The 129,928-nt window shown below is 33.7% G+C and overlaps 3 protein-coding genes across 9 annotated transcripts; all 3 read left to right on the top strand.

The window, feature by feature from the left end:
- The first annotated feature begins 18,583 nt into the window (after positions 1 to 18,583).
- LOC128217869 (plexin-A4-like) lies at positions 18,584 to 52,297 on the top strand. Of its 6 annotated transcripts, XM_052925303.1 has the most exons (19): positions 18,632 to 18,654; positions 27,764 to 27,818; positions 28,612 to 28,759; positions 28,977 to 29,990; positions 30,607 to 30,819; positions 32,812 to 32,952; positions 33,329 to 33,441; positions 35,396 to 35,498; positions 37,036 to 37,159; positions 40,003 to 40,108; positions 40,839 to 40,965; positions 41,327 to 41,428; positions 42,528 to 42,620; positions 43,287 to 43,386; positions 44,798 to 44,991; positions 46,919 to 47,103; positions 47,735 to 47,834; positions 48,267 to 48,424; positions 52,157 to 52,297. In XM_052925303.1, the coding sequence occupies exons 4-18, from the start codon at positions 29,016 to 29,018 to the stop codon at positions 48,396 to 48,398; spliced, it is 2,808 nt and encodes a 935-aa protein (XP_052781263.1). In that variant the 5' UTR covers positions 18,632 to 18,654; positions 27,764 to 27,818; positions 28,612 to 28,759; positions 28,977 to 29,015; the 3' UTR covers positions 48,399 to 48,424; positions 52,157 to 52,297. The 6 variants fall into 6 exon arrangements, with proteins under 6 accessions (XP_052781262.1, XP_052781265.1, XP_052781267.1 ...); XM_052925302.1 differs by lacking the exon at positions 28,612 to 28,759 and having other exon boundaries at positions 18,584 to 18,654; positions 27,764 to 27,814; XM_052925304.1 differs by lacking the exon at positions 28,612 to 28,759 and having other exon boundaries at positions 18,618 to 18,654.
- Positions 52,163 to 73,496, top strand: LOC128217872 (plexin-B2-like). The gene is made up of 21 exons (XM_052925309.1): positions 52,163 to 52,312; positions 52,892 to 52,982; positions 53,343 to 53,609; positions 53,764 to 53,925; positions 54,208 to 54,325; positions 56,273 to 56,380; positions 56,578 to 56,726; positions 60,073 to 60,203; positions 61,383 to 61,442; positions 61,624 to 61,698; positions 61,970 to 62,036; positions 62,699 to 62,884; positions 63,186 to 63,342; positions 64,460 to 64,633; positions 65,251 to 65,375; positions 66,027 to 66,104; positions 66,991 to 67,145; positions 67,584 to 67,731; positions 68,230 to 68,367; positions 69,280 to 69,357; positions 70,938 to 73,496. The coding sequence occupies exons 2-21, from the start codon at positions 52,902 to 52,904 to the stop codon at positions 71,025 to 71,027; spliced, it is 2,547 nt and encodes an 848-aa protein (XP_052781269.1). The 5' UTR covers positions 52,163 to 52,312; positions 52,892 to 52,901; the 3' UTR covers positions 71,028 to 73,496.
- Positions 73,497 to 85,008: 11,512 nt separating this feature from the next.
- On the top strand, positions 85,009 to 120,673 carry LOC128217867 (plexin-B-like). 2 transcript variants are annotated; one of them, XM_052925298.1, is made up of 36 exons: positions 85,009 to 85,403; positions 85,802 to 86,014; positions 86,454 to 86,594; positions 88,892 to 89,004; positions 90,654 to 90,753; positions 91,333 to 91,456; positions 92,955 to 93,060; positions 95,264 to 95,378; positions 95,658 to 95,756; positions 96,047 to 96,142; positions 96,883 to 96,973; positions 100,758 to 100,924; positions 101,854 to 102,038; positions 103,723 to 103,831; positions 103,975 to 104,150; positions 104,335 to 104,526; positions 104,860 to 104,941; positions 105,404 to 105,685; positions 107,407 to 107,568; positions 107,909 to 108,026; positions 108,326 to 108,433; positions 108,659 to 108,807; positions 109,046 to 109,176; positions 109,983 to 110,042; positions 110,149 to 110,223; positions 111,412 to 111,478; positions 112,150 to 112,335; positions 112,609 to 112,765; positions 113,606 to 113,779; positions 114,063 to 114,187; positions 114,640 to 114,717; positions 115,671 to 115,825; positions 116,442 to 116,589; positions 117,062 to 117,199; positions 118,211 to 118,288; positions 118,604 to 120,673. In XM_052925298.1, the coding sequence occupies exons 1-36, from the start codon at positions 85,068 to 85,070 to the stop codon at positions 118,691 to 118,693; spliced, it is 4,926 nt and encodes a 1,641-aa protein (XP_052781258.1). In that variant the 5' UTR covers positions 85,009 to 85,067; the 3' UTR covers positions 118,694 to 120,673. The 2 variants fall into 2 exon arrangements, with proteins under 2 accessions (XP_052781258.1, XP_052781257.1); XM_052925297.1 differs by having other exon boundaries at positions 104,860 to 104,947.
- Positions 120,674 to 129,928: the final 9,255 nt, after the last annotated feature.

Genomic DNA, 129,928 nt, shown 5'->3' with positions numbered 1-129,928 from the left:
AAAAGGTTTTTGAATCCTAGGATCTAGAAAATATATTTGCCAAAATGTTTTTATGCAATTAACATGAGACTGGACGAGTAAATTAGTCCGATGGCCCATGTTCTCTAACACCCTGGCTTCATATTCATTACTTTTGAGTGACTAATTATCTTAAAAACATTGTAAAACTGCATTGACAAGAGCATTCCTTGTGAAAATCATTGACGTTTTTATAAAGAAAACATTTTAGGGTGCTATAAACTGTTCGTCAACTAGCTGTAACATTCCGATTTTGCTTCCCAGACTCAGGTTCAAGACGTTATTCAGTATTGGCACATTAATATAAACTAACATTTTATACTGTACATATAATTCTGTTTTCGAAACATCCCACTGTTATCATATACTATTAAATAACATCTTACCTCTTTTTCTTATTGTGCCAAATAATTTTGATATCTCAAATATATATTTTCAGTTTATTGTGAAAAACAGTTTCAGGCAAATGTGGTATAATGCATAAAATGTAACTTTGTATACCAGTTCCTAGACATTCCAGCCACTTTTCTTGTTTCAAAATTCATTGCTCTACAAACCAGAATGAAATATTCGAAACAACGAATACACTTGTTGATAAGATGACTTCTCAATTTACTAGCATGTTCATATTTGTATGATATATAATACGATGTATTATAAAGAGATTATGTCACACAGGTAGTTTGTGTTGGCTCTTGCAAAACTATTTACCTGTGCAGTATTGGCATGTGGCAGAACACGGGGAACTTGCCTATTGAGTGTTTATGTACGTTAAAGGGCTAAACTCACTAATCATCTTTGTTTAAAATTCAATTATTGTGATAGTTTCTTTTTTAAAGTGACACTTTTATTCAAAATCAATACATGCACATGTATAACAAACATAAATTTTGACTGATAAACCTGTAACTACCTATTAAATAATGCATTCATGGAAAATATTAACTACTGATAACAATATTGGAACAGTGAATTTAATAGAAAGCGCCAAAATATTAAATGATTTTGGTGAATGCTAAAAAATTTATTGTAGTCTACTATAGTCTCATAAGGTAGAAATAGCATGTTTCATGCTCATTTTTTCAAATTAAACTCGGTATCCTTCATAAGAACCATTGTTTTTGACATTTATACATCGTTTTTGTAATATTAGAACAATATTATTAATTTTAGTAAATCTTATTTCGGAGTAAGAGTGCATCTTTAAGTTGAATTTAAAGAAAATTATGTTTATGCACCAAACATATGATTTTAAGCAACTAAAAAGTCTAAATAATAAATGTAAATGACTATTTAAATGCAATATATTGGTACTTAAATAACTCGTCTAAATTGAGGAAAGTTTCACTTAATTATAAAAACTCGTTAAGATGCTTTATGGGTACGGCCCCACACACGTCTACAAGAAGCGTTTTACAGCTTATACAGCTCTTATGACTTGAAAAACATATTTGCAAAAGCATTTGAAAATATAAATATTTTGATCCACATTTTTATATACTGTACCTCATTCATTCTGCCAAAGTTATTAATTGCTTTACACCGATTTTATCAGAATGGGATATACTTGTATTTTTGTGATGCGGCGTCGTGATGCGGCGTAGTTTTCTGCGTCGTTGTGGCGTAAGTTTTTCCGATCAAGAGCGTTCAGATTATTGTTGTAGAATCATTATATTTTTTTGGGTAAATCAAGCGGTCGAAGGTCAAAGTCATGGTCATCTAATTGAAATATGATAGATACCTCCGAATGGCGACACATCCCATTACCGATATTCTTGTTGTACAATACTGTTAAACAATAAAGGTAGCTGTGTTTGTAAATGCAAATAATGACTAATTTAAAATGCTTGCCCAAATGATGATTAGATTTTCGTTTTTTGAATGAAATCAACATTGATTGCTAAAGGTAATCAGTTGCAATGGATTCGATAAGATGTTCTTATTAACGTGAAATAACTAGAATTTATTGTTTAGAATTGTAATTGTCTTATAGATGAAAGTGAACCTTATGGAATTGTTTGGATGTAATATTGTTTTATATTTTTAAGTTAATCCCTAGACTTCGTCAAACTGAAGTGTTTTTTTTTAACCTGAAAATCAATTTCGCCATTTTCTAACATCTGAACAGTATGCATCATCGTTGTTACATTATCTCAGTAAATACATCATGAATTGCATTTAAACATTAGATATGTACTCCCAACTATCCCACCCACTTCATTAATGAAGAAAGATAATACTAATCTAAATATAATGTAAATCTCCGTATAGCCTTTATGTATTGCATCGAGACTATATACAATGGTGATCAACACTCTAACTTACTCAAATAGTCAGGTTATATATCTCTAGTTTGAATTAAATGAATAAGGATGTGCATGTAACAACTGCAACCGGTAAATCAATATCACAGTATAAACATCATGTATTGATTAAATTCAATCATACACGAGCTATCAACCATCTTTATTCATCAAGTTAGATAAATCTATCTTGCATTTAATATACATTTTACCACTTGAGTATACGATTATAAGAAATTCTGGTAAAGGTTTTGCAATTAATCTAATTTCTCTGTGATTCATGTATGTTTCAATAAAACTGTTCAATCCTTTGACTTAAAAGCGGTGAAGAAGTTTCTGTGACAGCACTTGTTTAATAAACAGCAGCCAGTTGTACATACCTGGATAAAAATTCCGCTGCTATTGGCTAGTTTTCAAATAAAAATTGTTAGGTCGAGGGTTATAATAGGATAAATATTGCCCAATTAATAGCTAGTTTGACTACCATTTAATCAAACGAAGGAATACACCAGAAGTATACAATTCGCTACAGATGTAATCCCTAAAATATATTGACCATTATTTGGCTACATATTGCATGTTTTTATCTATTTCTTACGTGTACTTATTTTGTTGTGTATACCAAACCATTCTGCAGTTAATATTTTTTTAAACAAACCAATTTCTGTAGACCTAACATAAGACGACTATGTTGTTTAAAATTCAGTTTTAAGAAATATCTTAAGCGTAGTTGGACTATCTTATAAACGAACGCACCATAGATATCAAACGTACACAACATATCGCAACATCAAGAAATTCACATGGATAACTAGTACAAGTTCTTAGTTTTGAAATAGGTAAAAGAACAACTCAGAAATAACCATTTAAAAGCGACCACACTCGACTTGCGTTGATTAGATGGCACATTATGCTTAATGCTTGTTGTATTTAAGTCATGGTTGTTTTTCTAGTTAATCAGTGTGTCCTCTTTGTTCAGTTTTTCCTTCTTCTTAATTTCTGAGAGAAGGCCCTCTACATCTAATATCATCCTATTTGAAAATATTGAGCAATGTTGTTTGTGCCTCTCTAACGGATTTCTTATTAATTCTTAGAATTGAAAGATTAGCTTTAAAATACTGTTAAGCTTATACAAATGTTTGTTTCATTGTTGTTTGTAAAAATATAATCACATACCTCTGTACTTACAAATTACTCTTTGCAATAAAATTCTATCTCAAAAGCTTTGTTTGTTGAAATGAAAATACCGCATTAAAGATACTGATTTTATGATGGCGTGTACTACTCTAGCCCACAGAAAGTTTACCCTTAACGACATTTTGATAAATCGTCACACAGTATAACATCACTGATTATTGTTAAGACCAATAAGATAAGGATTATTTATTTTGGCTAGGGTTTATCAAGTTTATAACATGTAAAATGTAATATAATAAGTCCGAAAGTGTGACATTATGTATTTGATATCACCATTTTGTAGGTCAATCTTCATCTGAACAATGAAAGAAACATGGGACGACTTGTCCGAATCTAGGACGCCTTCGTTTTGGTAACTACGTTGGTTGACACGACTTCTATTGCACCCGACTTTACTACAGATAAATACACGAACGGAGTGGGGGCGAGATGGTCTAGTTTTATGTCTATTCGAAAACATTAATAAAATGCAACATATAACACCGTTTAAGCTTTGAAATATTCATATTTTTGAAGGAGAGGGACTTTAAATCCCTTCTAGCACATGTTATCAATAAATGTTATGTTTCGAGGCATGGGGACGCTCGTCAAAAGTTACATCCCTTAGTTGCGTTTTTTCTTAAGCCGAATCCTGGACCCAACCTTGAGTATGTAACTATTGTATAATTGTATAATAGCGTTTGTTCCAAAGTTCAATTTTTCCACTATGCGAAATCCAAATGCCTGTCTTTTTGTCTATAGTATTGAATAAATAAAAATAAGTGTTTTGAATGTTTTTGAATTGTTAATTCGTTTTGACAGATATTAATAAGTATTAAGTTTGTTTAGTATACACCTGTCCATATTGTTTCACGTGCATTGTAATATACTTATGTTGATCATGTCATGATGACCTTATTCAAGCGAAATATTGACCCACCCCCTAAAAATAATAATAAAAAATATTTATTTTTAATGTTTTGGGCTATGATTTGATTAGAGATGTTATCTTTCAATTTAAGTTGTGAACTGTTTAAATGTTTATCAGTATTATTATGGTGATATAATAGAGTGAAACATTGAACATGCATAACATGTATACCAATTGCAAAAAAGGACTAAACAAAGAATAAACCTGTTTCTGACCCCAAGGTAAGAAAGCATCATAGTAAAACGAGGAATTACAATTAAATGTTATATAATTATTATAAAATCATGTCTATCCATTCTTACACATGAAACACAAATGTTCGTTTGCTGTACATCGTTAATAGTTGATTTAGAACTCACCGATTGCTCGCTCTCTTTCAAATGATGGAATATCCTAATGATTGAATGATTGTTTCATATCAATTATCAAATGTCGAAAAAAGCAAATTAAAACATTTGCAAATCAATTTTTGGTTGAACCATTTATTGAGAAAGGATGTAGATCACGATGATTTTACATTACTTTCGTTTTATTACCGTCATCCGTGCACATGTGTGAAAACAGGGATCAAATTTGTTAGATAAACAAAATGCCATTTTCTTTTTTTTAAACTATATTTATTTTGTTTTACACACAGTGTTTCTCTGATGTGTAAACATCATACTTAATAAACTAACAATTTGCAAAATCCAGCATGCTAACAACCATCCTAATATCTATGATGACATGAACAATAGCAATATTACCTTTTGCCGTAAGGCCGATAAGTGTAACCGAAATCCGAAATTAATTAATCATTTTATCATTGGATCTGAATACATGAAGTTAGTGTTTACATTGTGTGATTTAACTTGGTACGGAGGAAGGAGACGGAGACATTTCATGGGATTGCGATGGGGGCCATTAAGGTCGGCGTTACTGTGAATAAAAGAATACAAAAAACTGTTGGAAGGAAATAAATTTAGCTAGGATTGAACTTAAGTAATCAATCTTGAGAGGGCTCCATGAAGACCATTCATGGGAGTGTGCTTTGGGTCGCTAGGGTCAAGGTCAAGGTTTGCTGTTACCAAACGTAGGAAAACGGTTGGTACGGAATATCTTGAGGTATTGTTGACATATTAACACTCAAATTTGTATGTAGGAAAAACGTTTTTGTAGACCTTTTCAGGATTGTGTTTTTGTATACCTTTTCAGGATTGTGTTTTTGTAGACCTTTTCAGGATGGAGTTTTTGTAGACCTTTTCAGGATGGAGTTTTTGTAGACCTTTTCAGATTTGCGTCAAAGGCCTTCACGGCCAGTCACTGTTACTAAAAATAGAAAACGCTTAAAACTTAATATATTCAAAATGGGTTAACATAATTTTACCAAACTTGTTATATAGGAAAGGTTTACAGATACCGTTTATGAAATAGGGTCCCTAGGGTCAAAGCCAATGCATCTTAAAATAGAAAAACGGATTGTAGGGAGAGTGTTAGGATATCTTTCATGGAATTTGGTAAGCAAACACACATCACGCAATCGATCAGCTTACAAATAATTCTCACTCCACTGTTCTATAAACAAAGTTCTTCTATTAATAATTGAAAACCTGGTTTCGTCACATTCGGGCAGTTTTTGTGTAAATTATTCTAACATCAGATATTTATATTGATGAAATGAAGGTTAGTTAGTTTTATGTAAGAAACTCATTTTACATGAGCGAGGGAACTCAACAAGTTGTTTGGGAATTCATCATTGCAGGGCCTTTTAAATCTAAGTTATATATCAAAAGAACAGTAGAATTTTAAATTATTAATTGGAGAAGAAGCTGTGTTCGGATGCTAAGTCCTGTAATCTGCGAAATGTATCTAAGGCCTTCAAAAAGCAGCAAGTTAACTGTTTCTAAAACTAAGTACCAATGAGGTTTCCCGTACAGATGCTTACATATGTTATCATGTTTGCGTCATAAATAAAGTAAAATGGCACATTATGCGGTCACAAATAGTTAGTAACGTAAGCCAGGTATAATACTAAATAGTTTTCAAAGTTTAAAATAATATTAGATATATACCACCTGTAATGACTTAACATATACAGTGCTAATATTTATTAACTTTTCATCATTTTAAATCTACAAGGAAGACAAAAGGTTAGGACAAAAAATTAAATGTGATTAAACATTGGCTGCGTATATACACATCAAATCTAGATCAGCAAATCATTGATTTCAAAAAGGTATTGAATTAGCCGTTCGAATGATTGAAAGAAAGAGATGTTATCTCCATGTCATGGTATACAAATCCTCATATACTGAACGTGTACACGGATAGTGAACACGGCGCTGACGCTTCCGATAAAGATTGTTAATCAGGGGCCAGTGAATGTCTGAAATACAATTTAGCTACGAAAATGACCCTGATAACAAGAAGCCGAACATAACATACACAAACACATTTATAAAGCATTGAAACACCTCTTTGAATGTGTCGTTTCTGATCAAAGAGCAGGTGAAAACGTAATAAATTAAGTCCACAATACCAACACTATGTGCACTTTTGTTGGCATGCTGAAAAATATTCAGCGATATGCATTTTCCTGGATTTATTAACATGTTTTTATCCAATACGTATGATGTGCTAGTTTATATACACTGAAAGGTTTCTAGTTTGAACTTACTAGGCACTTCATGATGAAACTATTGTGTAAAATACAGCATAGTATTGCTTACGTAATCAAAACTTATCGTATAATAATACAAACCAAAGCAACTGACACATATAAATTTGATCGGATAACGTAGGGAAATAGTTTTATGAAAAACAACGGTAATGAATCCTGTTTACTTTTTGGCTATATGATCTGACTTGTTTCATCAAGAATAAATGTTATAAAATTGCGTGTCAAATCGATCAGATAAATTAATAATGTATATTTCATAATGACTTATAATAAGATGTGGTGGAAGCTCTTGACTACCCGTTAAAGAACGGAAAGAGAACAACCCATACGAATAAATAGGCGGATTCCAGGCGGAATTGGCACGGAATCTGTGAATTCCGCCTGGATTATGGACGGAATTATTATTCCTCCCGATATCTATAAATGTTTCTTGTAGATTCTGGGCGTAATATTAATGGAAGTTCCAGCCGTAAACAAGTAACGGGCTTATTTATATATTGTATCATTTGTGTGATACGGAATTTTGTACTTCGGATTTTCTATGCAACCTTTAGGGCGAAATATCCTACTTAAACATTTAAGTGGATCGTCTGATTTCGAACTTAGCCTTATATTGTTAGCCAAAAAATCCAAAATAATTCGAAAGTCTTGAGAAATAATTGAATTGTTTTTTATCGTTTACATTTCTCATAGCGAGGTAAAAGGTAAACATATTCCATGTTATTATCTGTACACTGCATACTCCTTGTAAAATAAAAGATGCAACAAAAATATAAAAGTACAAAAAAGGTAAAAAACATAAAGCAAAACAACATGACCACATGATATAATTTTACACTCAGTTTGTATGAACTTAAAAGTCCACTATACTGTTACTTGACACATACTGGGATGTTATAACATCAATCAATTATAGCAATTGTACTGAATAAGGCCCAGTCTGCAATCAATAATTAACCTTCACTCGATTCGAGGCCATCATGTACAATATTGTGCTACAATATTTGACTCAGCGCTAAGCCTCATGGGCTATCTTGCGCCAACCTGTTCAGATTTCCCTCTGCGAACCTTTAACTTTATTTATTCCGGCCATGTCTTTCTCATGATGCCTTGAATATTTAGCAAGAAAACATTTGAACTTGCGTGACTAACGTTATAGGTAAAATGGTACGGTCGTGGGTATTTCCAAACGATGGAACATTAGCCGTGATTGTTTAACATGACGCGGACTTGAGGATTCTTACAAATTTGAATCGCGAAATAAAATGCATATGCTGTGTGAGACTAGTGAATAATCAAAAGAAACAATTCAAAGGGGTGCGTGGTCGTGAAAGATGGAAGTATCTTTTTTATTCCTCGTTTTACCAGTACTGGGTCTACAATTTGTTTTCTTTTTTACAACTGTTGTTTGATTCACATCGAGTAATAATTGTGAGCGATTAAGAATAATAAATGCTTCACAAATATTTTTTGGGGAATCAATACCATGTTGACTACGACTTTTCTACCTTATTTTCAGCCTTGTTACGAAATTTTCGCCCGGAAAATTAAAAATGTTTATCTTTTTCTTTTCTTGCATCTCGCAATCATTAACCTTCACAAAGCAATCTATATCTGCAACGAAAAAAAGCTATCAGCATTAGCCCTCGGTTTCCAGCGAAAGTTTCCGAGTAATTACGATTGCTGTTGGTGTTATCATAATGAATCTTGCCGGAATCTGCCGAAGTTACTTATTACATTCATTTTAATATGTTCACATAAACAACAAAATGTTAATTAAGTTTTGCCTTGTGCTTCAAAAACGGTTTTGTTCTAAAAAAAAAAATATCTCTAAATTATGAAATTTATAACTGCATATACATGTTTTCTTCTGTTTGTTTAATCATAAAGTTATAATAATAAAATGGCAAAATGTCAAATAAACCTCAAGCTCCGAAGTTTGTGAAGTTTGTGACTGAAAAATCATTTTCATTTTATTAACTAAATTGAATTCAATAACCATTTATTTGAGTTACAAATCAGCCAGCCTTGTAATATTTCATGCTACTTAAATGGCACGTTACGTATGGCTCTGTTGGTAATTGTTGACGACATGTGTTATTCAAAGATTATGTTTCAATTCAAGAGTGTAAATTATACATATCAAATAAACCTGAAATATACAACTTCAATGAAAGGATACCGAGAGAACAGTATTTACATTATACAATATAAGCAAACACTCCAAGGTTTCAACTTATTTACAGGTTAGGATATTACTTCACAGTAAGGTTTATAGAACTAAACATGCAACAATTCTATCCGAAAAGGGGCAAAAAGTGACTACTTGATGTATGACCTCCTTGATTTGGTGTTCACTATTACTGAACTGGTGAACTCCGTAGGGGACAGGTATTGGGCAACTGGAGAAGAAACAAAGCATATGCTAAACCACTTTCAAAACTTAAAGGTAACCGTATGACAAGAATGTTTATAATTTCCGTTTAATAAAGCATAATGTATAGTTTTCAGAGTATGTTATATGACAGAAAATGCTTCCCTGAAGTAGATTTAAATCGGGCCACCACTGAAAGGAACATGTATGTGCGACAACAGTTGTAAAATAATGGTTTGATGATCAAAAGGGAAGTACTCATGCTACTGTGAAGTGTATTAGTGACTTGAATTATATTTTATAGCCAATATAATAATTTTAAGTAATTTGTTTTTTACTTGAAATTAATATTTGAAATGCAGATAAATTGAGTAAGTTTTAATATAGTTATTCACATTGTCCATTTATTTGAATAATATTCCGCCTGTTATTTATTACGCACACAAATTTACTTAACTTAATGTGACATCTCTATGAAATTCTGCTCGTATACTAAATGTTTGCCTTCAACTGAAAATCCGTCTTATTCTGAATTCCGCACGTTATCTGTAATTCCACATATAACTGAAAGTCAGTCTAAATCTAAAATTCCGCCCATAGCTTGAAATTCCGCCCGTAATTTGAATTCCGTCCGACATCATTTACATATTTTCCGCCCCAAACATTCAAATTTATATTATTCAAAGTACGCCTGAAACAAAATATCCGCCCGGACATTATAGTTGAATTACGTGTCAAAAACATTCGTACAAGAAGCCACTCATATTTTACAGGTATGAAATCAATTTCGCTATCCATATCAAAAGTAATGAATGTACCAATAAAAACATCCTTTAAAATCAGTTCGGCTATGTATTACCACTGTTTTTACACAACCATGTTCTTGTTTTCTAAAAAAGATATGTGACAACGTGATTTCCTATTAACTGTACGACCCTTTCTCTTATGCAATCAATTTTATGACAATGAAGCGCCATTAGCATGTGCATTCGATAAGCTCATATGCGAGAATATTTTTGACCCCTTAACGTGAATTATGGGTCTTCAGATGAAAATAAATGTCCATATATGCATAATTGTTTGTGAGTTTCTTTTTTAGAGGATTGATATCAAGGAAAAATGAAAAGAAACCTCTTGATGGATGCGTCGCTATGCGAGCTCTTAGACTAAATGAAACAAAGTGCACACAACTTGCGAAAATATCTCGCTACTTTTCAATACACGAGGATGTAAACTTAAATATTTTTTTCTAAGTGTCATCTTATATCACAGTGTATAAAGGAGACTGTATGCATTCGGATATGCGAGGTGATTTCAATGCCCGATACACGATATTTACACGGGAGTTTTAGTTTAAGCATATTTTAATGGTTTAACTCGGGACAACAGTAAGTAAACTTTACATAAATAATATAATAAAGAATCAATTTATCTTGGGTATGCACTGTTCTAGTTATAAACCAAGTGTAATGTATGAAAACGTTGAAACTCACTAGGGGACACTAATATTCAACTCCAAGTCTATGTCTAAATATTCATGCTGCAAATAAGGCATATTCAAACAGTATAAGCAAATTTGTATCGAATATTTGTCACCTATTTAGATTTTGCTTATAATTTACTGACTGGTGTAACGTAATGACTTTATCATATATTGTATTTGTACTGTATCCTTTACAGCGAGTACACCGTTAGTATCAACTCGTATTTATTTATTTATTTATTGCAAGTTTTTAATAGTGATTTGTAAGATATTGTATCATACATTGTGATAAAATATGTTTAATTTAACCTTGCACTGAGGCTTTTTTTAGGTAAACATGGAATAATTTGTATGCATTTACTGCGATTTTTCATTCACAGAGTTCGGCCAAATCATAACTCACTATATATCACAACACAAAGACAGAAATCTGAAGATTAAAATATGCAAATATTCGAATAATAAATAATGAGACAAAAACTATAATTTTTTCGAAACTTGAACACCTTTGAAAAAGATCGCCAAAGCAACAAACCCTTTTAAGGATGTACATGGGGCAATCGAACAAATCAGTTAAATCGAAATCGATGATGATTTGAGGGTAAACTTCGAATACATGTCCCTGTTGGAAACATCAACTGCAGTTCAAACAGAACCATGTTTCGTGATTAAGGCCGATACCTTTGAGAAAACGGACATGGAAACAATTAAACGATATAATCCAGAACATTCCATCTGTGTTAGATTATCTTAAATCAGAAAATCAAATTGAAATGTATGTCAAATTCACAACCCTTTTAGCGGAGAGAAAGTTGCCATTTTCTAATAAGATATGCGTTTTTACTGTTTGTTGATGTTTTAGACTTTTTAAGGGAATATTTCTCAGGTTCATGTCTCGATTGAAAAATCAGAGTCTAGACAGAAAGAGTGCGTTAAAACCTGAAGATTCTAACGTTAACTTTGCAGTGCCTTTCAGACAGTGTCTTTAAGAATCATATATTGCTAAAAAATAAAAGAGAATCGTCCCGGTGTGTTTGAACATATAATAAAGTTTATCTATGAATATGATACTTGCCAATTCAAGACATTTAAATTGTGTGTAGATGGTAAGAAGATTAACATAGGAAGACATAGCAAACAGTATGGCGATGTTGATTAATGGGGTAACGAAGGCCCACCAACAATCTCTAAATATCAACACTGACATTGACCCAATACGATCGGCGCAAGACTGATCTATTTTTAGAAAACACTGAAACGGGCATTATTATTCAGTTTGCTGTTATAAAACCAATTGAGAACGCAACCTGATTGTTTTAATATTCGAAATCACGCAGACGAATTCGCAATAAAGGGTACATGAAGTTCGCAATAATCATACAAATGATTTCTTGTGTTCTTGCATTATATGATACAGTACGAGATTCATATGTGTGTAGTTTAGACTAAATTTTCATGTTGCAAAACTAATTCATGACTATAAAACATTGACTGTGGGAAATTGCAAATTCATAACCTAATGTTAAACGCATAAAAAGTAATTATAAATGATTTCAACTACATTTCTTTGCAAATTTTAAAATGATGTCGCGAAAAATGTGCCCTTTCGTCGGTAGGAAATGGCTTATTTATTACTTTGTTTAACGTTTACAATGCAAAATAACTAACATAACACGCTTCATTTACTGTTTAATATTATCTACTGGATGAGTACCATCTTATTGTTATGAAAAGATTAACAGTAATACCTTTTTCGAAAGTCGTGTTAAGCGTAAATGTATCGGCCATTGAAATCACCTTGCAATATCCGAATTCATACAGTCTCCTTTATACACTGTGAGTTACTGAAAATTCGTCATAATGTTTATTTAACAGAGTGTAAATACTATGAGCGTATGCAATACGTTATTGGCGGATATGTTTCTTTGGTGTTGTAGGCAATATATAATTAACATCCTTTGTAAATATGAGATAAGCCATGATGGTCAGATTTAAGTAAGCAAAGTGTTACCATACGTCTAGTATTCCTTATCGTTATATAAAATAATCAGTGAGATGTTTGGTAAAATTAATGTTGTTATCTTTTTCTTAAATATCAAAAACAAGGTCAATCGTTAAGAGGTACTCAACCGACTGCATGTTTTACTCATTGAACGAGACATCATACAGTATTTCAGAATACAATACAATACTCATTATATCCTATATAAGCAAATACAGATTATAAAAAAAAGTTGTGGGAAGTTGAAATACCATAAGCATACGCAGTTACGATTAATATTTTATTATAAAGGGTTATTTTTTACCATTTAAATACGACATATATTCGTAGCTTCTTGAGTTAAAATCAGGGTGAAAAACTAAAGAGAAAATCTTACGGATATTTACCATATTGTATATCTCGCTCACGCTGATGCAGAGTTGCTAATAATCTGTGTCAGAAACAGTGAAACATGTATGAGAGATCGCCAAAGTGTGCTGCAGCAGTGGAACATGTATGAAAGATCGCTACAGTATATGCAACAAGGGAACATGCATGAGAGGTCGCCAGCGTGTATGCAGCAGGTGCACATAAATGAGAGATCGCCACAGTGTATAACAGGGGAACATGTATGAGAGATCGCCAGAGTGTATGCAGCAGGTGAACATGTATGAGAGATCGCCACAGTGTATGCAGCAGGTTAACATGTATGAGAGATCGCCACAGTGTATGCAGCAGGGGAACATGTATACGAGATCGCCACAGTGTATGCAGCAGGTGAACATGTATGAGAGATCGCCACAGTGTATGCAGCAGTGGAACATGTATGAGAGATCGATACAGAGTGTAAAACAAGAAAACATGTATGAGAGATCGCCACAGAGTAATAATCAGGGGAACATGTATGAGAGATTGCCACAGAGTATGCAGCAGGTGAACATGTATGACAGATCGCCACAGATAATGCAGCAAACATGAACAAGAGATCGCCACAGAGTGTTAAACAGGAAACATATATGACAGATCTTCGCCGTATATGAAACAGGGGAATATGTTTAAGAGATCGCCACATTGTAGGAAAATTGGGAACATGTATAAGAGATCGCCACAGTATATGCAGCAGTGGAACATGTATGAGAGATCGCCACAGAGTATGCAGCAGTGGAACATGTATAAGAGATCGCCACAGTGTATAAAACAGGGGAACATGTATGAGAGATCGCCACAGTGTATGCAGCAGTGGAACATGTATGAGAGATCGCCACAGAGTATGCAGCAGTGGAACATGTATGAGAGATCGCCACAGTGTATGCAGCAATGGAACATGTATGAGAGATCGCCACAGTGTATGCAACATTGGAACATGTATGAAAGATCGCAACAGAGTATGAAAAGGGAAATATGTATAATAGATCGCCATAGTGTATGCAGCAGGTGAATATGTATGACAGATCGCCACAGAGTATGCCGCTGGTGAACATGTATGAGAACTCGCAGTATAGAGAATGCAGCAGGTGACCATGTATTACAGATCGCCACAGAGAATGCAGCAGTTAAACATATATGAGAGATCGCTACAGAGTATTAAACAGGGGAACATGTATGAGGGATCGCCACAAAGTATTAAACAGGTGCACATGTATGACAGATCGCCACAGAGTATGCAGGAGGTGAACATGTATGAGAGATAACCACAGAGTATTAAACAGGGAACATATATGAGAGATCGCCACAGTGTATGCAGCAGTGGAACATGTATGACATATCGCCACAGAGTATGTAGCAGGTGAATATGTATGAGAGATCGCCACAGAGTATGCAGCAGGTGACCATGTATGACAGATCGCCAGAGAGTATGCAGCAAGTGAACATGTATGACAGATCACCACAGAGTATGCAGCAGGTGAACATGAATGAGAGTTCCCAACAGATTATTAAACAGGGAACATATACGAGAGATCGCCGCCGTGTATGAAACAGGGGAATATATATGAGAGATCGCCACAGTGTATGAAAATGTGGAACATGTATAAGAGATCGCCACAGTGTATAAAACAGGGGAACATGTATAAGAGATCGCCACAGTGTATGCAGCAGTGGAACATGTATGAGAGATCGCCACAGTGTATGCAGCAGTGGAACATGTATGAGAGATCGCCACAGAGTATGCAGCAGTGGAACATGTATGAGAGATCGCCACAGAGTATTAAACAGGGAACATGTATGAGAGATCGCCACAGTGTATGCAGCAGGTGAACATGTATGACATATCGCCACAGAGTATGCAGCAGGTGAATATGTATGAGAGATCGCCAGAGAGTATGCAGGAGGTGAAAATGTATGACAGATCCCCACAGAGTATGCAGCAGGTGAACATGTATGACAGATCGCCATAGAGATGGAAACAGGGGAATATGTATGACAGATCGCCACAGAGTATGCAGCAGGTGAACATGTATGACAGATCGCCACATAGTATGCAGCAGGTGAACATGTATGAGAGATCGCCACAGAGTTTGAAACACGGGAACATGTAAGACAGATCTCCTCAGAGTATGCAGCAGGTGAACATGTATGACAGATCGCCACTATGTATGAAACAGGGTAACATGTATGACAGATAGCCATATAATATGTAGCAGGTGAACATGTATGAGAGATCGCCACAGAGTATGAAACAGGGAATACGTATGAGAGATCGCCACAGAGTATGTAGCAGGTGAACATGCATAAGAGATCGGGACAGTTTATGCAGCAGTTAAACATGTATGATAGATCGCCACAGTGTATGCAACAATGAAACATGTATGAGAGATCGCCACAGTGTATGCAACAGGGGAACATGTATGAGAGATCGCCACTTTGTCTGCAACAGAGGAACATGTATAAGAGATCGCCACTTTGTCTGCAACAGGGGTACATGTATAATATATTACCACAGTGTATGAACTGGTTAAACATGTATAAGAAATCGCCACAGTGTATGAATAGGTTTCATGTTTTAACATGACATGATTCATATTTGTGCGTTTTGTGGATCTTACTAATAAACTGTCTGACATCACATATTTTCACCTATGTTTTTTTTTTAAATGAAATCCCTGGCGTATCCCTATTGTGTAAATAAAAGAAACACCTCTTATTAAGGCTCCCAATTTTCTACGTGTAAACCGCCTCGTTTGCTATTTCGGCCGTAAACGTTGACCAATTCTCAGACCGTTTTATCGATACTGTCACTATAGTAATAGTAGAAAATAGTATGTTGGCTTTAATTGGTTGTGAACCCACACAGGCAAGGTCAAGATAACTCTAGCTAATCAACGATTGTACCAGGAGTTTCAAAAAGGCATTTTGACTTGTAAACCATACATTGCTAAAATCAATGTCAACCAACCACGTAGATAGCGATACGGTTACGCATGCAATGTCACGTGACCTCTTAGTAAGAGCCCTCCGACATTTACGCAGAAGCAGATGATAAAAAACAAAAAATTATACTTGACAATCAGATAAAAAATGCATGGAGCATGGTAAAACATGAAAAGCAATAAAAGCAAGCATTAAATTAGTTCATTATTACTAATTGTATGTAATGTATGATTCAGGTAAAAATAATGTCTAAACTTCATAATAATCTTTTCCTAATTAACATCGGCATTTTATTACAGTAGAAAGACAGTCTGTATTTTAAAATTTAAATTTAGGGAAACAAAACAAGTATTTATTTCCTTTACGAAAGTCAACAAAACGACAATTGTTAAGATCCATTGTCATAACTCAATGGATTTCGCTATTTTCTTCCTGTCTTCATTACGAATCACCTGTTTTATACATGTATAATGAATTCCTATTATTGATATAACTACCTTAATGCTTCTCTCAATGAATAAATACCCGTAATAAATGTATTGCGAACTGTTTTAACAAGCAACATAGAAATTAGAAATGATCATAGTCATTATAGATGCACAGGTTTATACTTTGATGCGTCAATTACAAAATGATTTTGTTTTATCTATACTTATATACTTTATAACCTTTATTTAGATGATATCAGATATTTTATCAAAGGTAATAAAATGTATCTCAAATCAACTGAGTTGTCTTTTTCACCAATATGCCCAAGCACATTTAAAAGCATAAGTATATGCTTCGGATTTAAAACTTTATGCACAAGAAGGAAACAAATTTCAAAATATTATATACTATAATATTATATACTACTTATAAGGATAGTTCTTGTTTTAAGACTAACGGAAATTATACGTATATTATCTACGGTTACAGCAAGATATTTGGAGGATTCAAATTGTCTTCTTAAAGGTCCCCTTTTATTAAAACCTTTTGAGCATAATTAAGGGAAAATGTCAGTACTTCGGATATCCTTAATTGTCTTTACTAAGTTATGAGAAGCATAATTTGTTATATTTATATAGAAACATCGTAATTAAACAGCTGTTGATAAGTGCATATTACCGTAGGTCATGGCGGATAGCAACGACAACTGATAAGCTCCGCATTATCTAGCCGCTGATTGTGTATCTTACAAAAGAACATGACCGAGTATAAATCTGCGATTTTTTACTAAAAAGCATCGCGGACCTATATGATTTTAGTTCGTGTATGAATAAATGTGTGAACGGAAAATAATAAAATGGTTAAATGAAAGTTCAATTTGGATAATAATACATGCAGTCTAGAATACTAGTTAGCACAATGAATCAATGAAACATGTAGATATATATTGTACTGTATACGCAAGTACAGACAGTATTTATTTACTATGACATTTAATTAACGTCATCGTTTCGGGTTTTTTATGTCCCGTGTACACGTTTACAAAAATATGCAATAATTGGAGCCTTGCCATCTTTTACATTGACCAGTACATTTCATAGAAAAACAAATCTTCGCTCACGTAAATCTGTATGCGTGACATTAAAGGGTCATTCTTTATGTGCTTAAGGGTTTGATATTGAACATCTTAATTTCATTTGCAATATTTACGAAGTTTTATGAATATATTTTAGTGGTTATCATTAGAAGTTTATTAACAAAATATTTTGGTAAAGAAGATGAAAATGTGACAGAAAATGGTTCATCAGAATTGTTAGTAGACAATGAAAATACCAAAGTAGGTCAGAATAAATATATAAATTAAATAATTGAGTTTCTGAATACAAAGCATAAAAATTATTTGGCAATATTTTCGGTACCAGCAAATCTGTGGGCGAGTCCATTAAATAGCGAACTTAAGTGTTCAGAATCATTTGTTAAATACATTCTACTTTGTTTAGTCCTTGTGTGTTTACACATTTTCTTACATATATAAAGAAAACATACAAAATAGAAATGATTTTCGCCAAACATCTATCATAGTGATAGTTGTGTTATGTTTGTTGTCTCGAAGCGTTATACGTGAATCTCTTGTTTGACGTTTGTTTTGGCCTTTATTAGCGTGCCTTTAAACATAACAATTTTGTAAATTGTTCTTAAATTAAATTAATCCATTTAATGCTCATGGCTGATATTATTAATTATTTTTGTTTTGATTTTAAATCACGGAAGATAACTCGTTGACCTACATGTCTTTATACCAGTCGAAAGTCGTAATCGTATTGAATCGATATATTATTTTAACTTCCTAGTTTGTTCCTATGTTTACACCGGGCATATAGCTATCTGGTTTGGATTAGGATAGACTGGCTGTTTATTTGACTTAAATTTCAGTAAGTTATTTTTTAGTTAAACAATGTTTGTATTTTTGTCTGTTTGAAAAGAAATATTGTTTATTGTTTTGAGGGGTTTTAATTGTAGTATTTGCAGTTTATTAATTGGCTCTATTGAACGTGCCATACATTTACATTTATAAGTTAAATGATGATAATAAATAAAAACCACATTAGGCCATCATTAAAAAAATGTTGGTTTGCGGTGCTCCGACCGACTCACCGAAATTAGCCCCGACCCATTTTTTTTATCGCCACCGCTGCCGTTTTTATTTTTATTTTTTTTATTTCTTATTATTTGTTTTTGGTCCCATTTTGTTTCTTTGGGCCAATTTCGTGTTTGGTCCTTTGATGCTCTACAGACCAACCGTGTTGTACTGCCAATCTGCAAACCCTGCAAAGACTCTGGGAGACCGATTATTAAAAGACTTCCTAGAAAGAACTAAAGTGTATCCATGTATCTGAAAAATAATAAAATGGTTCTGTCGTTGAATTCTCAGTGCTCTTATCTAAAATATGCATGCCCCTTACATCAGACTGAGGGTCATATAGATTTGCCTTTGTCGCCGGAAAAAAAAATCCCTACCTACCTATCCACCCCAAAAATTGTGGGTAGGAGCACCGCAAACCAACATTTTTTTAATGATGACCTTATCAATAAAAAAATATTAAAACGGAATGCATTCAAGTGATTGTGTTTGTAATAATAATGATACTAATACTAATTATAATAGAAGTAATTTAATGAAAACAATAATGATAACACTTGAGATATTAAGCTATGTTTTAATTGTTCCAGTTTACTGAAGTTTACATTTTTGAAATTAACAGTTGTACGGCGATTATTGTTGCCTTTCCTTCGTATTGTAACTGTTACTCTTAAGGTCGTCGTTGTTTCCCCTGCGATCGCCATAAGTACCATTTCCGTCGTAAAAGTAAGCCTTCCCATACCGGTTCTTGCCTCTCCCGTGCCCATTGATCCCGCTTCCATCGGAAATGTGGCCTCATTTAGTTGCCGTTGTTACCCCTCAATCACTTTTGCTATCACTACGGTCGGAACTCCGTCGTTGATGTTGCCATTGCCATCATCTTTGTTACTGTTCCTGTCGTCATTTTGGCGTCACGCGGCCTTTTTAAAATATTTCTTTTCGAAGGAGTTACGCAGAACATACCTAGTTTTTAATATATAGTATGTATGTACTGTCTTGTTTGTGGCGTTTTGTGCTGTTCTCCCATGTTTCTTGTTTGTGATTTTGTTATGCTCTATGGCTTTGGCGTTTACCCAGTGCCATTAAACCGGGTTTATGTTTTTCGCATAAATATTAAAGCTAAAGCCACTCCTCACGAAAAATTCCGAGATATACCACTCTGAGCCGGATTCATATCTCACTCTACCACTTAGAATTTAACAAATTTTGCTTTATTTCTGAATAATTGGATAACGCCTAAAGGAGCTAGTTGTCTAATCGCTCCATGCAGCTTAATGTAAGATAATGATGCCTTGTGACCCTAATCAATTTTGGTATTATATAAAAGATATTGCTTGCTGATTAACAGTATGTAAAATAAACAACTTGTTTATTGTATTATTTCTAGCAAATGTTTCACATTTTCTTTATCGACGCAAAAATACTTTGAAATGATACCAAATTATATGGGTTCCCCATGTATTTTGCACATACATCTTGATTGGTCAACAGTAATTTTTTTGGATAATTTGACCAATCAGCAAATATTTTGGCTAACTTTAACCAAATTTAAGAAATAATATGTTGCTGGAGAAGAGTAAATTAATTCAAAATTATATTGTTGTTGACTTCTATTCTGCTTACTCTGCTGACCCTCGAGTGCCAGCTATTGACATTAATGAATAATCTCCTACACATATCCTTTGACGAGCAGATAAGGTCTCTGCCAACACGTTCAGCTAGATAAGAACGTTGTTTGCAAAACATGTTTTATGTATGTATACTCTCTAAAAGCTCATTTATTTGAATAATGGAAGATTGACATTCAATGAGAAACAATTACAGCGAAAAAATCAGCACGAAAAAACACGATATCATTTTTAAGCTAATATTTGGAAAACAAATGTCTTACTATTGCGAAACTATATTGCTTTTCTTAAATTGGGAAGGAGCCAAGTTCAGGCGCCTGCCAAAAGTTTTATATTAAGTTAGTCAAGCCCTGTTTATGCGTGCTAAAAATAGTCTAACATCACAGTAATCACATTTAGACATTTCGATGTATGAGACCTATTTTTTATACTAATCCTTACAACTGCTATGTACAATCAAGAATATTAACAGCGCTGGGAAGCATATACTTATGTGATGCTAGGGCTACGAATGGCTAATGTTACATCATTGATAATTTGAACTCCCATGTTTTTTAATAGTCTAAGAGTCATACTCCATACCGTATCTGCGTTGAAATATCTATACCACTGCGAATATAAACGAGAAATTCTCAGATATGACTAAGAAATTCTTTAAATGCTTTGAAACAGAGAAACTTTACCGTGAGTTATCAACTTTGCCACCACTTTACTTATGTTTCCAAGCCAATTGCCACAGTTGGGTTGATGTCTGAAGACCCGGACATGTCTATACTCGTTAAACTCATACTTGATTGTGTCAAACTTAAGTTTTATATGTCATAAACAGGTGAAATCCTTGGCGTCCCTGTAAAAATAGCGTTGTTTACGTCTAGCATAGGCTACTATATCCGGTGTACGGTGATCAACCGTGACAATAGGCAGCTCATAGCGTTTCGTTACCTTTTTAGGGGTTGAAAAACATCTGTATTGAAAAATAACAGGTGTATAGTCAAACATTGCAATACTCTGTAAAACTCTGCATGGCTATGGTATACCTTTAAAAGAACAACCATGTTGAACACTCAGCCACTCTGACACTAAAAAGGTCATCCCGCTGGAGTACCATGGATAATTGATTTTGAAGATGTTCCTTGTTTTATCTATTTTGAAAGTACACATTCATGATTTTAGATTGTCTGAAGACTAAATATCATTATACTCAAAACATGTTCACTAAGATATACAGGCGTTTCGTTCTCAGATCTGGCAATGTTTAAAGGGAAAACTCATTGTTTTCCTATCTTGTAACAATTGGGATACTTACCTTGAAAGAGGATCTTCATAACATTATAGTATTGTAATTTAATTGTGACGAAGGTTACCAGTTAATACTGCTTGAAATGTAAATAATAATATTGACAGCAGTTGCGTTGTTTTTATCATTCATTTTCAATCTTGTTCCCATATATTTATCATTTAGAATGTCTTAGCCCAAAAGGGAGAACATATCGCTGATAAAATAGCCTTTGTTCATGCAATGTCAGATATGCGATTTTTGGCATCTTCTTCTTTAAAAAGAAATCTTAATCGTTAATTGAAGCATGTTGTTATCTTTGACGAGGGTATTTCTATCCTTTTGAAACTGTCAGCCTTCTAATATACACTTAAACAAGAAGTAATAAAAGAGGTTGTTTGACACAGCTTGTAAATATTCATAAGGCCTAACAAAGAAATTAGTTGTGTCGGTCCTAATTTTTTCAACCTAACCCTATTGTTTTATTATCACTGGACAAAACAATATTACCTTTGATTATTTTTTATTTTCCCTTTAATTTTTATCTGAAATCGCGAAAACGTAGATTGTACTGATTTTATATAATGTAAAGTTTACAATGACCCTGATAAAAAGGGACGGTTCAAGTGTGGAAATAAAATGAATGTTGCTTCACTTCTTCGATCGAATCTATTTTTTTTTTATTTCCGACCTACCTACCCTATGTTTTATGTGAAATCAAACAAATAAATATCATGGACTTAAAATTTACAAAAATATATAATTCAGCTCATGTGGAACAACTCATACGACTCTTTGTTAATATGTGGGGAGTCATGTCCTTATATGTAATAACTGACTGAGAATAAAAGTCATGCATTGGTATCTACTTGTGGTGCTTCTGCTTCTATTTAAATGCACATATAACTACTTCGAAAAATTAAAGGTCTGGATTTGCTCCCAGTATAATAAACCAGTATATATAAAACACATCAAATTTCTGGGGCAAAGTACGAAGATTGTCTTATCTATAAGAAGATCGCCGTATGAGTGGGAAAATACGGTTCTTACCAGTTTTTTCTCACCTTTTTGTGAACAGGGTCAGGTCTGTGAAACTTGTGACAATTGTGTAACTAACGAAACCCGTGTATAAGTCAGTTTTTTTAAAAATGATTATTAAAATGCCCCAAAATGGGACTTACAATATACATCATTGCTTACTGTAGATTATATTTTAAATTATTCTTCATGAAGAAAGTTAAAAGGGAAAGAAATTTACAACAGTCTATGTACATAATAATGGAGGAAATGGATGTATGGTATAATATATGATACGCCCAAATTACGCCCCTTATGTGACTGAGAAAACCACTGCTGTATGTATTAAATAATTCAATATGTATTAATAATAACAAACTTATTTCAGCCAGAATGTATGATTATCGCATTCTGATGAAGTGTTTTTCCTAACTTTTTCACCAATAAAAGAAAAAAAATCCAATTTTATGTTTTGATAAAATCTATAAAAAATGGACCCCGAAACATATTGGTATATTCGTAACGAAACAAACCTTATCTGAAATCAAATTATTTAAAAACTCCTCTTTTTACTAGACAAATTTATAATACCCATTTTAAGACAAAAAGACAAAGTGTTCCCAAGCGACACTCCTAAAATGTTGCACCCCCCCCCCCCCCCCCACACACACACACACTTATATTCGACTGTATTTCATGGGACTTTTACCATGTTGGAAAATGTTTTTTATTGTCGTTTTCATTGTGTTCCTGTACACCAACTGTGCAAGAACTAACATGATATTCTCTTAAGTGTTATATGCACACTAATGATTTTACGTTTTACTCGTTAATATTGTAAAAAATTGTTTTTTTAAACGGCAACTCTTGTGATTGGAATTTAAACAATACATCTTATGCTATACTATTACATTCTAATAACTTGGGTATCAGGTGCATAAACTATTGATTATACAGTTTGAATAAAATTAAAATTGTTACTATATTACTCCTAAGTGCTTATTTAAAATCACGTTAATGACTCATTGTACTTAACTGGTACAAACATCATTATAATATTTAAAGATGTTTATTTGTTGTTTCCGTACCGAGCTTCATTTTGTGCACCATGTTCCAAAATTGTATTACCTGTAAACAAAAATGCTTTGATGACCATTAATATTTTTTCCTTAGAGTATATATTTTATAACAATGTATACCAATGGAAAGAGACATATACGTATTGTTTTATTAAGCACAGTAGTAAGCACATTAGCCCAGACAAAATGGCGATACTGTGGAATGCAGCTTAACCTAGAAAAAAGGAGAAAGGTACCGACCAACTGGCCCTGTTTTTTTTGCAGTAAAATAGGAAACAAACTTTTAATTTTCTTGGCGATAACAGTTGGTACTCATTGTTATCTGGGCAAACCCCCTGGTGAGTGACATTATACGACGTATTATTAACTTTGATTACTGTATTTAAATGTTATACTTATTTAAGAGTTACTTAAGTTACTGGTAATCAAATATTGAACGGAAAGCTTATTTTGCTATGCTATAAGACCATCATGATGTTCAGGGCAATTCCGCTCAGTAATTGTATAATGACACGAAGAAAAATCTTAGCGATTAAGAATGTGGACCTTTTTAACAACCGCAAACGTTGAAAATCTTAATGATTTAGCCTAGATGACTGCCGTTCTGCAATTTTATTGGTTAAAATTTGGATGTGTCATGCATTTATAATGTACCCACAGCTTTAAACATGCAGGTGAATTTATGTTAAATACGGAAGTTTAATTCTATTCAAATCTTTCATATCAGTTTTTTGTACAATAATTATAGGCTAAATATTCGTCAGTGAATCAAGAACGCAGATAAATGGTAGAGAACCTGTTAGACTGTGAACAAAGATATCATGTTTCATAACAGTTTTATTAGCTTCACTCTTCGAAAAATACTACTACTCGCTCCGGCGTCCGCGTTGTTTTCCGTTTAAAATGCTATGGCAAGATTTTATTTTCACTGATAACTCCAATAGGTCCCTTTATTCAATTCACTTAATACATGTACTTAAAACAGTTGTGCAGGACTATGACACAATGAGGTAACTTAAATCAATATTATTATCAATACAAGTTTTGGCCTCTGATTGACTTAGAGACTTAGATTTAGTTTAAGGGCACATTGTATCCGATTAAAGTTGGGATTTCCCTAAAAGCTTCTTTACCCTTCATTCAATTGACTTAGTACTTCACACTGTTGGTTACAGCCATCACACAATTAGGTTTCATAGCTCTATATTTACCCTAAAAACAAAGTATGACCCTTGTTTGACCCTTTTCTTTTCTTTTCTATTTGACAGGCACATTTTTAACATTATTAAGCAAAGTGAAAGCTTGATGTTAGAATTACGTTCGCCATTGCTGCGAAGGGCTGGCATGCCAGGAGGGTGTCAAACTCTCAAATGGCATCGAATAAATTTAGTTGGTTCAAGGTCAAGGTCACTGTTAGTACAAATAGAAAAAAAATCAGAGGTCAAAGTCAGGGTCACAGCTGTTACTTAAACTAGGAAATTGGTTAGTTCTCTTACTAAGTAGTTAGGGTTGACAACTTGACATATTGCGACCAAACTGCGTATATAGGAATAGTTTATGGAGACCTTTCACGGGATTGCGTTTTGGGACCCTATGGTCAAGGTAAATGTCATTGTTACTAAAAGAAGATAACTGTCTGGTTCTCAATGACTTAAGTTAGGGTTGACATATTGTGACCAATTTTGTTATGTAGGAAGAGTTAATGAAGGACGTCCATGTGAATGCTGGATCCGAGATCAAGGTCACTGTTTAAAAACTAGAAACTCCCCAGTTAAAACTGAATCTCCTTCTGCCAATTAATGAAAACCAGGTTTCGTTGCATTGCGGCATTCCTAGTTTACTTTTTTGTTTGTCTTTTGTATTGCTTTTGACAGGCACGTATTACATCATTACATCATTATTGTACTCATTTTTATTACAAAGTCGCATATTTTCGAGTGTGCTGTCCTACGTCAGCTCTTGTTTTTGTCAAACTGATGATTGTGATTTTAAAAAAAAAATTAACAACACATATACAATAAGCCACAAACACAGTTTCTGTCATCACTTTATCAGTGTTGGTGATTACAAACAGTCACCAGTGCGGAAAGTCCATACTCAGACTTTGGGAAGCACTTTTTTATATAAAAAACTTTTCCATTGGTTTAACAAAGTACGCAATAGAGCAATTTAAAAATTTAAAATAGAAAAAAAAACATCGTCAGTACTCAACTGGAAAGAAGTAACAAGGAACTATTTGCTGACTTGGACTATATACTGTTTATAATCATGGTTCGGGGTCATCATTGGCAGCTGCTCATGTTGAGTCCGTTTAGCCGTTCAGCTACAGTTAGTAATATATGGAAATTTTTGATAAAATACACTTTACGTAAGGGGGCTAGAAATGAACTTTTAGTATAGTATTCATTAAAATTTAAATAAAGATGGAAAATAGAGAAAAAAGCAATATCTAAATAAATCTTCTGCATTTTTAACTAAACCGTAAGACGACAGAGCTGAAGTGTGATTGAGTTAAACTAGTACAAGAAAAAAATTCTTATTGTCCGGGAGGTTTTAACATTGCAACTTAAGTGGTCTAAAGTTTCTAAACATAGAAAATGGATGAAACTGAGTATCTTTAGTTAGGGATGGCATATCGAGACCAAACTTGTTATAAATGTCGACGGTAGCTCAAAGCCGGCAAAAATTATAGGGTTCTGTTGAGTCGCCAAGTAATAACTGCAATAATATCCGAGATATTTATTAATAGCAAAAGGTATGACTGTACGTCATAAAACGATAATGGCAAATGCAATGATTATCGCATGTGACATATTAAAAACAGTCATGCGTGAAAGGTTAGTTGAACAGAATTATAATGATCACAGGACAGTAGGGGCGGAGCTTTAGTTGAGAAATAATAAGAATCATAGAATAGAGAAATGGTAATTTATCCTGTCACTTGCATACAAATCGGTCCAATAACAAGGTGCCGTGTAAACTTTAGTTTATTAGGATAGTAGACCACATGATGTTTATCTACAGTCAGGTGGTCATGTGACCGCGAACTTCTTTTTCTATATTCTGCAATGTCAGAGGAAAAGCACAAATACTGTTTCAGTATCTTATCAATAGACCGCCACCAATCGAACACAACAATCACTCGCCCATAAACTCCCACCAATCTGCATAATAATGACACTGGCAAAACAATCGACCTAAAAAACTACATGTGATGTGAAAATCTTACCCCACCCGCAAATGATGGAAACAGTGAAACAGCATTTAACGATACTCGTCGATTGTTTATTCCATTGTTGTGCTGTATGACAAAATCTCACTTACAGCAGAAATGAATGATCTCTTTGCCGGTGCAGTTCTGAACATCCAACACTATAAACATGAATTAAATCCATTTAACATGTGGCGTTGTTTGTAAACAATCGTGATCTTGAATATGACATGTGTACTGTACTCTTTGTCTTACGGAATAGTTGTTACATCATCAGATAATGTTTTCAGACTGATCCATGTTAATGCACTTTCAAAGCTTTTTTTATGGTTTTCGGCTCACCCGATAAATTTCTCCGCCTTGCCAGATAAACTTCCTCCATCCACGGCACTAACCTAGTATTCTCTATTTATATTTCTCCAGCAACTTGTTATACTGAATCACGACTCCTGACAAACAATCACATTTAAAGATTATCATTTTTTTCAATTTATCAAATACAAGTTCTGTGACATAAAGGATGAGTTTATGGCGACCTCTCATGAGATTGCATTCACTTTTACTGTTACTATAAGTGGAAAAACAGTTAAAACTGAATCTGAGTTAGTTACAGTTCATTCATTATAACTCAGCCCTGTAGCCGTTAGTAAAGTTTGATATATTCTTAATATAGATATTCCAATTTTTAGAAAGACGACAGATGAAATAATGTAGAAAAGGCTGCAAGCAATTTTCCTGAGGCAGGTATTTTTAGCATGATATCATTAAATACCATGTATTTTTGACTTTGTACAGTTCCTATTGTAAGGGCTTGGTTCACGAAAGGTAAAAAATGGCCCCATCTGTAATGTGCTTGATTCCCATGAATTTTGGTAGAACAACCAATGGCAGTTAAAGAATGAAATGTAATATGATGATTCTATCAACATTTCGGTTGCCATGGCAACATATCAATCAAGGGGTATTTTCCAGTTAAAATATATAAATGACAATACCCTTAACATGAATGATGATATATTTTATGTTACCATGGATACAATTGCAGTAAAATCATTCTTTATATATGTTAAATTAATCAAATATGTAATTTTATATTGATATTTTGCATTGATATATTATAAATTGTTACTTCAGATAAAGTGATAATATTTCATGTTATTTCAAACATAGCTGTATGATGGTTGCTATGGTAACAATGGAACAATATGAATTTACAGTTCATATATGGTAAAAGTATGGTTTCTTTAGGCTGAAATTATTAACGCAAAAACACAATATTTAAAAAAAATATATATATAGCAAGAACACATGATAATTATTCTTTGTAAAAACAGTGAAAATGATGCTGGGATGGGAAATTTACAATATGGTAAAAACCGGTGCCATTCATGTACTTTCGTGAACCAAGCCCTTTGTTCAGAGAAAAAGTTTGGGCTATTTTGATAGCCTTTATGCATCAACATTGTGTAAAACACATTTGCCAGTACTAGCAAACCGTTCATGATATTCAAATGAAACTTAATATGCATGTTTTCAGAGACAGTATGCACACTTTAAGAAAGGAACATAGCTCTGGATTAAAAAATATTATAATTACTTTGTTATTCCCCCTATATATCTGGATAGGGAAATAAATTCAAGACCGCCTTTCAAACAGACGTACAAAGCATTTAGGCCATTCTAAAGTAAGTTGTTATCTGCTGTTCTATTGTTATATCTAGATGGTAAGTGGTTTCAAGGAAAGCTTGCTTTATATTTGTAGGAATTTGTGCCTTCATTTCAAATTGTTGAGCATCAACTTCATACATGTTGATTGTACCAAAAGATTGGTTAATGAACAAAATAAATAAATGTTGAGGACATTTTAAATTATTTACATTATTAACCTTTCTATTTCAAAAGTCACTTCTGGATTCAATCAGACACACATTCAACTGCACCATGTCAAGAAGTTTGACAGCTGTATATTTCGGTTTGATCTTGTTGTCACTGCAAAATGTAGCCGAACAACTAAGCTTTCATCCAGACAATGATGTGCTTTCAAAACTTGCTGTCTTTGAGGAGTACTTTTTTATTGGAGGAGGGAAGAATTTGTATAAATTGAACGCTACCTTAGAACATGAAGAAACTATACAAACGTGTACGTCAAACTGTACAAACAGTGTAAACCAGTTACTTCTGATAAACGAGAACAAAAGAAAAGTTGTTATCTGTGGCACTGGGAATGATGGACTTTGTAGCCAGCTAGATCTGTATAAATTAGGAGGAGAACATAAAACTGGCAGTTTGAAAGTACCTGTAGATCCTCGTTTTCCAGCAGTTGGTCTTGTCACTGAAGATCACAAAGAATTGATGGTGGCTCGCTCAGTTTGTGCCAATGACACCTTTTTAAAGGAAACGAATATCAAAGTTATTGCCAGTTGGAATTTTGAAGAAATGAAAATACCAGATGGTTTAGGAGAGCCAGGTTCAAAGAAGTTTTTAAAACTCAAGACATCTCCATCAAGTGATCCCCTATTTTGCATAAAGTATCTTCAAGTTTTAGAACATAGCAATTTTTCCTACTTTTTTACCAATCAAAATAAGTATTTTCACACCCAAGATAAAGTTTCGAAGGTAGCAAGAATTTGTCAGAAGGATGCATCCTACCAGACATATATAGATGCAGAAATCACTTGTCAAGTTGGACACGATAGTTATAATATTTTGACTGATGCTGTGCTTGTAAATGATAAAGTGTTTGCATCATTTTCAAAGTCAAATGGACGCAAAAGTATTATTTGCTTTAAAGACATACGACAATTAAAATCTTCTTTAGATGGTGAAAAGCTGGATTTTATTAATGGGAGATGTGTTTTAGATATTAATCTAAGTTATCTAGATTATGACAACAAATATCAAGAATGCTCTAATCCAGTAAGTACATGTATATGTATGTGTTCTCTCTTTTTACTGTATTTGTCGTAACACCGTGCATGTTCTACCCCATGTAAAAACAGAGTTTAAATACTTGTTTCATTTATTTCTAGATAAAATTCTTAGAAAAAAATGTGATAACCTTTCTGTATAAAATCTGAAGCTCAGACCCTTAAAAGAGTTTGGGTCTGCTGAGTTGTTATATAGACTTCTGTTTTTTTTGCTTGGATTCCATTATTTCACCGCCCTTTATGTTGAGGGGCAGGTTGTGTCGGGAACGGTTCCCTGATTTTACCATTTTGCATTCACTATCAGTATTTAAATACTTGTTGTTTTGAAGTGGCGCAATACTTTAAAACAAGTAATTGCACATTATTTTTGTAGTTGCTGATAATAATTATAAATTAGGGTTTTTAAGTTTAAATCATAATGCTCATAACCCTCGATATTTTGTATGGCATTAAGTCGTATAGACACAATGTCTTATTCCCCTCAGAGTTTTCTCCGATGCGCAATTTTCTGAATATTTTGATAAATGTCTCTGAAAATCAGATAAAAGTTACAACTGTTTTTCATCAAAAGCAACGAATGTGTAATTGTTTGCTTTCCATTGCAGCAAAATTTGACAAAAATTGCTTTCCAAGAATTCACATGTGATGCTGATATTGGTGATATCACTGATTTTTACCAACGTGTGATTGGAAAAAGAACAATACCATTTAAAAACAGTTCTCACATCATTGATGGATATATTACCAAATTGTTTACAACAACTGTCAATCAAAAAACAATTATTCTAGCTGGTACGGATTCAGGACACGTGATTCAGGTTTGTGGCTTTACTTTCATTTTGATAAACCCTTTTAGTATACAAAGTATTAGTTTTAATTAATCATGACATTTATAAACCGGCGCTCTTGGTGATTGGTGTATTGTGCTCTAATATGCATATAATTGTCCATTCACGTATTATATATATATTTCCAGAGCGTTCTGATATCCTTCCATAAAATGTGTATTTATTTCTATATCTGAAGATTAGTGCTTAATCCATAATATCAAAAAAAAAATTACTGAAAATATTAAGACTGATATGTTGCGTATTTTTGTTGCTTGTGGTACCAAAACTCGTTTTTCAAACAGCAACCATTCTTCAAAATGATGAAATTGTCACCAGTGTGTATACTAAAGAAAAATAATTGTTTATTCAATACTTGCATTCAGCTTCATCATTTAGAGGCCAAATTGTGCATCAATAACATACACATGTGGAAGTAGAATGCTCATAAGATATAATTTATTAACATGGGGGTGGATACGCAGTTGACCACAATACTTATTTGAATTCAACAAGCACAATTATGCAAATGCTTTTTGATAAACACATTCTCATTAAATATCTTATTATCAATGACTCTATTTGTTGTAGGATACTTACACTCATGTCTTTGGCATATAATTTTTATGTCCCCGATAAACCAAATTTGAAAGGGGTATACTGGAGTTACTATGTAGTCGTTCGGTTAGTCTGCTACAATTTTCCTTGTCTGGAAGATGACTTGAACAGTACTTCATTGAATTAAATAAACTTCATACGATGACAGAACATAGTGAGAAGTGCAGTGTACAGGAACACTAACTCTATTTCAACTAATTGCAGAGTAATATCCCTTTGTTACTTTTTCTTGTCAGTAGCATTTCAACTGAATTACTCAATGGATTTAATAAAACTGCACCTTAGTTATGCACGATAAGTGCAAATGAAGGGCACAAAAACCACAGAGTTATGGCCTCTTATCAAATAAATAGTTTGTCATTCCTGTATCCAGGTGGCATTCGTAAGTATACGTCAATCATGCGAAAGCTCTAGTTTTTACCTCAACTCAATATTGTGTTCAATTTGCAATGACTTATGATATATGACATAGTGAGAGTCATCGTCAATATCAACGATATAAATTATTTCAAAATATGCACTCCAAATAAAACTTGATTATACGATGTGGACAGTCCCGAAAAAGGCCTATAAATCTTACTCACTGATTTTATATTTATGTTATACAATGCCTCATTTTTTGATAATAAATATTGAGAGATAATAATAAAATTTGAGGACTCTGAGTAGAGGGGCAAATTCTGACCTTCATAGAGGAATGCATCCTATACTGGTAAATTGAGGTCATTGAATTCGAATATTTGCCACAGCTGGGCAAAACGTATGTCACAAGGTCAAACATCAGGAAAACAACAATAATGGTTATGCCCCTGAAGTACTGTGAGTCTATCTGTTAGTCCCCATGATTTCTAATCCAATACTTTGGCATAGGCCCAAGTCAAATAGGTGGTAGCCAGGCTGCTTATGACCAACAATTGAAAACTATTATTTTGAGGTCTGTGTGTCAATGATCAAGGATGTGGTGACCTAAGGTTGGCAGGTTTGTCATGTTGTGATAAACCATTTTGAGGTCAATGAATCAACGATTAGGGTCAATTACTGATTAACACTTGGGCGTAGGAACCTCAAGAAAGTTTGAACTATACCAGTGGATGACCCTTATATGTAATAGATTCCAGAATTTAGATACGGTAAACGGTTAAAAGCCAAAAGTGCTAAAGCCTTTCATCTATATCATTCTTTTAAAAGTAAGCCAGTGCTAGTAATTTAGTTTCCTCACGCTCTTGAACATTAAAACGTTTATATTTTTATACTGATTTCCCTTTTCTAATAAGATTCTCTTAATCCTGGCGAAAATCTCTGCTCACATTCTTCTTGCTTTCATGTTATCTGAAAAATAACATAACATTTTTCTTCTATTTTTAGTTTTCTATCTTAGAAGATGACTCGCTGCACAAATACGATACAAGTAGTGTACCTGTACGGACCAGCAGAGAAGATAATCAAATATATGACCTCTACCACTTCCCCGATGGAAATGCATTATATGCATTAACAAAATCCAAGGTCAAGTATCAACAAACCATCCCCAGTTTAGTTGTAGATTTTCTCATTTTTAATCGTTTTCAATATAAAACGGTTTTCAATTATGTCCTTTTTGTACTCTAAGGGTCCATTGCAGCTTTATCTGTTTATTTTCTATGAAAGATGATTCGAAATAGGATCACCATTTTTGTCATGTTAAAACACGAACTTTAAATGAAAGACGAACGATGGCAATCAGTTGAAAATTGTTGAAGATAATATCATACAAAAATTAACAATGACAATTCACACACTTATTTTAAGCAAATAACTTTACTTGGCAATCTGGATGATCTGTGTCGGAGGACATTTAGTCTGTAACTACAGCCGAGCTGTATTATTTGATATTGTTTTTCAGATTTCCAAAATAAATGCAAGGTCTTGCTCTGAGACTGGCGTATCGGTATGCATACACTCTGAAACAATGAAGTTGAAAGACCCTCACTGTGGTTGGTGTGTTTTCAAACACAAGTATGTACAACCTCAAGTTTTTATATAGCAGGACATATAATAATTTGACCTGCTGTGTATGGGCGAGCAGGCGATTGGTCTTTCGGCTTAGTTGTCCGCTAAATAACTTAAGAAGTCTTTGTCCAATCATCCCCGAAATTGAACAAAATGTGTATAGGAATAATTTATAAGACAAGCCCGATAACCAGTCATATCGCTTGAGTCAAAGGAGAGTTATGGCCCTTAAATTATAGGAATTGCCTAAAATAGGTCTGGTCCGATCAATAACTTAAGAAGCCGTTGTCCAGTCATCACCATATTAAGACAGAATGTACATTGTTATATATGATGGGCATAACATGTTGGACAAGTTCAAGTATGGAAATTACCTAAAATTGCTATTGTCCGATCAATAACTTGACAAGCATTTGTTCAGTCATCACCAAATTTAGTCGGAATGTATATGGGCATAAAACCTCAGAATATTAATATATAACTAAACAAATCGCTCAAGTTACCTAAGACTTATTGTCCTTTTATCATAAAGATGTCTAGAGCACCATGAACATTAAACTGAGATCAGCGATATGGAGTCATAAGTTTCTCTGATATATTTTGGACTTGAATACATTTAAATAAACGATGATGTCGACCTATTTTATGCCTTCATCGATCTGTTGAAATTGTATTTCGAGATCTGACTGACATGGTATGTCGTTGTTACTCCTTCAAATGGCATCGTAACCGTTTCATTACCTTCCTTTTAAACAAAAGTTCTGCTCCTTTCATTGTTTATTTCAACTGCTGTTGATATAAACATCGTCGTTTTTCACCTGGCTGTTATTGTTAAGTATCCTGTCTCCGTTGGTCAGTATTGCTCATGTCAACACTAAAATACTTTTTGACTCTTTGCTGTTAGTTTTCTCCCATCATTTTTTGAGAGCCTAGGACAACAACTCTCATTTTCTTTAGTGGTGTTCCCGTTGTCGTTTTATCTTCCTTGTCATCACAGCTTCTTCATTGTATTTTTCAGTCACCAATCAATGTTTTAGAAATTTATTGTACTTGATGATCATTTGTATGTACAATTGTACGTGATGTATGCTACATTTGTCTCGTTGACTTTGTAAGAAGTTCAAACAGATTTACGTCAACAGAACGCAAGACAATTCTTTCAAATACAAACTTAATAACCCGCTGTGGTTAAGTATAAAATGAGCCTGAATATTATTTACTTTGTCATTTGGCGAGATTACAAAATATTGTTAACGAGTGCGAATAAAAAAAATGCCACTTGGCCAATTTTTAATATTATAAAAACTAAAATATTGATTTTCTTCTATGTAAAAGACATTTTAAACGAACATAAAATGTTGGAAATTGATAAAAATGGCCTAGTTATACCAACTTCCTGATGGTCTTAGAACCATGCAATGTTTTTTAAAAACAAAATGGTCATTACTATTATTGATATGTCACACCCGACATCAACACTTTTAATATCTGTTTTGACATTACTAGAAAATATAATATATGTTTTATTTGAAAAGCGTCTTTACCATATCATGATCGCGAAAACGCGTCTATGTTACTTTTGGAATAACGACATTGACGACTGTCACTCTGGATGCCTTATACAACATTGTATTACAAATGATAAAAAATCTGTATAAAAATCGTACCGAAAATAGGACTGTTAAAAGCAATTTCTTGACGGCGTTTACCCAACTGGTATAGCAATGTGTCGGGCTTGTGTATCCATACGCATCGGCACAGGCAAATATCGATACTGTGAGTGAGATCGATCTTTTGTTTAAAAGAACAACCCAAAATGCATGTGTAAGTTGCTGAGGTATAACATGTTCTATCAAACATGTTGGAATCAACAGTTTAGACAAATTAAATAGTTGGTTATATCCATAAATTATCATTTAATAATAATACCTAATTCAGAAATCATATGCTTTCATTTCAGGCTCTCAGAAATGTCTATATGCAATGACACATGGATTTCATCTGTTGATGGGTGCATAACACTATCTATAAGCCCACAGGGAGTAAAAGTTGGGGAAAGCACTGTAAGACAAAATTCTATTCTTTGTTTTTAGTTTGTCTTTTTTCGACATTGAAAACAGAAACGTTGGTGTCACCAATTTGTGTCTTAAAATTGTTAACCTATGCAATTATTCAGAAATTAAAGCATTTGTAGTACTCATTTTGTCAGAGACAATAAACACACATATATAGCGAGGGCTAAAATTATTATAATTGTTACAATTGTTATATTATACATTATTGACATTATAGTGGTTATAACTTTGTGATTTGCACAGCCCCCCCCCCCCCGTTTTTTACTCAATCATCAGACAAGTGTTTCTGTCGTTTTTAGCGATGCAATTGTAATAGGTTTTTATCTATGTATTTATGCTATTCCCATTACATACCAAGATCGTTTATGATGATATAAGTTACGATATATTTAGCTTTTATTAAATCGATATTTATATCATTATACTTAATCTTTAGTAATTATTGTAGGGCATATTTGATTTTCAAAGAATGCGGAAGTGGTTGACAGCCGACTTACTAATGCTCTGTAAACGTGTATGCCTTGGGTTGTTAAGCTGTCATATTCATACTTTTTGATTTCGATCATTTTCAATGTGAAGGGAGAGAGTGCCAGGAGAGAGGCCTTGGGTCCTTTATGGACTAGAGAAGGTTTAGGGATGAGCTTAAATGTTATGCTGTATTTAGAACTATATCATTATACTTAGAAAGAACGTTGTACAATAAAGAATTAACATTCGAACAGTTGTTAGTTATTAACTTGAAGAGTTATAACAAAAGTTTAAGTGAACAGTAGTATTACGCTACATATTTCAATGTTTTGGCATGTGTACTTTTTTCTTTCAGAAATATCTCTTATGCCCCCAATATGTCATAAAGTAATCAAACTGTCTGGCCCGTCCCCATGGTTTTCAATCAATAACTGAAGAATTCTAGGGCCAGAGACGTAACACTTACTTTTCTGGTTGATAATGACCAGCGGAACAACACGTTCGATTTTGAAGTCAGTGGTTCAAAGTCAAAGTTGTGGTGACCTAGAGCTTAAAATCTGTTTTTGACCAATATCTTAAGAATGATAAGGCCCGAGATAAGTTGATATCCACTCTAGTTTTCAGTGTGTTTTTTTTTCATTTCTATGTACAAACTTTGCTCTTACGGTAGAGTAGGTCATCATATTAATATGTTACATGACTATCTGTCCAATGAGGCCTTATGGGGGCATTTGTCACGTTCCTGTGGCTGCTCTTGATTTTTTTAGATATATCATTGCAATATTGCTTGGAAGTCACACAGTTAAAAGCAGTTCTCTATCTAAAATGAATAATAATTAATTTATCAAGTATATCTGATCATGTATTAGAAAAATATATGGCTTAAAATGATATGCTTTTAATGATAGCTTTAATATCATTAAAGTTTTATATAGTTCATTAAGTGTGTGTCTTATTATGTGAAATTGTGTACTCTTTATAACAAAAGTATTCCAAATCATTTAAAAAAGTGTTTTGAAAATCGATCAAAGTATTAATTCTAATCCTTGTTTTACAGGCTAGCATTTCAATTAACCCTGACAAGCTCCCAATTGCAAATTATACCTGTGCAATTTATGACAAAAATGCGACAGCTAGAAGCAACGGCTCTTCCCTGACCTGTTCCGTTGATGTGTCAGAAAGTGTGTATTACATTTATCTACCCTTTCAAATGTACATAATGGAAGAATATGCTTAATAAACTACAAATAATGCCTTATATTAATATAAGGTGACTTTAAATCAAAGTATAGATTTTTATCCCTGCCTTGCTCTTAGGTGCTCTTTCTTAGGCTACCCCTTAAATTTTGTTGACCTGAATAAATATTGAACTAGGCTCTGTATTTGTGTATCGGTCCGGGTTTGTCAGGGAAATGCGTTTATTCTTACCGGCCCGTCTCGATGTGTACATTCACCAGTAAAGAAGGAGAATGATCATTATGGTGTTCGTAGCTCATCTCGATTTTTTATATGGTCTGTTATTGTTATGCAATGAGAATGAGCCTCTTTATATACCATGCTTGACTAAAGGTTTATTAAACTGTGTATTATATACCAATTAAAACGTTATGAGAAAGACATACTTATTTCATCTGTGCTTAAGATGAACTGAAAACCACAAACTGACAAAGCAACGCCATTTCCAGTTCAACATGCATTGCCGAGATATAGTACATGAAACAATTCAAGACAAAATATATATCTTATATCTGTTTTTAACCAGAAAGAATACTGAGAACACAAGAATCATAATAATATATGGGAGTGCTCATCCAAGTCATATCTTGGTCGTCCAAGTCATATCTTGGAATGACCTTGAGGAATTCAAATGTAAGTTGTTAAAGAAATAAATTGCAATGACAGAAAGTTCATTAACTAAGAATAATAATATTACCCCGCATATGTATGGAGGTATCTCTCATAAACGGCATAACCTGATGTTTGTCCATACAATTGCTTGTTCGGACCATACCTTGGACTGAAGGGATTCGATTGAAGCTTGGTATATAGATAGGGCAATGAAATTATAAAATGTTTGAAGATCCATATTTATGTTATCATGTAACGCTCCACTTCTACTGATATTCGTGAATTTCAATTGCTGCTTTTATATTTTCAGTGCTTGCGAGTCCATATATTTACATGTAATGAATGTTTCAAACTTTTGTATTATAATGTAACAAACGTTCACCTTCTTCCAGCAATACTTATGTTTGAAATTGTGACTTCACACCCAGATAGTTGACACTAAAATTATATGTAATTGTAATATGTTGCATGACGCATCTTTCTGTCTCAAGATTGAAAGTAAGGTATGGTTTTCACGAAATAAAGAGGCTTCTTTTAATTTGATTCGAACTTTACTAATTTATTCAAATAAATATGTTTCCAAAAACAAATTGAGAACTGAATGTATGACTTGCTGTAATATAACCAATTGTGCAACTAATGTGACCAATTATGTTGTTCACAAGAATGTGGATTGAAATTGTTATATTGCACTCACAGTTGGATTTTAAATTGTGTAAAAGTGCATTGCATGGGGATGTGTCAGTCACAAGACCCGTGGCCTTTCCCTTAAGGTCAAGGCTACAGCAACCTTCTGAACTTTGTATGTTTTGCTATATAAGCCTTACTGATGATAGTTTGTGTCTGGTCGAAATCTTTTTCATACAAGGTTGGATTTTAAAATTATTTGGCAAAAGAGTCCATCATAGTATGAGGTTGTGAGGCAATGTGCAATGTATGATATATACATTAAAGAACCAATGTGTTTTATTCTTCCTCAGTTACCTCTCCATAATTGACATTTTCATGGCACGTTTAGTATAAGTTGAACTCCTTTCCACTCGTCTACTTTAATTGTTCTATCTAGGCAGTATCTCCGACACTAGGCGTGCGGGTGAGATAGCTTTAGTTTCTGTAGGTAACATGACTGTGGCTGTTGTGGAAGTATTCAATAACTAATTTAAAATGAGATATGGTTGCTTTAAGAGTTAAACTAGTGTCAAGGTGCCTTGACAAAAATGTAAGGTTGCATATTCTTTTTCCTCTATACAATGTTCTTTAAATGTTTAAAACGACCATCCCATGATTTAGCTAAATGATAAATGCCTCAATTGGTTTTTGGGTAATTTACTGTCGAACGTTCTCCTTTTGAGAGAGAATGTAACTATATTCTGCTCTATGAAACCGGAACTAAATTTTATAGCATTATATATTGTGTATCGGATATTCATGACAAACAGCTTTGAATATGTCACAACATTCACATTAATCAGTTCATTCCTGTACAATAGCGACCACTAAACGGTTGAGTAAGATTTTAAATATTAACTTTTTTTTAAACAAAAACAGTATTCCTCAGTTTAATCATTAAGACAAATAACCTATTTGTTAGTTAATATTATAAACATCGTAATTTTCTGTATTCCTTTTATTAACCACACATTAACACCAATGGAAAACATTCATATTGCTTCGATCATTCAAATAAAACAATCCCTATTCAAAATATTTTGAATTGAAACTCTTAAAGCATTTCGACAGAGGTTAAGTAACCCAATATTGAATAATTCTTTCTTTATTTGAGAATTCCCAATTTCTTGAACAATTTGAACTCCTTTATAGCATGATGCTGTGCTTATTAGTTTTGTTTTGGTTAAAAGTATGTAATCGTCTGCTTTTATATTTTTGTTTTCAAATATAATAATAATGAACTGTATTTTTGTTAATAAATTCAAGTTTAAGAAAGTAATTTCGCTAAATGAAATGAGATACCGGAACCTGAAATCCTTTAGGTATTTTAATAAATGGGAATCCTGAGCACACTGGTCTTGTACTTCTTCCCAAAATGCACCTCGACTATTAACCTCCTTAAATACTGTTAATTCTAGGTAAATTTTAAGTGGAAATTTTATAAGCGAAAAATGCTATATTTTGAAATCGTATAGCTGAAGATAAATCATAATATTCTCAAATCTAGTTTCAGCAAATCATCGTTACACGACATTTGGACTGTACGAAAAAACTAAAAATGTTCTTGTTGCTGAAACACCTTTTCTATTCTTCAATTGTTCAGTGTACAGCAAGTGAGTATAAAACTTACAAATCGAATTTGGAAACTGTTTTGGAGTGAATATTATAGCACTGTATATCATAAATATTCTATTAGAAGCGCATGCCCTTATAGACGCGCAGTGACACATTCCATGGGTACATTTTCTGATTATGTGTTTTGAACTGTGCCTACATAAATGCTTATGAGCGATTTGCATCAATGAAAAGCATAACGTTGTTAAAATGTTTTTATAGACCCATGCTCAGGCTTCTGAAGCCAGGCACTTAAGCTCATACCTGATTATATAATTAAAGTTACACACCACTTTTGATATATCAGGACCGACTTCTATAAATGACTGATCATCAAATTAAGTCAAATTTAAAAATAGTTTTCTGAATTGGGAAGTTATTCAGCACACAGGGCTTATTTAGCACACATGGTTTTCAAAAAGACACATGTCTGGCATGTCTAATAGGATATTAAGATATCTATTTAAGATTATATTGTCACCCTGGTATTTTTAGATTTCAGTTTGTTGAAACTTGATTTTATTTGAATCAAAATTTGAAAAATTGGGCAAAACAACACGCATCTTTAACAAACAAAGAAATATGCTATGTTTCCAAATGTTTGACCTAATAAGAAATGAAGGTTTTTTTTGTCAAATAAATACTTTTGGAACCGGTTTTTTTGCAGGAGCAGGCTAAATAAAAATATTCTTAGAGCCGATTAAAGAAATTGGTGTCTTTTTCTTCAAGGTGTGGTCAATGTGTTAAAAAAGCTGGAGCTCAATGTTCGTGGTGTCCAGTACAAGGTGTTTGTGTTGACGAGGAGGGAAATTGCACAAACAGTGGAGACCCAAGGATGAATTGGCAGGTTAATCAGGTAAATTTTGATTACTTAAGACGCAAGTTATTAGCCATTACTTTGTGTTTAGAAAGGATCATGCACTTTTGCTCATCTACTTTTTGATCCAGTCCTTGTGAAAAATCGACGAATATGATTGTTTGATGCAGTCTCAATCAGGTTCTGATATGGGTCATTATGGGTAAAAACACGAGAACATTAATTTAACTTGTAAACACAATTAAGGCTGCTTTTTCCATCTTACAACCATGATTTCCAGTCAAAATGAGTATCGGAAAAAACATGATTGGAATATATGTTATATTTTTTATGCATTGCACTGACATGACCTGTTTGCATTCATTTATAACGCTAGAACGGGTTTGTACTTTATTTCCAGACCGATGGTTGTCCACGATTGAAGAACAACAATGAGCATTTATACATTCATAATGGGCAAAAAGAAACTGTACATATTAAGGTGGAAAACCTTGATAATACGGTCAGTTGATTTTCCTTATAATGTTAAATCAACTAAATTTTTATGTCAACATCAAGATTATTATGATTTATGTTACAAGATAGTTAAAATGCTTTACATCCCTCCTTAACCTAACTACCTCATGTTTTACAAAATGATTTATTAGGTTAAGACATGGACATAGTTTTAATCGGTAAAACATTTTATCCAAGATTCATAAATATCCTTGAATGGGTATCGGAATTATTGAAGGGACTCGGACCATAGACCCAATACTATGTTAAAGTTTCAACATGATTTCTGTACGAGGTGTTTTCAAAAAGGCGCTTACGTGTATTGCAGATTTTAAAAATATATTACGTATTGTTATTTATCACAATTAATTGCTCAAAAAACTGTTGGGTTTCATGCAAAAATAGCAAAATGGTGTAACATAGACTGCATACAACTAGGCACTCTTCACAATATTGCTGTGACGTTGACGTCATTATTTCTCAACAACTCAATCTTATAGTAAAGCAGTTTGGGAATAAAGATTTTGCAACAAAGCAATCGAACATTTTATAATTATGATTTTATTTCATTTTATGTAAAAAACCATAGGATTTAATGATAACATTAATATACTGCAATAGTTAAGGAAGATTTGAGATGATCAAGGCTAAAAGCATGAATTTACTAGTGTGATATTGACTCTGCAATGTTCAAAATATTGCCCGAATGAATAAATAAATGGTGGTCAATATATCAAAATTGTCCATATATAGCACTAGGTTAAACATTAAAACCCTTTAAATGATCATGAGTCTCTGTGTGCAAAAAGGAAACGTTTATCTGGAGATACAGGTTTTTGCACTGGACACATTTCATATTTGTTTATTGTTTAAATCTGTCCACAGTTTTGCTATGTAATTGCTCTTTTTGTAAATGTATTATCGTTTTTTTTTGAATGATCAGTTTATCATTTTGGAATAAAAGTGAAGAGATTCATTCTGCTTTTTATATCACTTAGGACCTCTTTTATGTTATCTTTTTGCTTATTGTTGAGTAGTATACATGTAGCCATGATACAGATTAATTGATTTAGCGTATTAACAATATCCAAGCGTTTTAATTGTAGAACCATCTACAGGGGATACTTGTTGAGTTTTCTAACAACAATGAGACCTGTAATTATACTGATGATCAGATTTCCTGCAGTTTGAACTATGAGGTAGGTACACATAAATCAATGTGCCTAAATGTATGTAAACTCAAGAGGTATGTTTTGTTTCTTGTGTATGTTATTTTGTCCATTTACTGATGGTTCCTGATGCATCTGCCCGAAGGGAAGGTTCGAAGGATCTGTGTTGTAAGGTTATAGGGCACAGTACATGAACAGGATCGGTCACTTGTAAGAGGTATCCCATGTAATTGTACTTGCATTATTGCAGTGTATTAAAATAAGAAACACGACCCATGTTTAACGGTTCATATAGAAGACAGGTATAATGTAATTTCAGCTATCATTTCAAACTGGTGAAGTCAGCGTCCAAAGATAATCTAAATTAATTGTGTTTTGTCCCTTTTGGACTAAACATACGAGCCATGACCTTCACTGCATGGAGCCTGTTGTCACATAATGTGAAAACATCCTGCAAATATAATATTACTTTGAAGAGTAATATTTTGTTATGCCAGGCTTATTTGATTGTAAAACACAATTATAGCAAGTGCTTTGTCTCAAAGCAGTTTAGACAGTTATTTTTGAAATGCATAATATCCTTTTATAGTCCATTCGCGTGGTATTTCTTTATTGTCTTGTAATAGCTTTAACAAGTATTAAGTATTGCAAATTCATCCAGTAAAATTATTATTTTTTCATTATTTATATTTTAAGGGAACAGAAGTGGTTCAGAAGAAAAATCAAGTTACAATAAGGTTGTTTTATCTGTATGAAAATTCAACTAGTGAATTTGAAGATGACTTTAATAATACAGGTAAAAAAGGAACTTTGTTTTGATGGGAAAAATACATGCACATTTTGTTAGATTGAATAAATGAAAAAAATGTGTTAAAATTACCCTGCCTTTATTTACAATTTTTGTCAACCTAATAAGTGGAATTAAAACCAACCGGTTTTGGTTAGTAACTATCGCTCTAAAAGAAACTTATTATAATAAATTAATCTAAAATCATCGCTTTGTCATGACCATGACAACATGCGCTACCTACTGGTGTTAATTTGCTTTGTAAAAGTCATTAAAGGTTAACATTCCAAAATACTTATAATGTATTTGTTTTATTTTTCTGTTTAACAAAGCACAAAACTAATTGCTTTGCATACTTTCACATTAACACTTATATGAAATAAGAATCGAAGTAAATTCGAGGGAAAAGATTGCTAGAAACTACTGTAATGCTATACATAACCACAAACATGACAAAAAAAGACTTTTTTTTACAGTTATCTAAAAATAAAGTGAAACATATTATAGTTTAATATGCATTGTACAGGCGGGCGGGTGGGCGACGTCCAGTATGTTGTCCGCACAATAAATTTAGAAGCTTTTCTCATATCATCATAAATCGTCAGAATGTGTATTGGTAATATAGGACAGTTCGATATCCAGCAATTGATATGCAGTCAATCAAGAGTTATCACCCTTGAATTAGATATATAACTGAAATTTAGTCTTGAATAATTAATAATATTTGAAGCATTTGTCCAATCATCATTTAATTTAGTCAGAATGTGTATGGGTAAAATATATTGGAAAAATGATAGCAAGCCATTTAACTCAATTCACTTTAAAGTTATTGCCCTTAAAATATAGGAATTGCCCAAAATAACTCTTGTCCTCTCAAAAACTTTGGACGCCTTTGTCGAATGTCCAGCCAATTTGGTCAATATGTGAATTGGCATTGATTCTCGGATAAGTTGATAACAAGCCCCATCACTGTATTCAGTTTGAAATTATCGCTCTTCAATTATAGAAAGTACCTCAAATAGGTATTGTCCGATAAATAAACAACCTTTGTCCAATCATCACGAAAGTTGGTCAGGCATTATATCTAAGACAGGTTTTGTGACCAGCCATATCGCTGTTGTAACTCGAGAGTTATTGCCAATTACATAAAATTTGTATTGTTTGATCAATTGTCCCAGAAACCCTCTTCCAAGTATCCACAAAATGTGCATGGGCAGAATATCAAGCTCGATAAGGAGCCCTGTCTCGTCAATCATTCCATAATTATGACCCTTGAATTGAAAACTGTATTAATAAGGTCAGCTCTCTAAATTTGGCTTAACATACAACCACTTAAACATATCTTGGAATAATTAAATTAATATTATTAATGGCGACGGACATATTTTGTTTAAATATTGTTATGTTTTTTCGATTACAGTTACTGTCTATGATTGTGGTGAGCTTGGCAAAAGAGGCTGCAACTTTTGTAAAGCGCTATCTTGTCGTCACTTTAAATGTCATTGGAACAATTCTACAAAATCTTGTGCATTCACAAGTTCATGTGGTTGTGCAAGGAATAACACTAGTCGAAACAAATGTAATTCAGACTGTCCAGATCCAAACATAACAGAGGTATTTAAAATTTTAGGCTTTAAAATGTCATAGCCTTGATCTTTCATTGATGTGAATATAGAGCCAATATCAGACTCTTGTTAAAGTTTACGGCTTTGTTAACTTTCAAATCTTTACTGCATTGGAAATTTTATTGTATATTCATTCATTTCTGTTTAGCAGTATCAGTAAAGGAATTTGAGGCAACTTTTTTAAGTGAACTTGTTTTATTTCAATATAGGACAACCATGAGCACATCTTAAAATATTTTCTTTTAAAAAATTAACATTAAAGCTAGATACTATGTTGCTTACTTTCAATTAAAGTTGTGAACAATCAGCTCACTACAGAAACTGTCATTGTTGAACCATAACGAAAGATTTTGCCACTTTAACAGTTGTCATTCATGGTGGGATTTCGAAATAATTGTTTATCAAGACTGCTTTAAAATGGCAATGTGTCTGCCGTAATCCAAATATCTAAAATCAAGGTTATTGTGCGCCTCAGAACTATCTCATTTTCGATATATAAATATTTTTATTTACTGGTAATAGTTGTCATTATCCGGTCCATAACTTAAATAAATTGAAATTAGTGACTGTGACCGCCGTAACATAACAGAATGTCACTCAGGTTCCTAGATTCAACAACAAGGTCACTGTGCGCGTCTGAACGTGTTATATATTTTTGATAAAATGATAATAAGTTTTATTTTTTAACATATAGTCATAAAACTTACATTACGAATTTTATGTTGAAATGACAAATAAGTGTTATTTTCCATCATATAATCATAAAACATATATCATGAAATTTATTTCAAATTTTACTCAATCAAGCAATGACATGTTGTATCAAGGTAGCATATAGGGGTAATCATGAAGTCTGTGAATTCTGTAGTTTAAGATAAGAATTTGCACTCATCTTCACAATGACATCATTCAACCCTATTTTTAAATTTTATTAGAAAGCGTTTGTACAAGTTTAAGCATGCATTTATAAGGTAAAATAGAAGAAACTGTATTGATTTATTTTCGTACCAGGCAAAAAAAAAAACGCATTCTTGGAAAAGGAATAAAAAACAGAGCTCCGAATAACAATTAATCTATGGGCGTAAATTTGTTATGAAGAATATTATTTTTTACTGATAAGGAATATTTTTTAATGCAACATAGAAAAGATTATATAAGATAATATATTACCTCTTATTGGTGATTTATTGCTCAAAATAGAAGCTTGTCTGTTTTACAAAGAAAAAATAAGCCAGGCTATTATGAAAGTTTTGGTCACTGTCGTTGTCGTCATTGATGGCGGCATCTTCGTGCAGAAACGTTTAACTTGTCAATAGCCTATTAAAAAACTGTTCATCTTAAAATGACAATTAAAAAACTCGGTCATAAACACTGATGCCCTCGGAAACAATATAGTCTTAAAAAGTAGCCCATATTAAATTCGTGTTAAGTGTGTTTTATTTAAGCATTAAATTTGACATATGGCGAAGAGTATTAAGCTGTTTGAATTTTATCAACTTACTTCAAATGTCTCCAAAGCGTGATTTAGAAATAACTCAAAATAATTTATTTCAACACATTTTTACGTTTTAGAATTACTAAGCGTTATGATAATTGTGTTAATCACTGATGGTTTCATTACATTTGTTATAATCTTGAAGCCTTTTTACGAGATCTATCTCGAAGTTTGCCAGAGATGGCCAAGTTGTTGTGATTGTTCAACTGATACTGGTAAAGTGATTGTCAGAGACATAAGACACTTGTACTGCAATGCCCATAGCTCCGGCTATAACAATTTTGGAGATATGCCCCTTGTTAAAACATCATCAACAGATGAGTGTAAGAGTTTGCTTCTTAGCGCTCATGTGGCTTATGTTATTGGTTATATCAAGTATTAAGAAAAGATATATGTCGCTCTTTATCATCATTCCTTGAAGATATCTCCAGACGACGGCCCATTAACTGGATTTGTCAGTGTGACTGTCATTGGTAATGAACTGGGAGTAAATACTCAAAATCTCACTGAAATTTCAATATGCGGTAAAAAAAGCGACGAAAGGACACTTCAAGTTTGGGATGACTCTGAAGACAAATCTGATTTTGATTTGAAAGTTCGAACTGGGTAAGACTTACATTGCTTTTTTGCAGGATTTTTTTAATATTTAACCCAAGAAAATGCATGACTGGAATAACATGTCTAGTTTTAATTACCCAATGCATCACAACTCTATTAAATAGATTAAAACTTGATTACATAACCCCTGCAAAGTCAAACATATTCACAAACATAGCATTTGCAATACTTGAGCGGAAAAAGTGGATTATAATGAATTTGGATAATATAATCTTAAAATGAAACTGCACTGAAATTGGTTTACCATCTTTATTTAGCATAAAAAGGATATACATAGTTTTCACTCTTACAAGCACAGGTTCCATGATCACTTAAGTGGCACACGTTTTAAGGCCCCTTTAGAATTTCTTGATTGGTTAACCTTTTTTAAATCAAACTGTTGAATACATTTATCCATTGACAAATAAAATCAATCTGGGAAAATACTTCAGGGCCATAATACTAAAGCCAGTGATTGGAAAATTGCATCTTGTACATGAGGTCGTCCTTATATCTTCTGTCATCATTGCGGTTTCACTTAAACATGATGGTATTATTTGTTTATTCTTGGGAAAACTATTTACTGAAATGACTGAATGATAATGTGCAGATACATATATAGATATTTTTCTTGTTTCAGTTTTATTTACTATGCCAATACCAAAGGGACAGATTCCAATCAATTATGGTTTAATCTTGGAGGTCATTATTATAAGTTGCCTGTTGCTTTCAAACTCAAGGTATTTATTTGTTGTGTTCAATTCAAAGCATGGCAGATATAAAGAATTGAATTTGTCTGTCATTGTCACATGTTTTCAATAAATCTTAACAATTTAATTGTGCCGTGCCGTATATTACTTCTATTGATATTTGGGGTCACAAGCTCAATGTCAAGGTCATGGTCATTATCAGAAAAATAGTACAAAAAAATGTATTTGTTTTAGTGATTTACCCAAATGAAAAAACTAGAACTCCAATATGCGTGTGACAACCATTTTGCATAATAGGCAACACAATTGTCTATTGGACACTTTTCTAGTTGTGAAAATAGTTGATAAATATATGATTTGTACTCTTTTTTTTTGCAAAGTGAACAAAATAGTGTTTTTTTTCAGTATTTTACTTTTATGGACATCATGTGGTCTTCATGAAAATATTTGATTTCATTTCAGAACTCAATTTTGACAGATTTTTCCCCAAAATCAGGCCTCGAAGCCGGTGGCACAAGAGTTACACTTTATGGTTCAGACCTAGGTATTGGAAACCAAGTGGTAGAAAAGATATCTATAGGGACAGGTGGTTAAGTACAACCAATAGGAACAACTCCTGAGTAAGTTTACTATATGTACTATATACGCATTTACTTTTAATGTTCATACCAGTTTTACAATACCCCCGGCAGACGCTGTTTGAAGGAGAAATATTGGAGTCATCCTTTGGTTGGTCAGTCAATCGTTTGGTCGCAAGTTTTCTTGTCCGGAGCATAACTTGATAACTAATGGATGTAATTTAATTAAACTTCATACAATGATGTAATATAATAAGACAGAGTGAAGTGAACAAAATACAAAACTTTAATTAAGCAAATTACAGAGTTAGTGTCCTTCGTAACTTTTCCCTTTTCGGAACAATCCTTGAAAACTACTGGATGAAATTTATTGAAACTTCAAAAAATAAGACACAAAGAGAGGAAAGGCAATGCTCAAGACCCATCACTCTATTTTAACCAATTACAGAGTTATTGCCCTTGTTATTTTTTCTTGGCGGAGTATAACTAATAATGGATGGAATTTAATTATACTTCATACAATTGTAAAGAAAAGGAAAGAAAGAGTAGTGAACAAGAACCTAAACTCCATTCAAAAACTATTGAATTCAATTTCAGACAATGAATCACCACGATAAGGACCATAACTTAAGTCAATTACAGAGTTTTGGCCTTTGCTGCATTTTTCTTGTCAGAAACATAACTAAAAAACTACTGGATTGAATTTATTGAAACTTCTTAAAGTAAAACATAATTAGAGGAAGTGCAGTGTACAATACCCAGTACTTTTTTTTAGCCAGATAGAGTATTATTGCCGTACTTTTGTCTTGTCTGGAGCATAACTTGACCCAGGAACATTATACTTGGTATGCCAGTTGGTCATGAAAAGTGAATGACCCTACTAAATTTGGTAGTGATGGCCCAAAGGTCTATGTCTCGGTGACATTGAGGTGAACAAAAGGTTTCCGACAAATTACTTCAGAATGCTAGCACCAAAAGACTTCATTCTTCGTATGTCAATTGATCATGACCTAGATGACCCCTAGTGATTTCGAAGCCAGTAGGTTAAAGTTTATGATCGCGACGAACTAGAGCTGATTAATTGGTGTCCGCTCAATAACTAAAGAACACTTGCACCTTGGAACTTTATACTTGAAATGCCAGTTGGTCATGTCAGTCGATGACCCCTACTGATTGTGTGGTCAATAGGAGGTAAACAAAATGGTTTCCGCTTAACCAATTAAGAATGCTTGGGCACAGGAACTTCATACCTGGTATGTTAGTTGGTCATGATTAGTATATTACCCCTTTTGATTATGAGGTCAGTGACCAATCTGTTCGTCACCAATCTGTACGTCAGACTTCGATTCTTCGCCATAAATTAAGAATACTCGGACCTAGGATCTTCATACTTGGGCTAAGGAACTTCATACTTTATATGCAAGTTGGTCATGACCATAAGATGATCCACCGCTCTATTTTGTTTCGTCTCAAGTCCAAGAGTACAAATTGCATGTCGATTATTGATTATTAATTACCTACGACAATACAATGGGGGGAGACAAGCGCTTTTTCAAATAAAGGAAGCTCCAATTAAACTTTAAAGAATGGAAAAGCACAATGGTCTGTACTATATTTAAACCAATAATAGAGTGATTGTTTTCGGAGCATATTTTCAAAAGTAATGATTAAATTTAATAAACTTTTCCCCAAGGTTAAGTACAGGGATTATAAGTCTGAATAAGCTATTTGCATAGTTATTGCCCTTTGTGTTTTTTTCTTGTCCATTACTGTATCCGCAGCATTGTTATTTGTTGTGGTATCTTAATAAATTAACTGCCATTTTCTATGAAGGCGGCGTTCAGGGGATAGACAAAAAATCATTGTTAGCTCTAGTTTCCGTCTTTTGTACCGTAAGGATATATTGCAATGTATTTACATGTACTGCATGCAATTTTGTAAACAGTTCAATGGAAAACATTGAACAAAACAACTATGAAACCTGCAGCCCTTGGTATTAAAATTATACACTCGCCCTAAAGTGCAATGTCAATAAATCGTGTCATGGTGCCGTAACGATTACAATTATTGTTTTGTTTAAGAAAAAAGATAAGGAAACAATGAAAAATGTCAGTAGAATACACATGTGCATTTCGCTTTCTGATTTAGTATCACAAACTAGTCGAATGTGCATGCGCGAATCTTCCAATACTGCGCACAATAAACAGGATGTTTACTGATTGAATCTTAATTTATTTAATTTTGAATAACATGTTGTTATGTTAAATACAACATCTTTATATGTATGAAATAAAATAATTACTTTTATAGTGTTGATTCATTTGTTGAATAATGTCGCTTCTCCTTACTTCCAAAAATATATTTTTCACTCCTTTGTATAAACAAACATAACATTAGATCTACGCTCTCGTGAGATATTGACAATGCATCGATCGTAAGCAAATCAATGTGCTACAATCCCACATATCACCCATCAATCATATGTTCCCTATGTTATCAACAGGTGTCCTTGTACAAAGGGTGAAAAAACTCATATGGACTTTTAATTCATAGCTGAAGATAATTAGTATTTTCCATCCTTAATATTTGCTTCTAAAACGTCATGTATGTCCGATCGAAACTGGATATTATACCTCACGCTTGGCATGCCAGAGTTTGTCATTTTATGCAGAAGTATATATTGTATTTATAGTTGTTCACATTTTTTTCTATCTTACTCAAATAACAAAGAACATCACCTACTGTTATTGTAATCATTTTATAGTTGGGTGTTAACTTCCAATTAATTCTTGCCTTATACGATTTACAAATTTATGATTCAACACTCACAACTTTATGACTACAACTTGATGGCAATATCAATACCATGCTGCACATGGGCAATTATTTAATTCTGACTAAAGATGTGATTTCACTCACTGAAAAATTAAAACAAATGCCAAAGAAGCTTATTTGAAGAAAAGTGCGTGTTTAATGCACAACGTTTTGATTTCACAAACTATGGTGCAAACCAACTGTCTTAAGAAAATGTATTGTATAAAATGTAATTGTATTTACCAAAAATAATTGCCGTATGTAATTGACGAATGCGACAACACTGTCCCCCCAAAGAGTTTTAGTAAATGCACTGTCAATTTGTTCAAATGACTTTGTACTTGGACTTGTTAGCCTTGACGCCATTGGTTTCTGTCTCCGACTTCTTGGTGCTCCTTTGCCGCCATTACTTGATAGTTCGGATGAAAATGCATTCCTTAACGCTTTGTATTCTCTCATTGTGAAATGCATGAAAGCTTACTTCTCTTAGTAGAATTATGACTGATGTCTAGGTACATGTACAACTATGAATTACCCCTAGCATATGTTGCTGTATTAAATTATTTCCAAGTCGTTCAAGCAACGTATGGTTACTTACTTAAGCATGTATTATTTTTTGTATATCGACTTGATATTGCACAATTGTTATATACTATTAGTAGTGTACTGTTAACATAATTTATATTGTGTTCCTTCAAATAACTTCTGTTTCATTGCGTTAAGGTATTTTACACATTGATCACCTGGTATATTTGCTAATATTCATTATTTCGTTCATATATAACCATTTAACAATAGTTTATATTAGTAATAATAAAAGTTTACAATTCAGCAATAATTCGACTCGCAAAATAACTAATCTTTAATATTGACGCTGAAAAGAGGTTTTTGGCTACCTCTGATATTAATTTGTTAGTAGAATTGTATGTATAGAATCACTCTAAAAACTTGTATATTCAGGAGTTATACTATTGAGTTCTCAACTAAAAGGCATGACGCTGATGAGGTTTTCTTTACATTTACCTTAAATGGAGTCACTTTCAACCCAAATTCGCCGTTTACTTATCTTAAAGACCCAGACATTGTGGGAATAAAACCAGCCAAGGCTTTTCTTAGGTATGTGTCTTCATTGTATCTTAATTTATCGGCAGTTTTAGTACCTAATGTTATACGCCCATTTCTTAAAACTATGACGGTAAGGTGCTTTTGTCTTTCTGTCTATATGGTTTGTCTTATTGTGTTTGAATTCTGAACATAAACCCCAAAACATTACGTCAAGAGATCAAAGATCAAGATCGCAATGACCTTTACCAACATAATGGTTTCTGATTAACAGTGACTGTGAATCAAAAAAGTAAGAAAAAGTAGAAGAAGATAAATTGGGTAATTGACCAATCCGGGCCTTGATATTCATATTTTAATGAATTACTGTGTAGGCATGTTATAAATACAGATTTGTGTCTTGTCCGTGATTTTATAAAGATCGACATTAAATGGCGACGGTAAAATACTGTACGATTTTGCACCATTATAATTACGGAGATAATGCCTTTATTAACATGAACTGTATTTCCATTCGACTTATTTGTTCTGGCAATGTGGACTTTTTTCATTAAATTATCATAAAAGTTATAAAAGAGATTGTATTCAGGTATTAAAGTTGATTCTCTATATAACTGTTCTGAATTTCTAAAGTGGCGGAACGATGATGACTGTGACAGGCAAAGATTTTACCAATGCAAATGCTGGGAAAATTACTATAGTTGTTGATGGAGCAATCTCAGCGGTAATATTAAGCTATCATTAGCAAACAAACTTATAAAAGATATACGAATACTAATTGTATTAAGCTTACAAAACTACAAAATATTAATTTTAAATCTCAAAACCTTAAAAAAGAGGCATATTTTTATAAACAGACTACTTCTAAAAATAATTCCTATGTTATAAGGAAGATGATAAGAATATTCAAAAATATAAGGTTATTGTTATTAAGAATGCATTCGTTCTATAGAACTACTGACCTTACATTCTACATAAATATACATATAATGTTCAAAGAATGACCTGATGATTTTTTAAGGGAGCACATTGGGAGGGAAGGTGGCATATTGCAGCATTTGATAATGACTTAAGTGCTTTTCAGGCGGAGTTTTGTGAAATTTCAAAACAAGATCAGATGATTTGTAAAATACCTAGGGCACCAACAACAGTAAAAGAACAATTAGATGACGAGCCTTCAAGGAAGAAACGTGTCGCAGACTGTGACGGATGTGTTTCTGTTGATATCATTATAAGTTTGGATGGTGTGGAGAAAAGCTTTACTTTATCGTATTACCATGACCCGTCCTTCAACAAGTTTGGTGATGGGGTAGTTCTCTTTTCGACAAAAAAACAATATTTGAGAATTGAGGTAACAATTATCATGTTTATTTTTCAGAGTATGTATTCCCTAAATGTTTGTTCGCTGCTAAGTTTGCATACAACGGTGGGTCAAAAAATTGAATATAACTTCCTTGGTTCGTCCTCATTATCATTTTATGATGCTATCCTTAATTAACATGTAGGGTGACAAACTGGATCTAGTTGCAACACCGTCTGATGTTAAGATCACAATAGGGGTCGAGGAATGTAGTGTGATAGAGGTTAAAAACAGTTACATGACATGCAAAGCTCCGAGGACCCAGCCTGAATCGGAAAGCCCGGGACAAAGTCTTCCGGAAGTGAAGGTCATATATTTCCTTGTTTGGAATACTGATCACTATGATATCCATACAAAAAGTAAAATATGGTGAATTAAAAGTGTGTTGTCTTACATTGACTTCAAGACCTAAACAGACACTACTATTAAAATGGAACTTAAAGTACATTTAAATCAGACTTCTATAACATTTGTAAGTGCGAATTAGATCTACAGATGAAAAGTATATAATTATATTAAAGCGTTATTTGGAAGCATAGCTAATTGTTCTTACCAATAATGTTTAGTAATTTATAGTTCCTATTTGAAGGTTTCAGTTGGAAACATCCACACAACTTTAGGATACATTCAGTACAAACAAGAGCTGAACAACATCCTTATTATAGCTGGAGCATCAACTGGATCAGCGGTGTTATTTCTTGTGATGGGTTAGAATACTCATATTTCTGCTTGAAGTTTTATAGTATATTAATAAGCGTGTATTGGTCGCTTACATGTCATTTCCTTCTATAAAATAAATGTATCTGCATTGCCTTGGAATGATCAATGTCATGCAAAAACCTGATGGTTTTCTATCATTGGAAACTGTCAATATATTGGAATGAAGCTTAATATATGTGCACTTAATATATGTGCACATACTTAATATATGTATACATTGGGATAATCACATATGCTAGTACAAAGTGTCATCTCTCATGCTAAAATCACTATTGAGTTATGTCCCTTGATTACCTGATATCGTTTAGAATTAGACAACCATCGACATGTATTCGTATGTGTAACAATATGGAAGATGGAAAAGGTCTTTTAAATTAAGCGTAGTTTAAAAATCACTTTAAAAGAATGACAGAATGACCTAAATTACTTTTATTTCAACCATGACAAACATCCTTGAAATTGAATTGGTATCGTGCTGTTGAATTTGCATTTTAACAGTCCCCTTTGCATGACAATGATATTAAACAAACAAAATACAAATTATAATCTGTGTTTCTTCCTCTGATACCATTTTACGACTGATACTAAAAGCTATAGCATTCTTTGTCTTTTTTCCGGTGATACAATTGTTGGTCTGATGCTTCCAGTTTTCCTGTGCTAGCATCATTTGGTTTAAAGTTTCAGTATCAGCATTCTTTGATTCTTAATATGAATGCTTTTTAGCTCACCTGTGCTCTGGGTGAGCTTTTCCCACCCCTACCTTCCGATGTCTGTCGTCCCTGCCGTTGTCAGTCACCCATTTCTACAAATGACATCTTCTTCTCCTTAATCGCCCGGCCAACTTTATTGGAATGTTCCATGGAAAGTGCACTTTCAATTTTTTTTAAAGAAATAATTTTATAAAGAACTTTGTTTGCAATTACATCGAAAAAGAAAATCTTTAAAAATCTTATGTACAAAAATTATGAAACCAGGAGCTTACTTATGTGTTGTGTTACGATGTCTAAGGCCCTTTTTTAAAATTATGCCCCTGGGGTCAAAACTGGCCCAACACCCAGGGTGACAAGTTTGAGTACGTCCTTATATAGTCAAATATCTAGAAATCTTCTTAATAAAAACTAGAAGGACTAAAGCTTAAATATTTGTGTGTTGTCTTGTAGTCCTTTACTTTGTTCAAATTATGCCAATAGGATAAAAACTGCCCCTGCCAAAAGGGTCACAAGTTCCTTATATACATATATAGGGAAATCTTTCGAAAATCTTATTGTCTGAAACCCCTTGGTCAAGACCCCTGATACTTGTTTTTAGCACAATAACGTGGTCCTCTACGAAGTTTGTTAAAAGCATGCCTTTGGGGTCAAAACTGGCCAACGACATTGGGTTCATAAAACTTCTTATACATTTATTTGGGAAAATATTTGAAAATCCTCTCGTCAGATACTGTTAGACCCATACCCTTCATATATGGTGGGTAGCATCATAAAGTTTGTTCCAATTATGCACCACATAAGAAAAATATTGTCTCAAACCTCAAGGCTAATACCTTTGATATTTGTTATGTAGCTCGAATTGATAGCCTCTACATAGTTTGTTTATTTAATGCCATTGGGATAAAAGCTGATTTTTCAAAGTATGCCCCTGGTTTCAAAAAGATCACGCCCCATGAGTCATCTGTGTTACATTGAGGTAATAAGGGGAAAACTTCTTGTCTGTAACCGAAAGGTATTGAGCTAAGATGTGTAACATTGTCGTATGGTAACGCAAGTTTAAAACTTTTACTCATTTGATCGACTAAGGGTCCGTATGGCCCTCTTGACGACTGAACGTTTAGCAATCTTTCTCCGATACTGTTAGTGCTTTCTCTTTTTTGTTGCAGTGAAATAATTTTTGTTTGATACTTCTAGCAAAAGCAATCTTTGTTTCTTTACTTGCAGTGATAACATTTTTTGTCTGCAAATACCGAAAGGTTGGGTCGAAGGCAAAAGCCTTGGGAAAACAAATCAACGACTTTGAAATGGAAATCAAGCTTGTCGTAAAAGAAGGTCAGTAAACTAATAAGTCAAAGCAATAAATCATATCTATGACATTGTGCTGATAAGTGAAATAAAATATAAAGTGATAAGATTAAAAGCAGGACTCAAGTTGATAATCTAATAGATGTAGAAACTTTCCTTTTCTAAACCAGATTAAAACGCTGTCAAAGTTAAGCTTTTGGTTGTCATTCCCAAACCTTTTTCAGAGTTCCTTGACATGCAGACGTCAATGTCGACAGTTAATCGTAACCTCATAGAGCAGGGTTTCCCCTACCACTCGTACCAACAGTACGCGTGTAACACCATGTTTGCTACCGACTATCTTATGTCAGATCCTGTAGTAAGAAGTTACAATGTACGCATGCTTTCTAACCCTTTCTTACCTTGTTTATCATCATAGTGTTACCTGTACAACATGAAATACAAGTTTATATTTAAAACATAAAGGCACAGTAGTTCAAAACTTTTGTAAGATTACTTACGCTGAAGGTATATATTAAGTCCTTAAGAAGTGTTTTAAACAACCGGGCCTTTAACATTAGGTATAATTACGATTGATATGATGCTTAAATTGGATTACGACAACTCCCGTTATTTAACTTTTTTGTGTAAGAGTTGATTAAAATCAAGTCCATATGCATTTGTTTGCCCAGGGTTATCAAGACTAGCAAATCTCTCCATTGAATTAACAGTTCGTATTTTTTTAATATTAATATTTTAACCGATGAAAAAATGCAAAAACCGTGTACAAACGAATGAATATAGACTTCGATTAAATAAGTGTTTAGTTTAAGCCCTGTTTTGACCAGAGTTTGTTTTTATATTCATGAATCAATAAATAAATTACTAGTTGCATAAGGCCTTTTAAATATAAAAATAAACATTTCAATGCTGAAAACTTTTGCTTCGATGATGATAAATAACACCACAATTTTAAATTGGGTTTGTATGTTTCATGAAATTACCTAACCGTAGTGCAGTTTAATTGGTTCATGGCAGACTTAACTTTTCCTGTTTCGATTTCAGCTGCGGCTGAATATTTTAATGCTATATTAAAATTGCACCGACCCCCTGTCAGTCCGTGTCTGGGCTGTAAATTTGTCATGCAGAGAGGGATTTTAGAATTGCTTCACACAAGTGTTTGATAAATACAGACGACATGTTGAATGCAAGAACCATAGCTCTAACTCAATAGTTAAGGTCACACTTTTTCATTATGGAATGCTGCTTCTACGCATTATTTATACAGAATGTTCGGTCGTATTTTGGCTGTAACTAAATAACGCACAGTCTGATTTTAAAATAAATTGGCACGTTCAATTGCTACATTAAGGCGATATCGCGAGCAAGACCCACGTCACAAACTCAAAGGTCAATTTCACACTTACAAATTAATCATTATGAAGTACTTCTCATATGCATATACACTAAGGTTGATTATTTCCGATATGTAACAGTATCATGAATAGTGGGATTTTTAGTTAAATAGTGGGTTATTGACTCAAGTGTTCAGTACATAAAAGCGATGTGTTACAGCAAGACCCAAGACCCTAGCTCAAAGTTCAAGGTCACACTTAAAGTTTAACCATAATAGAATCCAGCATATTTGCACATAGAGTATAGTTCGTTGTGTCAGGGTGGAAACTTTGTCATACATTGTGGGACTTATATATTTGGCACATGTGGTCGATTTATAAAGACGACATGTTCGAACAGTATCTTTGTCATGAACAGAAAAACATGTGCCGCGTGTAAGACCAACGACCATACTTCAAAGTTCTATGTCAAAGTTAAAGTGTACTAATGATAAAATGCTGCATAGAGTATCAGTATTCAATTCACGAAGAACATTTAAGATTATTCTGCACATGTGTAAGGACATAACGACGACATGTTAGGTGCAAGATCCAAGTCTCTTCCTTAAACTGCATCACTACTCAACATTTGATGTCTTATATGTTGTTTCATACGGTTTATTAAATGTTTCAAAGAGTTTCTTGTTAGTTTCTTATAAACACTGAAATAAAGTATATTTTACAAATTATTATACATTCGCTAATCTGCTTATGCTCAAACTGTTAGAATGTTGCTTCCTTGAATCAAGTTTTCACAGAAGTAACGGTATTGTATATGTTTGTTTTCAACTGACTTTTAAAGCCTCTAACTGCAGCAAGCCACATTGTCAGGCACCAGGAATGGAATATTTATCAGAATTAGTGACGCACAGTGGATTTTGATACGCAAATTTGTTTTGTCAGCATGTTTAATGTCATTTTTGTTATTTGAATATGTTACCCTATTAGCATTTTTCCTGGATATGTGAATTTCAGCTCGTCTGATTGGTGTGTTGTTTGTTTGTCATGAACAAATGACGAAAATATTATTGTGATAATGTTTGCTGTCATGGCAATGTGATGCTATCCAAACACATTATTTTTGCAATAGTATATTTTGATATTTCATGACACGTTAAACACATTTTCATACTGGCAATATCCATATAAAAAAGTAATTGTTGAATTAACGCCCTTGTTGTCTGACTGAGAAAGATGGGCGAGCATGGGAGATTCACTTGGGGTGTTCTTGGTCATCATGATGCTTCAAATCAAATTGTCTACAACTGAGTGCTATGTTAACGTTTGTCTGACTTTCGAATAAAAAATTGGGTAATTGTTATAGCATTAGCATAGTTGGCGTTGGCGTCGGCGTCATCACGTAGTTTGAGTTTCGATATACAAAAACTCGTTGTTCATTTTCTAAATTATGTATAGATGTTGAAAGAGACAATGTACAATTGTAGCGTGTTCCTAAATAATGCACAGATGCCCCATTATCGACTTAAAAATAAAAGACGAGCGTTTGTGATTATTCCGCAGCATTCTTTTAAAAAGTATGAAATTTCATCTAAATCATTTTTTTTTATTTCAGATCATCTATTTAAATTGCTGGTTCTTGTATCAGTTTTACTACGATATTTATAATAATGATAAAAAATCATGTGATATCAAATGTATCAATATTTCTGTGGACTTCTCATAAACACTTTTGTTCGACCTCTCAGCTTAAATTAATCTCTTTTACATTATGTGCATGCATTTTCTCAATTAAATAATGCCGTGATTGATAAGACCGAAGCATAATTATTGATAAATTATTGTTATACTAATGGTTTGTCTTTATACATAGAAGCACTAGATGAGCTGTTAATTTACAAACATTTTTAAGTTTACATTCAAGACTCACACAAGCACATGGCCAATGTTATTACAAAATTTCCTAATGCATGCATTATTATTTCAAATATATATCCCTTTTCTTCAGGTTTTGTTAAAGTTTGACCATTCATACTCAAAGTATCATTAAGTTTTTAGTATTTCAATCACTCGTTTAAGTTTGATTTTCACCCAGCCATTTGTTAGTCGTTCTTTATGGCAGAATATACAGATGGATTCAAAACCATGCAACACAATCGTGAGAAAGTAAATTGTCTTTCAAAACATATATATATATAATATGTAAATTCTGATATTATATTACCTCTTATTTTTAAAATGTGACAATATCCTCAAAATACCATCTTATAAAATACCACTATGCTATGACGGTTCGTGTTGATTTTTTTCATCACCAATATACCTTGAGAAATATCTTATTATATAAAATGACAAATGGTATTTAATGTTTAATTTCTCACCTGTAAGACGTCAGATGAGTTGCGGACTCAAGCGAGGATAGGAATGGAACGTTTCCAAGGTCTACTTGAGAACAAGTTCTTCCTCGTTTCCCTTATAACGACCATGGAGAAACAGAAATACTTTTTCGTCAAGGAAAAGTATGTGATATGGATACAATAATTATTGTAGTTGGAGTTTTAAATATTGAGTGATAGATACAAAACAAGTACTACACCCAATGCCCTTGCGATTGGAATTATACATAGCTTGTGATTTGTGCTCGTTATGTACAATTTTACAAACTCGGGTAATGTACATGTCAATTACCCGAGTTTGTAAAATTGTACATAACGAGCATAAAGCAAAAGTTATGTATAATTCCAATCGCAAGGGCAGTGGGTGTAGTAATTATTTTGTACCATATTGTCACTAACTATACAATAAGTAGCGTGCCTATAATGTATAAGAATATTTTTGTAATTTATATGCATGTTGCTTAAAGCATGATAAGAACTCTTTACCTAAAAATACAAATCTAATATGACTGTTAATGAATTACGAGACAAGAGCAAGATATGATATGACATTGTGTTGATTTTGATGTTAGTTCAAAGTATGGTTTATAGGTTTATCACAGTAAGCAATATTGGATGGCACAACGATGAGTGGAAATGTATTTTTTGTGATCATAAGCCAAATGAATAGTAACCTTTATATTATCAAAATCGCTTTTTGTTTTGAATCTTATCTTACAAGTGAAGTATTCCATTGGCTACTCATAAAAAACAGTACAGGTTGCTGCATTAGAAATAGGCTTGCGACTGATTCATATCAGCGCTCAGCTATTATCAATCAAACTAAATGAAATTTGAATAAACTAAATATATCTGTTCGTCAATGTTGATGTCCAGTAAAGATATTTAAACTTTTTATCGAAATGAAAGAAAATTACTGCTATTAATTTGACAGTTAATCTATATTTGATTAATTTGCAAATTACACTGACAAAGTGTTATGATTAAGCTATCTTTAAATCAATATAATGTAAGTTGTAATATGACGTAAGCGGTCAAATATGTCGTTCGCCGGAAATATGATGTAACGGCAGTCATTATGCAAGCGGGAAATATGACATAATCGGGAAATATAATGCAAAAGGGAAAAATGATGTTAATAGGAAATATGGAATCAAAGTTTGCTGTGAATTGCAATAGAATGAGAGAACCTATGTGACATGTTTACATGTGGATTTGAACAGTTCATTGTTAGTGTTCGCCATAATAATGTTAATATGTTTTTTAAATCAACGAATGGTAATTTACTTTTTTATATTACAGATCAAATTTTGCTGGCAATCTATGCGTCATCATGATGGGACGTATGGAGTACATGCATGAGTAAGCTTTTATTAATGTGTAAATAAGAGGGCTATACTACTGAAGCATCTTAAGGAAATTAAAACATATTTTGATATAGTCTAGAAGAAATGGCTTTGTTTTTGCTAAAACATACTAAAACATTTGATGTGAAATGGTGTTTTCATTTTTAAAAACCATATGTTGCATATTATATTTTCAGAGTGTTAAAAGTTCTGATCACCCAAATGGTTGAGAACCCTTTACCAAAGAGAGGCATGAAATCATTGTTCAGAAGGTAAATTCATTTCATTGTATAAAAACAACTGTTTTTTTGCACTGAAAGCTGACAAGCTGGGTATTTTAACGTCAAATTTCAGTTTAAATAAGGGGTAAGTATACACATTGTAACACGTTCATTTCAATTGAAAGACATATAGCAAAACATTTCGCAGGGAATCGATAAACTAAGGATTGTAAGCAATATATGTATGCCCTTACTTGATCACCATTTAGTCCGAAATTATGTCTTGCATACATGTGTGCTTTATACGAATTACTATTAACAGGAGTGAGACTATCACGGAGAAGCTTCTGAGCAACTGGCTGTCCCTCTGTATGTACCCTCACCTAAAGGTAATGTTCTTAGCTGATTTAAGAAGATACCTCTTAACACACCATAGTCTTTCTAAGAATATGTACCCACATCTTATGGAAATGTTCTAAGGTGAGTTTAGTTAAACATAAATTTCGACAGACCGACAAATTCATTTCCATTCGATAAACGCGTCACAGTGACACAAAGTGGGAGTTCAAAATAATCTTTGCTAATGACTGCTTGTAGAAATAAGTTTTTTTCTCTTCTAACAATTTATGAATTAAATTAAATAAACTGACTAATTGCTATTATTCTGACGAGACCAGTCATAAAGACTTGCAAGTTTTAATTGAGATTATTGGTACATGTATATCGTTTAAACATAAGATTTAGAGGTGATTTAGAGGTGGCCTAGAGGAGGCAAAAAAAGACAATGTTTAGCATACTTTACGAATAATCTCTAACATACGTGAGCCAAGTCTTGCCAAGTCTGGTAAATTGAGTGAGACCGGCCAAGTTTGATATAGACAAAGAGTATGGCAATTCAGGTTTTATTCTGGTAAGACCTCTCCGTCATTCGGAATATTAATGAATAAATGCATGCATTAGACTTGAAACAAATACATATTTATGCAAAAGGACGTTTTGTTTTATTACTACACTTGGTGCAAACAAATACCTGTATGTATTCAATTTTAAGGAACACACCGGTTCACTGCTATATCTGTTGTACATCGCCACAAGGAAAACGATGGAGTCTGGCCCTATCGATTCTTTTACCAATGATGCAAAGTACACTCTATCGGAGGAAAAACTGCTCCGGAAATACCAAGGTTCGGCCACAGACGAGGAAACGACGGACGTGAAATTTGAGGCTAAAGTGCTGGTAGGTTTTCAGCCAAAAAAAGGATATGCACGTTCTGTGTTTTAATATTTGTGTTGAAAAAGTTCATTACTTTGATTGCAGTATACTCATCATTAATCAATGATTTGATGTAAGAAACGTATATTTTCTTACCGTGGTCTACATTGTTGGTGTAAACGTTTAATTCACATAATGGCTGTTGGTAGTAACATTAGGATCCCATATAGAATATACTATGTTCCAGCATAGGAATTGCTAACACATCAAACTCCCATTGCATCTGCATATTTTACGCATTTCTGAATGCACATTTACTTCCTAGACATTGAACGTGGTGGTCGATAACGGAGAGGAAATCTACCAATGTAAAGCTCTCGACTGCGACACCGTTAACCAGGTCAAGGCCAAATGTCTTGACCAGATATACGTCAACTACCCGGCCTCCCAACTTGCCGTAGATCCCACTGAACTTCTTCTCGGTAGGCATCGTAATTTCATTTTAGTCTGATACTTTCTCAAATGACTTATATAGGATCGTACATGAACTACTACTTAATACAAGAATATGAAACAATTTTAGGAAAAGTTACTAATTGAGTCTTTGGCGAACATATAACTTTTGCATAACGGGTTTCAAAATTAAAGGACAATGAGCGTATGCTTCATATTATTATGACATCACATTTTGTCGTCAAAATGAAGATATTTCAAATTAGCAGTTCGAAATAAGGTGAAGAAAGTCACATTTCACTTGTGTAATACAATAAAATATGTAATGTGTTTAATAACGCACGATACAAGGAACTTCATGTTTTAAGTTCGGACTATTGGCCGTTTATGCAACTGATCTTTACTTGCCTGTTGTTAAAAAAACATGAAGTTCTTGTGTTGTTATTGTAATGTTGATGAAGAGGCATTCACATTTATGGAGCGTTTATTAATAGTCATAATGAAAATATAGCTGCAGAATCATGGTCTCATACATGTATAGCACACCAATGGAAAGGGTATTGATTTATCCATAAGCCTAGATGTTTACACTTTCTATTTACACAAGTCGTTCAATTTAATTTAAAAGGCAACGTTTCATTTCATACTAAACTAATATGTTTGAATCTGTAAAATATATCCAAGAGCAAAGAGCGTATTGCTGCATTTTGGGTGAAAATCGCATTTAAAATTTAAGCAAATTTAGACAATTTGTTTGTGTGAAAGGCTATTTTGTACGCTAACGTTGCACGATGGGTATCCTTCCGATGGAACTGAAGTTACACCATTGAAGATGAGCCCCGCCGTAGCTGACCAAGCCCTGATAAACGTATTGATACTGTCAAATCTATTATATTTTTGTAGGGCTAAAATAGACACTGCTGCAAAGACACGACCTATAACGGTAACGCGCCGCTGTTTCCAGTTCTAATAAAATGCACAAACGCATGCTAAAAGTCTTTGGAGTAATTTGACACTTAATAAGCTGGCAAAATAGATGGGCTTTGGCATTTGTGCGGTGTGATCTAGTTTAAACGGATGATTCACAAATTATAAAAAGAAACATCCGATTTTCACCAACTTTATTCTTATGATTTCTTTTATAAGAGTGGCATGCCGGATTCAGCGGACGTATGATATTGAGTGATAAAGACAACACGTCCAAGCGTGATGGGAGTTGGATTCGTGTGAACACACTAGGGCACTACGCAGTGGCAGACCAAAGCAACATGGCCCTCGTTGATCCACGCAATGCTGAGCTCAGTCAGCAGGAGGATTATGGTATTGTAGATTGTATAAATTTTGCAAGGGTGAAAATATGATTGTTTTGCAAATCGTTCATGTTACAAATTTTACAAGCTGGCAATATATATATTTTACCATTATTTTCAGTTATTTTCTTAATAGCATCGCAGAATTTTAACGTCATAAATTGGCCACAAAAAAGAAAGCATCATGAAAAAGCACCCGACGAAATAAAAACAACAACAACATCTTCATCATTTTATTACCGTTGAATAATTAATCCAACAGCATGATGAATATTATTTTGGTGAAATAACAGTTTCCGGAATTAATATTATGAGATTTAAAACACTTTGGTTATAGAATTTAAAGAATGTTATGATGATAAAACCTTTTTATTAATACCACATTTTTATTCGCTTCGTACTGTACATGGCATAGACTTGGTCATTTCAGATGCGACACAGAAGGTTCTGAAACGTATAAAGGCGTTATCCACATCATTTCACCAGTTTGAATGTTTGACCTAACATACATGTGGTTTACTTTTGTAGTTACTCCCATGCTTAACTTCGAACTACAAACCTGCTAAATTTGATATATATTAACACAAGACAAGAAGCCCCTAACTAACGAGTTATATATGTTTTCAGTGAACTTGGCCCAGATTGTCCCTGCCTTCGATGTCCACAGTATGGAGTCTGATCAACCGCTGACGGCCGAGTTTTCCTCTGCGCATGACGAAGAAAACCCGATGGATCTTAAACAGTGGCACTTGGTATTTAATAGTATATCTTTAATTATGTGACCATGTTTCTTTAAATTGCTTGTGTTGAGATGAAAATGACAACTATTTAACATCATAAATTATAATATTAAGTTTTTAAGGTAGGTCACAAGTCGTCATATAATACACACTTTTATGCAACAGGTTCTGAAAAAGGGATAGTAAAGGAGCCTTTTGCGCGCTTTAAAACATCTTTTTCGGTATTTTGAACACAATTGTGAGATAAATGACAAAGAGTGTAAGTTTTTAACGCAAGCCGTTTCCGGTAAATTCAGAACAAAAACCAACCTGTTTGTCGAGTTGTAATATTAATACAATTACATTAGATTCACTAATATATCACTTATATAACCAGAAATATTTAAATTCGATACATTTTTTGCAACAATTTTAATGATTTTGCTACAATATTCAATAATATATAAATTACGGAAATATAGTGTGTGTGTGCTTGTATTTAATTCCATAAGTAAGGTGAAGAAATATTGTGTTCTGAAACATACATTCATTATTAATAAATGTTATCTTAAGAGGCAATGATTAATCTTTCGTAAGGAAACATTAGCGATTAAACACTTGAATGAAAAAATAATTTACGTCAGTGCTGCCTTCTTTTAATCAGAATATTACAATACATTTAAGTTGAAGGATGATGATGAAAACAAGAAGGAAAGATCTGCCATTGATGAGCTGTACTTAAACAGACTTATCACAACCAAGGTAATTGTTATAGAATGAGATGTGAATCTATACTTGAACCTGAATACATGATAATATAAGCCCAAAACCAGTACAATTGTCAAAGGCCAAGTGAGACAAAATAAATGAAATTCAGCCAGCTAGTCTGATTGATCAAGTTAAAAAGAAGATTGGTTGTCAGCAGTAACAAAATCAAAATAAATATAGTGTTTATTGGTCTATAGTTTTAAAGCTCAGTTCGTAAATAACATTAAATATAATTTTCTTATTCATATCATCAAATAGAAAAAGACTTGCCAATCTTATTAAATTATTTGACACATGCATTTATAGTGATGGACAAAAAAAAAATAACAAAATGCCTTTAGGTAACAGATCTTGTAAACATATCCATATGCTATAAATTTACCAGTAACAGTGGCTTCGGGCAAGTTCATTTGGACATCACATGCTCACCGACTGAACAAATTGAAAATTGAGTTGTAAGAAATCGTTTACAAATCATAAATTTGCATAAGGTCGATAAAACTAAGTGACTTCCGAATTGAACGTTTATTATTCGTTTTAGGTGATCTAATACACGTATTTGCATATTGCGAAGCTTAAATCTGCTTCGTGTTAAATTCCTTGTTTAAGTGGTTATGTTTTACTAGACCTACATCCGTTAAAGCATTCATTTTACCAATGATATCAAGAATAGGAAACGCATTTCCTGTAATGGACCAACTGAGCTTAAATATGTATTTGCATAAAGATTAATGTTACTTTGTCTTTTCTTTTTACCACATTATGTTTATATTATGATTTGCATGAATTCTATCCGATTGCACTATGACTGGGTAAAGGAAATGAAACGCATCTAAGTATTTCTCAGACATGCAATACACAACTACTTTATTCCGCACAGTTATCGCTTGTGAAGTACATGGATGACTTGTTCGGCCTGATATTGGACAGCAGCAAGTGTTCTCCGCCCGTCAAGTTCCTCTATGATTTCTTTGATCGTCTTGCAGAAAAACAAAAAATAGATTCCGACACACTCCATGCCTGGAAAAGCCATAGGTAACCTTAATGATTTGTTGAAAGGAAAGATGATCGTTGCAAAGGATTGGTTCGTTTGTCAACATGCTACAAATTGACATTATTGGTAATGATATTCATTCAAAATATATGTATCATAGATTTCTATGTATAAAAAGCTTGCGTGCAATCACATTGCTTTGTATCTTCCAGAATAATAATATACTTCGTATGTTGTTTTTAAAAGTGTTAAAATAAGTTTCATTTGTGTTACCAACAGAACTTCAGCATCGAAAACAGATGTTCAACATGATATTCATCCGTATACCGATAATATGTCATTTTGCTAGTTACTCCATTCGTATCCAGCCATGCTCCGCCAATCCTATTTGACATCATCTACGTCTGGAACTACCTTACAGAGGTATTATATGTAAACCACTGCTTGCATTCTCAAATATCGTCCTATTTTTCGTCTAGCTACTCCATTCGCATCTGGGCCATGCTAATCAAGACACCGTCAATTCTGTTCGACATCAATGTCCCGTCCTATGTTTCGGAGAGTCTGGATGTTATCAGTCAAGTCTTCATTGAGAGCTTCAGTCGCACGGAGCAAACCGTGTCAATGGTTTAGAAAGCTTTTATTTTCAAATTTCTGTGAGAATGATCTTTGTAAATTTTCAGCTTGGTACACATGTAGCAAGAGACAATGCACATATGCTTAGCATGACAAACACATCGGTTGTTTCTACTTATTAAAATATGCCGCCTTTGGTTATTTGTACAATTTTGCTTTTTTTTAACTGTTATAACTGAATGTATATCGTAATTTCGCTCATCTATTTAACATTTAAGTTATACATGCAAAAGAAATTTAATTGCTACCCAAATATTTAAAATGACATACGGATACCGGGCATTAATATTTAACCTTGAGATTTCAGAAAAGTAGCTTACTTGTGGGTCGGTTCTTTTATATGCAAATTGGTACAGCATTTTACATTATGCGCAAATACTACAAAACCTCTTACCAAGTTTAATGATGTCTGTGAAACGTTATGACTGTATTGATGCTTATCCACTCTAATAAGATTGTGATGATATTTATAAAAATATTTTATTCCAGGAATCGCCAACTCAGAAGCTTATTTTCCGAAATGAGCTGTCAAAGTTTAGATCAAATGTTCAGGAGTTTTACAGAAATGTCCAAGTGAATGTGCAGAAACCCGATGAGCTTGGACAATACCTGACACATATTAACAGAGTACGTATCCATTTAACCTGGTAGTGTGAGTTTGGTCTTGTGGTGCAGACAAGTTACGGGTCATAATTCCAACAAGGCGAATTAAATCTTGCGATGTATGAGTTCACCCAGGGTCAGAGCGCTATAGTTGTGAATGTGTCTGCCTCTCAACAAAGAGGTCGTGGAATAAATCCCCCTTTTATAGAGTTAGAGTGACTAGTGTTCTAGAGGAGTCACACCAGGGTACAGATGGTCTAGTGTTAGGGATGTTTTACACTTACCAAACAAGTTTTCAGTTCGCGCCCCACCAAGGTGGGAGTGGTCTAGTGATGTAGGTGTCCGCCTTATATCTAAGAGGTTGTCGGTCCATGTCATTCCAGGAAATCTTTCCTATAACCTACAGGCTCTACAAAGGAAACAAACTCATGTATTGGTCTATAATATTTTTTCTATAAATTGAGCAAAAAAAGGATAGTCAAATCGACATGGAATATGAGAACTCTCTCCATTAAAACATTGTTGTAGCAGCTAGGTTAATCCCTCTTATTCTTAAATTTGAATCACACTAGGTTCAAGTTGTTCGCTTGTCTTAAAAATGATACCAAAATCTGGGCCTGTTTTAAAACAGATTTTAGTCGGTCTGTTTAGTCCTAGACCTTTTTAGGTGTCATATTAGTTATTTTGATGCATATTTATGTGAATTGAACTTTAATACGGACAGAAAGGTTAAAAACGGTTATTACAATTAGTGATGTTAGCGCAGACATAAGGTTGTTGTGGTTACGACTTAGGCAATTTTCTGAAACTGGCTATTATTATCTACTACTTAATACTTAGGTTGTAGTACGTATGTAACACACAGTAGTGGTTCCTGTGAAAATGAATCCAAGCTCAATTCCTATAATTAGATATGATTTTGCGAACCATTTTCAGAGCCAACAGGAAACGACTTTCAACAAGAACGCAGCACTTTACAGATTATACGATCAGATCAAGCCATATACAGACGAGGTATCAGAACTTTATTTGATATATATATTTTATAGTGTTTTTACATAATATTGTCTTGTTTTTAGCTCACCTGAGCACAAAGTGCTCAGTGTTTTTTGCTCAGCGTGATCTATTGTGATAGGGTAATTGCTCTCCGTCCGTCGTCGTTAGTCTTCCGCTGTCCGTCCATTCTCAACAATTTTCTTTATAGGATTTCTCCTTTAAACCAATGGGTGTATCTCAACCAAACTGCAGGAATTCGGTGGTCCTCTTCCAGATAACTTCAATACAAGTTTCCCATGCGGACCTTTGGTTTTTATGACAAAGAAATAAAGAAAAATTCTTTTCTCAAAACCGCTGTCCTTATTTCAATATACGTTCACAGAAATGCTCTTTGGATGACCCTGTATCAAAATTATTCAGCCCTTGTTGATTCGAAGAAAAACATGACTACAAGTGGGCGGAGCTACTTTTCATTATATGATTATAGAAATCTAGATAAATCTTCTCCGGAGTTATTTTGAAAAAATAATCAAAGACATGTTTCTTAGGTGACTATATCAAATTCCTTAAACCAACGTTCGTTCATAAAAAAAACATGGACACCAGTGGGCAGGTCTTCTTTTCACCATATGTCTTTATGGAAATCTTTAAAAAGATCCTCGGAACCTGCTGCTTTGATTATAAAATGATACAACAGAAATGCTTCTTAGGTAACCCTGTATCAAATTCCTTCAACGCATGTTGATTCGTAAACACATGACCTCCATACGACAGGGCTATATGTCTTTGATGAAAACTTTGAAAATAACTTCGAAACATATTGGCCCTATTTCGAAAGAATTTCACAGTAATGTTCCTATGTTAACTCTCTGTCTATTGTTTAACACCATGTTTAATTATCAAAAGCATGATTGCCAGGGGCGGGGCTCGTTACAACTGATGTCTATATGGACAATTTTGAAAATCGTCTATAGAAACAATTGCCCCGATGTCAAAATAATTTCACCGAAATGTTCCTTAGGCAAATATATATCAATTTTACCCCACGGTGATTTATAAAAAAAACATGGGCCTGGCTAGTTTTCACTTTATGTCAATATTGGAAACTTTGAAAATCTTTTCTTCAGAATCCATTTGCCCAATTGCAAAATACTTTTTTCAGAAATGTTCATTAGGTTACCCTTTTATAGAGTAAGAATAATTGTTCTGGTACGGGCGAGAATTTGGGCGGGCGGTGTCCAGTATGTTGTCAGATCAATAACTTTACAACCCTATGCGTCTTGTTTTTTCTTGTAAGGAAAGCCCGTTTTGGGCTGAACAAAATGGATGCTCACTTGTTTATCCGATATATATATAAAAAAAACTGCCTATTTGCATGATTTGTATAACAATCCCTGTTAAGATTGTACTGGTATTAAAATCTTCAAAAATAATTACAGCCTCAATCTTTATTAAATATTTCCATATTCGATAACCCTTAGATCGTTGCATTCCTCATGACATTTTTCATCAATATCTATATAATTGATCATAGACTGGTTTCAAGCTGTAGTGATATTTAATTGGTTAAAACTTACTTGATTATTTTTCTTTGATAGATTCTAGACGACATGTCAATCTGCCAGGAGACCAGTCGTCTGCAGTTAAACAAGAAGTTGAATGACATATTCTCTATGATGGAAGAATAGAAAGGGAGTTAGAGCATAGGAAAAGGGCAGTTTTTAACAAAACATAGATACTTTACATTAGTGATGACACTTTAAAGGTGTTTGCACAAACATTGTGTTTATTCAGTGAAAATGTCAGCATTTCTTTAATGATAATAGTGACATGCATATATTGAATTATTCAAACAGAGATATCTTAAAGGCTATAAAAGTTTCATCATCATAACATGAAAGATATACAGATACATGTGTATAGTTGGTGTAATGCTATGTCGTTTATACTATTGATAAATCACATTATAGTAAGGTATTATACAAAGATCCATGTTAAATGTAAATACTTCTGTGTTAATACATGTTTATATATTTAGTATACAGAGTTTTCTTTTAATATATGTAATCAGATTATTGATAATATGGATTGATATATATATTTACATTTTGGAAGTATATACATAAACAGTTTTTGTTTGATATCACGCATATTTAATTATAAATTGTGTTATTCACATTTGTGTGTTTTCAATAGGGCTAGTAGTAAAAGAATCTTTGGTCATCTAGCTTTATGTATAGGCAACGCTCAATGTATTCTCGATTTTCTCTGTTTTATACTATCATTTGTATTAGATATTGATGTGTTAATTGTGATATCTATAATAATATTTTAGATTAAATTGCTCATGTTCTATATTAAAAAGTGCATTTTTTAACATCCCCGATTTAATATTAGTGCATATTTAATATATGCATGCATGCTCTTGATATATTTCTTAAATCAATTTAATAGTATTCATTGTTCCTTCGATCATTGACTCGTGAGTAAGACTGAATGATATATGATGACCTATGCAGTGTTTGTTAAAAAAATGTTTAATTATTAGTAATTAATATTATTATCCAGTAAATGAATCGCGTTAACTGTATCAGCTATCTGAGTGTTTCACAAAGTAGTTTTATGAATAATTCACATTCACAATAATACATCATGTTTGTGTTTTTCTCACAAATGAACAGTTGAGTACTGTGAATGTAAAATTAGTAATTTAAACAGCAGTTTTAATCAAAGCTAAATTGACAATATATTAACTGGGTTCATGTTAGTTGAAAAAGGTATTCTAGATTTGTGAAATGACTGGCTAGAATTGGTTATTTACATTTGAAACTGTCTAACAGATTGCTAAAAGGAAATTTGTGGAATTGTTTGGATGTAATATGTTTTATATCTGTATAAGTTAACTTACTTTTGAGTCTGTTTTCACTTCTGTGACAGCAAAGTACATGATCCTAAAGATGTATTAAGCTCGACAATTTTCAACAGCAACAAAATAACAAACTATGGTGTTTCTTTAAGTTGTTTGCTTGACTTAGTGTAACTGATTTTTTTCTTTAACCTCAACATAAATTTCGCCAATAATTGTTAACATCTGAACAGTGTGCATCATTTTCAGACTTAGTTTTGTTCGTATACTACACATTAAAAAAAAACAGCAGCTAATAGTTGTAGCCCGAAATTAAAGCTATTCTGGATTTTCCGACCTAATCCTTCGGTACAAACAGAATTAAACCATTGTAATATACACATATTACTTAGGAAACAATAGAGTCATTAGACTGTTACACGAATTTCAATAGCTCGAAATTCACCTTTTATTTGTACCGGCATGGGAAAACCCTGTAATGTGAATTTCGGGCTATACGTATTGAATAAAACAAGATAAATCAAGATAAATAATTAACAGGTGTAATGCATGAAAAGTTATTGACCGCTACCTATTGCATGTCTTAAAATATTTAAAACGTGTAAATCAAATACGGTAAACATGATCTAAATTTCTTTGTTTGTATTATAAACAATTTCTGCAGTATTTGTTTACATGACAATTTTTGTAAACCTAACACAAGACGACTATAATCTATTGTTTAGAAATCGGATCAAAGAAATATATTAAGATTAGTCTGACTATCTTATCAATGAAAGCACCGAACATTATCAAGCTTACTACAACATATCGTAGCATCAAGAAATTCAATGGAATATTATGTTTGTGTCACATTTTGTATCGTATAGCATTCAGTTTCGAAATAGGTAATAGAACAACTCATAAATATCCATCCAAAAGCGACCACATGCTATATACGCTATTAAGATGGCGCATTATGTTTAATGCTGATTGCATTGCACTCATGGCTGTTTTTCTAGTTCATCAGTGGGTCTTCGTTTTTCAGTTTCTTTTCTGCTCATGGATTTTATTTTTTTTATTTCAATATATTGTATATTTAATTTCTGGAATTTGTCCCCCAACATCTAATATTTATCCTCACTGAATATTTGTCAATGCTATGTCGTGCCTTTCTAATGGATGCCTTCTTGTTAATCATTATAATTAAAATGTAAACGTACACAGCTATTAAAAAATGTTGTTTCGTTGAATGTAAAATATAATCACATACCTCTGTACTTACAAATCTACATTTGCAATAAAATTCTAACCTAAAGGGCTTGTTTGTTACAATTAAAATACCGAATGAATAATACTGATGTTATGATGACAGTCAACATGAAGTCGTCCCTCTACGATATGTTTGAAACAATGTCACACAGTACACCGATTATTGATATACCGGCACCAATGAGATTATAAGTATCTTCCTTGACCGAGAGTGTAAGATAGGTTCATTCCGACCTGAGCGTATGGTGTTTTGCGGAAACGAGGTTTACCGAGTATGGTAGATGCTTTTTCTCCCACCTCAGTTAAACAAAATTAAGTAAAATTGTATTTTTTGCTGGAACTCTTTTGTGCTTAGTGAAAATAATTGCGTATGGATATGCGATAGCACGCAAAATATAATGCTATGCGACATTTTCAATCACCAATAAATCTAATTTTGGGTTATTTTTATATTGTACACGACAATATATCGATTTACTGAAAGAAAACACGTATTCATGTACGAAATCATCCATGCGGAACGGTAGGTGCGAACATAGCCTTTGTGCTCGAGTTTCTCGTGCACGGCATGGTAGTTGTCGAATATAGACAGGTATCAGACGGGTATGTTACGCGTCGTTATAAAAGTTGCAATATGTGTTATTATGTGTTATCAAGTGCAAACTATTGACAGAAACATGCTTGTTTATATTAATCTGTAGGTGATTTTTATTTACGTAAAAACAGTCGTAAACAATACCACGGGTGGTCAACAATACAATACCTGTGTCATATCGGACTGACCAATCATACAATGAAATACATTGTATCTAATTAACATTTACCTTTGAATCAACTTTAAGTGGATTTTTTTATTATTTTTTATGGTTGCACGGCTTCCTAATATGCGACATTTCAGTATTGAAACAATTTGGGCGAAATTCGTACAAACCGGAAGTGTAGCAGATCTCCGACGACGCCCCAAAAGAAGAGTGACGACTCCCCAACAGGACATTCAAACTGTCAAAGACCACCTTCAGGATCGTTTTACCACGGCAGCGACGACGGCCCGTAATACAGTGGGCGGACACAACCGCGCAATCCACCCACAGACAATGTGCAATCGCTGAAGGGCCGTCGGCTTGCGGTGCCGTCGTCCCCTGTGGGTTCCGATTCTTACCGCAAGGCACAGGCAGGCAAGATTATTCTGGGCCAGGAGACATTTGCAATTTACAAGGGCGGACTGGGCCAATGTTTTATTTGTTGATGAGACACGCAGCACACTAAGTGATAATGGCAGATGTGCTCGCGTATATCGCCGTCGGGTTGAGCGGAACAATGAGTACTGTCTGGTAGAATTGGATAATTTCGGGGGTGGTTCCATTGTGCTGTAGGCTGGAGTTTCCATGCACACTAAAACTCCGATTGTACCCATTCAAGGAAACATGAACGTAACGAGGTATCAAAATGACGTCATTCGGTCGGTTCATCTAACTCATATGCGTGCCAATCGCGGTATGATGTTGGCACAGGATAACGCACCATGTCACGCGGATAGAAGCACACAAGTTATGCTTGTAGCAAACAACGTTCGAACACCCCCAATGGCCTGCAAAAAGTCCGGATTTAAATCCGATCGAGCACGTGTGGGACCTTTTGAAGCGCAAGGTACGTGCCCAGTTCCTGTGCACAACCAAATCTCAGGGTGCTGACGCGTGTTATTCATCAGATTTGGGCAGCCATTCCACACCAGTATCTTCACAGATACATTATATCAATGAGGTCAAGGTGCCTCGCTGTTATTGCCGCAGTAGGTGGACATACAGTATTAAATCAAAATCAAATACGACGTGATTTGATCTTGCAGTTTTTGTTTTAAGGGTGTCAATGTTAACCCTCTCTGTTAAGGTATCATATTTCAATGAAGTTTGGTTTTACGTATTAGGAATAAATCGTATTAACCTTATATTTGGTTATATGTATTATTCTCCGAATATTTTTCCTAAAATATGATAAAAACTAGGTGGCCGATTAGAAATTCGTCGTAGTGTATTTACGCCGACTATTAGTGTTTTCGGGCTATGATTTGTTTAGAGAGGTTACCTTTTCAACTTAAGTGTTTAACTGTTTAAAAGTTTATCTGTATTATTAAGGTTATAGAATATCTTGAATGAAACATAAAACATATATGACAGTTTATCCCAATCGCTCTTTAAAGGACAAAACAGTGCATACACATGTTGCTGACTCTGAAGTAAGGAGTCAATATACTGTTTTAACAATGAATTTAGTAATGAAGATGTAAACAAGAACCGATTACATGTTATATATTATAAAATCATGTTTATCCATTCTTACACGTAATACATTTGTGCCCGATTGCTTTACATCGTTTATAAATCTGTTATTTAGGAATCACTGATTGCTCGCACGCTTCCAAATGATGGAATCTTATAATGATTGAATTATGCTTCATATCGATCGCTTTAATATGTATATGAAAAACTACAGAAACAAGCTCAGTAGTCGAACGATTTAGATAAACCCCGTTTAATGGCACAGGGTAAAAGCCAAAGACATAGCACACAAAAACAAACAATTTCATTAAAATAATTTGCAAAGTTTTTGTTGGTTTTACCTGTTATTGAAAACGTAGATAGATTACGATGCATTTACATTACTTTCTATTCTTTATAAGTATCTGAGTCCACATTTTGCACTTGTATTAAACGGGGGCATACTGTTTGATCAAATAGATACCATTTTCTTTTATCAAAAATATATTTTTTATCTTTTAAAACACAGTGTATATTGGATTTATAAACATCATAATTAATAAACAGTGACAGTTGTTGTTGTTGTTTTCTTTGCAACATCTTGCATGCTAACAATCACCAAACTATCTATATGATTACTTAAACAATAACAATATGACCTCTTGCAGTCAGTGATAAGTATGAAGAAATCTGTTGAGATGTAATTTGATATATTTGCAATCTTTTTAATTTCTATAAAAACTTTATATAGATAAGTTAGTAGATGTCCGGATGGGTTTATAAGAACCTTATAGCTATCATTTTAACAGTTCAATGAAGCGTTACAAGCGTTAAATGAAATCCAGAAGAAAATTCATTGTTTTGAGACGTATTATGTTAATACCGAAATACAACTGCGTAGTTTTGCATACTTCTAAATTACAGAGCGCTACCATAGTGCACTTAAATTACTGCTTATGGTTAGGGTTAGTATATACCATGTATAGTCTACCTATCGAAGTTTAGCCACAGGTCCGTAAAACAAATCTTTATCTCACAGTAATACCACTGCGCAGTTTTGCTCATTTCTTAAGTTTGACAGTGATACCATAGAGCACTCTTGATATAAGAGAAAAGCATACGCATGATGTTTTATTCAATCAAGTATACAAAAGCCAGAGCCGAATACTGTTAAATGACGATTTTTAAAGAAATACCATTTGCTTAGTTTTGCATTTTATTATATTGGAAAGAACTTCCATAGTGTAGTAACTGTTTCTAAGAAAAGGTACCATAGCGTGCTAATGCTGGTTTTCAAATTTACAAACCTTTTAAAAGTTGATGACAAATGCACAACAAATTTGTGGAAAAATGTGCTTTTGCGGCTGTTTAACTGGATATACTTATTATTTTGGTACGTTACAGTTGTCTACAGTGTTCATATAGTAAAACAGTAGGGGTAACCAGCACTATTGAAAAATCGGTCTGAATTAGGCGGCTACGATAACGAAAGGATATGGTCATTGTTGTTGGTTTGGTAGTCTGGATCATTTTTGCGCCAACAATATTACTGTTATCGAAAAGAATTCTGTTCGAATGCAAACGGAATTTGAATCCAAACTCTGAAAAACATTCTTTGTAAAGTTTACTTACCCGGATGTCTCACAAAAATTTAGGGGACAATTTAATGTGTTACACCCTTGTAAAAAAACGCATCTAAACTATTTAATAATGAAGTGTAAACGTATGTATCTGGAGGAAGGAGATATAGCTAGTTTCGAAGTTTAAAACAAAATGTATGAAAATAACGTTTATATTACACGTACGTGATGTTTATTGTACAAGTACGTATTACTAACGTGTATGGTAAACCATACATGACGGTAATGATAGACGAACGTGTCATTTCTAGCACACCAGATAGGCATTTCCGGTGAATTTAGCCGTGCTTGAAAATTCCATCTGGCACCCCCCCCCCTTTGCCAGATGAGTCACGCGCTGTGACGTAATACTGTTTGTTTATTTTATAATGCACTTTATGTAACCAATATTATGCGATTTCAATAGATAAGTTCCATAAACATTAACTTGAAAAAAAAATGTATCTTCAAAACAAAACAAAATAACCCTTAAAAGACGTGATATCGTAGGATCTTATTGACGTATGCAGTAAATACAAATTACTGCGCGTCATGACGTCAGTAAACCTCAACGCACGCGCTTTTTGGTGAAATGAACAAAAATGCGCTATTTATGTATTTTCTTCACAAAACAATGTATGCTAGAAAAAAATATCTATCATGTGTGTCCGTTCCGGATAGAAAAATTCGACCCTCGGGCACGCTGCGTTGCCGGTAACTCGGCAAGCCTCGATACCTGGCAACGCAGGTGCTCTCGGGTCGGATTTTTATATCCGGAACGGAAACACATGACAAGTATTATTATTATGGTTCACGTACATTACGTTTATAGTACACAAATGGGATGTTAATGTTACACGTACGTGACGTTAATGGTACATGTACGTGACTTTTATGGTAACCGTACATGATGTAAGTGGTACACGCATGTGACGTTAATGGTACACGTACGTGTAGTTGATTGCACCCTCGACGTTCACGGTAGACGTAAGTGACGTTTATGGTAGACGTCAGTGAGGTTTTGGTACGTACACATCCGTGACGTTAATTGTACATATACTTGACGTTTATGGTAGCCGTACTTGACTAAATTGGTAAACGTATGTGATGTAAATATTACACGTACGTGATGTCGATTGTACACTTGACGTTCATGGTAGACGTATGTGACGTTTACGGTACACATACAAAACGTTGATTGTATAAGTAGATGACGTTTATGGTAAACGCACGTGACTTTCAAATCATAATTGAGCATCTAGACTATTAACCTGATGTCATATCACATCACCTCTATCACATGCGAAGCTCTTTTGTCTCAAAATTAAGATATCAATCAAAACATTTTTCTGGTGATGTCGCTTTAAGATGTATTTTCATGTAGTTTTGTATACTATAAAATAATAGAAACTGATGCGTTGTTTTAAGACTGATTTCAAGCACCTTACACTGTTCTCATTTGACAAAGCGGTTAGTTAGAAATAATCTAGCTAAATATCGTTTTAGATGGGTGTCCAAGGATTTCACGGTAGATGGGGTGGGGCAATTGGGGTGTGCAACTTTGAACCTGCGTCCGGAAAAATATTACTTAATCGCCGATTGCGCATATTTAGTGGTTCACATACATATCACATTTTTGTTCACCAAAAACAGTGTACAGTAATGATTTGAATTAAATCATTTAGAAAAATTTGCCACTGTTGACATGAAACGTTTTCCAAAATTATAAAGCATAGCAGTATGTTTTTTTCATTACTTGAACGTTTCAATGACAGTTTTTGTCCATTATTTATGCAACATATCAAGCGTACAAGATAACCTTTGGCTCGTATTTCTCTGACTTGCAAACTGTGAATTCCTTTCAAGAGCGTTTTGCAAATTATTTGTCCTTGTTTTTTACCTTAGGGATTGTATCACATTTTACACCATTTTACTTTATTGTTTCGTAGAACGGATCGAATTTCTTCGCAGGCAAAGGATAATAAGCCACAGTTTTCCTCATTCTTTTTCTTTCTTCTCTTTTCCCTATTGTGCTGTTAATATAATGTTAATGTATAAATGAGGTTTTCCTCCTATATTTATTGAAGCATACGGTAACATTTGTGTGCATCGTCTCTGAAACCTACAAAACTCGTCTTGTACTGACAGGGAAAAGTTTAAATAATCTAATTATAAACGAGCTGTATGGAATATTCGTATTCAAAATAGCCAAAGAAGTCTTGAAAACCTCGATTAGTTTGCATTCAACCACAATAAAAGAGCGTATGTGTTTTAGTTGGATTATATTTTGTTAGACTGGCTATCTATTCGACATTTCTGTAAGTTTTTTCTATGATTCTTTTATTTTTAATGATCGTTATATTGTTTGAAGACGTATTCATTGTTTCATATGCATTTTATTTATTGACTTTATTGTTCCCATTGCAAAAAAATAATATGCTATATATTGTAAATAGGTAAAACTGAATGTAAAGATAATAAAAATGATAAAGATGATTTTAATGATGATTTTAATGATGATGATGATGATGATGATGATGATGATGGTGGTGATGATTTTAATGATGATTTTAAAGATGATGATTATGATGATGATGATGATGATGATGATGATGATGATGATGATGATGATGATGATGATAATGATGATGATGGTGGTGATGGTGGTGAAGGTGCTGATGGTGATGATGATGATGATGATGATGATGGTGCTGATGGTGGTGGTGGTGGCGGTGATGGTGATGGTGATGATGATGATGATGATGGCTCTGCATCGTGTTTTCCCCTCCGATCGCCTATGCGTCATTCCCGTCGTCATTGTGAGTTCTCCCTTTCGTCACCGTTGCTACCGGTCCCGTAGGCAACGTTGACTCACCCATTCGCCGTTATTTCCCCTCCAGTCACTGTTGCTACCGCTTCCGTCGGCAGTGCTGCCCCAATCGTGGTCTATGAAATCACTAACGTCATCGTTGTTACCGCTGCTGTCGTCATTGTTGCCACCCATTTGTCATTGTTGTAATCATTTCCGGCGTAGCTATAACCGTTCCTGCCGTCTATTTTACAAGTCCAGTTTTTCTTTTGTCATCACCACTCATTCTGATATTTTTATCTGAACCGGATTGACCTTCAATTTAATGTTAACCATCTTCCTTCTTTCTGAATTATTTAAAATACCTCCCAAAATTTATTTTTTATAGACTAATTAAGTGGACGTAAATGACATATTTTGCAATATGTGAATGCAAAAATATTCTGGTTTATATTTTCTTGTCAATACAATGTGTTTTAGTAATACCAAAACAATATTTGGACACCAGGGTTTAAAACCGAATAATTGTATACAATTTGCTGCTGGACTACACTTAAATTATTCGAAATACATTGTTATTAACCACTTATTTTAGACATTCGGCGAAGGTACAAAATGAAATAAGTATGAAAACAGCAATCTCAGTTGACTAAAACTATTAATAAACGATAACGTTCAGTACAACACCGTCAACAACCCCCCCCCCACTTCTACCTCGGCTTAGGAAATTGTCTGTTTAAGAATCATACTTACGACATAATGATCCCAAAAAGCAAGAAAATAAAAAAAAAAAATCAGCAAAAAAACCACTATGCTGTAGATTATACGGTAAAGTGTTGTTTGTAAAATTGCTCTGTAAAATCAGAAGTAATTCTATAGATATGTGTTGTATCAAGAAAGGTAGGAGTTGAACAACATCGATGGACACCCATGCGATATGACGATCTACTACGCAATACTCTCCCATGACAGCTCTAGCACCACGTACGAATCAAGTTGGATTTCAACTAATTAAGTTTTTGTTGCTTGTTTTAAAAATATTTTTACGTTGGTTTTATGGAATGCATAAGTGAATCTAAATTGAATCAGCTGTTTCCAAAGAAAAAAACCGACAACAAATATTTAAAAAGAAAAAAAAAACAGTTTTGGGATGATTTTGATCATCATCCTCACGTAATATGCGTGGTTGCATTGATAACTGTACGACAAAGGAAAGTAACCGCCACGTGTTGAGTCTGGTTGCGGTTATTACCGTTCGGCACAGGGAAGTAACCTCTGTTTGGAGCTGGGTTGCAATGATTACTGTTCGGCAAAGGGATGTAACCGATGTGTGGATTTTGGTCTGTATGACAGTGTCATCTTGTGACATTAATATTGTGTGTCTTTGGCTGACTGACGACACTGGTCAATACGATTTTAACCAAAATCAGCCCTGAGGTCAGTTAAGGTTAACAGTCGCTCACGTAAGCGGACTGTTTTGTTTGTATCCCTGCTTTTTCGCAGTGTACACACGATATGCGGAGATCTATCAACGCAAACACATATCCTGAATGCAGAGCTGTGCTAATTTTGAGCAGCTGAGATTTTTATATTGAATTATTCGTCTTGTCAAAGCGTTATACACTGTTGTAAGCGTTAGAGATGAAAAATATTCCCGATGATATAATTAGAGAAATCATACGTCCATTGGAGGTTCCTTCTTGTTTTTTTAAACCACGCAGTAGTCAGAGTAGACATGGTATAAAAGTTATAGAATAGATGATTGAAATATTCGAACTATTTTCCGTTTACTGTCTTTTTATAAACCAGTTTTATGATAGCGGTTTTATATTTTAATCGGAAATGATGTTTGACCTACCCTAGAGGCTGTCAAGTTTTATAGGTCTAGGGAAATTATGATTTGACTTACCTTAGCGGCTGTCCAGTTTTCAATATCATTTTAAAATGATGGTTAAACCTACCCTTGAGGCTATCAAGTTTTTTGTCAATTGCAAATGATTGTTTAATTTACTTAAGCGGCTGTCCAGTTTTTATGTTTGTAGTTAATTATGGTTTTGACTAACTTTAGCGACTGTATTGTTTTATATGTCTTTTTTTAAATTATGGTTTGATTTACGCTTGCGGCTGTCCAGTTTATTATGCTCATTTTTCTCAGGACAACCATGGCGCAGATAATAACATTTTTTATTATTAAAAACGCCCTTCTAAAGAATACTTAGTCAGAGTCTCAGATGCCTCTGTGATGGATGCATGCCCGTTCATCTAATGTATAAGCGTTCTTGGGAAGAAGTATTTCCTGTAGCAGGCTCTTGGTGATGATGTAAGACGGATTTAAAAAAAACTGGTCTACATCATTGTTTTCCAAATTATTGAAGACTATGTTGTTCTGTCTTCAAGCGTCACAAAGAATTGATCTGACAATGTTGGTATTAACCATTTCTAATTGATGTATGTTTGGTATTCATACACATATGATTATGCAGTTTACAAAATGTTTGAAAGGTAGGCATTAGTTTATCTTTAGTGGTAAACGATGGTCGTGTCGCAAAATACAAACAAACTTAATTTGTAGTTATAATTGGTCCTTTGGGTAATCTAATGTGTACGGATATTCCATGAGATAGTTCATGTAAACTCTTATACAGTTCATTGTTCCTTAAGGTTTAAGTGTATTATGAATTGTAATAAGGATAATAAAAATAATTTAATGTATCCTAGTGTGATGCTTCTCATCAAATTATGTACTGTTTTTGGAGCCATAAATTGAAATAAATCCCTTCATGGATTTTAAAGCGAAAAGAGGCGAAAATTTACCGGTTTGATATAGCGCTCTTGTTATCCATGAATTTGTATGGCAAAAGATGCTGTATTTTCCTCGACTCAAATGTCGTTGTACATTTAAAATGTACCCAAACATTCAGGTGAATTAATGCTAAATACGGGAGTTTCAAACTATCCTATTTTCCTTATCTGGTTTAAACAGATAGCTGAGTAATGGAAAGACATTCAATAAGGTTTATTTAGATTTTTATCTATTTTTTGCTTCTGAATAATAGCTTTTCAGAGTAAAGCATGCATCTAAGTGTGGTACATAATAATTGTTGGCACCCCCCTCAATGACTGTTGAGATTCTCCTCCATTTTCTTTATTAAACAAGGTGGGGTTAATTTTATGTATTTTTTATAAAACAAAACATCGTGTTATGAATGAGGTTAAAATTTGGCGAAAAGTTCCCCAGAATTTATCCATTCCGAGGCTATGCTAAATTTTTGTAGTAAGTAAAAACATATGAATGGATGAGGGGATTTCCTTTTTAGCTCCTCTGCTTTTAAAGAAAAAGTTTTGTAATTGTGAAAGCCTTCAGGCTTCAGCATTGTGTCAAACCTTTGACCTTTGCCATAACTAACACATCGTTCAAAGGTGTGTTAATGAATTAACTAAATAGATATTGAATACATTTTAAAGTGTCCATAATTTTCACTCTTAAGGGCGGCATATAGTTATCGAAGCGTCTGTGCGTCCGGTTCCTGATTTCAGATTAATAACTTGTGAATACTTGGACCATTGTCCCTCCGTACCTTGGTCGGCAGGTTGTTTAAAATTAGCAGAAAAAAACTATTTATTTTGAAATCAGTGGATCAGAGGTTAAGATCGTGGTCATATTGAGCTGAAAAAACCGGTTCTGATCAATAATTGATAATGGCTGAAGCTAGCCAGAACCCAGGGACCTCAAACTTGGCCAAATTATTTGTCATGACTAGTAAATAAACCTCCTTGATTTTAAAGTCATAGAGTAATGTTAAAGGACAATACTTGACAAAGACTTTGGCCTTTTAACCTCATATTTTGCAGGTTTGAAATTTACCAGCTGATGACCCCGATTGGTCATGGATACAAGCATTTACCTACATTTAAATGTTATCCTTTCTCTTTATTAAATGGTTATTTTTACCATACATTTTTTATATTCAAGGTTTCCATTAAAGACTTGAATCCCGCCAAAAACATTTATAATGATTTCTAGGACTTTCACCTACGTACATGTCAATCAATGCCCGACAATCGCATTTAAAAGTATGACACACACGAATTGACACCCACTTAACATTGCAGTGACTTATCATATCCATGAATATACTCCATAAATGCTTAATTTTTAACAGATTTCCGTCGAACAAGGCCTATTTGGGACAGTGGTCACGTTTCTGTGACAGCTCTTCTGTTAATTTCTATTTCCAGAGCCACTGTTGGATTCAATTCTACACACAATCAGCTACATCAGCTTCATCATGCCAACAAGTTACACAGTTTTAGGTTTCGTTTTGATCTTGTTGTCAATGAATAATGTAGGTGGACAAGTAAGCTTTTCTCCCGATAACGATGTACTTTCTAAACTTGCTGTCATTGGAAAGGACATTTACATTGGAGGAGGGAAGAATTTATATAAATTGGACGTTTACTTAAACCTCAAAGTGACTATACCAACTTGTACGTCAAACTGTATTAATAGTGTGAACCAGCTACTTCTTATTAATAAGAATGAAAGTAAAATTGTTTTCTGTGGCACGGGGAATAATGGATCTTGTGACCAACTAGATCTGAATGAATTAGACGGACGAAACTATACCGGAAATTTGAAAGTATCTGTAGATCGTGGTTTCCCTGCAGTTGGCCTTGTCACTAAAGATTACAAAGACTTTATGGTAGCTCGCTCAGTTTGTGTCAATAATACATTCTTTGATGATAAAAATTATATCAATGTCATTGCAAGTGTGAATTTTAAGACCATGAACATAACAGAAGTTTTTAATGAAAATGGTTCATCAAAGATTTTGAAATTAAAGAGATCACAAGATCAACATTTCTGCATAAAGTATATACAAGTTTTAGAACATAGTGGTTTCGCCTACTTTTTTACACGTCAAAATATGTATTATAATACCCGAGACACAGTTTCCAAGGTAGCAAGGATTTGTCAGAGAGATGCATACTATCAGACATATATAGATGCAGAAATCGCTTGTCAAGTCGGAGGAGAGAGTTATAATATTTTGACTGATGCTGTTTTTGTAAATGGCATGGTCTTCGCATCATTTTCAAAGTCAGATGGACTTTTCGAAAGTGTTATTTGCTTTAAAGACATACAACAGTTAAACTCTTCTTTGGTTGATGAAAAGCTAAACTTTATTGATGGAAATTGTACATTAAATGAAACACAGAGTTATCTGGCTTATGAACAAAATATGGAACAATGCGAAAATCTAGTAAGTATATGTACATGTATTTGTTTGCTCCAATTACTGCATTTTTCCTAGCATCATGTAATGTTCTTCCCCATGTAAAACTTTACATAATTGTTTGAATTATATCAAGATCAAATTCTTTGAAACAACTGTGATTACCTAGTTGGATTTAATGTTTAGTTCAGTTCAGAAAGTAGTAGGAGTTTTGTCTTATAACTTCAATTGTTAAATTGACTACTTCATTGTACAGCTATGTGTTTCTATTTTCTCTTTTAGATGTCTTATTTAAATTACATGTTTTTGGGTGGGGGAGGGTGGAGATGGTAAGTACCCTTATTTTACCATTTTGCATTTCGAATCGGATTGGGAGAAAATCATGAGGAATTAATGTATGTTTTATTGTTTTCTTTTGGTTCCAGAAAGGAAATACTAGTATATTTTTTGAAGAATTCAAATGTGCTGCTGATATGCCACACCTCACACATGATTCCAAGCGTGTGATTGGAAACAAATCAATTCTATTCAACTATAGTATTCACAACATTGAAGGAAAAATTACAAAATTGTTTACAACAAGCCTCAATGGAAAATCAATTATTCTAGCTGGTACAGAATCAGGACATGTGATACAGGTTTGTAGATTTTATTTGATTTGGCTAAGCCCCTTTTAAGATAGCTTTTATTTATCATCAATGATTAAACCCAGCACTTTTGGTAATTGTTGTATCACGGACAATTATGCATTAAAAAGTCCATTTTAGCCTCAGTTATAAATTTTAGGGTCGTGTTACTCATCCATACGCGGAATAATGAAAAGTTACTGCATACTCTATTAACATCCTTATGTTACCTAAGACAATTTACGGAGTCTGTTTAGACTGGTTGTATATTTTTGTTTCTTTAGGGACCTATAAACTCTATTTAGGCAATAGCCTTTCTACAAAAATGCGAAAGTAAGTCACCGGCATGTTAACCGACAAAAGAAAATATTTCAAATAATAAACTCTTAATAATATCTAGATTATTGGCCATTGACAGAAAAAAAAAAAAAGTATTTCTTTTATTTTCCAGTTTTCTATCTTAGAAGATGGTTCGCTGCAAAAATATGATACTAGTAGAGTACCTTCTAGCAGCAGCAGAGAAGACAATAAAATTCATGACCTGTACCACTTCCCCGATGGTGATGCCTTTTATGCTTTAACAAAATCCAAGGTCAAGTATAATAAATTTCCTAATTTTAATGTTGACATGTTGAATATGTGTTATTAAGCGTATTATATACAAAATGATTTGCAACTTTTATTGTCAATTTGGTGGGTTTTTTTCCTTTCAAGGGTCAGTTTTAGCGTGTCTATGTTTTTTCCCCACCTTAGCACGAAGTGCTTAGCGTAGGCTATTGTGATCTCCCTTCGTCCCCCGACCGTCGACAACATGTTAAAACTTATTTTCTGAAACCACAAGTCCATAACCCTTGATATCTATTATGAAGCCTCATTGACTGGCCGTTTATTAAGAGTGTTCAAATGTATGTATCTCGAGTCAAAAGTGGCCCCTACCCAGGGTTCTCAGGTTTTCTATTCACTTATTTAGTAAAATCGTATAATATATTCTTTTATTGAAACTGGAAGGCGCAGACCTTTAACTTTTGCTTGAAACCCCATAAATGGGACCTTAACGAAGGTTGTATAAAAATTTCCCGCGGTCAAAGCTGGCCCCGTCCTAGGGTCTAAGGTTTTGTATATACTTATATAGTAAAGCAATATGAAAATCATTTTCTCTTAGCCGCAAGGCCCAGACTCTTAATATTTGGTTTGCATCCTCATGTTATGGTCATTTACCAAAATTGTTCAAATGACAGCCAACAGGTCAAAGTTAGTACAACCCCGGGGTCCCTCAGGTTTTCTGTGTACTGTATAAAATACTCTTTGAAACACCTCTTCTCTGAAACTGCACACCTTGATATTTGGTAAGTAGCCACTTGTAGCGCTCCTCTAACAAGGTTGTTCAAATTATGTCACAGGAGTCAAAGCTGGCCCGTCCTGGGGGTCGTGAGATTTATATTTACTTATATAGACTAGTAAAATGTTGAAAATATTTTCCCTGAAACCTAAGGTTAAAGTTGGTTCCGCCCCGGGGGTTAGGTTTTCTATGTTATTTATAGTTAAATCTTTGAAAATCTTCTTATGTAAAAACCTCAATGCACAAACCCTGCACAGACCCTGAATACGTGGTATGCAGCCTCATGTAGTAGTAAGGTACTACCTTCAACTAAAGCAAACAATAACTTTCTTAACAACCAACGACTTCCTTATTTGCCACTCCCCTACTAAGCAACCAATGACTGCTTTAGAAACCAATGACTTCCTTATCAACCACTTTCTATCTTAGCAACCAATGACATCTTTAGCAACCATTTACGCCATTTGCAACCAATGACGTCCTAAGTAACCGATGCCTTTTTAAGCAACCTCAAATTTTCTAAGTAACTACATACATCCGTTGTAATCAATAATGTTTTATCAACACATAGTAAGACTTTTTTCCATAGAAACCAATGACTTCCTTAGCAAACAATGGTAACCAGAACAATAACAGACGAATGTCAATATTTACTACTACTTACATCCATAGCAACCATTGACTCCCTTAGCATCAAATGACATCATCTGCAACTAATGGCTGCATGATTTCCTTAGCAACCTTAGTAACCACTTACCTATTTAGCAGTTAAAGGCTTTCTTAGCAACAAATGACTTCTTTGGCAACAAACTTTCTTAGCAACTCCATTTATCCATTGCAACCAATGACTTCCTAAGCAACCACTTTAGACCACTTACTTCGTTAGCAACCAATGACTTCCTTTTTATCTAATGTCAACGTAAGCAACCCCCTTATTATATAAGAAATAGTGACTACATTAGCAACCACAAATTACCTAAGCAACCACTTTCCCTCTTAGTAGCCAATGACTTCCTTAGCAACCATTGACTTCCTTCGCAATCATTGACCTACATAGAAACAATCAGCCTCCTTGGGCATCACATTAATCTTTAGCACTGGCATCCATGGAAACAACCAGCTGACAATTAATGTCTAGACTTTGCTAGCAATTCTATTGGTTTCCCTCAGCAATGGCAGACATACTACGCAACCACTAAACTGTCAGCAACCACTAACTTCCTCAGCAAGAATTTAATCACTGACTCGTTGGTCACTTTAATTAGGTTAACGTTTTATCGCGATTTTAGCCCTCTTGTTTGGTTAAAGATTAAGGAGGTTTGTCATAGCATTGGCAATGCCAATGGGACCACCATCTTGTTCATGTTAAAAACAGCTGTAAACAAACGCTGAACAAAATATTGACATTTCTGAAAATATCAGCACACACAGATTGATTGTGTCAATACACACAGCTATTGTAAGCAAGTCCAACTACTCTTCATGTACTGAGTCTGAACATGTTAAGGCTTGCATGAAAGCCAATCTAAATACTGTGTGTTGTTTTTCAGATTTTTAAAATTAGTGCGAGGCCTTGTACTGAATCTGACGTATCGGTATGCACACAATCTGTAACAATGAAGATGAAAGACCCTCACTGCGGTTGGTGTGTTTTCAAAAACAAGTATGTATAGTCTTACGCTTTTGTTGGATTTAAAAAGAATGCTCGTTTCATGTGATACAATTTTTGCAATTGAGTTTATAAGAAAAGATCAGTTTCTGTTTGAGTGACATCAAACAAGGGATAAAATGGTTAAATGAAGAAATTAAATTCATTTTAGATTAAAAAAAAAAAACACGTTTAGTAGCATTTTAGATGAGTTGTAAACAAAACCGTTTTAATTACGGTCATATATTGATTTTTTAACTTGAAAATTATTTCTTATAATTGAAAAGTTAGTCAATTGGTGAAAGTGCCGCCTTTTGCTCAAAACGACGCAAGTTTTATTCATGATGCTTGCTCTCTCTTTCTCTTTCTCTCTCTCTCTCTCTCTCTCTCTCTCTCTCTCTGGGATCTTAATGAACAAGCTTTTTAGTGTTTTATTAATTGGCTTTGGTATTATTTTTTTATTTGGGCGATTGTATGCTGTATTAGTCGCGTTGAATATTGAAAAATGTTCAAAGAGTTTTGTGTTATCAGTACGTATGAGAAATCCATAATAGTTTTGTTTATATGTGTGACTCTCATACAAGTGGCATATGGCTACTTTATAAACACAAATATGAGTTGATCCATTTGCACCCGATGTTTTTCCCGCTGCGGTATAGCCTGAGAAAAGCAGACCTTGTCGGATTGCGTGATTGGATGATTATGTTTGAAGCGAGTAACAATAAAGGAAATGCATTTTTGCAAATCTATAATATAATATAAGTTCTTTTATGAACGAGACATAAACGAACATTTACAGTTAAAGCTATAAATGCAGTTCTTATTTTTATTAACGCTGTTCATAGCAACTTTGAAGATTCATTTTGACAATTCTAGAAAATGTCAACCTTTTGATAGAAACGGCGAACATGTTTGTCTTTTTGTCGGATAACGTCACTGATTACTGTAGCTCCTGGTGTCTAATACAATATATACACTATTGATTACTCAAAACAAATCAGCAAAAAAAACCCATTCTTTTATGAACGATAACAGATCCGAATAAGTTTCGTACCGAGTAACATGACTGTAGAGCCAACTGCTATCGCGATTCACCTGGCTTGTGTATTACGTGTCTTCAATAGCAAAAAGCGATAGAGCATCAATATTCTTTGTATTGCCTTATTCGTACCACAGATACGTATCGTTATCAAGTTATGCCGCAATATCGAATGCCATGGAATAAACATCGATGGTTGCCCAACATCAGACAGGCGACCATCAATTGTGATCATCTTTAATCAATTTGACTGGAACATTTTAATTTTAATTGCATGCTTATCTTGATCTTGATATTGAAACTAAGTATGGATGTTGCAGTGAAACTGAACACAAATAAACTTAACTAGAGAAAATTTCAGCTATGTCTCTTTTTTATTAAAGTAAAGAGAAAGGCTGTTGCTTTTTGCCTGACTCATACAAGAAATGATTTGGCTTTATGCCCATATGTAAAACATGGTTGTGTCGATTTGCGGCGCCTAAAGTTTACATTGAAAACAGATTCATGTCATCAAATGCTAGTCTTTCTCATAATGCTTTGTCAATAAATATTAAACCAATGTTAATTAAAAGTATTTTCTAGAAAAAAATGTAGCATTTTTAATAGCTGATTTTTTCCGTTTCAGGCTATCAAAAAAGTCTGAATGTAATGCCACATGGATTTCATTGGATAAGAAGTGCTTAATTTCTATTCGTCCACAGGGAGTAACAGTTGGGGAAAGAACTGTAAGATCGTTTTTTGGCTTTTCAGAAAACTTCGGTTGATTTATTGTGATAGCCTTGGTGTCCACATCGTCATCTGAAATTTATCTAAACCTCCCAATATCTCAAAAAATGAAACAAACTATTTACTTAAGATTAATTGCTTGTATTGACAGAAACAATAAACACACACATATATCATCGGTCATAATTCTGATTATTATTATTAGTGCATGTATTTATTTATTAGTAATCGCCCCCTTTTATGTAAAAACAACATGACTTTTGTGACTGGAAAAACAACAGACACGCGTTGGTGTCTTCGTTGCGGCGCACATGTAAATTGGGTTTATAATGTTTGTATACATTTCCCATTGGTTCTCTATCAATAATATTGTATATAAGTATATTTAAGTATGTACATGAAAATATGAAATGAATTGTTATAATGATATTTATAAATAGTTTATAAGTAATATATTATATGAAAAGTGTTTCAAATTATATAAAAAGCGTGTAATTTTTATAACAATGTTATACAATATCATTTTTGATAAGTGATTGTAAATTTGATTAAAGTTATAATTTTGACTATTTTTACAGGTTGACATTACAATTACCTCTGACTCTCTCCCAAATGCAAGTTATATCTGTGGAATTAATGGTGGTCAAGGCAAGGCTAGAAAAAACAGCTCTTCCCTGACCTGTTCAGTTAATGTGTCAGAAAGTATGAATAAAATTTCTTTACACTTGTACATGTACGAATATTGATATATTATTATAATTAGCTGCCAAGTATGTATCATACGTATATAATACAGCCTCATTATTATACTTTATTTAGCAATTGAACTGTGAAATTTTCTCACACAAGTTATATTTTCATTTAGTTAAAGATTTCAGACATAAACATTGTAAGATATGTCACGAGTCATCCTAAAATAAACAATTTTATTCAACGAGTTTACTAGGTATTCAGTAAGAATCTAACATAAACAATATTCTTTACGCAAAATTTACTCTTTTTAAATGGTGACACCAAACCTGGTTAAATGACGTCATTTTGTAAAATGTTTATGACGTCATATCCAGTTAAATTATGGAAGGTGATGGATGTTTGAAGTATGTTTGTCATAAAGAGGAAATATATAATTCATCCTCTTATAATTTGAGTTGGAAATTGACTAATTTATTCAAATACATCTGTATTAAAAACGTAATGAAACATAAATGTATGACCTGCTGGAAATTACCAAGTGAACAATCATCGTTTCCAATTCAACTGTTTACAAAAAAATACGGAGTGAAATTGTAATTTTACACACGCGTTATACAGAAACATATGTTACGGTTATATAAAACCGGAAAAAAGGTTTAGATTTTGAAACTAGTTACGAAATTATTTCTTCAGGTAACAATATGACAAATGTGACAGAATGCCACTTCTAATTTCAAATGTGTTGTGGTAGATTTAAGAGTTTGATAGCACATGCTGGCTGCATGTTGCCTTGCCAAAAACTTTGATTTAACATCCTCTGTTTCTTCTTTAAAGATTTCTTCAATTGGATAAAATGGCCATCCTAAGATTAAACTTAATGATATTAAAGCCACATTTTTTTGTGTTTAAACTGACTGCTTTACGTTCTCCTTTTCAATAGTATCTTTTATGAAAACCAGTTAAGCATAAAATGTCCGTCTTCGGTCTGTTATAGAGGTGTTTTAACGAGCAAAAACGGTAGAAAATGAGTAATTTTCAGTAAATGTACGTCGTCTTCAAGACATGCTTTTTTATTTACATAGGCATACCTGGACCTAGTATTAAACTGACATAATTTATAGGTGGTAGGATTTCAACCGTTAATAATTTCCACAAAAACAACCTGTCCAAGATGAAAAGCATCTATCACAAACACAACTTCAATAAAGTATCACATTTATGCAAAAAAACGCGAAACAATATTAACAACCAATAGATAATTGATTTACAATAGCGACAATAGCGACCACTTTGGAGCTTGAGCAAGAGATGTTCGAAATCTAGTAACCGGTTGGTTTTATTTAAGTAAAAACATCATGCTAGAGTTTAATCATCACCACATGTATTAACCTCTTTTATTACTGTTATTGAAGTGTAACTGAGCTTTATGTGGAAATGTTTATCCAAAGATTGTTACAGCTTTGAAATAGGGCATCGCAAGGGTAAATCATGATATTATCAAATCTAGTTTCAGCAAATCATCGTTACACGACATTTGGACTGTACGAAGAAACAAAAAATGTTCTTGTCGCCGAAGCACCTTTTCTGTTCTTCAATTGTTCAGTGTACAGCAAGTGAGTAAAAAGCATTAAATTTGAATTTGGTCAATGTTTTTGAGGGGATATTATAGCAAAGTACATTTCAATCATAAATATCCTTTTATACGCGCATGCCCTAACATATGCGCAGGGGTCTTTTCGTGGGTCGATTTTCCGATTCTGCGACTAAAACAACCGTTTAAAAAATATATTCCAATGAAAATCATTACATAAGTGCCATTTGTTTAAAGCGCACCTGCTCAGACAACTAGATATTTTTGTCTGGAACATATCATGGTTTTGATTGTTTAGATCGTTACTTTTGATAAGATCTCACGGCATTTTAGAGGTATCATGGGTTCAAAACTAGGTCAATATGTCAAATCTTGGGAACAAACTAGAGGGAATATGTCTGGTCCTATATTTATGAAACCTAATCTGAATGATTTCAGTTATGAACTCATTGACTAGTTTGAAACTATTTCACATGAGATCAGAAACTAGGACACTAAATCATATCTTTGAAAAATCATGTCCGGATTTGATATTGGTCAGATTTTGTTAAAATTTTGGTGAAAATGGTCCCCTTCGAGTTATCTTGGTAGACGTTTACAGTGGGTAACATTGTTTTAAAAACTAGGTCGTTAGGTCAAATCTTCGTAACAAATAGAGACAATATATCGCCATGAAACAACGTTAGAATATTGTCTTGATAAAATATAGTATGCGTTTGAAGTTACATGGGGCCAAACACATATTCACTAGGTCAAATTTTAGAAATACCTTGTGCACATTCTAGAGGCTTTTTTGTAATTTTGCTGATCCAAGCCTCATGAAACTTAATCAGAATGTTTTCCTTGATAAAATATTTTATAAAGTTGAAACCGGGTAACATGGGTTCAAAAACTAAGTTACTACGTCAAATCTAAATGCTACATTATTTACAGCAGTGTTTTTACTTCATATAATTGCAAACAAAGTCATATTTAATATTAAATACTCATAAGAATCCGTCACTCTGCAGCCGTATTGCATGTTTTGGTTGGAATGTTTCACAAACTTCCAATTCCATCTACGTTGCCGAATCAGATATATCAATTCAACGATATTGCTTGTTGAGCTTAGAATTTATATGGTATTTTTCTTCATTTTTAAGTAAAATTATGTCTTTTAAAACTATGTTCTCAGTCATAGCAATGTATCGTAATAACAATCATCAAAATTTAAAAAAGTCAGTGCCTGTTATTATATTTGTTTTTCATTTTCTTTAAAAGAATACCTTATGTTATCTTCTTGTCAAATATTTTGAGAAGAAACCAAACTCTTGTTGAGTTCTTAAAAAATCGACATATCTTTAAATGGCCCTCGTATGTAAGTCACAGCTCAACCATTAAAATAAGCATAACTTGTGGTGGAACTGTTAACCCAATTTGAGATATCAATGACATTTCTTGTTGTCTGAAAATATAGTTCATGTTATACAAAAAAATAAATGTATTTCAAGGGAGAGACAGAATCATCATACTTTATAATGTTATCTGTTGATGAAACAAGAGTAAGTAGATCATTAATTGTTATGTCACAGTTATTACTTATAAAGGAAAGAGAGGACATGGGAGTCTATTGGCCAAGAAACAACGAAAAATTACAATTGTTGATATACTCACTTATGTGCAGGGCTCTAGATAAAGGGTGTAACAATGATGTGTATTTTATTAAAAATATTATATAGAATAATACTGCATTGTATTAAGTTCAGTTATATGGAATTACTTTTTAAACAAACAAAATCAGAGGTATTACATATTAATGAATTTCCGTTTCTCTGTAAAAAAGTGAATGTCATTCATGTTAGTATGTTATTGAAAACACTAAACATACCTTTGTAGTTTTCTAAGACAATTGGTTTTATAATTGTAGATTTTCACTTAATTTGCTATTTATTCCTGGAGTTCTGGCCCCAATTTCTCGAAACTTCTTAAGCTTTACAGGCTTAAGTCGCTTTTTTCAATTAGCCAAAATACATACTGAAAATGAATTTTAATAAATGAAAAATGGTTTATTCTGATGATCATATAGATTATTCCTACATAATTTCTAAAAATTCTTGAAGAATTAAATATAACACATTTAAAAGAACAACAAAAATAGTGAGATTAGCTTAATCCTGTTTTAAGGGACTTAAGAAGTTTGGAGAAATTGGGGCCTGAGTTGTTGTAATTTGTTGTCTACACTTCAGGTGTAGTACATGTGTTGAAACAATCAGTGGCACATGTAGATGGTGTGCTTCTCAAGGTCACTGCGAGAGTACAAATACAACTACTCATTGTGGAAATCATCATTCAGTTAACAATGTATGTACAAAGTACAAAATACTGTTTTATCAGGGCCCCAATAATGAATTATAATACTTCTTTAAGAAACACTCTGTTTGTCAGTCTGTTCGTTGATACATTCTATACATAATACAAGCATAATAATTGTTATGCCATTATTTGGCAACGTCAGTTGGGAGACCTAGTGTTGTTCGCAAAATAATTAGAGAACAGTTTCTATACATTCAATATGATCACCTGATAAATGTAATGATATTTATTGATCTGGATTCTCAAATAAATATTCATTTGTTTCAGTCTTGTCCAATGCTGAAACAAACAACGTTATATCTGCATGCCAATGTTGAATATACGTTGAAATTAGAAGTTGAAAATACAATAAATATTACAACTGATGTGAGTTTTTACTGTTTGTTTATCCTTTTTAGACAGTTTATTTATAAATAGTTGTTGCAAGTAGAACTGCCATATGTGCGGTTACATATTTCTAATGAACAAATCAAAAGATTGTTTGTTTAGAGTGACCAAACTTTAAGTTTTCTAGCGGGTCAGTAGGCTTAGTTGATTGCAATAGATAAATTTTGTCAATGGTTTTGAAAAATTCTAGAAAAATAATCAGGGTGACTTTCAGTTTGAATGCACATTAATGTTAGTAAACATTTATTTTAGCTATGTTTGTATTCTAGTTGAAGAATCTGTCAGTAAAGATTAACTCAACCAATATCGCCAAGCAATACTGCCAGTTTTCAGATGGAAAAGTTGATTGTAATGTTACATTTAAGGTAGGTCAAGTTGTAATTATTTTGTTCCTTCTAAAAGAGTGCTGATAGAGAGAAGACATCCTACTTACGGAATCTGACCCACATATAAGCTTGCTCTTTGATGGCTCAATTATACTTAATATTACTGTTAAAGCCTGGTGACCCCATATCATTTTATCATTTTGGTATCATTTTAAAGGTAATGATTGATTTAAAATATGTAATTGCGATCGGTCAACGTCCGACGTCCGTTGTTCGGCGTTTGGCGTCAACAATTGCTTAAAAACATCACCTCCTCCTAAACCGCCTCAAAGAAATTAATGCCATGCAAAAGTCTTGTTGCCATGGGAGTCAAAAGAAAAAAAACTTCAAAAGGGCTTAGATATTTGATGCGCCTCGATGATATCTTGCTTAGTTTGAAGCTACGTCACATTGGGTCAAATGTAAGTCACTAGGGCAAATTAAAACAAAAACACATTGGGAACAATCTAGAGGCTATATTTTTCTAATATTTCTGGTCCAATCAGGCCTTGATGAAATCTGTCATTAGTGTGAGACTAGAGACTTGATAATGTGGGTAAAGCTAAAGTTCTAGAACATGATTTCCATGCCATCTACTTTGCCTAATCTGGCGCGGGATATCAACTCAACAAAAGTGCTTGTTTCCATTGTATTATTGCATGTCTGATCTAAACTTCATTTAATTGATATTCACTTATTTTACCAGCAAGTACTCAATGTATGTTGATGTCTTCTTATAGGCACGTTCTGATGCAAAGACTCTGGAAAATATTGAAGTACAATACGAAAATCCAAAACGCAAATGGATTTCAATTGATGGAAAAAGTGAAGGTGATGTATTTTGACCGCATATTTTCTTTTAGTTTTAAGCTCATCTTCACATGAAATGCTTATGGCTAAGCTTAAGGATAAAGTTATTTACAGTTCGATGTCATAAAACCTTTTTCATTTCAGGCTTGCTGGAATGTTTTGAAATGATTGGTCCAAATATCTTTATCATCATCATCATCATCATCATCATCATCATCATCATCATCATCATCATCATCATCATCATCATCATCATCATCATCATCATCATCATCATCATCATCATCATCATTAAGGGGTGATATAGCTTTTTTATGGTTGCTTCAAAACTCTTCTATTGGTGGAAGTATTTTCAAAACACCTCTCAACCGTTCATCACATTACAATGACAAAGTACTGGAAACATGTTTTGGACCTGTCAATTTGTAGTGTTTCATATACCTATTTTGTTGGGCTTACTTCAAAATTTCAAAACTCAATGACTACTATATTTCTTGAAACTATATGTACTAGTATACCCGCTGTGCTGCTTTAAATGACATGGAGGTCTTTCTTTGTGCGTAAACAAGGTGAGAGTGATCATTTCAACAAGGGGCCATAACCCTCTCTCCTTATGTTTATAAACGCTATAGGGAGGCTCATAGGGGGTAACTATGTTTCAACACTTGACCTTTAAAGACATGTCCATGAAAACTGTCCATGTCATGTCCATGTACACACTGACCCTAAAGTTGTTGTCTCTTTAATAGTTAAGGCCTAAAGCTCAATAGTACGGACAAGCAAGCATCCTTATTTTGGCACTTTATAAATCTGGCCCATTTTCTGTTTCAAGGCGTATGTCCTGACTCTTGTTATATTGAGATCAATTGGCATTAAATGTAAAACACAAATTCATTACTAATGATCAAACTGGTGTTCTGTACTTCGAGGTGACACTAGGGTAGTGGTTTATATTACTAACATCATCATAATAACTGTTAACAGTGGTGGTTTATTAAATAAAAAATAAGTAACTAAAGTTAGGATGTTTAACGCAATTATTTTGCATATGATTTGTTTTCAAATTAGTTTTCCACTTGGTGGTAGGAGCTATTTAGGAATCACCTCGTCCGTCAGTCCTTGGGCAATGGGCCGTCAGTCCTTGGACATCGGGACTTTTCTACTTTTCTCCGTAATACTGTGTATAGTATTTTTATTATTGAGCTATTGCCCTTTTTATATAGAAGGTTTGCTTTACACATTAACTCAATTCTTTATTCTGTATATTTTTCTTTACTGTCCTTACACTGACTCAAAATACTATTGAAATTTGTACTAAATAGTCAATACATGACATATAAGTACCCTACTATTAATACCGTAATGGTCAACCTAAAAGTGAACTCAATCAAAAATTGTGCTATGCTTTTAGATTTTATAGTCCTCATTTCTATTTAATATAGCTTAAAGCCATTAATGCCATTGACTGTTGCCTTCTCAGCGACATGGAGCATACATCACTCACAGTGATACTTCTTATTGCAAGAAGGTGGTATGGTTGGGATATTAATCGCATCCATTGATAATTCTTGTCTTATATGTCCGAATTAATAGCTTGTCTGTTGTTGCTTTAATTTTAAGAATAAAATGTATTATGATAGCCTAAGTAATGGCATCATCAGCAACTACTTTCGCCTTAACGTAAACAACAAGTAGTCCCAAGAAACTAATTATGTTGTCAGAGACAATTATTAAAGGAATTAATTGATGGATGTCAATATCGGGGTATAAACGCAATCGGGGACTCCACGCTTACTTGACCAGCCCATCTGCGTTCACATCCCCGATTATGACATCAATCCCGCAATTCATTACTTATATTTACACTAATAGTCATTAATTAATTCAAGAATTGTTATGAAAATATTTCATTTAAGAAAATATTACAGTAATCCTTTCTCACCCATTCTTTTAATAGAACGACCCACTTGTACATGGAAACATTTTATCAAATGACGTCACAATAAATCGGGAAATGATCAACCCTTGGAAATCACTTCAAAACGTAAACTTGAAACACTAATGACAAAAATACAGTTAACATATTTTAAATGAACACTTTCTAAAATGTTGGTTTATTTTTACGGGACTCTCTGACAAATGATAAAAATATCAACAATTTTCATGAATCGATTCACGATCCGAACATAGCCGAAGATGTCGGATGATAACCGCAGTTGCCGAAAGGCAGTTTATTTAAGGAATAGAAGTCGAGGTGTTAATATTCACATGTGGAGTACAGTCAATATGGCAATACAGGTGAAAGCTGTAGAATTATATTTTTATTTTGTTCATACATAAGTTATGCAATCATGGGCAGAATTGGGTAGTTTAATATACACAACCCATTGCAAACTGAAGAAAAATCACAACGTCAACTTTATAACCGTTATTGTTTATGCCCCCCACCCTTCGAAGATAATGGGGTATGTTGCTTTGCACATGTTCGTCGGTCGATATGTCGGTCCGTCGATCGGTCAGACGGTACACCAAATCTTGTCCGAGTGAAAACTTGACAATTCCTATTGTCATCAAACTTGACATGAAGGTTGGGCCTGACCAGTAGATGACGCCTTTTGATGTAAGGGGCCATCGGGTCAAAGGTCAAGGTCACAGTGACTTTTAACGCGAAAAGGTTGTCAAAGCTTGTCAAAGTGATAACTTACCTGGACCTATGGTCATGAAACTTGACATGTAGGCTGGCTGGGCCTGACCAGTAGATGATTCCTTTGGATTTTAGGGGCCATAAAATCAACGTCAAAGGTCACAGTTACCTTTAACGCGATTTTCTTTTCAAATATTGTCTTAGTGATAACCCAACAATGCCTGGACCTATGGTCATCAACTTGACATGCGGGCTGGGCCTGACCAGAGGATGACCCCTTTCGATTTAAGGAGTGATATATTGCTAAAATGTTGCAAGAACTTGACATATTATTGATTAATATTTATAACTCATATTAGTCATCAAAATTTACGTCATTATTTCTTTTTTTCTGCTGCTCATAGGAATCATGTTTATCTGCAAATATCAGTCATCATATGAACATGATTAAAAACTATACCTACTTTCCTCACACTTTGAATCGTAATAAACTTAAAACTGCCTTAAAGGCATCCACTGCCAATGACAAATGTCATTTTGGTCCAGGCATATATCATTTAATTGTCCAAATAATCCTAACAACATGGCGTTCAAGGGCGGGGGGCATAATGTTTGACAAATATCTCTTGTTTGGAAACTGTTTAGCAGGTTATTTTATGCATTTGTATGAAGTAACATCTTTACCCATATATTATTCATGATTACAGTTTCACTGAAGGAAGGAATGTTTGCTCCCTTTTATTTTAAGCAACATATGTATTGGTCAGTTTGTTCCCTGTCGAAATTCTTTTCCTTCTCTTAGTCTTTGTTTCCTTAAATTTTCCTTAATTTCGTTCTTTTCAACGCTATTGGTGTTGAAAATGTCTTTTTGAGTTGTAAGCAAACATAATAAATGCTGATTAATATTTGACTTCCTGCACATATTCAATATTATTTTCTCACATATTTAAATAACACTCCAACATTTTCACTGTGCCGCAAATTTGTTTGACGTCACTTTCAACCTTGCGCCAGTCCACTTGACCTACTGGTAATTAGCTGTTCATAAATTTTGCAACGAAGGTTTTTCAACATTGAAACTGTTATGAACCCATGTACAACATTTATAGGATTAATGTTGTGATGGTGTATTAATAAATAATTTGTTTGTTGTTTTTCCAGTTTTTGTATACAAGTGTACAACATTGTCGGATAATATGTGTAACTACTGCCAAGCGTTGAACACGAGTCGTTTTAGATGTAAATGGGATAATGAGACCAAGTCATGTACATATTGTTCGCCATCTGAAACTTGTAGACATGAATGCCCACGTCCAAATATAACAGAGGTAAGATTGATTTAGAATTAGAAATGCATATATTATGTGGAAATTGAATCTGAAGTTCAATTTTCCCCATTCCAACTTGACTAAGTAAGGCTAAAATATTAAAGAATTTATATTTCTGATTTTGTATTTGATAAATTGAATCTCATATTTAAGAGTGGTTAATAAGATATTTAAGAAAGGTTGCGAAACACTTCTTGTACTTGAAATTGTACTGTTAGCATTTCAAGTCATTTGGGAATCCTATCATTCAATGTGAACGTGTAGGCAGACCAGCCCTCTCTAAAACACTTTTCAAGTGATTTTTAAGATATCATTTTCATTCACCATGCGTAAGCCTACTTATACATATATTGCATAGATGAGCAATTCAACTTGTGCACTAAATACCGACTACAAGCTGTAAAACTCTATTCAGTACAAATACCTGATGGCATAGCACTTAAAACGTAAATTACACATAATTATACACATGCAAGGAGCATTTAACAACCTCGCGTGTGTTAATTCTAGGTAATGTTATAGTCTTGGTGCCTTCTGCAAGAGCTGTGCTGCCACTGTACAAAAACTTAAATGATGACTGTATCTCTTAATAATAACAAAATATTTTTAAAGATGGAACTCAGCACTAATGTTGACTATAACAAACACATTGAATCCAAGTTCTATAACTCTGCTTAAAATATTTGTCGAGTAATGCTCCTTTATTGTCATAATGAAAAAATGACAAATACTTAAAGTAAAACATTACGCTTCCCAATGGGGGGAACTCTCTCACGCCATCTTGACACAGGATGATTTTGATTTATTCGAGTATATATTTATATACATATATAAATATTTACCCGATTAAATAAAAATCCTCCTGTGTCAAGGTTGCGTAAGGGGGTAGTCAACGCTTTTATGATTGCTCTATTTTCATACTATTTCAGATATTGCCAAGAGATGGTTTTATAGGAAAAGGACTACTAATTACTGTAACAGGTGAAGAATTTGGAACAAATGAAGAAATTCGTGACATACACATCAATGGCAAAACATGCATTAATGAAACTGTACAATTTATACATACAGATATATCAAAGTCAGATGATTTCTCAAAAAATATAACCAAAGGGTAAGAAACTGTCAATTTAATTTATTATATCCTGTGTTATTGTAGGTCAGGCTCCTGAAACTCACAGATTATCTTAAGTATTAACTCAACTTGTTAATACCCTATTTCAGATATACAATGTACAAAATAAGCTGTTATTATATGAGTCCATGTTGTTTATAGAGATGAATCAGTGAAATGAAAATGATATATCATATAATGGCCCATACAAAGAAGGCTGGTGTTGTTGTATGAGGGTCAGTATGACGGTTTCAAATAAGAAAACGCTACGGACTAAGGTCCTTGAACTTAGGTTTTGCATAGGCAGCAAATGCCCCCTTTTGAATTTGAGGTTAGTAATTTAATGTTCACAATCGTGGTGACCGTGAACACAGAAAATCTTGTCTGAATGATAACTTCAGTTTGCTTTGGCATTCGGTCCTCAATCTTAGTACGAAAGTTGATCATGAAAAGTCGATACTCCCTCTAGATTTCAAGACGAGAAGGTCAAAGGTCACGAGTATGATGATCTTGAACAAAACAGCATGTCTGATTAATGACATAGTCTATAATTTGGTCTACGGTTCTCAAACGTTGGTAGTCATGTCCTGCAAATGACCCATTTCGATTTGAGATAAGAAGGGTAAAGGTAAGGTCACAGTGAAATTTAATACAACTTTTCCAAAACTGACTCCCATGATAGGACGGAACGTCCCTGTATTTTGCACTGATCAACAGAAAACCGTCAGTGTTAAACATTTAATTACTGGCTAAGCTACAGAACTGGAGTCCACTCATTAGTAATTTTAAAAGATGCACTATATTGTAACTTGCTTTTATATTTAAATAAAACAAGTACAGCGGAAACAGGTGTCTTGACTCATCGAAAAACTACTGCAGATCACAAATGGTTATGGTCAGTAGATTAACCCTATTTTGGAGTCAACGAGTCAAACTTCATGTTGACCTATACTAGAAAACTACGGTCACAGGTGACACGCCCGAATCGGAAAATTCTAGTTCAAATAATATGCATGAAACGTTTGAACAAATGCTTATATTTGACAAAATACTCATTACATTTGTTAACTTTTATTGCATTTTACTATTTTTATAGCTAATGATGCTGAACTGATTTGATTATTGAAAATTGGCGTTCGGGCAATCAGAAATATCACCTTTGCTCTCAAAATTACACTTTATTTGGTAGTAAATTCCATCATCCCAATCACATTTCATTGTGTGAATTGAAATAAAAGTTCTTATATATTATGATTTTTCTCCTAGCTATAATTAAGTTTTGAAAATAATAGTCGATAACCGCTGACTTTGGGAGTCCGATTCGGGACGATAGAGTTTTGAGAATATTTGACGATCGTGGAATTCCTACTAAGCGCTGAAGTATTTATTTTTTGCTAAGTAGGTAGGTTTGGCCAGATCCAACAACTAGGTTCAATAAAACATTCTGTGTTATTACACCTAAGTATTTCTTCACCATTTATTGATAATCTGTAAGATTCTTGAGAATTGACCTTACGCCAAACAACCCTGATATAAATATTCTTGACTGTTTCTGTTTGTTCAATGAGGAGATGAGCTAGTCATTTTAATTATCTTTAAAAGGACCATTTTGACACATACAAACGTAAACCAAATCAACAACAGCACATTTTCTGATGAGAGATGTTATATTGTATGTTTTCAGGTTCATCTGCAAGCTTGATAAAAAGAATGGGAACACAACTTATTTCTATCGTGTTAATAGAACAGGTGAAAGTTTGCCAGTAAATGATGCCATAATACCAATTTGGAAGGTAGGTACAGAAGGGGTAATAACATTGAACAAATAACACACATGTATCATTGAATGCATGCAAAAAATGACTTGTTTGTTGAATTCTTGAAAGGCAAAAGGCATAAAAAAAATATACCGGCTACATGTTCAACTATATTCCAGAATGCAACAATCACTTCAATTGAGCCTACATCTGGACCTAAAGCGGGTGGAACGATGATCACATTAAAAGGGGACAATCTTGGAATAGGCAACAGAATAATTTCCGAAGTTCGATTCAATGACAAAAGTCTGTGTAAAAGCCCAAAAATTTATCCTTATTGCCCGGCGTGCATCAGGTTAGAAGTGAACATTTTTAACTATTTTGAATGCGGTTTTATCCGTTGGAATATGCTTGCTTGCTCTTTTTATTTTAGCGTATTTAGTTATTCGTATTTTACCATTAGTCCTATTGGTTTTGGTGGTGAACTTTTACTTGTGTCAATGGAAGTGTAATTCACCGTCAAGTGCTTTCATTTTCAGGACAGAGTCTGTGTATCCCCCTTTTTCTATTGTTTGTAAGACACCCAATGTAACGAGCACAAGATCGGAACTAAAACTAGAGGATGTTACGGTTCCGGAAAGCCAAACAATAGAACTGCTTGGGCAGCCGAAGTTTATTCTTCTTGACAACCCTGTAATCGAGAAGATATTACCACAGAAAGGATTTTTAAGGTTACTTTCAAATGATAGCATCAGCTTAATTGTATGAAGAACATACATTGTAACGGAAATGATACAACATCATAAGTACCTGTTTTATTTAAATATATATTGAACTGCCTGAAAGGTTGCATTTAACATGGCTAGTTTTGTGACAAGGCCTGGTTTTGTGATTGTAATGAACGTGGAAATAAGGATCCGGCCTTTTTGGTAGAGAACTGTATGAAATGTTCCAGCAGTCCTTGCCAAGAATATCTTTAAAAATTGAAAACATATGTTGAATTGATTAATGTCTCATAACATGATTGAAAGTACTGTTATCTCTTTCAAATTGGTGCTTTCAAGTGGTGGCACAGTTCTGACGGTGAAAGGGAAGAACTTGAATACTGCAAATGCTGGAACAGTTAGACTGGAATACAATTCTGAAGTAAAGGTACCTTTTATTTGTACAAGAAACAATATCTGGGCATTGTTTGTTTTGGTGTCTGCCTGGGCTTTAGCAATTTTCAAAAGAATGTTAACCCTTTTAAATAGTCTTGAATGCTCCCCCATACCTTCAAACCTTCTGAAAATATCCACATATAATGTGGTAATCATGCTTATAATAAAATCTTACATTGGTTTAGCCATGGCATTTCACTCTGTGTAAAATATTTTTTAAGCCCTTAATTTTGTAACTAAGAAAAACAGACAAACAGTGGCATCCACTTGTAGTGATTTTGAAGTTACTGAAATAGATATTTCATTTAAAATCATTTTATTGTAAATATATATGTATTATAAATATTAAAATTATTTTTTCGTTTCAAGCATGATTTTTGTTAGAACTCATCACGTTGCTACTTAAAACCCTATTTTAGTCACAACTAAGAAATGCTTATCTTTGCAGGTCGAAAAATGCGTGATTGATGATAACTCATCTGCGCAGGTGCTATGTAAAATACCGGCTGCTTCAACGGGTATTGTTCAAGAACTTAATGCGAAGACGTCTTTAAGTATCAATAGAAAGAAAAGATCTTCACAATGTGATGATTGTTTTACTGTCACAATCATTGTACAGTTGGATGAGATTGAACATTCCTTTAATTTATCGTATTTCCATGACCCATCTATCAGCAAGTTTGAGGGCGTCTTGCTTTACCAATCCGATCAACAGTATTTGGAAATAAAGGTGAACAAAACGCATTTTTGCTATAGCTTTGCAAAGAATTTACTAATTCAATTAAAATGATGCAAAGCAATTTACTGATATGGTTAAAAAAAATCTTGCAGTTTACTAATAAGGTTATCATTTCACATATATTTTCTAGTATGGTTATAGTTTTGCATGCAATTCACAAGCATGGTTTAAGGTGTGCAAACAACTTATTTATATGATTATAGTTTTGCACTCAAGTTTCTAATATGGTTATAGTTTATCATATTATTTACTAGTATGGTAATGGTTTTGCAACAGTTTATAAGCATGATTAAAGTTTTGCATTCAATTTTCTGATAAAGTTAGTTTAGCATGCAATTTAGAGATATGGTTAAAGGTGTCCACGCAATTAATAACAAATATGGATATTTCTTTCATGCTTTAAGATGAAATATGGGGTTTTAACAGTGAAATAACAACAGTGAAAATATCAATTTGATATTTTCACTGCAAAATAAGAAGTGAAAATATCAATTTTCAGAACTACTTTTAAAATCTTTTGTTGTTACATGTACTTGCCTTGGTCAAAACAGAACACTGGACTTCAGTAAATTATGTCAAAAAAGGTTAAAAAAATAAAGAAATATTTTATAAATTTAAATAAATATATAATTGGAAATTAACAACTTACCGTTTATTACCGGTTATCCCGTTTATCAAACATTTTACTGATCTTTGAAGCTGAATGTTCGAACATTTGCTTTCATTCCAAACAAATTACAGACAAAAACAACTGTTCGAACATAAATAAAATTTTATAGCATCGATCAAATGTATTTTGAACTGTTAACCGTTGTAGTACGTAAAATGGGCTTCCTGGAGAATTCACACAACAATTTTTCGGATAGATCCGATATTTTTTACCCCACCCACATCTCAAAATGTGTCAACAAACTAGCGTGGCATTTACTCTTCTGGACAACAAACATTTTAAAGCGAAACAGACTGGTCTCTGACAGTAAGATGACTGTATATTAACTTACTATAAAAACACGCGTATATGCAGTCTTAAAACTAAGAAGAATGGTTAAAATCCAATGAGTATCCACATTTGTTTTGCTAACACATTTGACCTTCCAAATTTTCATCCTATAAATAGCGGCGTAGTAATTTGGTTAAAATAAAAAGTGTTTTCATTATTTTTTGGAACATTTGTGCACTAATTATACTTCATTTTTTACTGTTCATAAAGCTTTGCAATAAAAAACGAGCGAATATTAAGCTATAAGAATGAATAGCAGAGAACTATTTCTCAGCAAACCGAAAGTAAAAAAGTTGACAGCTATAATTATGCATGAGGGGCGCCCTACGGGTAGCGGCGTAAAGCCCACCCTTTTCAAAAAAGGGGGTAATTCAGAAATAAATAAAAAACAAATAAAACTCCGAAAATAAGCATAAAAGAAACAGAAAATTTGTTTATTTCAGTGTAAGATCGTATTTAATTTCACTCGTGATCATAAAAAAACTACATTTTCACTCGTGGCTTCGCCACTCGTGAAAATATGTTTTTCTATGACACTCGTGAAATAAAATACGATCTTACACTGAAATAAACAAATATCCTCTATAGGTTTATCTAAAATCAGCATGCAAATATCCCTTAAACTGCATTTCCGATTAAGGACAGACTCCTATCAGTGTCTTCATTGATATCAGACAATTAATATAATCATCATATGGGAATTGATTTTTAGGGCGAAAATCTTAACCTTGTTGCGGAGATACACGATATAAATGTAACGATTGGATTGGGTGAATGTAATGTTGTGGAGCTCACAGGCAGTTATATGCGATGCAAGACTCCAAGTTCTCAACCGAAGCCGGGGATACCGGGAGCTACTCTCCCTGAAGTTAACGTACGTATTTAATTTCAGTACAGTAGGATAACTGACTATCAATATATGGTTTTTATAATCCTTAGTTAAGTAGATGGAATTTACCTCATTTTGTAATTTTGGCGATCGTGACCTATTAAGCCTTTGGCGCAATATCTGTTTGGACCACATTCATGCACAACGATTTTTTGACATGTTTATTGTAAAAGCTCTATCGCCTTATTTTGTTTTATAACTATCAAAACAGATTTCGAGTTAATTGACACAAAATGCACAGAGTGAAATAATATGGCATTGGTGATGACAGTATCCGATTCTGGAACACTAAACTATGTTAGTCATTTTATTCTTTAAATTATAGGTGACAATAGGAAACATTCATACAACTGTGGGTTTCATTCAGTACCAACAAAAGTTTGAGAACTTTCTGATCATAGCCGGAGCAGCAGCTGGAACTGCACTGTTTCTCCTTGAGTTGGGTAAACTGTTGTAACTCCCGCACAATACCTTTTATTTTTATATTACTGTTATGTTGAGCATAAATGAAGTAAATATGATTTTGAAAATATATTATCCTTAAGAGGGCGTTAAGTGCTAATGCTATGTTTTGACACCTTTTAATCATTTAATACTTTTAACCTTTTGATAAGTATTTAATTTATAATTTCTCTAATGTTCTTCTGCATCAAGATATTATCAGAAACAAAATACTTATTACCATCTAATCTTATAAATCCAACACTTCCAAGGAGTGTATTACTCGTATGTTTCCTTGCAGTCGTAGTATTCTTTGTCTGCATGAATCGGAAAGCGGGATCCAAAGCAAAGGCCCTCGAAAAGCAAATCAACGACCTTGAAATGGAAATCAAGCAGGTGGCAAAAGAAGGTTAAAACACTTGATTTGTCTAAGAAGAAATGATAACCAATGAATAATCCTAATCAACATAATATTCATGAAGAACAAATTTCAGGTTTATAAACCAATTAATACTTACCTTTTTAAAACCATCATAACCAAACCCTTTCAAATCAGATCTCAGGTTGAAAACCTAATTCACATTGTATAATCTAGATGAAATAGCTGTATTAGTTAATGTTTGGTCTGTTTTAGAGTTCCTTGACATGCAGACGTCCTTGTCGACAGTTAATCGTAACCTCATAGAGCAGGGATTTCCCTACCACTCATACCAACAGTTTGCGTGTAATGCCATCTTTGCTACTGATTATCTGATGTCAGATCCAGTAGTAAGTAGTTACAAGGTACGCATGTTTCCTTACCCTTTCCCACTTCACATATCATTTTCTCCACACAATATTACCTGTACACCATTAAATGCATGTAGAGATTTAAAAGAATAGAGGCCGAATTATTTATAACCTTCGTTAAAAATTACTTATTATTTGAAAAAAACAAAACAAAAAAACAATGAAAAACAAAATTACTTATATCCTAGTCAATGACATTCTTTATTCAATTGTCAATTTCTCCGCTTTACAGATGTCGGATGAGTTGCGGGCTAATGCGAGGACGGGAATGGAACGTTTCCGAGGTCTACTCGAGAACAAGTTCTTTCTCGTTTCCCTGATTACGACTATGGACAAACAGACACACTTCTTTATCAAGGAAAAGTATGCGATATCGATATAATTACTTATGAGTAAAAAACTTGGAGTTTGAATATTATGTAATAAATATCGCACTGGAATTTTTGAAATTGTACACAACACAAGTTATGTACAATTTCAATAATAATGAGGGTGGGTGTTATAACTGTTTGGTACCATAATGTCATTTTTATGTAATAAGTGAAATGCGTAATGTTGTAATTTGTCCGCACGCTGCTTAATTCACTTTTTACCATTTAAGACCTCCCTGTCTAAGTAACTATTCTTGTTATAAAAAACGGCTTAGTGTTTGTTTACTGCTGTAGTACAAGGTTTTTGCATCTCACCTCATTGAAGCTCACTCCTAATAAATTTTGACAAGCAAAATTAGGTCGTATAGTAAATATGATGATATGACGTAAGAGGGAAATATAAAGTTAGTGGGAAATAAGACGTAGAAGGGGATTATTACGTAAAAGAGAAACATTAATCAATTTTGCTGTGAGTGCAAACAGAATTGGAACACCCATATGGAAATAAGTCTCAAATACACATTCATACTCAAATTTTATGGCACCGGGTAAACTTCAAAGACATAGAACACAAGAGCAAAAAATCACAAACAAGTAACATAGAAGAACTGCACAAAACTCCACATACAGCACAGTACATACATACTATACATAATCAAACTAGGTATGTTTATCAAGGATTGTTAGGTACCGCCTTGGAACGGTCAAGCATTGCCACTGCCATATATGTTGCCCATAATGATTTTTGGCTGTTGTTTACATTAATGATTCATAATTTAGCATCTTTTTATCTTACAGATCCAACTTTGCTGGCAATCTATGCGCCATCATGATGGGACGTATGGACTACATGCACGAGTAAGCTTTTTATTTAAGTATACATACAAGAGTCATTGTACACAATAACCGTACGAAAACAAATAAATATTTCAACCATAGTGTACAATTATTAAATTGTTTTCAGAGTGTTACAAGTTCTGATCACTAAAATGGTTGTGGACCCTTCATCCAAGAGAGACGTGAGGTCACTGTTCAGAAGGTAAATGTATTTACTTTTGCTAAATAAAAATACCAAACTTTTACCTTGAATATGTATACAAACTATGTAGTTATTGAAAGATTGCAAACAAATGTAATTTCACGTCCAATTTCAGTTGAAAAAAATAACATTATTACAAATTGTTTTACATTGATATATAATATACCAAAATAATGGGGACACCAGAATGGTTAAGGAAAGGAGCTCAAATAACTGGGGAGATTAGATTCCATGATTTTTTGTCGAGCTTTAAAGATCATAATACTATTAAAATTAATGGTATGTTATATATGTTATAAACAAATATGATATAGGTGACAAAATTATGTATATATACTAGTAGATACCAATAAGAAAAACAATACCGTCATCAATCCCACTGTTCCACTTCTCATTTGTATTTTAAGCTCATCTGTTATTTTTGTATAAACAATTGTCATAGCTTTTGCGTGGTCGTCGTGCAAATACTAACATTAGTGGCCATAACTCGAAATGTGCTCGAGATATTCACATGAAATATACTAACTACGCATGTTGCTAGAGATCATGCACTTCATTTTACAAGGCCCACCACTATGCAATCGAAATTGTTTAATTTTGCTCCATTTAAACTAAAAGAACGGAAAAATACACAGCGTCGCTCTTTTAAGTTATGACAGCCACATGGAGATAATCATTTTGTTGATAATGAAATGGATTAGCGAGCTATTTTCAACAATCATTTTACACCATTTTTTAATATTCAGTGTTCACTTTTTATATCTTGTACACATGTATGCATCCTCGGCACCCCAGCGTATCATAACCTATATGATACTCTGGGCAATTAAGCTGTTAAAATCTCGTACTCATGAATAATTAATAAGGTAAAATCCAGCCGCTTGATTGGTCGCATGAGACACACCTCATGCGGTGCGGAAATGGCCGAGAAGTTACGGATGTAATCTCGGTTCGAAATAATCCAATGAGATCACGGCTTACAAATCGTTTTAGGCAGGATATTGTTTAATATGCCGATAGCTCTTCACAAAGGAGATTCTTTCTTTTTTGTTATCGGTTATTTCATTGGTCGGAATATTCAAGAATTACGAAGTTCTCCCTAGCCAATTTGCCCAGGGTGTCATATAGGTTATAATACGCTTGGGTGTCGGGGATGACATGTATAATATAACAAAACTCTATTAACAGGAGTGAGAGTATCACAGAAAAGCTTTTGAGCGACTGGCTATCCCTCTGTTTGTACCCTCACCTTAAGGTAAAGTTCTAAGTTGAGTTAAGATGAAAATATACTTCTTAGCGAATCCTCATTTATCTAAGCTAATAAAATACAAGCTATTAAGACACATTCAAATTTATTGATGAGCTTTCAACAAAATAACAATTCCAATAAATCGTATGTTTGTACCGGTCACTGCCTCAAATTAAATTTATAATTTTCTGTAAAATTCAAATACACTTTGACAACTCTTAACATTATTAAACTACTTTTATTTTTATTTTTTTAAAGAATTAAGTTATGAACAAAATAATCATTTTGATGAAAGTATTGTTAATCAAACGAGGCCAGTGCGTTAAATCTTTAATGGCAGGTTTCAATGTATTATTTTTATTGTTCTAAACAAATGATTTAAAAGTGACTTATTAGAGGTATACGAGATGTGTTGAACATACTGTGTTAATGGCTTTTCAACCAGTCTGATGAGTGGGTCTGATGAAAATCATGTCAAAATTTGATAAAGACAAAGAACAAAAAGTATGGAACTACAGTTGACATTCTGGTAAAGCGTAGCAGTCATTTAGAACAACAAGAAATATGAATAACGTATCACAATTTGAATAGAAACATGTTGGTGTATTACTTAACTTGATATATGTTTTATGAAAGAAATATAGTTCATAAGCATACCGGATCAATTCAATTTTAAGGATCACACCGGCTCACTACTGTATCTGTTGTACACCGCCACGAGGAAAGCGATGGAATCTGGCCCTATTGATGCTTTAACCAATGATGCAAAGTACACTCTGTCTGAGGAAAAACTGCTCCGGAAATACCAAGGCTCGGCCACTGACGAGGAAACGACGGACGTGAAGTTTGAGGCTAAAGCGCTGGTATGTGTTTAATTTGCACGTTCTGTGTTTTTGATGTTGAAACGTAATTATTTTTTACAGAAGTGAAACAGTATGCCTGCTTCTCTTGAAGATATCATAGATTGTCATAGTTTTCTGTGTTGACGTTAAATTAACATAATGGCTGATGGTAGCAACATCAGGATTGGATTTAAAAAAAAAATCTCTGTTTCGACATTATTATGGCTAAACAAACAAACTCCCATTGCATCTGCATATTTTACCGATATTGATAAATGTAATCGCACTTCCTAGACATTGAACGTGGTGGTCAATAACGGAGACGAAATCTACCCATGTAAGGCTCTCGACTGCGACACAGTCAGCCAGGTGAAGTACAAGTGTCTCGACCAGATATACGTCAACTACCCGGCCTCACAACTTCCTGTAGATCCGACTGAACTTCTTCTTGGTACGCAAAGCAATTTAGATTTAAGTAGTATACCTGCTTATATACGTTATTTAGGATCTTATATGAATTGCAGCTTCATACTAAGAAAATGAAACAAGTTAAGGTAAAGAATAACTTTTCCGTTACGAGTTTCATAAGTTTTGTAATAGATTGCAATAAGTGCATGATTTATTTAATCACGTGACCCAACTTGTCGCCAAAATGTTTTTATATTATGTTTTTAGCAAAAGTTTTGATTCTAAATTGGAAGTACGAGAATACGTCATTTAAATCATATAACTCTTGATAGAAGAATAATGTTATCGTTGCATGACACTCGAAACAAAGAACGTCATGTGATAATGTATTACTGTTGGCCACTTGCGCGACTAATCAAAGCAGAGATCTACTTACCTATTACCGTTATTTAGTATCATTTATCCTTAAAAAATACGTTATGCTATGTTAAGTCTAGGCGGATTATTCTTTTTTTTTGTTAAAGAAAACATGAAGTTCTTGTATTGTTTTCTTCGTTGACATACATTTATAGCACACTACTGGATAGGGTATTGCTGAATATGTAAGGCTATCGCAATCGTTCGTGTTTTCCACATCCACATAGAGTAGACATTTCTGCAGGCACAAGCATTACCTGTTTTAATTTCTCCTCGTACACACAAACGCATATTCACTCAAAACCTAAATTGTCTACGGAGTTTTTTGTCACTTAATTAGCTGTAAAAATGAGCTTTTGTATGCGCATGTAGTTTTCTAGTTTTAATGTATGATTAATAAAATGATACCAGTAACATCCGATTTTAAGTTACTAAGTTACTTTATTTCTATTATTGCTAATATTAGAGTGGCATGCTGGATTCAATGGACGTGTGATACTGCGTGATGAAGACAACACGTCAAAGCGTAATTGGGGCTGGATTCGTGTTAACACACTGGCGCACTACACAGTGGCCGATCAAAGCAACATTGCCCTCGTTGATCCACGGAATGCTGAGATCATTCAACAGGACGATTACGGTAATGTAGAGAGATTTATCAATTTCGCAAAGTTTTTTTTTAATCTTTTAACTATTCTGCCAGTGGTGAAGTCCAGAAGATTGTATGCGGTGGCGTGGTGCCCGTAGTCATGGAGTCAGAAAGCAACTGCTTCGGAATGCTAAACATTCTTCAGTTTTGATTGTTTCTTAATCTTAGTAGTTTATACAGTAGTTAGACATGTATGAGAGCTCGGCTCCCTTCTTAAACCAGCAATAAACGCCCATGAATGACTGAATTATGTCATATCAAAATCTGTTTACAGTGGACTTGGCCCATTTTAACATTGGGTTCGATGACCACAGTATGGATTTCGACCAACCAATGACATCCGAGGGTTCCACTTCGCATGATGATGAACATCCGAGGAAACTAAAACACTGGCATTTGGTAATTAAATATTGTTTCTTAGATTATGTGATCATGATTCTTCGAATTGCTTGTATTGAGTTGAAAATTACAAAGGTTTAAACATAACATAATGTTAATTTATATAAGATCTTTCATAAATTGTCATATTATACCCAATTTTAATCAATTAAGATTAGGAAAAAATGGGGTCGAGCATTAGCCTTTTACTCTGGTAAATGAAAAAACCTATTATACCTAATAGGATTGTTATATTTATTTCATAACGTCTGATTTGTAAATATAACTAACTATACATTTAAACATGTAAGACCTTTTCAACACAGCTGTTTTAATGATTTTTCTTTTACATTTAATAAGGGATACACTGGAGAAAATGTGTTTCAATTAAATATGTAAGTTTATATAATTAATCTAAAGTATAATCTATAGAGATAATAGTTGCTCTTTCAATACGAAACATCAAATTTAAGTTAAAGGATGAAGATGGAAACAAGAAGAAGAAATCTGCCATTGATGAGCTGTACTTGAACAGGCTTATCACAACTAAGGTAATTGTTGTAAAAAGTGTCTGAATCACTACTAAAATCTGAACATATCGTAACATATTATCTCAACTGACGGAAATTTTCGTGATAACACAAGCCAAAGAACAGAACAATTGACAAAAGGCAAGGGCAAAATGATTGAAATTTAGTCAGCTAGTCTGAGTGTCCACGTCATATAAACGATAGGTTGCCAGCTGAAACAAGATCAGAATAAAGATAATTTTGATTGTTCAAGGCGTAATAAAATTACCATAGTTTATATATCCGAAAAGAAATGGTCCTATGATTGAAAATCTTTATTCATAATAAAGAAAAACACACGTCTTTAGGAAACAGAGCTTGTTAAAAACGTTTTGGAAGTATATCATTATATTTTTTAATGTTTTATGCAAGAAAGAATGGCCTCAGATATTTGTTCATCTTGACCGCTCTCTGCTTATTGGCTGTACTCATAGAAGTTTTATTATTAATTAAGGGCGTTTTCAAGGATATTGTTCTATGTGGTCGACTAATCTAACTGACTACAATCTGTCTTAGATGAGTGTAAATGAACACAACAGCATGTTGTGAAGGTTAAATTTGCTTACTTGGTGTAAACAATACTTTTTTAAATTTGTAGTATATTTCATAGGACCAAAACCAGTTTTAAAAAGCATCCTTAAGTCACGTTGAATAACAAAATGATCAGGTTGGTATATGCTCTAGTAACTAAGGAAATAAATTATAGGAAATACAATAACGGTTTTGACCTACTGAGCTTAAATATTTATTTGAATCACGACCTATGTTACTTAGATTCTATCTATTTTCCACATAACGTTCATACTTCTTATGACTTAAATGTCATCTACCTATCTGACCTCTAACTCGTATTCAGGAAATTAAATTTATTTTGTTCTTCAGCTCGCATATGATTAAGAATGTCTTTGAAATTTAATCTACTTCTTTCCACACAGTTGTCGCTTGTGAAGTACATAGATGACTTGTTCAGTCTGGTATTGGAGAGCAGCAAATGTCCTCCACCCGTCAAGTTCCTCTTTGATTTCCTAGATGGTCTTGCAGAAAAACAAAAAATAGCACCCGACACACTACATGCGTGGAAAAGCCATAGGTAATATCAGCATTTTGGTTAAGGACAGAGGATCGGAGTTCAAGCCTGTGCGTGTATAAGCACACTTCGAATTGACATCAATGAAAATGATTGGCATTCAAAATATATATATATATATATATATATATATATATATATATATATATATATATATATATATATATATATATATATATATATATCATAGACTTGTATGTACCAAAGCATGCATGAAAACACATTGTTCTGTGTTCTTCTACACAGTTATATTCTTCGTCTTGTGCACTTTGGAAAATGTTGTTCTTACATTCGTTAAAATATTATTTACTTATATGACATAGAGAACGTCAGCAAAGAAAAATGATAATTTACATAAAAATGTTAAAAATCAATTAACCGATAATAAATCATGTTGCCTGTTATTCCATTCGTATGGTGGCATTGGTACGCCGATCCTATTTTACATAATTATTTACGTAGGTATTGAATGAGATCCACTGCTTAAGTGCTTTTGTATTCACAAATATATCATGTATCTAGCTACCCCACTTGGCCCGCAACTACTTTATAAAGGTTTTGGATGTGATTTACTGCTTGGACTGTTTTGTATTGTCAATTATTCTTCTATTTTGTCTAGCTACTTCATTCGTATCTGGGCAATGCTAATCAATACACCGTCAATTATGTTCGACATCAATGCCCCGTCCTATGTTTTGGAGAATCTGGATGTTATTAGCCAAGTCTTCATTGACAGTTTCAGTCTCACGGAGCAGGCCGTTTCAAAGGTTGAGTAAAGTTAATTAAAAACAATTCTTGGGAATGGTATTTGTACATTTGCAGCTCGGTACACATGTTGCCAGAGACAATACATACATTCATAGCAAGTCATCTCTAGCTTTCATATACAGATTTTAATTACTATATATATATATATATATATATATATATATATATATATATATATATATATATATATATATATATATATATATATATATATCCTTCTTGGGGTCATCTATGTTTTATATTATTAATGCACACAATTAGATTTCAATATGACAACGTGTTACCAGGCAGAAATAATTAACTTTGTTGCTAATGGATGTTTCAGAGAACTAGTGTACATATGGGTCGGATTTCTTTGTATGCAAATTTGTTCAGCATTGTACATTATGCAAATATGTTACAAAACATCTTACTTATTTTTATACACTATAAAAAGATTGTGATGATAGTTATGAAAACATGTTATTCTAGGAATCACCAACTCAGAAGCTTATTTTCCGAAATGAGCTGTCGAAGTACAGAACACATGTTCAGGAGTTCTACAAGAATGTACAAGTGAATGTGCAGAAACCCGATGAGCTGGGACAATATCTGACAAGTATTAACAGAGTACGTATTCATTTTACATGGTATGGTGATGGTGGTCTGGTTGTGTAGTTGCCAGCCCCTCACCCAAAATGTTGTGAAGTCGAATTTCACGGAAACGAGAGTGGTGTTGTAAAAAAATCTTAAAAAACGTCCTTGCTCTACGAAGAAAACTAGCTAGAGGATGAGTCTATGAACTACCAGCTTTCTCCTTATGAGCTTAAAAAATAACTATAATCTAATTAGCATAGACCAATCGCCATTAACAAATTGAGTTGGGAATGTAGTACGTAATGTTCCCCTTTTTTTCTTTTTTTTTAAATTTGAGCCACACAAGGGATAAGTTCTCCTGTCTGAAAATGATACCTAATCTTGGGACTGTTTCAATACAGAATTAAGTCGTTCTGTTTCTTGGTCATAGATGGACATGATCTTATTTAGTGTGACATTAGTTACTTTGATGCATATTTGTGTAAATTTAAGTTTAAATAGTTCTGCAAAGGGAAATGTAAAAAATAGCCCGTTGCCTTTTGTGATGTTAACACGGAAATTAGATTATTGAAGTTACGACCAAGACCATTTACTGAATATTGCTACTATAATCTGCTGCAGTGTCACTTATTGCAAGTTTGGGTATAAAAACAAGCTAAAGGTTAAGTGCAATAGTTTGAGCCTTTCGCGGTCGGTTAAAAGAGATTGAATCCCATTTCCACTGTTTATAAAATGAAGGTCTCCTGCCAATACACAATAGCAAACATATGGACAGGACATGCAGAAATAAACCTCATTTAAATAAGATGTGAGCAAGAAATAGGAATCATTGTTTCTAGTGACTGAGCAAAAACATGAAGGCATCTTTTGTACTGTGATATCAGTAGGCCATTGTTACTTTCAATGTAATTTACGTTTCTTTTAATTAAATGTTGTTAACTCAATTAATGGCTATAAAACTTTGTTTTCACACAGTTCTGGTCTTGTGAAAAGAATTAAATTTCAGTTCAAATAATATGATGTAATTTGGCATTCCATTTTCAGAACCAGCAGAAAACCACTTTCAACAAAAACGCAGCACTTTACAGATTATACGAACAGATTAAGCCTTATACAGCCGAGGTTGTAGAACTTTATTTAATTTTTATAACGTATTGTTAATATATATGATTGTCTGCTTTTAATAGAAAATTGTTCGGTCTTGTGATAAACTATGTGTCATTTTCGTTGGCAGCGTGCAAAGAGAGAATCTTGGCCATAACCAAAATAAATTTTAGGATATTTCAATGAAACTTAGTACACATGCTGCAAAAGTCAATGCGCAATTAAATTGACTGTTGCTTATTTAGTTTATAGTGATGTTAAATTGCCTGTAGTTCACGTAGTGAAATGTGATATTAAATTAATTGTAGATTACTTGATTATTTTCTTGTATAGATTCTTGACGACCTTTCGTTCTGCCATGAGACCAGCTGCCTGCAGTTGAACAAGAAATTGGAGAACATCTTTGTGATGATGGAACAATAAGACAGTGTGATCTTTCTTTAAACTTAAAGGAAAGGGCAGATTTGAACTCAGATACTTTATTATAGTGATTTCGGATCACAAGAGTTTGTACAAATATTTCTTTATGCAGTAAAAAAGCGAATTGTTTCAGTACCATTGTTACCTGCAGGGTATGTTGAATGATGCATACAGGATTTACCTAAAGTCTCTCATAGTTTCATATTCACTGCCATAACTATACTTTGCGTTAAACTGTGTCGTTTATATTATAATTGTTCATAATTATTGGTCATCAATGTACAAGTGAGAGTATTCCTTACTATACCAATATCATGTTAGATGTAAATATTTTTTGTGTATATTTTATAATGTGCACGTTTATATATTAAGTGTATAAAGTGGTTTTTTTTATAAGTAATCAGTTTATTAACATAAACAGTTTTCTTACAATGTTACTTATATTAAATTACTTTTTTGTGATAAACGTTTGTGTGTTTTGTAATTACTGGTTTAAAGGAATTTCTGTACATGTAGCTTTTTATACTTCGTTTGTTATTTCTTTTGTAATAATATCTGTGTGACGCATAAAAAAGTCATGTAAATCACTCATTCATATATAAAAAAATGACTTTTTCAATGTACCCGATTAGTTATATATGCATGTCCATTCACAAATGCAAATGGTTTTCAAATCCTTGGATCTATTATGGTTATTGCCAAATCATTTTTCTGCAATCAAGCAAGCTAACGGTCTCAATGATAAATGTATAATGTGAATATGAATGTAAATAATTTTCATGAAACATTTATATAGGTTATGAAGTACGCGTTAAAACTAGGACGTTTCGACTCAGTTATTAAAACATGTTAAGATGCTTTTTGAGTACGGCCCCTGATTTGACTACATAAAGCGTTTCACAGCTACTCGAATGACTTGAAAAACAAAATTGTTAAGTAATGGAAATATAAATATTGTGATCATCATTATTATATCTTGCACCTCACTCTCTCTGCCAAAGTTATCAAGCGATTTCACCGATTTAATCAGACTGAATGAAACATGTATTTTTGTGACGCCTGCAAAGCATGGCAGACACTGGGATTACTTTGCCATGCGTCGATTTCTGCGTCGTTTGTAGCGTCATTGTCACACATTTGTTCCCGACCAAAACGCTTGAATGACTTGTTGGAGAGTCTTTTTGTTTGGTTTGCACGCTACTCATGCTCTGTAAATAACCATTATTGATCAGTAAGTCGAAGGCCAAAGTCATGGTGACATTTTTGAAATATAATGGGCACGCCCGATAGGAGACACATCTGATCCGGGTGTCCTAATATGTTTCCAACGTGTAAATGGAATACGGAATACAGATACTAAATACGAAACAATTTCTGCATTAATATTTTGTTTTACATACCTTTTTCTATAAACCTAACATAAATACCCTATTGTTTAAAATCAGATCAAAGAAATAGTTAAAGCTTAGTTTAACCACCTTATCAACGAACGCACCTCCAATATCAAGCGTACACAACATATCGTAATATCAAGAATTTCAATTGGATACCAACGTTTTGTCACATTTTGAAACGAATAAGCTATGCGTTGTTAATTTAGAAAATCGTTATTATTACTTCTCAGATATATCAATTCGAAAAGGGGATCACACGCTACGTATATGTTGATAAGATGTGATGTCTTATGCTTGTTGTTTTTTATCCATGATGGTTGTTTTTCAAATTCATCAGTGTGTCCCTTTTGTTTGGTGTTGTTGTTGTTTTCGTGGGTTACAATACATATTTTGTTCAGTATATTAATTTTCTGAAATAATTCCACAGACATTAGATAGTTAACACAACTAAATATTTGGCAATGTTTTTTCGTCATTCTTGTGGATGTCTTCTTGTTAATCATGTGAATAATAAGTTTAACGTTCACAAAGTTTCAAGTTCATTCATTGTCATGTCTTTGTAAAAAAGATAATTGCAAACCTCTGTAGTTTCAAATACCTTTTCACAATAAAATTCTAACATAAATGCTTTGTTGGTTTAAATGCAAATACAAAATGGACGATACTTAACCGATTTTATGGTGCCAATATAGAAAGAGCAAACACCAGGTCATTCCTCGACGATATATGGAAAAGTCGTCCAACAGTTAAGCATTACTGTCTATTGATAACATGGCACCAGTAAGATTATAAGTATCTTCCATGGCCGAGAGTGTAAGATAGGTTCATTCCGACCCGAGCGTAGAGTGTTTTGCGGAAACGAAGTTTACCGAGTTTCCGCAGAACACCCTGCGCGAGGGTCGGGATGAACCTTTCTTACACGAGCGGCTATGATAGATGCTTTTTCTCCCACCTCAGTTAAACAAAATTAAGTAAAAATGTATTTTTTGCCGGAACTCTTTTGTACTTAATGAAAATAATTGCGTACGGATATGCAATAATTCGTGGTTGTCATGGATATTCGCGCAGTGATTCAGAGTATGTAAATGGTCTGATCGGTCTTTAAATAGTTCTAAAAAGAGTGAAGCATTATTTCTTGAAAGGTGCTTGAAAACTGTTTTTTTGGTGACATTTGAAGCGAGAAATAATTAACTCGCGTTCTAAATATTGCCACAAGACAAGGTTTCCATGATGTGCTACAGACGACAGTCTTCAACAAGGGAGGCAATTACAATGTGGTGACCATTAAAAGAAGTTCCATACGGGCATTTTATCTTCGCCCGTGGGCAAGATAAGAATTTCTAGCATTGTTAAATTAATGGATCTACTTATCTGAGGTGGGAGAAAAGGATTATATATTTGGCGTCGAACAAGTCCGAAAATATGATAAAATTGATTTGATACAATGCTATGGTAGATCATACTAAGCGTTTTAACAAAACTATATTTATTGGACAACTTCTCAAAATCTGGATACGACTTCGCCTGCATCCGATTTTACTAGAATGTGATAGTTACACTTTAGGGACAAAATATAGAAAATATGAATAAACTACAGCACAATTTCAAATGAAAGGGGGACTTCAAATCCCCCTTACCACATGTTTTTCATAAATGTTATGTATCGACGAATTGGGGACGGTCATAAAGAAATTGCATCCCATTGTTGCGCACTTTCTACAGCCAATCTTTGATCGAAACCTTGTGTGTATTACACTGTTATTTGTGTAATAATGTTCATGATGCCTTTTGCTATCAAGCTCTGTATTTCCTCTATGCGAGACCCTAATCACATCTATAGAATATATAAGTAAATATAGGTTTTTTGTTATTGAAACGCCTGACGATTTGTATAGAATTAAATAAATAAATTGCATTAGAGGTATTCCAAAAAATTCATTTACACCTTTATTATTTAATTCTTGTTATGAACGCATTTGTGCTTTGAATCCGGTTTAAAATTTAGAATAAATATTAAGGTAGCGTGGTACACGTCTGTATATATTGTATTACGTGCATTGTATTTTTTTTCGATTTTGGTTATGTCATGGTGACCTAATTCAAGCGCTTGCAATATTGTGTAAAAATCCCCTTAACGAATAATCCATGATCAACCATAGCTTGTACAGTAAAACATATGGCATGAGGCTAATGATGAGCATCAAATGACATGTTTGGGAGATGTATGTACTGTAGAGGTATGCTAGTAATATCACCATGTTTCAGGACGAGACGGAATGGCAAAAAAAACCTTAACAAGTATGGCGATACCTGCCGCATGATTACTAGTTTTATCCGTTTAAAAGGCTTTTTATATTTTGCAATTGACTGTTTAAATATTGAAATTCATCACTCTCCAAATGGTCAATATAAAAGCATCCAATAACTTATTTCATCGCCATGTTATTTTGTGTGTGTTGACATCGTATTCATCAATATATTTTATGGCCGTAAACAACGTTTTATTTTTCTTCTCAAAGTGAGTCAATCATCTATGCAAAGTGGCATACCAATAAACTATTGGCTTATTTCATTGTGCGAAATTCTGATTATCTTATGTTTAACATTTTGCAACCAGAAGTAACGATATCATGTAAATCGATACTCGGAATTAATTATATTTGTCGACCGACCAGACTGGTTCGCTTCGAGTCGCTCTTTGTCGAGTTATGTTACTGTATTGTTATCGCTTTGATCGCCTTATGCGTCGTCCTCTGCATGCACGACTTACAACTTTGGTCATAGCTTAAACTGTTCAACACCGTCCAGACTTGGCTTTCATGTCGCTGGATACAAATCCAACGTATGTAGTCAAACTCTTATGTTATTTTTTTAAAGCTGCACTCTCACAGATTGAACGTTTTGACAACTTTTTTTTTATTTTTTGTCTTGGAACGAGCCATATTTTGCGAAAATCCATGAAAACCAGTTATATAAGACTGCTGACAAAAAAATTGATCGCATATTGTTATATTTAAGTTCACAAATTGATGTTTTATACAATTTTCTAAAACCGTTAGTAACGGTTTAAGCAATAAAACATTAATTTTCGAAAGGAAATATGACAATCTGCGATCTGATTTTTTGTCAGCAATCTTATATCATTGGTTTGCAGATATTTACGCAAAAATTTGCTCTTTCTAAGACAAAAAATAAAGTTGTAAAACTGGTTTCTCTGTGAGAGTGCAGCTTTAAGTATTTGACTTATTGTGGTATTTTTCTTGAATTATAAGGTTAAATATTGTTGCTGAAAATGCCTTAAACAAAAATATCATAGTAATTATTATGCTTGTAATTGCCGATATATAATGACCGTATTTAAAGGCGGTCATTATTTACCCGTGTAATCGAGAAATGTGCTATCTTTTCTCAAAAGCAAATAAATAAAGTTCTGGCAAGTGCATGTCCTTGCACCTTTAACATAATCACAGACATAAAACTGGATTACATTTCTGATATGTTCAGTTCAACGCTGCGTAAACTGATGTAATTGTCCAATTTCGTTTGTCAGAATTTAAGACCTGGCCCGAACATCACGAAAACACTTATTATAATAAGTCAAATCTCAATCTCAGTCTCAACTCTTCTCATCACATAGCATCAAAAATTATTTAAAATCAATAATATGTTGATTAACGCTTTTGGTCAAGATTTGAAGAGAAAAACATTCTACAGCCAAAATGTATTTGCTTACAGTTCATTGTTATTTAACTATTAATCAAGTATTTGTTTTTGCTCTAGAATTAGTTTCTTCTTGAAGTATTGACAAAAAATTTATCAACTCAATCTATGAGAAATACAGTTTCAAAACACACGAACATTTGCAAGATTTTAAAATCATTCTAAATTTATGTTTTATGTGCTAAAATTAGTTGAGATTGAAATTGAGATTTGACTTGAATATGTTTGTGATATTGGGGCCGGTTTTTCAAAAAGATAAATTTTATTTATAAAGGTGAATAGCTCCTTACCAGTTAAGGTCATTCTATCATCTCTTCAGCACGTTTTTAAGCACCTTAAACATCTTCCTTGCGATATCACAATCACCACGGCAATTTCATGAATAGGACTCGGTTTAAAAACTTGTCAAGAACTATTGTATTTTTCAACCTATATCATTAGTAAATATAAGTAGGGGCAAATATGGAACAAATAGTTTAAAAACAAACAATAGGACACACATAAAATATATAAAATAAATGGGAAATATGAAAATAATTAAATAGTTTATATAACATCTGAAATATAAAAAATATAGACTGTACAACACACAATGCTATATATTTATTAATGACCAACCAATAGAACAATGGTGATGAAATACAGTTGACGTCATCAAAATTGCTTTACTGGCTTGTCATAAAAATTATCCCTTTGTCTCAAACATAATATTGTGGCAATTAAGTGTGGTGGTGATTGGTGACTGTTTGTTTGTGTCATGGCAACATTTCCCATGATGCATAGTTCGTGCCGTTACAAAAATGATGCCAAATGCATATTTTAATAGCTGGTGTCGCTGGAAAGCATAAAACATGGAGAGTATCGTCCATTGGTCCATAAAGATATTTAATTCATATTTTGACTGTTGGTTTTGCAGCACAAACATCGTAATTCTAGCGGCATAATATAGTGGCAAAACATGATACTTGATTACATTTTCTACTGTTAATGTCCTGGCAAATCATAACACTTAAATATTCATACTGGTGATGTAATGGCAGAGCATGACACTTGATTAATAGTTCCAACGTATGTGTGGTGGCAAAACATGACAATTGAATATATCGACCGTAGTGTCATAGCGAAAAATGACAGTTGATATTTTTGATATGGTACATTTCGACTGTTTTTCTCGTGGCAAAACATGAAAGTTCAATATGTCGACCATAGTGTCATGGCCAAAACATGACACTTGAAACATATATAGATTTTGCACTTTATACATGTATTGAATGCTCTGGTCATAGCAAATACATGGCACTTAAAGTATACATTGACTGCTCTGGTCATAGCAAATACATGGCACTTAAAGTACACATTGACTGCTCTGGTCATAGCAAATACATGGCCCTTAAAGTACACATTGACTGCTCTGGTCATAGCAAATACATGGCACTTAAAGTACACATTGTCTGCTCTGGTCATAGCAAATACATGGCACTTAAAGTACATATTGACTGCTCTGGTCATAGCAAATACATGGCACTTAAAGTACACATTGACTGCTCTGGTCATAGCAAATACATGGCACTTAAAGTACACATTGACTGCTCTGGTCATAGCAAATACATGGCCCTTAAAGTACACATTGACTGCTCTGGTCATAGCAAATACATGGCCCTTAAAGTACACATTGACTGCTCTGGTCATAGCAAATACATGGCACTTAAAGTACACATTGACTGCTCTGGTCATAGCAAATACATGGCACTTAAAGTACATATTGACTGCTCTGGTCATAGCAAATACATGGCACTTAAAGTACACATTGACTGCTCTGGTCATAGCAAATACATGGCACTTAAAGTACACATTGACTGCTCTGGTCATAGCAAATACATGGCACTTAAAGTACACATTGACTGCTCTGGTCATAGCAAATACATGGCACTTAAAGTACACATTGTCTGCTCTGGTCATAGCAAATACATGGCACTTAAAGTACACATTGACTGCTCTGGTCATAGCAAATACATGGCACTTAAAGTACACATTGACTGCTCTGGTCATAGCAAATACATGGCACTTAAAGTACACATTGTCTGCTCTGGTCATAGCAAAACATGGCACTTAAAGTACACATTGACTGCTCTGGTCATAGCAAATACATGGCACTTAAAGTACACATTGACTGCTCTGGTCATAGCAAATACATGGCACTTAAAGTATACATTGACTGCTCTGATCATAGCAAATACATGTCATTTAAAGTACACATTGACTGCTCTGATCATAGCAAATACATGGCACTTAAAGTACACATTGACTGCTCTGATCATAGCAAATACATGGCACTTAAAGTACACATTGACTGCTCTGATCATAGCAAATACATGGCACTTAAAGTACACATTGACTGCTCTGGTCATAGCAAATACATGGCATTTGAAGTACACATTAACTGCTTTGGTCATAGCAAATACATGGCATTTGAAGTACACATTGACTGCTCTGATCATAGCAAATACATGGCATTTGAAGTACACATTAACTGCTTTGGTCATAGCAAATACATGGCATTTGAAGTACACATTGACTGCTTTGATCATAGCAAGTACATGGCACTTAAAGTACACATTGACTGCTTTGATCATAGCAAATACATGGCACTTAAAGTACACATTGACTGCTCTGGTCATAGCAAATACATGGCATTTGACGTACACATTGACTGCTCTGGTCATAGCAAACACATGGCATTTGAAGTACACATTGTCTGCTCTGGTCATAACAAATACATGGCATTTGAAGTACACATTGACTGCTCTGGTCATAGTAAATACATGTCACTTAAAGTACACATTGACTGCTCTGGTCATAGCAAATACATGGCATTTGAAGTACACATTGACTGCTCTGGTCATAGCAAATACATGGCACTTAAAGTACACATTGACTGCTCTGGTCATAGCAAATACATGGCATTTGAAGTACACATTGACTGCTCTGGTCATAGCAAATACATGGCATTTGAAGTACACATTGTCTGCTCTGGTCATAACAAATACATGGCACTTAAAGTACACATTGACTGCTCTGGTCATAGCAAATACATGGCATTTGAAGTACACATTGACTGCTCTGGTCATAGCAAATACATGGCATTTGAAGTACACATTGACTGCTCTGGTCATAGCAAATACATGGCGTTTGAAGCGTATGATGTGTCACGAAAGCGTACACACGCTATGTTATGATACACCAGAACATTACAGACTGAATGTACCAGCAGAATCAAAGAGCATAGTGTACTTTTGACGTTTGCTTTCCTGTCAATGATTATGTTTAACATATGATTACAAACAAAATAGCATAAGAATCCAGTTCAAAACAGACCGACTTGGGGAAACTACGTTTTATTACTAGGTAAGATTTATTTGGAAAAAAATAATAAATAGGGTTTCTAAAGTGTTCAAATAAAGTTTAACACCAAACATTTTCAATGCTCAGTAGTAAGAAAAAGTTCACACACGACTTTCACAATTGTTTATAATCATAAACATATATCAAAATTAATATTTTATACTATTTGAACTATTTTCCATCACGCGCTTAGGTTTCGGTGTATACACTGGTTCCTATTATTTGCAAAAGGGAAAAATACACGGAGGGACAACACAACAGAAGTATATACACAATTTCAGATGCCAAAGTGACGAACGGATTAACACGCGTCTTATTGGTCATTAATACCAATAATACTTATATATTATAAGCACTTCTTCTTAATTCCAACAGTAAATTCAACAATTCTCTCTAGATTATATCAAATGAAAGTGTTTTGCTAAATAGTGTATACCATGCACTTACAATACGGTGTATGTATTAACTTTAAATGTTTTTATGTTGCTTTTCAATACGAGCAATTGGGCAAAACTTATGTTCAGTTATGTTCGTCGGATTTCCATATTTATGCGAAAAACTACAGAAACAAGCTCAGTAGCAAAATGTTTAAACATTAACCCGGTTATATGGCACTGGGTAAACGCCAAAGACATAGAACATAAAAACAAAAAATCACAAGCAAGAAACATGGAAGAACAGCACAAAACTCAACATACAGCACAGTGCATATGTAAACTAAAGACTACCGTTCTCAGTTTCTGTAAAACTGGAAATTATGACAAAATTAATTCCAGTCTGTTAAAACACTACACTATGTGTAAAATATGTCGGATGCGAAATCATTTTTCATCCAAAAAAATAATATTTCGATTTTTTTTAATATGAACTCCTGCGGCAGATCCGACGAAGAAAACCAGTTTGGTATTACCTCAATTATACAAAGGGAGCTCAGATATTGTTTCCATAAGAAATGCCAAAATAAATGATACGATGTACTTAAACATTTATTTACTGATAAGCTGTGAAATATGTTGTTCATATTCACCGCAAAATCATTATTGATCTCCGCCAAACCCGTGGGCAGTAATAATAATAGTGTCCATATGCCAGCATAATTTACAGCAAATAAGAAAAAAATGTATAATAGAGGCCACAATTCGCACATCTAATACTTTAACAATTTTTTAAATATTTTTTATTTGGTTATTTCTTATCATAAGTACCGATTTCAATGATTGCGCTCAATCAATTCGGGATTTTAATTAATAAGTACATTACAGGACAGGCTTTAATCACGATGACCTTTAATGAGGACGAGCGAAAGTATAATTGTGGTGACTTTTCATGAGGGCGCGCGATGCTTTAATTATGGTGACTTGTTTTATGAGGACCGGCGCCTCAACCATGGTGACCTTTGATGACGACGAGCGATGTGTTTTTTTTTATTATTGTTTACTTTAATGAGGACGTACGTATACGATGGTTTAATAATGGTGACCTTTAATGACGGCGAGCGATGTGTTAATCATGATGACCTTTAATGTCGACGAGCGATGCTTTAATTATGATGACCTTTAATGACGACGAGCGATGCTTTAATTATGATGACCTTTAATGACGACGAGCGATGCGTTAATCAAGGTGACCTTTAATGACGACGAGCGATGCGTTAATCAAGGTGATCTTTAATGACGACGAGCGATGCGTTAATCAAGGTGACCTTTAATGACGACGAGCGATGCGTTAATCATGGTGACCTTTAATGACGAAGAGCGATGCGTTAATCAACGTGACCTTTAATGACGACGAGCGATGCGTTAATCAAGGTGATCTTTAATGACGACGAGTGATGTGTTAATCATGGTTACCTTTAATGACGACGAGCGATGCGTTAATCAAGGTGACCTTTCATGACAACGAGCGATGCTTTAATCATGGTGACCTTTAATGACGACCAGCGATGCTTTAATTATGGTGACCTTTAATGACGACGAGCGATGATTTAATCATGGCGACCTTTAATGACGATAAGCGATGCGTTAATCATGGTAACTTTAATGACGACGCGCAATGCGTTAATCATGGTAACTTTAATGACGACGAGCGATGCGTTAATCATGGTGACCTTTAATGACGACGAGCGATGCGTTAATCATGGTAACTTAAATGACGACGAGCGATGCTTTAATCATGGTGACCTTTAATGACGAAGAGCGATGGTTCAATCATGATGGCCTTTAATGACGACGAACGATGCGTTAATCAAGGTGGCCTTTAATGACGACGAGCGATGCGTTAATCATGGTAACTTTAATGACGACGAGCGATGCGTTAATCATGGTGACCTTTAATGACGACGAGCGATGCGTTAATCATGGTGACCTTTAATGACGACGAGCGATGCGTTAATCATGGTGACCTTTAATGACGACGAGCGATGCGTTAATCATGGTAACTTAAATGACGACGAGCGATGCTTTAATCATGGTGACCTTTAATGACGACGAGCGATGCGTTAATCATGGTGACCTTTAATGACGACGAGCGATGCGTTAATCATGGTGATCTTTAATGATGACAAACGATGCGTTAATCATGGTGACCTTTAATGACGAATTGCGATGATTTAATCATAGTGACCTTTAATGACGACGAGCGATGCGTTAATCAAGGTGACCTTTAATGACGACGAGCGATGCGTTAATCATGGTGGCCTTTAATGACGACGAGCGATGCGTTA

Source organism: Mya arenaria, chromosome 14, assembly GCF_026914265.1.
Source record: "Mya arenaria isolate MELC-2E11 chromosome 14, ASM2691426v1".
Classification (NCBI taxonomy): domain Eukaryota; kingdom Metazoa; phylum Mollusca; class Bivalvia; order Myida; family Myidae; genus Mya; species Mya arenaria.
This window is presented reverse-complemented; position numbering and strand designations above follow the sequence as displayed.

Excerpts from the sequence above, each read along its gene's own strand:
- LOC128217867 (XM_052925297.1), top strand. The coding sequence starts at position 85,068 with ATGTATTATAATACCCGAGACACAGTTTCCAAGGTAGCAAGGATTTGT. Across the intron at positions 96,974-100,757 it reads AATTGATGGAAAAAGTGAAG|TTTTTGTATACAAGTGTACA; the intron begins GTGATGTATTTT and ends TTGTTTTTCCAG. Across the intron at positions 103,832-103,974 it reads CCATAATACCAATTTGGAAG|AATGCAACAATCACTTCAAT; the intron begins GTAGGTACAGAA and ends ACTATATTCCAG.
- LOC128217869 (XM_052925302.1), top strand. The coding sequence starts at position 29,016 with ATGTCAAGAAGTTTGACAGCTGTATATTTCGGTTTGATCTTGTTGTCA. Across the intron at positions 32,953-33,328 it reads ATGCATTAACAAAATCCAAG|ATTTCCAAAATAAATGCAAG; the intron begins GTCAAGTATCAA and ends ATTGTTTTTCAG. Across the intron at positions 42,621-43,286 it reads CCTGCAGTTTGAACTATGAG|GGAACAGAAGTGGTTCAGAA; the intron begins GTAGGTACACAT and ends TTATATTTTAAG.
- LOC128217872 (XM_052925309.1), top strand. The coding sequence starts at position 52,902 with ATGATGACTGTGACAGGCAAAGATTTTACCAATGCAAATGCTGGGAAA. Across the intron at positions 52,983-53,342 it reads TTGATGGAGCAATCTCAGCG|GCGGAGTTTTGTGAAATTTC; the intron begins GTAATATTAAGC and ends AGTGCTTTTCAG. Across the intron at positions 67,146-67,583 it reads CATGCCTGGAAAAGCCATAG|CTACTCCATTCGCATCTGGG; the intron begins GTAACCTTAATG and ends TTTTTCGTCTAG.